Source organism: Panthera tigris, chromosome E1 (assembly GCF_018350195.1).
Source record: "Panthera tigris isolate Pti1 chromosome E1, P.tigris_Pti1_mat1.1, whole genome shotgun sequence".
NCBI lineage: Eukaryota > Metazoa > Chordata > Mammalia > Carnivora > Felidae > Panthera > Panthera tigris.
In genome coordinates this window covers 11,119,203-11,234,920 of record NC_056673.1, presented here as the reverse complement: position 1 = coordinate 11,234,920, position 115,718 = coordinate 11,119,203, and the positions used below count along the sequence as shown (strand labels likewise).

Here is a 115,718-nt window from a genome sequence, read left to right as displayed (position 1 = left end):
ATGGCAGGTGGTTAAGGTTAAGTTGGAACATTTCGTTAACGTGGTAAGGGGGACCCCCTTTCAACCTCTACACAAAACAAGAGCCATCAAGCTTTCAGCTCAGCGATTCTTGACACCAGCAGAGCCAGGTGCGCTTGGAACCCAAAGTTCGGGGTTCCTCACCCAACATTCCCTCTTTGTCTCCCAAGCTCGCATCCCGCCCAGCTCGCGCCTGGCCCAGTACAAAATGGCCCCGCCCCGCCCCGGCCTGGCCCCGCCCCGGCCCCGCCCCAGCCCATCCTGGCCCCGCCCCGGTTCTTAGTTGGCGACGGTGGGGAGGCCAGCCCCGCCGGCCCAGCGGGCGGAACCAATTGTGTCTAGCACTCCGCTCGACGTGGCCGCCCGGACTCTGAATCCCGGAGCGCCGGGCGCACGAGGACGCTGTTCTCCGTGCGCTTCCGGGCGCACGCAGTTCGGCCGCCGCCGAGAGGGCGGAATTCCCGGTGCCGCTGCCGTCTCTGTCGGTGCGCCCGGTTCAGCCGCCACCATGGGGATCCTGGAGAAGATCTCCGAGATCGAGAAGGAGATCGCTCGGACGCAGAAGAACAAGGGTGAGGGCCGGCCTGGCGGGGCCTTCCTTTCTGCCCGCCTCAGTTTTCCTGTCCGTAAAATGGGGGAACAACTCCAGCGATAGAGCTGAAGCGGGCTCGAAGGCCGCAGAAAAGTGCCAGAGACGTGACCTCGTCTCCCAGCGCGCCGAGGCAGGCAGGACCAGGCAGGATCCGGGTCCCAACGCGCTGGTCTAAGTGCAAACGATCCCCGTGAGATCTGCTTGGTGCCAGACCAGGTGACCGAGTAGAGAAATCCCACCGCGCCGCCAGCATCTGACCCAGAGAGGCATGGTCTGGGTTCAAACCCGGGTCTCCCGGTGGTCGGGCCTGGGGGAGTTGGCGCTCGCCCCGCTTTGTGCTGGCAAGTCCAGGAGGACCCCTTTTACGGGTACCCAGCACCAGGAGGTACCCCTTTTACAGCTTCACCCAGCACCTCGGGAACAGAGGCCATCAAGACTCGAGTCTGGCGGACCTGGATTTGAACTCCAGCGCCACCAGTACCTGCCGTGAAAGCTTGGAAAGTCACTTCACCTCTTTGCGCCTCAATGTCCTCATTTGTCCCTGTCTCATCTTAGCCTACAACTAGGTTAAACTAGATAGCATGTGCAAAGTACTAGGCACATGGGAAGCACTCAGTATTTAGAGTAAACCCCCGACAGAGGTAGCACATAATGAAGGATCAAATCTAGGCTTCAGATTGTAGGGGCTGGAAGAGCTCACCGGAGAAGAGCAGTGGGGAGAAACAAATGATGACACCCAAGAAGGCTTCCAGGAGGAGGTGGGGCTTGAGCTGCTTAAGGGGAGGATACTGCAGGTGAGGGGCACTGTGGAGGCAAAAGCATGGGAGTCCAGGTGAGCGTGGTGTGTCCATGGGACTTCTAGGTCTAAAACATTCTAGAACAGAAGGAGGATCTGGAGTAATGGGGGATACGACTGGCCAGGGCGAGTGAGGCCCAGTGCCTAGCCAGTCCTGCTTTGGGGTTGCAGGAGCAGAAAGCAGGGGATATTAGGTGGCTAGTCTCAGTGTCTGTCCTTCCTCGGCTCCATTTAGTTCTGGAGGCTGAGAAGTTGGGGGCATCTTTCATTCATTCATTATGTAACTCTTTTTTTTTTAAGTTTATTTGAGACAGAGAGCATGAGCAGGGTAGGGGCAGAGAGAGGGGGAGAGAGAGAATTCTAAGCAGGCTCTGCACTGTCAGCATAGACTCCCAACGAGAGGCTCGAACTCACAAACATTGAGATCATGACCTGAGCTGAAATCAAGAGTCAGACGCTTAACAACTGAGCCACCCAGGTGCCCCTCATGATGTAAATCTTAACAGAGCCCTTATCGTGTGCTAGGCACTCTGGTTAAGGCCATCAGCACAGCAGGCACATCCTTGCCCTCTTGGAGCTGACCTTCCAGTGGATAGTCTGTAAACTAACAACCAAATAAATAAGATTGTTTCATCCAGCAATACATGCTGTGAAGGCAGACCAGGGTGACACAGCAAGGGTGGAGGGGCGGGCTGGGCCTGCTAAGGTGAATGATCAGAGAAAACCTCCATGAGGCGGGGACATTTTGAGTTGAGGCCAAAATGAGAAGGTACCAGCCATGCAAAGATCTGGGGCAAGACTATTCCCAGCAGAGGAACGAACATCTCTGAGGCAGGAACGGACTTGGCTTGTTCAAGGATCTGAAGGTCTGGGGCTGGAGTGCAGTGATGGGAAAGGAAAGGGCCAGTCATGTAGGGCCTCGTAGGTCATGGGAAAGAGTCTGAATTGTGTTCTCAGGGCAGCGGGAGCTAGTGGAGGGTGTTAAACAGGGGAGAGACATAGTCTGATTTCTGTTTTAAAAGCTCCCACCAGCTGCCCTGTGGATGATACTCCACAGGATCAAGGAAAGTAGCAGGGAGGCTAGACGTGCTGCCATTTTGGCAGTGGTAGAAAAGGGGATGGAAAGGTGATTTAAGGATTAAGACTTAGTCCTTCCCTTCAAGAGGTGCTTAGAATCTCAACGACCTAGGGTGACAGGAAGGTCCAGATGAACCTGATGGTTGCCAAACCCATTCTGGACCACTTCTCCCTGCCATCCGTTCACTCATTCACTTGTTAGACGTTTCCTGAGTGCCTGCCCTGTGCCACGGGAGACTGGGGATCCTGCCCCACTTGAGTGAGGGAAGTAAAGAAACAAGATAGTTTCAAATGGTGATAAGAGCCATGAAGACAATACACAGGGTCATAGAGCAGAGCGGGGGCCTGAGGAAGGGCAGGGGTTACTGTGGATCATGGTAATAACCAATTTTTCCTGGGCGCTTAATGGTGCTAGGCATTATTCTTAGTGCTTTCTTTAAGCCTTACAGAAATCCAGTGGAGTGGTTACTACTGATAACGTCCCCGCTTTGCAAATTGAGAAACTGATAGACAAGAAGATTAAGGAACTTTCCCAAAGTTAAATGGCCAGGAATGATAGGGTGGGATTTTAGCACAGGTTACTTACCTCTGCGGGACACTGCCCACCGCCCCCTCCGGCTGAGTAGGGGAGGCCTCTTTGTTTTTTTAAATTTTTTTTTTCAACGTTTTTTATTTATTTTTGGGACAGAGAGAGACAGAGCATGAACGGGGGAGGGGCAGAGAGAGAGGGAGACATAGAATCGGAAACAGGCTCCAGGCTCCGAGCCATCAGCCCAGAGCCCGACGCGGGGCTCGAACTCACGGACCGCGAGATCGTGACCTGGCTGAAGTCGGACGCTTAACCGACTGCGCCACCCAGGCGCCCCATGGGGAGGCCTCTTTGAAGAGGTGACATCTGAACTGAGCCTCAGATGTCGAGAAGGAGCCGGCCCCGTGAAGACAAGGTTGAAATGGAAGGGATAGCAAATGCAAAGATCCTGAGGCACGAAGGGTATCAGCATGTCCCGAAGAAGCAAAAAGAAAGCCACTGTGGCTGGAATACAGTAAATAAAAGAGAGTGGAAGGAGATGTTGGAGCAGTAGTGAGGGACCAGGTTACTAAGCCACAGCCCACTTTTCTAGTGAAGATTTTGTGACACCTTTACTGTTGTGAAATACCACTCCCCCATCACTGTGCAACTTTTGTACACACCGAATTTGAGAAAAATCAGTATTGTGCTCTAATCCTAATACAAAGGCAGAGCAAAGGGAAAGTAATTTATAATTAAAATAGCGTTTATTTCAATATTTAAATGTTGGGGCACAGCCAAGGTACAGCGACGTTATAATGAAGTGAGATATTTGCACCTCTGGGCAGAATCACCGGGTATGTGGGCTTAGCCACGATCTACACCAGCACACAGTGTGTTATGTTGGTGACTCAGGTCACCAACCCTGCAAGAGGCATCACTGTGAGCAGCCTGGGATCCCAAGATGGTGAGCACCCCTGGGTAAAGTTTGAAACACAACATGCTAGACTCTTTCCTTGACGTACACAGCAGTCGCATTCCTGGAAATTTCAGTGTTTTTTAACACTGTAAGAAAATGTCCTGGGGTTTTCTTTTTGTGAAAGAGAGTTAGGCTCTAGGCCCTGGTGCTCCTAACCCAGGTTTTCCCTCCACACGTGTCTTAGGGCTGTGAAAAACTCCTATGGAACACGGGACAATTCTTGGCTGTGCCAGACTGACTCACACTTTGTAGGGCCACTGGCGTCCCTGGCCCCTGTCTGGTAAATGGCGATGGGGACCTCACCATTATACTGACCACAGAAAACATCCTCCGGCACGCCCCAGGGAGTGGTGCTGTCCCCTGGTGCTGACATGGGGTCATGCGGTCTTAATAAGGACACTGGCTTGTAATCCTAAATGAAGTGAGGCTAAGGTGGCATTTTGAGACAAGGAGTGTTTTCTTTGCTGATCTCCTCGACGATTGCCATCTGGTTCTGATGTTTCCAGCCAGCATTTGGTTGTATGTGGGGTTGCACCTGACCCACGGGGCTTGGATACCCTGGATACTTACCTTCTGTCTTGCTTTCCGTCCTTCAGCCACTGAGTATCATCTGGGCCTGCTGAAAGCAAAACTCGCCAAGTATCGGGCCCAGCTGCTGGAACCGTCCAAATCGGCCTCATCCAAAGGAGAGGGTTTCGATGTCATGAAGTCGGGTGACGCCCGTGTGGCGCTGATTGGATTTCCCTCTGTGGGTAAGGTCAGTGATGGTCAGCGTGGGCCTTGGGGAGGAAGCAGCCTGTCTTCCGAACACGACTGCCTGCGCCTCCTCGCGCCGCCTTTCTGAATTCGCTCCAGGGACCAAGAAGACCCAGCCTCCCCCAGGATCAGGTCCCACCCCTTTATCATCCCGCCTGGTGACCATTGTTTCCTGTCTCCGCTCAGTCTCTGACCCATCCATCATGCACAAACGTTTACTGAGTGCACACCCTGTGCCAGGCTCTGCGAGGCACTGGTAATACGATAGGGAACAAGATAGTTCTGTCCCTGCCCACACGGAGCTCCCCTTCTTAGGGGAGAAAAGACAGTAAGCAAACAGTGGAAGACTGGTGAGGACTGTCGTGGAGGAATATGCAGGGCAGGGGTGGAGTCTATGTCAGGGAGTTCAGGAGGGCTGCTCTGAACCACTTCCTTACCTTCTGGTACCACCGAGATACCTCAGGCTCATCATGTATGTTCCCTGCCCCAGCCCTAGAATCGGCCGTTATTTCCAGGGAGCCCTGGTTCCTTTTCTTCTTCTGAGAATGCTGTTTAGAGACCAAGATCTGGGTGTTAACTCACTTTGTAGCAGAATCATTCTGGCTGTTGCGCAGATGATAGGTCGGAAGCGGGGACCCCGGCTCAGATATAGGCCAAGGGAACGATGACCAGGTGGCTTGGACAGACGCTGGTGGAATAGCATCAGGGGAAGTTGGTAAGAGCTCTCGCTTCCCGAGTGCGAACTACAGGCTGAGCGCTATGCTTTGTACGGGTTTGGTTTTGTTTTCCCCTTGGCCTATATGATGGGTGAGTGCATCACAGGAGGTGGGAGTTGATCTTGCGCTCTGTCTACACACAACACACACACACACACACACTCTCTGAAAATGGGATTATGGCTACATTGGGCCCTGGCATTTTCACTCCCCCGTGGGTATCCGTCTCATTCATACATTAGAGTTACCTCCTCTCTCTTTTTTTTTTAACATATATATTTTTTTAACGTTTATTCCCTTTTTGAGAGACAGAGACAGAGTGTGAGCAGGGCAGGGGCAGAGAGAGAGAGGGAGACACGGAATCCGAAGCAGGCTCCAGGTTCTGAGCTGTCGGCACAGAGCCTGATGCGGGACTTGAACTCGCGAACCATGAGATCATGACCTGAGCGGCCAAAGTTGGACGCTTAAGCAACTGAGCCACCCAGGCGCCCCAGAGTTACCTCCTCTCTTAACAGCTGCCTAGAATCCCTCACTGTGGTCATAGTGTCATCAATAGTCTGCTCCTTCCCTCCTCTGCCATGGTAGCTAGGTCGCCCCCAGGCTTTTGTTTGCCCGCACGGTGCTGTAGTCACTATCCTTGTGCGTGGATCTTTGTGAACTGGAGCCGGTATTTCTGGAGGACGCGTTTGGCCAAGTGAGCACAGCAGCTCTAGGGTGTGGGTTTTAGAAATGGCCGTCAGCACACTGCCATTTACCCCCCAAAGGAGCTGTAGCCAACGCCATGTGGGGACAGTAGGAATGTCTCTAGTGTCTGCTCACGTACCCCTACACGTGATGCTGCATCCGCGCTGGGCTGTGAGCTGGCCCAATCTCTGCCTCAAGGTCTGCAGAAGGGTTCCTTCCCGATGACAGGCAGGTGCTTCTTAATCTTTGGGAACGCTCTTACCCCAGTTGAACCTTATTATCAGTACCCAGTTGGGTGGGTGCACTGCCCCCTGCCCTCCATCTGTGCGGGCTCGGGAAATAACGTCGTTTTCGTTATCATCCGTGCAGGTAGGATGAGGATGGGAAGGTTGCTGTAGCCAAGGGTGATGAATGCCCTGGAAAGGAGCCACTGTGACCCCCCCCTCCCCCCAGGCCGCTTGGCGTCCATCCGGCCTGCCCCTTTCAACCCTCGTGCCAAACCCGAGCACCTGTTTGGCGTGCGGCTACCTGGCCAGCGCTCAGATACCTGTAGTGATGGTGCTTATGACTCCTCAGCTGGACGCCGAGCAGCGCAGGGGCCTCCCGCCTCAGCCCCTCAGGAGGAGCCGGCGCTGCAGGAGCCCCTCTGGAGAGGTGGGACTGTCCCCAGCCGTGCCCTCTGCCAGCTGGCCACCCCCACAGTCTTCAGTCCTGGTGTGGTTTCCAGATCCCTGTCTTTTTGTCTCTTTCTCGTTTTTCCCAGTTTTGTGTAATAGAAATTTCCAAACTTGCAGGAGAGATGAAAGAACAAACACAGTGTCCCCGCCATCTGGGTCCATCAGTTTGCCATATTGCTCCATCTCCTTGTATTTGTGTGTATTTGTGTGTATTTGTGTGCGTGTGCGAGTGGGCTTTTGTTGTTTTAACTGAACCATTTGAGACTAGATTACAGACCTCATGCTTTGTGACCTTTGACCCCAGTATTTAAGCTTTATCTCTAAAGGATAAGGATATTTTCCTGCTGAGCCACAAACTATCTATCACACTAGACAAGATTAACAGTAACATAGTAACCATCTAATGCCTGGACCGTATCCTGATTTCAACACTCGCCCCAAAATGACCTCTGCGGCTGATCTGTCCAAACGGAGGTCTGTTCTAGGACCACGTGGGGCCCCTGTATGTATTATTCCTCCATCTGCTTTAATCTAGAACAGTCCCTTTTGTCAAGACCCTAGCTCTCAAGAGACCGGACAGTGGTCCTACAGGAAGCCCATGCTCTGCACTTGTCTGCTTGCTTCCTTGCGGTGTGCCTTAACCTTTTCGTCCGTTCATTGTTCTTCCTGTGAGCCGGAAGTCAGGTAGACACCTGGGACTTGGGACCTGGTTCCACATAGGAGAGGGGGTAGACCTCGTTTTGCACCATGCCGGAAAGCCCCTGATAGCTGGTTGCATTTCCAGAACCACTGGGTTAAGGGGAGGGATACCCTGTCTCCCCTCCGCATAGTTGCGTTTGCCTCCCCGCCCCCACCCCAGGGGACTGCAAAGTGCCCTGCAAGGTGTGACTACAGTAGAGTGCAGAAGTCAGGCCCCGTTGACATCCTCTTGGTGTCCTTGCCACCAGAGAATTGTCCTTGCCTCTGTGAGTTTTGTTAGTGGCTGCAGATGTCGACTTTCTAGTTCTCTTCTTCCTTCCTCACTAATTAGCTGATGTTCCTCAAGAGAGTAGCACTTTCTCTCATCAGTGTTGCTGTCTGGTTAGCCTGAAAAAGTTCCTGGAAAGGCGGGACAAATGCTTATGGGTTGCCTATATATGACCAGTAAGATGTCGGATCATAGCTGTCCCACAGAGTGACAGGTAAGTATTTTCAGGCTTTAATTCTTCAGGTGTTTATCATGGACTCTATCCGTTTTCACCTTTTATTTTGAGTTTACTTTCCTACCTGCCGAGGACTTCTTTTCCAGATGAGAAGCCCAGGCTGGGAGAAGCCGCCTTGTTTACCAAGGGCTATGCCCTTGAGGGTCTGCCCTGTGGCCAGATGCCACCGTCCTGTTGGGGATCTGGGCTCTCCAGCCATGGGAGGGCCCAGCCTCCCCACTGCAGAGGCCAGAGAGCCTTCCGTTAGCGTCCAGCCGCCATCACTCAGTGTCTCGGCAGCCGTTGCTCTCGGGCTGCCCCACCTGTCCATACCTGTCTACCCCACCAGGTTTTTATGTTTCCTCGAGTTTCTAAGAGGTCCCCAGGGTGGAGAGTTTCTGGATTCGAGGGCAGTGTTACCTTCAAGGCCTGAAGATATGTGAGTGAGATGTGCCCCCAGCCGTTCCGGTTGCCAGCGAGGGGCACGGTCCAGGCGGCCCTGTCACAACTGCGTCTCAGACTTTTTATTCCAGGTGTCCTGTGACTAGGATGGGGGCAGGAGGCCAGGGCTGGCTTTCTTCCCCTTCTGGCTCTGCCCACTGCTTTGCTGGCCCTCTGGGCCACTGCATCCATCGCCGTGGTCTCGCCATGCTCGGGGCTTGGCGCCTCGGGTGCCTCATCATCTTTAACCCCACGTGGCCCCATGCGGTAGGGAGCGAGCAGATGGCCAGCCTATGCGTGAGGACTCTGAAGCTCAGAGGATGAAGTTTCTTGCCCAGGGGAGCCACGTTTCTAACTCCCCACCAGGCCATGGCTCTGGTCCCACAGCGAACCGTGGCATAAATGTTCCCACCAAGACCCTTCCTGCCTGGCAGCACCTCTCTTGCCGTCTGGCTCTGTCTCAGACCTCATCTGCCTCCTTGCATATCTCACCCCTCCCTGGGTGAGCAGCCACTTTGAGCGCCACAGGCTGTTGCCTGTTTGAAGTTCTCTGGGGCCCAGGAAAGGCTGGAGGGTTTGGTGGAGCTAGAGAGGGGCCCCTGATTTAGTTGGGGATCCCACTTAGAAACCAGGTCCCTGTGTCCACCTGAGAGGGGCCTTGAGGCCTCCGAGGAATGGAGTGTCCTTCTGGCGCCCTACCTGCCCTGGGCAGAGCCAGAGGCGACCTTTCCAGCTGTTGTTTTCTTTCTAGCTACCCAGGTCCCCACCCCGAGGCGGAGGAGGGAGTCTCTGTGATGCCTGCATCCGGCAGGCTCCTGGCCTGTGGGGATTCTCGAAGGAGGCTGGGACAAGACTCCTCACTGCAATGACCTCTTTTTCCTCCTAGTCTACCTTCTTGAGTCTAATGACCTCCACAGCCAGCGAAGCTGCGTCCTACGAATTCACAACCCTGACATGTATCCCCGGAGTCATTGAAGTAAGTCGAGGTTTGCTGGATTCCAGAAGGGGAAAGGGTACATGCTTGGGTTTGCGATTATATATTTGTAAGTCGTGAGTGGAGGTGTCCCTGTAGGGGTGGGGGGGCAGGGGGGGTTCTGAACTGAGCTTCTTTGCTCTCAAGCAGTGGTACCTCTGAGGATTCTGGCTGCTGGGACCCCAGAGATGCCTGCCTGGAACCCTGACTGGTTCCGGGAGTCCGGCCAGCACCTGGCCACTCTTGCTGGTGCCCCTTTGTGCTCCACTGGCCCGCGGCACCCCGGCTTGGGTCACTTGGTGGTGGTTGGCTGTATCCCTCTGTTTCCTGTGAAGTTTTAACGCCTCGGGTAGCTGGGGTCCTGTGGCCCAGAGCCTCCGCGGTGAAGTGATATTTTTGTAAGGTGCTGTTAACCATCAGTGATGGGTGGGTAGGATTACAAAAACTCCAGAGTCTGTGCCTGGGGGCTCCTCAGCTTGCAGGATCTGGAGCTGGAGCTGTGCCAGACTGAGCAGGCTTGGACCTGGCCCCCGAGGCTGAGCCCTGGGATTCCCAGAGCCCCTGAGCTGCAGGCCAGAGTGGGGGTCCTGGGTTCAGGCAAGCCCTTCCCACGGTCACCCCTCTTCACCTTCCCTTCTCCTCCGCATCCTAGTACAAAGGAGCCAATATCCAGCTGCTGGACCTTCCTGGGATCATTGAAGGTGCAGCACAAGGTAGGGAGTGGGAACCGGCAGGTGGGAAACAGGGTGGATCTCTGCACCCCAGCCCGTCCTCTTCTGTAGGGATTTGCTGTACTGGCCTCACCGTTAAAATTGGACATGGCTGCAGGGCTCAACGGGTAGGGGTGGGTTCAGTGCCCTGTGCTTCAGGGACTCTGGCCTCATACGGTCCTGGCAGGCCCCGTATTAAAGCCGAGGAGACTGAGGCCCGGCAAGGTGAAGGGACCTGTCCAAGGTCGTGTAGCTTACGTGGCAGGTTTGAGTTCCCACTTGCGTGGCGTGTCCCTGGACAGACCCCTGCAAGGACTGGCCCCTTACCAGCTGGCTAGCTCAGGCCGTGCTCCTAGTCCTGGGGCCCTGTCCTTTGTTTTGTCTTTGTTTTGTTTTTTTTTTAAGAAAAGGGTTGTTTTTTCTTTTACGTTTATTTTTAAGTTTATGTACTAAGTTTATTTACTAACTTTTTTTAAGTTTATCTTTTTAAGCTTTTTAAAATATTTTTTTAAGTTTTTTTACTTATTAAGTTTTTAAGTTTATTTACTTATTTTGAGAGAGACAGAGACAGTGTGACTGGGGGAAGGGCAGAGAGAGAGGGAGAGACAGAGAATCCCAAGCAGGCTCCGCGCTGTCAGCACAGAGACCGATGTGGGGCTTGAACCCATGAAATTGTGAGATCATGACCTGAGCCGAAACTGAGAGCTGGACACTCAACTGACTGAGCCACCCGGGCGCCCCTTGTCTTTGTCTTCTGAGATAGGAACATGCCTGTGGCTTCTGGTGGCTTCCTGCAGCATTGCGGACACGGTAACCAGCTGATGGTTATCCAGCACTGGCTAAGTGCCGGGCTCTGCGCTGACCATTATCTCACTTAATCCTCACATAGTCCTGTGACTTAGGAAGTGTCATTATTTCCCTTTCATAGCCAGGAGGAACCGCAGGGACAGACAGGGAAAGGGTCTGCCCTAAACGACTCTTCGCCCATCAAGTGGCAGGGCCCGGGTTGGTGCCCACCTCTCTGGTTTAGCAACCCTGTCCAGGCTGGGCAGCGGGACCTCCTCCCTGGGGGTCCAGTTGCCATCTCCTCTGCACGTTTCCATACCCCACTGCCCCCATCAGGGCAGAGTCCCGGCTACTTGAATTGGGCTGGTGGAAATGGTGATGGTCCCCCAGGAACCTGCTGTCCCAGGCAGCATCATGGGGCCTGGTGTGGTCTGGCCCCTGTGGGGGAAGTATGTTTGGTAGTGACAGGAGGCCCCTGGCTTGTGAAGATCACTGGACCCAGCCCCCCATTCTCCAAAGAGGGAGGCAGATCATGGTTGAAATCTACACTACCTGGATCCTAGTGCTGTGACCTTGGCAAGGCGCCTGACTTCTGTGGTGGTGCAATAACCACATGGTCTGACCTTTGTTGGCAGTTCCTAAAGTACCTCTTCCTGTGGTGTCTCATGTGATCCTTTCTGCAGCCCTTGGATTGGGGGTGGGTTATATCGCCCCATTTCCAGAAAGGGCAGACATGTTCAAATCCTGATAGCACACTAGCTTTGTAATCTTGGGCAAGTGATGAGCTCCAAACCAAGCCTCAGTTTTCTCATCTATAAAATGGGCTTGATAACACTGACTATATAGGGTGGTTGTGAGGAAATGTTCACGAAGCACTTAGCGTGTGGCCTATTGCAGGGTAGGGACAGGAGGAGAATGTTACTTCTCCTGAGGTGGGGATGTCAGATTACCTTCTAAAACAAGTCTCCATGAGTAAAACAGCACACGGATTAGTGAAAAATGGCAAGGAAATCACAGCCAGGGGCTGGCATATGGCAGAGACCATGATGGGTCTGTGGAGGACAGGAGTCTGGGGTTCCGTGGCCTGGGTGGGAGTCACACGGGTTGTGCCTATGTCACTGTGTAACCGTGTCCCTTCCACCTGTCCAGGGAAAGGTCGTGGCCGGCAGGTGATTGCTGTGGCACGCACGGCTGACGTCGTCATCATGATGCTGGATGCCACTAAGGGAGAAGTGCAGAGGTCTGCAGGGGAGTGTGGGGGGTGGGGCAGGCTAACATGTCTGGGGGGCGGTGGGGATCCCTGGGCATGCTGGTAGGACAGTGTGGCTCCAGCTGCTGTGTCCCTGATCGTGATGGGTGATCCAGGGGCGCTTGGGCCTCTCACACGTGGGAGCAGCAGCAGGACTGTCCACAGGCTAAACCCGTGCAGTCAGCCTGGAGCGTCCTCTCTGAGTGGCTTACATCTGGCATGGAGATGTCTGGAGGCTGGGGACTGTGGTACGCTGCACCGACTGAAGCCTGTGTCACCCGTGAGCCCCATGCTGGCTCTGGCTCCTGCCTGCAGAGGCCAAGGTGCCTCAGTTGCTGCCCAGAACCCAGTGGGAGCCCAGGCCCAAACAACAGAAGCCTTATTCATGCCCTGACCTGCTGGCTAAGGGGCACAGCAGGCCTGCCTCTGCGTGCCAGTCGCAGGCCCAGCCAGTCTCCCTCGAACCGGGCAGAAGGTCCAGAGGCTCCTCAGCAGCTTTGGGTTGTTGAGAAGGAACGTTCTGGGTTCCCAGTGGTGGGTAGGAGGGCATTGGCCTCCCTCTGGAAGGGCAGGGGCTTCCTGTGTAACAGGGAAGCCGTTTGGCCTGCCTCTGGACACCTGTGAAGGCTCGTGGGGGTTCTACCCAGGTCTCTCCTGGAAAAGGAGCTGGAATCAGTGGGTATCCGCCTCAACAAGCACAAGCCCAACATCTACTTCAAGGTGAGGCCCCCCTCACCAGGAGGCCAGGCACGGGCGGGTTTGGGATGATTGCAGCTGCCCCTTTGTGAGCCGCTCTCCTTTCCTCTCTCCTCCAGCCCAAGAAAGGTGGTGGCATCTCCTTTAACTCCACAGTCACACTGACCCAGTGCTCAGAAAAGCTGGTGCAGCTGATTCTGCATGAGTACAGTATCCTCCCAAAAGCAGCAAGGGAGGGCCCAGAGCCCTCAGGGCAGGGGAGGGGCCACCCGAGACAGGAGGGAGGCCTTGCGGCCCAGGATGATCACAGACCACCCCAGGCCACCCCGGCTCCATCCGAGCGACTGCCAGGAAAGCGGTAGTGACATGGGACACTTCCTGTCCCCCCTGCCTCCATGCTCACCAAGCTGCAGGCTGGCTGGGCCAGAGCCGTGAACTCAGCAGTGGCTTCCTAACTCCCTGACAAGTACTAGGCACTGGCAGCCAGTCACATCTGGAAGGAAGAGGAGATGGTGAGGGAAACAGTGCCTGAGGACTGGGGTTCCTGGCCTGGGGAAGCCTCAGGAAGAACCAGGGGCCTGGCTGGTTGTCGGGGGTGCTGGAGGACAGGGCAGGGCCCCAGAGGCAGAGCAGCTCAGCATGTGAAGAAGTCACCTTGGGACAGGCTGTGTGCAGGGTGATGAGGCCCCTGTCACTGCAGGTATGCAAGCCTCCAGAGGAGAGCTTTGCATGAGGGAAGCTGGGTTAGACCAATGCTCACAGACAGTGCTCCTGGCACCGAAGCCTGGGGTTCCACTGAGGTGCTTTGGGGATTCTGGCAAGTCCATTTTTCTTCTTGCCTAGTGGAGAAGATTGAAACCACTGATTGAATCTTTATGTATCGTGGCTCCTTTTAAAAAACGAGGGCAGTCCCCAAACTTCAAAAGCTTGTAAAACCTCCAAAGCAGATGACCTCCGAGGTCCCTTCCAGCACTGTGTTTCCTAACTGGCTGTCCGGGCCCCTCTCCTGCGGGGGCGCTGGTGGCTGCTGGTGCTCAGATGGCCCTTAATCCGAGCCCCTCAGAGATCTTCAACGCAGAGGTGCTCTTCCGAGAAGACTGCTCCCCGGATGAGTTCATCGATGTGATCGTGGGCAACCGGGTGTACATGCCCTGCTTGTATGTAAGTGGCACTGGGCCCTAGGGCGCACATGTGGGGGCGGAGCTGGCCCCGGGGTGACCCAGGTGGGAGACAAGCTTCCCAGAGGGGCAAGAAGAGCAGGGAGCTGCCTTCACCCCCCTGCCCCTCTTCCCTGGCGGCTGCATGAGTTTTGCAGACCTCCCTAGCTTGACACCGGGTTCTATCCCAGCCTTCCCTTCTGGGGAGGGACAGCGGTCCCAGAACCCTGCACCGTTTCCCCACCCTTGAGGCAGCAGGGGAGGGAGGACGCTGGCATCGGCCCCTGCCCCTGTTGTGTTCCGGCACGCGGAGGGAGGCACTGTGGGCAGGGCCGTGGCATTTGGGGACCCGGTTCCTGCACTACTGTATTCTTTTCCTTCCCCGACACCCACCTCCATCTTCTCAATCCCAGGTTTATAACAAAATTGACCAGATCTCCATGGAAGAAGTAGACCGCCTGGCCCGGAAGCCCAACAGTGTGGTCATCAGGTGAGGGTCCCAACTCCTTCTTGTGTGTGTGAGCCCGTCAGGCCTCCCCACCACGTTGGCCAGGCAGAGCCCCCACACGCACCCAGGCCAGAGTAGACCATCTTAGTAACGGCTTTGACCTTGGCCTGGTCCTACCCTGGATCGGCCTGGGCGGAGTGGATGATGTGGGATGGGCTCTGGTTAAGATAACAGAAGGATTTCATCTACCAAGGTAAATGGATAAGAATTGTTAACAGGCTTCGTAGCTTAGTAGTTAACTGCAGACCTCAGAAACCCCAAGGGGCGCCTGGGTGGCTCAGTCGGTTAAGCGTCCGACTTCAGCTCAGGTCATGATCTCACAGTTCGTGAGTTCAAGCCCTGCATCGGGCTCTGTGCTGGCAGCTCGGAGCCTGGAGCCTGCCTCAGATTCTGCGTCTTCCTCTCTCTCTGTCTCTCCCCTGCTTGTGCTTTCAGTCTCCCAAAAATAATAAACATTAAAAAAAATTTTTTAAGAGATCCCTAGGGTGTGAGCCAGCTGCTCCTAATCCTCCAGAAGATGCGGCTACTACTGCATGGCAGAGGGAAGAGGGAAGTTAAGTCCTCGGGTTGGGGGCGGGGGGCATCCTTGCCCTCCTTGGAGCGGTGGGTCCTGGGGACTGTAGTTCATTTTTTTTTTAACGTTTATTCATTTTTGTGAGACAGAGACAAAGCGTGAGTGGGGAAGGGGCAGAGAGAGGGAGACACAGAATCCGAAGCAGGCTCCAGGCTCCGAGCTGTCAGCACGGAGCCCCACGCGGGGCTCGAACTCACGAACCGCGAGATCATGATGTGAGCCGAAGTCGGACGCTCAACCGACTGAGCCACCCAGACACCCCTGTAGTTCATTTTTCAGTGTCCTTGCAAGTTCCTCCTTGGGAGCAGCCCGACCTGTGTGCTCCGCTCTCTGGCTTCCCGGCTATCACAAGGCAGTCTGTAGCTTCACACTGAGGCAGGGCTTACGGGGAACCAGATGCTGGGCGGCCAAGGGGGCAGGGTGACTGGTGCAAATGATGGGTGAGGGTCCCGGACCCCCTCCCAGGCGTTGCCAGCTACCGCCAAGAGCAGGAGAGCGCTGGCATCCCTCCTGAAAGACCGCCTCAGTTCCTCTCCTGCCGCTATATCCCAGGCTGCCTTCAGGGGCTGCCCAAGGATGTGCCGGTTCTCAGGGCGTGAGGTCACCTCCTCACCACACGTTCATTTGCTATGCCAGCGGCGTGTCAGTGGAGGTCAAGGTGCCCGCTCAGGCTCATGCCTCTACAAACGATCAAGCCAGGAGCCACCCCCTCAACAAAACCCCCCCTGGGCTGAGCTGTGCTCGGCATTCTCCTTCCAGCAGGTGTCAGGAGGGAAGCCCCACCTCCTGGCGCCCTGTGTCCCTCAGAGATGCCACGTGCCCTCCACAGATGCCAACGGGACCGCCAGGAGAGACTGCTGAGCTCTGCTGGGCGTGACCGTGGTGGTGGCCGGAGGTGTTGGCAGCTGAAGTGTCGAGCCACCCTCAGGACTACAGGCTCAGTTCCCCACGGCTCCCATATGGGCCACGCCGGCCTCTGTCCCCGGGCCAGCCAGATGGAGGCTGTCCCCTGCAACAGTGAGAAAGCAGTTCTCACTGTCGAGAACAGAGCCCATGGGGCTACTCTGACCGGCCGCTTTCCTCCCTGGCAGCTGCGGCATGAAGCTGAACCTGGACTACTTGCTTGAGATGCTTTGGGAGTACTTGGCCCTGACCTGCATCTACACCAAGAAGAGAGGACGTGAGTTAGGCGGCTGTGGCCCAGGAAACAGGCTGAGCCTCACCCTCCCATAGGGCGGCCACGCTCTGCGTGTGGACGCTGTGCCCCTGGCTCAGCCTGTCCCGTATAGATCTCAGCTTTTCTCCCATCTCGGAATTGTCACCGCCCTCTACCCCAGGCTGCTAGAGACCTCGGCTGAGCCTTTACAGTACAGAGGGCCACTTCCTGGGACTGCTGGTCTTGATGAATTCCTTGGGAGCTGAGGCCGGGAGGGGCAGTGGGATAGAGGCTGTCCTGTGGTTCCCCACTGGCTACAGTAGTAACCCCCCTCCCAGCCTCCTCGAGCAGGAGCACGCCCCCTGGGTCAGGCCAGTGAATACACAGGAACCTTCATTCTGTCCCCTCCCCCTGGTTGCACACCTCACACACCCTGTGACCTTGCAGTTGAGTTCTGGCACTTTGCATCAGCCTTGACCTTGTCAGCAAGGGAGGAGATGTAGCAGCTCTGACCGGTCCCCGGCAGCTGGCTGCCATGTCTTACCAGTTCCATCCAGATGCTTCACGTGGCTGGACTTATTCTCATGGCTGACCGGGTTGCCGGCCCTCCTGGATGTGGGTTTATTTTTATTTTCTGTGTTAAAGTCAAGGTTGTAGAACCCTGCAAGAGGACCTGTAGGGCAAGTGTGCCAAATAGTGAGGGGAAGGTTGAGCCAAGGCTGGAAGGGGCTGGAAGGGCCTCTGTCCCCTGATGGAAGGGCACAGAGCAGCTTGGGGCCATAACTGTGGTTGCCTCCCTCTACCTTTGCAGAGAGGCCGGACTTCACAGATGCCATCATCCTCCGGAAAGGGGCCTCCGTGGAGCACGTGGTGAGTTGCCGAGACCTGTCGGGACAGTGGGGTCAGGGAGCTCTCTGTCCCTGCTGCGGGGTTTTGCTGAGGTTCTCCCATTGACTCTTCGATGCCGCCGGCTCAATAGCAGAGTGGCCCAGCGCGGGCTCTGGAGTTAGACCTGGGGTTGCATCCCGGGCCCCCTTCCTTGCTGCGTATGAAGCCACCAGGCCTCTCCCGCCGGCAGGGCTGGCACTTTCTACCCCAGTGGTGGTTAGAGGGCGGGGTTGAAGGAGGTCCAGCGTGTGAATAGTCAGCGTGCCGCCTGGCACTTGGAAGGTGTCCAGGAAGCGGTGGTCGTCGCTGTCCTGTCACGTCTGGGTGTTGCAGGCTCAGAGCCACAGCTGTGCAGGTGTTCGTCAGGTAGAGCCACTGCCCTGGGGCGTTTCTGTGCTGTCACTCCACATTGTGTTTCCCCGGTGCCTACGGCTCAGAGCTACTGCCTCCATGCCCTCGGCCCCTCCTGGCTTCCTGTCCCTCAGTCAGCCCCCAGCAGCCCTCCCTGCTCCCACATCCTGCCCCCCAGCCCAGGATGGCTTTGATTGCTTTTTACACTCAACACACATTTATCGAGCACCAACGATAAAGCAGCCCTGGTTCCTGTCAGAACAGGGTCCATCGGGGTCAAAGATGCCAAATACCCAATCCCAGAGCTAAGCAGTCACACATAAGGGGGAGTGGAACAAAGTAAGGGAACGGGGAGTGACCCTGAGTCTACACAGAGAGGCCAGGTGGTCTTGGGGGGAGGTGTCCTCATGGGGGCCTGTAGACCAAGTAGGACCTGACAGTGAAGATTTAGGGGTGGTGGAAGCCCTCCTAGGCAGGGGTGCAAGGTATGCAAAGGTCCTGAGGCAGAGGGGCTCTGGGCTGAGCCTGTGGGCTCAGGGAGAGGAGGGTGCAATTCTGTGTCTAGAGTTTTGTTGCAGGCACAGCTGTCACCTGTCCCTTCAATGTGACCCTGCACCATCTTTTTCAGAGGTGTATTGGGCCCTGCGGGAGCAAATGATGGCTCAAGCGCCTGGAACAATACTCCAGGTCGACACAGGCAACTTCTTAGGCTTTGGTTTTTTGGGGGTTTGTTTTCCATCTAGCTCATTTCTTCTCAGGATGTGTACTGTGGCAGGTGGTGGGCCAGCCTGCCGTCTGGGCTCATGCGTGCATTCAGTCAGCAAGCCCAGCCCGAGGCCTCTGCCAGCTAGAGGTTCCTGAAGCAAAAGGACAGGGCTCGGCCTTGAACGCTAGCATGCCTGGCAGGAGCCGCATCCCTTAGATCACTCCTCATGACGGCGGGGTGGGGGGGGGGGGGGGGCGTGGGGGGCGTCCCTGCCGCTGCAGGCCTATTTTGGAACCTGTGACTGCTGAGGTGTCTCTTGGGGAACCTGTGACTGCTGCGGTATCTCTTGGGGACCCGGCAGCTGTCGATACGGGTGCCCCCATGTGCTGGCCCTCTGTGGAGTTACCCTGCACCTTCTGTGGGTACTTTCCTCAACCCTCTCAGGCCCTGGCTGCTTGCCCAAGAGGATGTCGGACTTCAGCCACTCCCAGGAAGAAAAGTGGGAGATAGCAGTAGGAGAGGGTTTTCCAGGCGGTGGGACTAATAGGTACAAAGGCCCAGAGGCAGGGGTGAGTGTGGGGAATGCTGGCTGTTTGTCATCAGCTGCACAGGGGTAGGAGGTGACAAGGGTCCAGTGGGGTAGGGGAGGGGCTCTGGGGGCCTTGCTCCAGAGCCTGGACTGGCCTCCTCCTCCCTGCTCACCCTCCCCACAGGTGCTTCCCTCCCGGGACACCCAACTGTCCCAGATGCCACAGAGTATAGTACAGGCCTGCCTGGATGCTGGCAGCGGGGCCCCAGGTAGACAGTGGAGCCAGGCAGACCGAGGGTCATGTTCTGGTTCTCCCCCATCCTGTGTCAGCCTCCCTGTGCCTCAGTTTCCTCATCTGGGGGTAACTGAACCCCCACCCCCAGGGCCTTTGCGATGCACCCAGCCTAGGCCCCGGTACGGATTCAGTGAGAGCTGACAAAGGCCTCGCTTCCAAAAGGGTCGTGGGCCGTAAGCCCCCAAGGCAGAGAGGACCTTGCAGGGCTCTCAAGGGGGGGGGGGGGTACAGTGGGCACTGAGCAGCAGTGGTCTTCCTGTCGTCGAACGACACGTTCTTTCCCATAGTAGAAAAGACGGCCGTCCGTGACCTGCCGTTGTCCCCCATTGCTAGAGATGCGAGTGCGGAGAAACTTCTCCGAGCCCCGTGGTAAATGGCTCCTAGTGTCACAGACACTAGGGTGCGGTGGGGCCTGTGGCAGGCTGGAGGGCGCACGCCCTGTCTGCCTCGAGGGCAGGAGCACCCGCTCCGTGCTCCCAAAGCTGTCAGGGTCCCAGGGGAGTCCTTGCGGGGGTGCGGCCCTGCTCCATTGTTGTGGGTCAAGCTGAGGAGGACATAAAACCCAGAGACGACCGCTGGGCCGGCGGATTTCATTCTCTGCTCTAGAAAATAGCGTTGGAACCACTTGTGTGGGTCTCTGTGCTCATTACTGGCAGCAGTGTCCTGGCCACCACGGCCACCTAGAGGAGGCCCCGTCAGGTCGGCTGCCCGTATGTGCTCAGGAAATGTTCTTACAGGCTCAGCGTCCCCACAGAAGCTGTCTCCCCAGCCCCCCTCCCCTGCGCAACCCGGGGCCCCCAGCCTCCGGGAAAGAGCTGGCCGCCCTTGCAAGTTCCCCTCCTTCCAGCTTCCTTTAAGAGCTCTGGGATTCCTGAGGTGGAGGCGGATGATGTCATGGATGGGAGGCTCCAGGTCACGGGGGACAGTGGCCAGGCATGGTGACTCCAGGCTGAGGTGGGGTGACCTGAAAACTACCGTCACCCGTCTGAAGGAGCATCTGTCAGGGTTGGCATTCAGGCAAGGCCGGCGGAAGCCTGCCGACAGCCAGGTCCAGACCTTCTGATGGCTTCGAGAACGTTTCTAGTGAGCTCCATGGCCTTTGGGCCAACCTAGAAGTGGGAGTATCAGGAGAGCCTGCAGCCATGCACGAGACCGCCTGTGGACTGAGCCTGTGGTGTTCACAAGGCCAGTGCTGTGTGAGCACCTGCCTTGGGGACTGCTGCTTGGCGGAGGCCTTGGGCTTGGGTGTGTGGCTAGGCTCGGTGGGCTTGGTACTCATCTCACCGTTACCCTCTCCCGTCCCCCAGTGCCACCGCATCCACCGGTCACTTGCCAGCCAGTTCAAGTACGCGCTGGTGTGGGTGAGTCTCTGGGAAGGAGGAGGGCCGGGGTCATGCCCAGCATAGCCTCCGGGTTAGGCAGAAGCAAGGCGCTCATGCCACTCCGCGTGGTGTCCCAGTTTACGGGGTGTGCGTGGTGACCCGTACTGGACTTGGGCCTCTCCCATCTTGGGATCCGGGGATGGCCAGTCCACTGGGGACATCCTCCTGTCTGGGGGCGGGGGGGGGGGGGTGTTGCCAGTGATGGGGCCCCCACTCAGCCTCTGGCATTCACCTATCCCCGTAACGTGTACACCCACCCACCTTCCTCCTGTAATAGCTATCAGCCTTGGCCTTGCTCAGTGCAGAGGCTGACAGGGCCCCTCTGCCTTGTTCCCCACCTAGGGCACCAGCACCAAGTACAGCCCGCAGCGGGTGGGCCTGACCCACACCATGGAGCACGAAGATGTCATCCAGATTGTCAAGAAGTAGTACCTCTTGCTGGGCGCCCTGCCTGCCCGCCCTGCCTCCCTGGGGAGTCGGCCCCAGCAGGACGCACCAAAGCCCAAACAGGAAAAATACAAATACATACACCCCAGGAAGGGGTCTCTCAAGTCTCTGCTGTCTCCAGAAGTTTCTTCAGTAGGCAGATGATGAAGAGTGTTGGGGCAAAGGGACATGGTTGGGGGACCTGGGCTGGTCTGGTGGCATTTCCCATGAGACTGGCCCCTCGTGTTTGGAACCCTACCCCTGGCCCCCTTCAGGCACGGGGGGAGCAAGTTGCCCGCTGCCCCACAGCCGGGGCCTGACATCGATGGCTTGCTTGGTGCTGGGGCTAGGAGCTGACCCTGCCCGGGTCCCTGGAAGCCGTAGTTACTGTTGTTGCACCTTGGCCCTTTAGAGCCTGCTGGCACCTGGGGAGGGCGCCTCCCAGGACAGACCCTCGGCCCCGCCCCAGGCTGCTTCGTGGTGGCTGTAAGCCCCAGCTCATGCCTTCCTCAGCCTGAGGAGTCCTAAGTATTGCCCTCCGAGGGCAGCCCCTGCCCAGCACGGACCCCAGGACCCAGAGCCTGCAGGGACACCTGGAGCAGAGGCTTTGGCTTTTGGTTTCTGTATTTTTTTCTCTAAGCCCCTGGTCTCCGCGCTCCTTTCTGAAATAAAGAGTGAAAACAATTCCTGTTCCGACTGAGGACAATTCTGTCGGTTTGGTGAAGTCTGTGGCCAGGCTGGGTCAGGGCCAGCAACGAGCGTGATGACCAGAGGGGGGTGGTGCCTGGTTTGGGGAAGAGCAGGCCCAAGTCCGGGGTACATAGGAAAATGTGGGGTCTTCCAGGGCGGTCTCTGCCCTAGAAGGTTGGCCGGGGGCTGTGGGCTCTCCGTGTGGCACCTCCCGAGGCCGGGCCTGGCTGCCAAGGTAAGCTGCATCCCCAGAAGGTCCTTGAGCACTCACAGGGGAGAGCAAGGTGGCTGGGTAGAAGACCCGTTGCCTCGGAAGGCAGAGGTGGACAGGCCTTGGCCTGGAGAGTCCTCGCTGCGTGCCACGGTCGGTGTGGAGCTGTCTCCACAGCAGCCTGTTCTCTAGGGGCAGCACCTTGCCCTGGGCTTATACAGCTTCTAAGTGCAGAGCTGGGATTCGGACCCCAGCTGGGTCTTCTGGGCCATAGGGGAGGCTTCCTGGAGGAGGTGTGCCTCTTGGGAGTGAATGGTAACAGGTTTTGTGGGGCTACCAGGCACCGGGCTGGCAGGAGGCACAGAGGGCTCCCCTGGGGTCTTCAGATCCAGCTGGAGTGTGGAGCAGGCCCACTGCCCAGCTTTCCGTCAGCTGCTCAGGCTCCTTTCCGGAGACAAAACAGGAATAATAGACATCATTAAATATACATGGGGCCCCAGGCGGTCGGCGTGGTGGGCTGGGCCTCCCTTCCCCGCAACACTGAGCTGCTCTGCTAGGCTGGCCATGCTCCTGGGGCCAGCCACAGGACCCCCGTTAGGCGGCATGCAGGCAGGGAGCAGGCCACAGGACTCAGGTAAGAAGACCCCGGCCCAGGGCCCTTGGGGTCTGCCCCAAGTACCTCCCCACAGGTTGCCGCGAGGGGAAGAAGGGAGGGGGCAGTGGGAGAGCTGGGCCTTGCCCCTAACTCACTGTGAGGTGCTTCCCTGGGCCTCGGTTTCTTCATCCATAAAGCGGGCATGATGCCCATACAGCTCCCCTCTTAGTAACGGTGGTATGCCAAGACAGGTGAGTACTCAGTGGCTGACTTCAGCCCTTCTCCCGACTGCCACAAGGCCTGGCCATGAGGTCCCAAGTAAGCATTTCTGCCTGGGTGATGGTCACTGCCACTTCTTGCCTTACAGTTAGGGAAGGGGCCTGCCTGTGTTCGCAGAGCGTCAGATCCAGGCCCATTCTGTCTGCCAAGCTGGCTGCGAAAGGGTGGGAGGTGAGGCCAGAGGTCTGGGCGTCCCCAGGCTACGGGCTCAGGGCGGGCATTGTCAGAGTCTCCAGGCACTGGGCCACCGTGTTCCTCACCATGGACGGACTATTTCCTGGGCCAGGTCTGTGTGTTCCTAGATCAGGGCAACCGGTATCTCTGTGTTGAATTTTTGGCTTTCCGGGGTCGGTGGCTGGCATGGGCCTGCGTGAGAGTCAAAGGAACCGCATGCTGTGCACCCCCAGGTCGGTGTGAACTGGCAGCTTGCAGTGCCCGATGCTAGAGGAGGTACCCCTAGGGCTCGAGAAGGTCCCCACCCCACCAGGGTGAGCTCCAAGGTTTGGGCCCCCCTGTTGCCACCTCTCACCCTCCCTGGGCCTTCTGTGCTAGGAGGCTCTGGCCAGGCTGATAGAAGTCCCTTCCTGCTCAGACAACCTGATTGTCTTTGTGAAGGTCAACAATACCCAAGCCCTCTCTCAGGCCCATCCGCAGACTACAGGGCTGCTTTCCCAGAGGGCCCAGCCTGCAGCTTTACAAGACTCAGGTGCAAAGGAGCCCAGGGCGAGAATGTTCACCCCTGCCTGTGTGTCTGCCTCCCGGTCCCTCAGCTTCGCCGAGATTCCACGCTGCCTCTGTCCCCAACCCCCTTTGGCAAGAATCCTTCTCAGCCGCCCTCCAGATGCCCTCTGGCTTGGCCCCGGAAACAGTGCTGGGAAGCTCGAACCACCTGTCGGGGAGGGTCTCCGACTGCTTCGGGCACCCCCTCAGCAGCTCTTCTAACCGCCCCCTGCTCCCCTCGGGTCCCAGCTAGGAAACTCCTCACCCCCAAACGCTTGTGTTCATCTGCACGCACTTCTCCATGATGGAGAGGCCGAGTCCGGGCCACCTTCTCAGGGCTTTCACACTGCGTGGATAATTCAACCTCCCTCTGTTCTCTCTCTCTCTCTCTCTCTCTCCCTCTGTCTTCCTGAATCTGTCCCATTGACCTGCCAACGAGTCTATTCGTTTGCTCCTGCGGCCGTAACCAAAGTGTCACAGACCGGAGGTCCTAAGCAACAGAAATTTATTTTCTCACAGTTTCTGGAGGCAGGAAGCTTGAGATCAAAATGTCAGCGGGGATGGTTTCTCCTGAGGCCTCTCTCCCCGGCTCACAGGCCCACAGCTCCTCCACGGAAACAATTACGAGCCCCTGGACGTGTCGTTCCCCGTGGCCACCTCTTTTTCCTGGCATAGCTGCTCCGAGCACCCCTCCCCCGTGTCAGTCTCCTCACCCACCAGCCCTCCCCAACATGCTGCCCGAGCAGCCCTGCCCCGGCCCGATGCTGCACATTGCTGAGCAGTGACCATCCTTTTTTTTTTTAAGTCTATTTATTCTGAGAGAGAGAGAGAGAGAGAGAGAGAACCAGTGGGGAAGGGGGGGCAGAGATGATGGACAGAGGATCCGAAGCAGGCTCCTCACTGACAGCAAAGAGCCAGATGTGGGGCTCAAACTCACGAACCATGAGATCATGACCTGAGTCAAGGTCGGACACTTAATTGACTGAGCCACCCAGGCGCCCAACGGTGACCATTCTAACCACGTTACCAGGCCCAGCAAGGTTGGCACAGTCAGTGCCTCACCTCTACCCCACACGGTCGTTAAGGGCTGGCGTGGGAAGCCCCCGACTTCTTGCTCTGTCCTCCTTCACAGGCTCATCCCACCCCCTGCCTCTGTTTCATCTGCCCTGCGGGCCTAAATTTCCCCGACTTCCCTCTGTCACCCCAACCCTCCGTGTCCTAGACCAACCCCGTCGTATTCCCGCCTCTCCCCGCTCATCTTAGCCAATGAGTCCCCTGTTCACGCAGCTGCACCAAGCCAACCCAAGGGTCCCCCAGGCTCCACCTTCACCCCAGCCCCCGCGCAGCCCCCACTGGCTGTGTTGAGTGCGCTCCATCACAGCTGTCCCCGATCGAGCCGCTGTCCTCGCTCTCCCGGCCTCCACTGTGCGTCCCCTCCTCGTCCTTCGCCACACGGTGGCCCAAGAGCTTTTCCCACACCACTTTCCAAGAAGCAGTGAGAGGCAGTGGTTGAGGGCATGGACACTCTGGAGCCGGACTCCCCGAGCTCGAATCGGGTTTCAAGCTGTGCGGCCCCGGGCAACTTACTAGACCTCTCTGGGCCTGTTTCCCCACCTGTAACGTGGAAAGAATAACAGTACCTACTTCCCGAGGTTGTAGTGAGGGTTGAATGAACGCTGTGTGGCCCAGTAGTTCTCACTTCCTCGCTGGGGATTCCCTGCTGAGTGATGTAACCTAATAGAGCACCCTTCATCTATAAGACGGGAATAGTTCCTACCTTACACGTCGTGTGAATTCAGTGATAATAGCAAAGCATTCAGGACCAAGCCTGGCACAGAGTAAAACTTGTCAGTGTTGGGTTATTTTTACTCTCAAAATGCATATCTGGTCATAGCATCCTGGCAGCCTGAAATCGTGCCAAGGCTCCCCACTACCTTAGGGATGGAGACCAAGGTCCCACTCCAGCCTCCATATCTCAAGGGGCAGGTCCCTCTTGCCATCCTGGCTGCTTCTCGCTTTACATGCTCTGCATCACTTTGCCCCTCTCACCACTTGGCCTTTGCACATGCTGTTCCATCTGCCTGGAACACTGCTCCCTCTTTCATTTGATTAGCTCTTTCTCATCCTTCAGATCTTGGCTCAGGGTCACCTACTCAGGGGCACCTTCCTGGTCTTCCAATGCACTGGGCTGTGGCCTGGCCTTCAGAGCTCTTCCCATGGCTGCAGTTTCCCCTTGGTATGGCTTTTTGCTCCAAGTCTGTGTCCCCGTGACACTGGGAGCTCCACCAGCACAGAGACCATGCCTGGTGCCACTCGACCCTGTGACCCCCCTCCCCCCCACCCCGGGCACCCAACACAGTGGCTGGCACACACAATCAATGTCAAGGAATGAGTGGACGAATGAGAAACGTGATCCCCGATAGCCCTTCTGTGCCTGCTGCAGAGGCTGGGGACACCGAGAAGGAGGTGGGACCCAGGCCCACCAGACAAAGCGTAGCCCTGGTCGACTGGGGACACTATCCCTATAGCCTGGGGCAAGCCTGGGCCCCAGAGACCAGAAAGGGTCACGGGAGCAGGCCCTGCTGCTGGCCCTCACCCAGACCACCTTCCCAGAGCGGACGGGAGCAGCCGGCTGTAATAACGATTCCAGCAGTAATAAAATAATAATAATAAAATAATGACGATGATAAAATACGAATACTCATAATATTACTAATAATAACGGCCGTTTACTCCAGGCTAGTCACTGTGCCAAGCTCTCGCGCTCATTTAATGCCGCGTCAGCCCTGGGAGTGGGAGGTACTATTAGCACGAGGAGACCCGGGGGCAGAGGCTACATGACTTGCCGTGGCCTCCGTTTCCTCAAACGGCACATACGGTCAGAGAATGGGGTTGGATTTTGTGGTTCCAGGCCCTGACGTTCTTCCAAGAGCTCCTCGAAAGGGGTGTTTCCACTCACTGTTTCCAATTCCTTTTTTCCACTTCCACGTTTTCTTTTTTTTTATTATCATTATTATTTTTTAAATGTTTATTTATTTTGAGAGAGGGAGAGAGCGTGCAAGCACGAGAGCAGGGGACGGGGAGAGAGAAGGAGAGGGAGAATCCCAAGCCGGCCCCCCACTCTCAGCGCAGAGCCCGACGCCGGACTTGGGTCTCACGAACTGCGAGATCATGACCTGAGCCAAAATGAAGAGTTGGACGCTTGATTGACGGAGCCACCCAGGCGCCCCTACTTTTTTTTCTTTTTAAATGTTCCTCTTTGGTGTGTTCATCGGGATCCGAGATACACTTACACGCTTCAGAAATCCAACCGATAACGGGAAAGTTGACAGCAAGATAGCCACTTTCATGAACTTTGTGAATATATTTCCTAGTATCTCTACATGTAAGTCAAAGCCAAATTAATGTACATTCTTCCCCCCAACACATGCACCTATGACAGAAAGAAAGGCCTAGGTGTGTCTTATCCACCCCGCACTGTTGGGCAGTCCATCATGGAACGCGTCTCCGTGCAATGCGTAGCTTGGTGTGCACGCCATTCCCCTGTGCACAACGGGCTCCGCAGGTTGGATTCCCCGCAACGGACTCCTTTCCCTCCCTCGTCCTTTTTCTTTTTTTTTTTTTTAATTTTTTTTTAACGTTTATTTATTTTTGAGACAGAGAGACACAGAGCATGAACGGGGGAGGGGCAGAGACAGAGGGAGACACAGAATCGGAAACAGGCTCCAGGCTCTGAGCCATCAGCCCAGAGCCCGACGCGGGGCTTGAATTCACGGACCGCGAGATCGTGACCTGAGCCGAAGTGGGACGCTTAACCGACTGAGCCACCCGGGCGCCCCTCCCTCTTCCTTTTTCAGCAACAGCTTTATTGACGTGTAATTCACACACCTTAGGATTTACCAACTAAATCGCGCGTGATGCAGTGGCGTTTGACGCGTTCACAGGCACGGACACCCCTGTGACCACCACATTCCCTTCTAGCTAGAACCTTCTCCCGTCGGGCTGTAACTACCCTCACCCCCACTGCTCCACTGGGGCCACCCTTATGGCTCCGCGTAGCCACATCCAGCGCGTCCTCAACTTACCTGACCCGTGTGCCCATTTGCCGCAGCGCCCTGCCCCCCACCACGGCCGCTCACTGCCTCCTTGTCCCCAGACGGTGCAGCCCCCCGGGGCTCATCCCTTCTCCTCCATCTGCACTCATTCCCTGGTGCCATCCTCCAGAGCTGTGGCTTCAACACCGGCTGGATACCACTGGCTCCCGAACTGATGTCATCAGCCCTGACCTCTGCAGAGTGCCACCCCCCCCCCCCAACTCCCTGGCAAGGCCAACATGTGCAACGCTGACGTCTGGCCGTTTGTCCTCTACCTGCTCCGCCCACGCTCTCCCTCCTTTCAGCCACTGGCCTCTCCATCCTTCCCTTTGTTCAGTAAGGAAACCTCAGAGGTACTCATGACTTCTCTGTAAATCCTGTGGGCTGTACCAGCAGAATACGCCAGCATCCCACCACCGCCCTCCACCTCCGCTGCCTCCAGCCCGGGGCCAGGCCCCCCGGCATCGGTCACCGGGACCACCACGCGGCAGCTTCTATGCCAGTTTCCTGCTCTCGCCCTCACCTCCTGCAGCTCTTGGCCCCAGTGTTACTTCCTGGTGTCACCTTCCCCAACCCCTACTCAACGCTGCACAAACGCCCCTTCCCTGCTTTATTTTAACCCACAGCACTTACCCACCAACTGACCGATTGCATCTCCCATTTTCCTTGTTTGTTGACAATCCCCCCAGCCCTGTAATGTCAACGCCACAAGGGCAGGGTTTTCCTCGGTTTCCTTCTCAGCTGTATCCCCTGTGCTCGGACAGTGCCTGGCCCACAGCAGGCTTTCAACAAATACTACTGAATGGATGAATGAATGAACCAGCAAATGTGTGCTGCCTCCAGCACCCCCGGAGGGCCAGGGGCCGGGCTGACAGAGGAATCCAGGCGGGAGCCCTGAACAGGGACATGGCCTCCAAATGGTATGTCAGAGATAAGCACCGTGGAGGCCTTGGTGCCTGATGGATGGAGGCCTGGCTGGGTCTCTGGTTTACTCAGTGGTTTAAGCAGGGCCTTCAGCCCCGGAGCTCTGGGAAAGCCCAGGCTCTGGAGTCGGCTCAGTTAAGCCCCTGCCTCCACCTTATGCGAATTGAAGATCTGTTTTCAGTCCTTCAGAGCATGCCCCGATCCTTGATCCTTGGGCAGAGGGAGGAGGAGGAAAAGAGGGATAGTGCTGAGGCCTCAGGTTCCAGAGCTGCTGCCCCTGAGGCCCCCCACCGCCCCCCACCTTCCACACACACCCTTTGTCTAACATGCCACAACCCCTACCACTTAAAGTGCAGATTCTCAAAAGTGGACTGGTCACTGGCCAGAGAGTGGGCGCATGGCCTTGGGTCAGATGTCCACCCTGGAGCAATCAGCTGCACCCACAGAAGGCAGGAGCCACACGATCACTACCTTCTCCGCAAGGGCAGAAACTGGGAGGAGAGGCCAGGGCTGGGTAGGCATCCCAGACGTGAGCCATGCATGTGGCCTCTCCAGCCACGTATGCTACCCAGGAGCTCCATCAAGTCTTGCTTCCTCATAAAGGAGACAGGGCATGGCTTATCACCCCCATCCTACAGATGAAGAAACTGAGGCCCAGAGAGGGTAAAAGGCTTTCTTGAGGGCACACGGCCAGCTGCTGGCAGAGCTGGAAGTCAGAGCCGGGACTGGCCCATCCTCTGTTTTTGCTACCCCAGCCCCCTGGCGTGTGGTTTCACAGGGCCCTGCGGGAGTTCCACCAAGATGCCCCCCACCTTGTCCTGCTTTCTGAGCTGGCAGCCCAGTTGTCCCCAATGCATTATTCATGCTCCTGAGAGCTGGCCAGCTCTGGTTACACTGACCGCAGCGCTGGACATGTGCTCTGCCCGCTCCCCTCCTCCCTTGCCCAGGACCTGGTGGGTCCAAGTTTCCCCTCCAAGGTAACTTAGTGGGCTTTGAACATCCCACTGCGGCTCAGGGCATGTGGCTCCACTCTGGCCCAGTACAGATATGCTAGGTGATTTAGGGCAAGTGGCTTCCCTGTTCTGGGACTCGGAGTCTCCCTCTGTGAAGCAGCCGTGACCCTAGCATTTACCTGGGAGCTACCTGAGGCAGCTAAGGCACAGGGAGAGCTTGACTTGTCAAAACAGTCCCCCTCCTGGCGATTTTAACGCCAAATGGTCGCCCCCAGCACAGGTCTGGGCCAGGCTTCCCCTGCTCCCTGGTAAACAACACCCATGCACTTTCCACCACCACTGGGGTGAAACCCAAGGCGGCTCTGGAGGAGATGAATTATGGATCCGCCCTCCCGTAGTCTGGTCCCAGCCAGAAGAAGCTTGGCTGTCCCTCCCCAGGCCACCCAGACCAGTCTCAGCTGCTCCCAACCCGAAGAGGCCGAGTGTCCAGCTGCGGGCAGTGAACGCGGTGTGTCCCCTTGTCTCCAAGTCCCAGAGCTGGTGACACGGGCCGCGGCCCGGTGGGGAGCAGGCAGCCACCATGGCAAAGGAGGAAGAGGATGAGAAGAAAGCTAAGAAAGGGAAAAAGGGGAAGAAGGCGCCGGAGCCGGAGAAGCCCAAACGGAGCCTGAAGGGGACGTCGCGGCTGTTCATGGGCTTCCGCGATCGCACGCCCAAGATCTCCAAGAAGGGCCAGTTCCGGAGCGCGTCGGCTTTCTTTTGGGGCCTGCACACCGGCCCGCAGAAGACCAAACGCAAGAAGAAGGCGCGCACCGTGCTCAAGTCCACGTCGAAGCTCATGACGCAGATGCGCATGGGCAAGAAGAAGCGGGCAATGAAGGGCAAGAAGCCGTCCTTCATGGTCATCCGCTTCCCGGGCCGGCGCGGCTACGGCCGCCTGCGGCCGCGTGCCCGGTCACTCAGCAAGGCATCCACGGCCATCAACTGGCTCACCAAGAAGTTCCTCATCAAGAAGGCCGAGGAGTCCGGCAGCGAGCAGGCCACGCTGGACGCCTGGCTCAACCGCTCGGGCTCCCGCGTCGGTTCCCGCAAGCTGCCCTTCCCGTCGGGCGCCGAGATCCTGCGGCACGGAGGCCGCCTCCGGAGGTTCCCCCGCAGCCGCAGCATCTACGAGTCGGGCGAGCCCGTGGGCTTCCTGCCCTTCGAGGACGAGGTCCCCTTCCGGCCCTCGGGCTCCCGCAAGTCGCTGTACGGGCTCGAGGGCTTCCAGGACCTGGGCGAGTATTATGACTACCACCGCGAGGGCGATGACTACTACGACCGGCAGTCGCTCTACCAGTACGAGGAGGAGCAGGAGCCCTACATGGGCTACGGCCCCTACGGCCCCTACGGCCCGGCCTGGCCACCCTACGGAGACCACGCCCACGGGTACCCGCCCGAGGACCCCTACGACTACTACCACCCGGATTATTATGGCGGCCCCTACTACCCCACGTACCCCTACGGCTACGGCTACGACGATTACGAGCCCCCATACGCGCCCCCATCGGGGTACGCGTCTCCCTACAGCTACTACGATGGGTACCAGGGCGAGGCGTACCCGCACGGCTACTACCTGGATCCCTACGCACCTTACGAGGCGCCATACCCGCCCTACGACCGCCCGTACGACCTCCCGTACGACGTGCCCTATTTTGATCCATACGGGGGGCTCTATGGCGCCCCCTATGGCATCCCGTACGCCGAAGGCATCTATGGCGGCGGAGACCAGGCCATCTATCCGCCCGAAGTGCCCTATCTTTACCCAGAGGAGCCGGCCTTCGCGTACCCGTGGGTGCCGCCGCCCATCCTGTCGCCCCACAACCCGTACGCCCACCCCATGGATGACATCGCGGAGCTGGAGGAGCCGGAGGAGGCGGGCGCCGAGCGGCAGACCACCTCCTTCCGCCTGCCCAGCGCCGCCTTCTTCGAGCAGCAAGGCATGGACAAGCCCGCCAGGTCCAAGCTATCCCTCATCCGCAGGTTCCGCCTCTTCCCGCGGCCCCAGGTGAAGCTGTTCGGGAAGGAGAAGCTGGACGTGTCCTTGCCCCCCTCCCTGGACATCCCTCTGCCCTTGGGGGATGCGGACGAAGACGAGGAGGAGGAGGAGGAGATGCCCCCTGTGCCTCCGGTGCCCTACGCCCACCCCTTTTGGGGCTTCCTCACGCCGCGCCAGCGCAACCTCCAGCGCGCCCTGTCCGCCTTCGGCGCCCACCGGGGCCTGGGCTTCGGCACCGACTTTGGCCGCCCCCCACCTCGCCCGGCCACCTCGCTGGCGCGGTTCCTCAAAAAGACGCTGTCCGAAAAGAAGCCCACCCCGAGGCTCAGGAGTAGCCAGAAGGCGCGGCTGGGAGGCCCGGCAGTCCGGGAGGCGGCCTACAAGCGCTTCGGCTACAAGCTGGCCGGCATGGACTCCGAGCGCCCCGGCACGCCCATCGTGCTGAGGAGGGCCGAGGCGCGGACGCGCAACAACAACAACTCCCACCGACCGCCCTCGCCCGCGCCCGCGCCTCGGCCGCCCTCCCACTGGAGCGCGCTCCTCTCCCCGCCCGCGGCCCGACGGCCCCCCAGCCCGGGCCCAGGGCCCCCGCCCGCCGCGCCCTTCGCCCCCGCCCTCTCGGGCCTGCCCCGGCCCGCGTCGCCCTACGGCTCCCTCCGCCGGCACCCGCCGCCCTGGGCTGCCCCGGCCCACGTGCCCCTCGCGCCCCCCGCCAGCTGGTGGGCCTTCGTGGAGCCACCTCCCGTGAGCCCGGAGGTGCCCCCGGACCCGCTGGCCTTCCCCGGCTCCCGGCCCTCCTTCAGAGGCTCCCGCCGGCGAAGGGCGGCCTTCGGCCTCCCCTGGCCCCCGCTGCCCTCGCCCCAGCCCTCGCTGAGGAGCCTGCCCGGCTTAGGCTACCACTCGCCCGTGGGGCCCCCGTCCCCTCAGCCATCGCTCCGCGCTCGGCCCTTCCAGCCTCCCTTCTCGCCCCCGCCCCGCCGGCCCCGCTCGCTGCGGGAGCCCCCGTCCCCGCACCGCCGCTCTGGGCGCCTGGGCCCACCCCGCTCGCCCGTGCTGGGCTCCGCGCGGCCGCCCTCCCCGCCCCCTCTGTTGGGCCACAGCTCGCGGTGTCGCTCCCTCAACCTGCCTTCTCACCTCCCGAACACGTGGCGGCGACTCAGCGAGCCGCCCACCAGGGCGGTGAAGCCCCGGGTGCGCCAGCCCTTTCAGCGGCCTCCCAACGCAGGGTCCTGGCCGGTGGCTGCAGCCGCCCCTGAGCGCCGGGAGAGCCAGCGTGAGCCTGAGGACTCAGAGACACCCTGGACGGTGCCCCCATTGGTCCCCAGCTGGGACGTGGACCTGCCTCCCGCCCAGCGCCCACCGTCGCCCTGGCCGGGAGGTGCAGGCAGCCGCCGGGGCTTTTCCAGGCCACCTCCTGTGCCGGAAAACCCCTTCCTCCAGCGCGTGGGCCCTGTGCCACCTCCTGCTTCCCAGTCTGAGGACCCAACCTCCGCCGACCTGACCAGTGTCTTCCTGAGTAGGCACCACGACCCAGGGCCTGGACAATTGGTAAAATCAGCCAGCCCGATTCCTGAGAAGCCAGAAGAAGAGACCACTCCGGAGGGCCCTCAGTCACCAGCAGAGCCTGAGCCCTCCACCCCCACCCCTCCCAAGGATTCCGCGCCAGAGCGGAAGACGCTAAGGCTCAGCCTCTCCTACCCGCTGGCCACATGTGATAAGATGAGAGCCATGTGGCCGCCATGGCGCCGCTGGGGGACAGTGCCCAGAGCCACAGCCCCCTTGGCACCCACTGGGGCCCCAGGGCCCCTGCCCAGGGTGGGCGAGCGGCGCCAGGCAGGCCCTGGGCGTTTTGCAGTGGTCATGCCACAGGTGCAAAAACTCAGCGCTTTCCAGCGAGTTGGTCCTGCCCCTCTGCAGCCCCCTGTCCAGACAAGCCAGGACCCGGAGCCCGGCCCCAAGCCAAGAGCCTGGAATTTGCTCTGGTCCTGTTTCTGGCTGCCGGCAGAAGCCCCTCGACCCTGGCCACGAGTGCTGGCCCGCCCCCAGTCCTGCCGCCTGGGCCCTGGAGCCAATTGCCTGCGCCATGGGGGCCCCTGGGAAGAAGTTGGCCCCAAAAGCTGGTGGAACAAGGTACGAGGGCAGAGGGCAGAGGGAGGGCTTTGGGGCTTCTGTGCTGGGAAACAGGGACGGCCTCGGGATCTTGGTCAGCTGCCGCCTGCTTGGGCCTCAGTCTTCCCATCTGTAACCTGAGGAGAACAGCCTTGGGCTCCCAGAGCCTCTGGAAGATTGAACAAGAGGATGCCCAGCACAGGCAGGCACAGTACAGAGACTCCCGAAATTCTTCCCAGTCACTTCAGAGAAGGGATCTTGTCCCAGCCTGTGCTCTGGGCAGCCCTGTCCTGGGCCAGGCTGAATGGCGCGTCTGTCCCCAGCAGCCCCCCAGAGATTTTGGCTGAGTACGCAACTTTAGGACTTGCCTGTCCACCCTGTCCCATCCCCACATCCACGTCCATGCTGTTCCTCCTGTCTCCTGCTGACCCTCCCCCAGACTGGAGTCTTTTTTCTCTTCTGCATTCCTGCTTAAGGGCAGTCCCCTGGGCTGCAGGACTCTGCACTGCCCAAGGGTGAGGGGCTTAGGACCCAAACTTCTGGGTCCTCAGTGAATGGTGAGGAAAATGAGGACCAGAAGATCACACGGGGGACCAGGGGCTGAGCCAGGAGTCTGTCTGAGCCCTCTGTAGGGTGCAGGACAGGTGGCTTAAGTGAAGGGTGCCGAGCTCGTGCGTGGCTACCCTGCTCAGGGAGGAACGCGAGCCTGATGCTGGGTGGCCCTCTGAGGAGGGGGGTGGTCACCGGAGACTCCCCCGGGACGCCTGGGGTGGGCGGGGCACGCAGGGGGTGGCAGGCGTTTCTCAGCCTCTGCAGACGGTGCCCCGTGGAGCGGGCAGCTAGCCGGCCCGGCGATGGCAACCGGGGCGGCCTGGCTGCTAGGGGGGCCCTGGCCCCGGCGGCGGGTGCCCCGTGCTGTGTGGGCGGCAGCATTGTGGGAGCGGGGCGCGGGGCGCCCGGGGGTGAGGGGCAAGGATGCCTGGGCCCTCCTCACCCTGGAATACGTGAGTGGCTGAATTATTCAGGGTTTGTGGCCACTGGTGCACATGGCCAGACGGGTGGGCGGGAGGCCAGGGCCTAAGGGTGATACTTGCCGTGCCCTACTTAGCAGCCTGCTGACAGGCAGGCGGCATGCAGGGCTCTGTCCAGGTGTCCCCTTTCCTTGCCTGCTCAGAGAAGGGTGCAGGCTGGAGCTGAGAGGCTGGAGAGGCAGGAAGCACACGTGTGCTTGCAGACATGCGGGTCACATGCAGGCCTTTGTGCCCGGGACACGTTCTGAGGCGTACCATGGCCCGACAAGGAAAGCGTGTGTGTGTAATGTGTGTGTGCCAGGGCCCGTGCGTATGTGGCATCCTGGGTGTCACGAATGTGCACATCAGTGGGCAGGATGGAGATCCCGCAGGCCACGGGTGTCATCGGGACTTTTGTCTTGAGACCCCCAGGTGTGGTTGAGACAGCCCCGGCTCTCTGTGCACACGAGAGTGTGTCAAATGGGCGTTGAGAGTGTGTATTACAAGCGGTGTGCCTCCAGCCAGGCCTCCCAGGCCTGCGTGCATGCCCTCAGGCATTCTGCAAGACCACGGGTGTGCGTGGGGGCTGCATGAGCTGTTGCATATGGGGCTGCGTGTAGGGGTCTCTGTGCTCGCCCCGGGCTGGATGCAGGGGTACGGTACTGAGCGGGGCGGTTCAGTGTCAGCCCTCCCAGAGGCCCCACGCACAGGACCCGGACGTGCATTAGGTCGTTGCAGAAGCAAGGATTTGGGGTCCACCCAGGGAAAGAGCGGCTGGGAGAGCCTGAGGTTGGGAGGCCTTCTAGGCAGTCAGAGAGAACACTGTGTGTGCGCGTGTGCTTCCCCCCCAGGGTCAGGATACTCGGGAGCCCCTGGGAGCACCTGCCACAGGGAACGCACGGGCAGGAGGCCGGCATGTGTCCCCCGAGTAAGGGCTGCACGCAGGCTCCGTGGGCCACAGTATTCCACGGCAGGGAGGCCTCAGGACCTGGCCGGGCCCTGGCCTCGGGGTTCTCTTCTCCACAACAAGAGCAGGTGCCAGGCGTGTCCAAGATAGGGGGCCACCCACGGGCGCTCTCCAGCCAGGCCGACCACAGACTCTCTCTCCCAGATGCACTCCATCCGCAACCTGCCTACCACACGGTTCCGTGACCAGTGCCGGGAGGATGGTGTGGAGGACATGACACAGCTGGAGTGAGTGGGGCGGGGCCGGCAAGGGGTCACCACGGGGCTGCACGCTCCTGGCCCGAGCACCTCCTCCTACGAGGGGTGCCCGTCACCTCCTAGAACATCTCCAGAGCCTCTGTTTCCCCATCTGCAAAGTGGGAGTTGTGAAGTGTCCTGGAGCCGGTGTGTGCGTGTCTAAGCTCTGAGTTGGACGGGCCTGAGTTCAAACCCCAGCCTCACCACCTACTGGCTGGGAGACCTTGGACGCATTACTTTGCCTCTCTGTGCCTCGGTTTCTCATCTGCAAGATGGGGGTGGGTGGCTGTTTTTGTGAGGGTGCTGGCACGTTGGAGGTGCCCAAAACGTGAGGGCTATGCTGGTCAAGATCATTATCCAGTCACGGTGACTCAGCTCTCACGTTTGCTTCCCCAGAGAATCCCCCAACCCCACGAGGTGGTATATATCCATTGGACGGATGAAGAAATTGAGGCACAGAGAAGTTAAGGAACTTGCTCAAGGCCTCACGATTGGTTGGTGACTTGAACTCAGGGCTTTCTGACCAAGGCCCTGCACTGAGGGGGAAGGTGGGCCCTGATGTCCCCTCTTCGTGCCCTTTCAGAGACCTCCAGGAGACCACCGTGCTGTCCAACCTCAAGACCAGATTTGAACGGAACCTCATCTATGTAAGTCCTGGGACTGGGTCTGCCCTGGGCTCAGATCAAGAGGTAGCTGTCTCTCGGGGCCACAGTGGGAAGCACAGATTTCTTCTGCTGAGCCACAGAAGCCAAATTTGTGGCTTCTGGTTTGAACTCTGGGGTTTCTACCATTTGAGTATGACATGCTAGAGCCTGGGGTTCTCAAACCCAAAACACCAGTCTTAGACTGGTGGATGCCAGGGAGGGAGACCTGGAGACAGGAAACCCAGAAATGAGTGGCTGTTCACTGGGGACCTGATGGATAAAGCTTCCAGAGTCCTAGAATCTATAGACCTGGATCCCAGGAAGGGGTTGGCCAGAGAGGTGGAAGGAAATCTCTGGCCCCAGAACAGTGGAACGGAGGGCCAGAGGCCCAGAACCACAGTGAAGGAGGGAAGGCCACCCACAAGGGCTCTGGCCACCTCAGAATGCGCTGGACTTCTGACTCCCTCCCAACTCCGGGCAGTGGAGGTTTGACCTCACTGCGAGGCAGAAGCTTCTGGGGCCTGGCCCTGACTATGAATAAATGAAGGATGCAGCAGCTGACACAGCCACCTTTGCACAGTTGTGGCAGGGCGGTTTTGCTCACTTAGCCTTCTCCCAGCCTCAGCCTGGTACGGTGCCTGAAATTCCACTACCAGAGTACGTGACCCATCAAACTATGAGAGGGCCCGAGGTGCAAACACAGAGGCCAGGCAGCCACGCATCTGGCCCCGTGAGAACGGGGCTCCGGGCTCCTGGGAGCAGGGAGAAGGGCCATGAGGAGGCAGAGAAACTGAGACCACCGTGTGCCCAGCAGACCTACATCGGCAGCATCCTGGTGTCGGTGAACCCGTACCGAATGTTTGGAATCTATGGGCAGGAGCAGGTGCAGCAGTACAGCGGGCGGGCCCTAGGAGAAAACCCCCCGTGAGTATCTCTGGGGATGGGGAGGGGGCTGTCCCGGGGTCCCCTGGGTCCCTGCCTGCCCCTGAGCCAAGGGTGGGGCCAGCTGGTGGCGGGTCGTCCGCCTGCTCGGCCGAGCGGTCTCTCCCCAAATTTCTGTGGCTCTGACCAGAATGGGGGGCAGGGAGCATTTCCCCAGGGTGAAGGGTGGAGCAGAACGGGCTGCCGAGGTGGACGGAGATGTTCTCCTACCCGAGGGTTTTGCGAGGCAGGGTCCTGTCCCAGTGATACCTGTGGCCTGTCTCTCTAGGCACCTCTTTGCAATCGCAAATCTTGCTTTTGCCAAAATGCTTGATGCCAAACAGAACCAGTGCATAATTATCAGGTGAGTGGCGGGTCAGGCCGGGGACCTCTCTGTACAGGGTGGGCGGGGGGTATGTATGGGAGGAGTCTCAGATGATGGGTCTGTATCAGGCCAGACCTACTATGGGACCTGGGAAAGATCACGTGACATCTCTGGGCCAGCCAGCCCACGTCCTCTGGTGTCCTAGGAGGTCGAAGAAGGATAGGGGTAGGGGGAGCCCAGAACAGGCAGTGAACTGGTTGAGTCTCCTTCTGGTCCTTTTCCCGGTCAGTGGAGAGAGTGGTTCTGGAAAAACCGAGGCCACAAAGTTGATTCTACGCTACCTGGCCGCCATGAACCAGAAACGAGGCATCATGCAGCAGGTGAGTTGCATGGTCTGTCTGACTCCCCAGGACTCCCAAGCTCAGTGCTCCCCGAGAGACAAGGCTCCTTGGCCCCATTGGGAGGATGGCGAGGCTGAGGCCACGGTTGCCCTGGGGGGGCTCCTAGGACTCTGGCTCTTTCAGCCACACCCCTGCCCGCCCTGGCCATGCCTGCAGGGAGCTCCCTCCTGCCTGTGCTCCAGGGCAGCTCTGGTTCCAGCCGTGCTGGGCCTGGCCAGAGAGGAAGCCCCATGGGCAAGGGGAGTCACTCCATTTCTGCTGCCTGGCCTCACCTTCTTGGTGGTGAAAGAGAAAGGACAGGCCTAGTCAAGGGGGTGGGGTGCAGTAGACGCTGGGGTGCTGAGAACACGGGACCGGGGTAAGCACAGGATTGGAACATTGTGGAGAGTGCTAGGTCCTCCAAACCTGAGAGTGTTAGACCCTCATAAAGCTTTCCCGAGGGCATACTGTGTGTCCCTCACAGTCCGGGCTAGGTGATGGCAGCAGCAATGCAGACAAGTGTTCCCGCCCTCATGGGAATTTCGTTATAGTAGAAATGGAAGAAAAAAAATACACAAGTAAATCGTGTTTCTGTGAAAGGATGGGAATTTGTGGAGGGAAAAAAAAGCAGGGAGGGAGATGGGGAGTTTGGGGGGGTTGTAATTTGAAGCATGGTGGTCAGGGTAGGCTCCACTGAGAAGGGGTGAGAGTGGGCCCTAAAGACATCTGGGGGAAGAGCAGACAGGGAGCAGGAAGGGCAAGTGCAAAGGCCCTGGGGTGCGAGGAGGTCTGATGTGCTCAGGGGATGGCAGCGTGGCATCATGGAGTCCAGGCAAGGGAGGACCGTGGCTTGGGCCAGGGAAGTGGTGATGGAGATGGTGAGCACAGCTAGACCCGGGTGCAGTTTAAAGGTCAGCCAGAGACTTGCTGAAGGCCAGATTGGCGTGTGACAGAGTGGGTCGGTCCGGGGGCAACCCCAGGCATTTGGATTGAGCCATAGGCAACGTGGAGGTGCCATCAGCTACATGGGTAGGGCTGTGGAGAAGAGACACAGGTACTCTGAGGGGTCTGCTGGGCATCCAGAGATGTTGGGAAGGTGGCAGATGTACCATGAGCCTAGAGCTCAGGGACGATGAGGCTGGAGGCGAAGCCCCACCAACTGAGACTCCAGAACCTGACTCTCAGACTCCCTGCCCCAGACTATGAAGATTTGCAAGTGGCCGCAGCGTCCCAGCCAATGGCAATCTTGGCAGGGGATCCAGGGGCATCAGGTGGGGGCCACGTGGCCCTCAGTGGGAATTGGGTCAGCCCAGGCTTCGGAGTCAAGAGGGGTTACTTCCCCCGGTCCCCTCTGATGCCTGCCTTGGCCTGCCAGCCCCTCCTATCCCAGCCTGGGCCTCCGGGGCCCTCCCTTTGCTTCAGCCAGGGTTTTCAAAATCTAAGTTCAGACTTCTGGAAGGACTGGCCGGGTAGCAGGGAAATGTGTGCGTTGAGCCCCTCCTGTTTGCTCGGGGCTTGCATTATGTTGTGGCGCGAGAGCCTCACGGCAGCCCTGGGAGGCAGGTATGTTTGTGTCCATTTATGGATGGGGAGACTGGGGCCTGGGAAGGGAGATGACTTACCCAGTGTCCCCAGGTGAGAGGGTGGAGGAACTGGGATTTGAAGCCCAAGGCAGAGAGCCGTCTTAGCAGGGGTCAGGGAGGACAGTCGCGGTCGTGGGACGTGCCAGGCATTCTGCAGATATAAGGATGGGCCCGCCAGCTGGGATGGTCACCGCCTCATTTCCCAGCCGCCGCTCTGCCCTGCTCGTGTAATCCGACAGTCCTTGCCCAGGGTCAGTTTCAGGCACTCTCTTAAACAATCCAGGGTTTTATTTATTTATTTATTTATTTATTTATTTATTTATTTTTAAATTTTTTTTTTTAACGTTTTATTTATTTTTGAGACAGAGAGAGACAGAGCATGAACGGGGGAGGGGCAGAGAGAGAGGGAGACACAGAATCGGAAGCAGGCTCCAGGCTCTGAGCGGTCAGCACAGAGCCCGACACGGGGCTCGAACTCATGGACCGCGAGATCATGACCTGAGCCGAAGTCGGCCGCTCAGCCGACAGCCACCCAGGCGCCCCAATGTTTATTTATTTTTGAGAGAGAGAGAGAGAGACAAAGCATAAGCAGGGGAGGGGCAGAGAGAGAGGGAGACACAGAATCCGAAACAGGCTCCAGGCTCTGAGCCGTCAGCACAGAGCCCGACGCGGGGCTCGAACTCACAGACCGCGAGATCGTGACCTGAGCCGAAGTCGGCCGCTCACCCGACAGCCACCCAGGCGCCCCGACAATCCAGGGTTTTAAACAACGTCTTTTGCTTTGGCTGCACCTTACCCATCTATGGGCGTCATCGTCAACCTCTCTGTCATCCGTCAGCAAGGTAGTGCCACGGGGTACCACCCAAACCTTCCAACGTGCTGGGGAAAGTCTCAGGGTTCCCTTTTGTTGGACTAGTTTTGGCCATGTGTCCTCACTGGACCCGGTTGTGTCTTGATTGGCCGAGGCCCCGGCCACGGGCTCTGCGTCTGGGCCGGGAACGTGAGCAGCATTCCACGGGGTGGAGGGTGGCTGGATGCCTTCCAGCCCAGACTGCAGGCTGTCACCCCACCTGCGGGTTGAGCCAGGGGCCCCCACAGGGCCAGATGTTCACCCGTCCAGCACACCAGTCCTCTCCCCAGCCCCAGGCTGGGCGCTAGGAACGGAGAAACGGCTGACCCGCGCTCAGGCCCAGGCGGATCTCAACTTACTGAACCACCCTGGGCCAGTTCCCCCTCTTGTCTGGGCCTCATTCTGCTCCTTCACATGGCAGACGTGGTATTTCCTGGACTAAACGGGACCAGGAGAGTGAACAGATGGAGGGGGCTGGCACCTTCCCCAAAGTAACATTTCTGCAGACACTGGGCCTTCCCTGCCTCTTCCCTGAGAATTGATTGTGAGGAAATGACTCAGCCAGAAAATGCCGTGTACCCGACACACACATGCTTGTCACGGTGTTGTGATCTCACTCGTATAGACTCTGGAGTCCCCGGGAACGTTACCTCGCCTTCCCAAGTCCGTTTCCTGATCCGTAAAACGGGTGACATCAGTACCTACCTCCTGAGAGTGTTGACACCCATGTAATTAGGGCAAAGAGTCTGGCACATGGTCGGTGCTTCATAAATGGGAACGGTGACTGGCTACGCCTTGGGCAGTCTGCTGTCGTGAAATGCTAGTCCTGAGATCTGTGGAGCGGGTATCTTATGAGGGCCTCCCACGCCCCTGCTCCCGTGTAGATGCTGGGGTCCCAGAGGTTGCAAACAGACAAACATTCCTGCTGTGGGGGCTGACATTCTAGTGAGGGAGACGTGATACAAAGAAGTGAGGGGAGGGGCGCCTGGGTGGCTCAGTCGGTTGAGCGTCTGACTTCGGCTCGGGTCATGATCTCACGGTTCGTGGGTTCAAGCCCCGCGTCGGGCTCTGTGCTGACAGCTCGGAGCCTGGAGCCTGGAGCCTGCTCCGGATTCTGTGTCCCCCTCTCTCTCTGCCCCTCCCCTGCTCTCACACCCTATTTCTGTTTCTCAAAAATAAATAAGCATTAAAAAACATTAAGAAGAAAAAAAAGAAGTGAGGGGATTTGCCAGTGGTGCAGAGGGAGCGAACTCTGGTCCAGAGGCCGGCTGGGGCCTGGATATCGAGGGGCCAGTCAGAAGGGCTGAGGTGCTCTGCAGAGGCCAGCCGGGGGCTGGACTGTGCAGGGCGTGCGGTCAAGGCAAAGGCTTGGCTTTGAGCCTGAGGTGGTCATGGGGATGGGGATGGGGTAAAGAGGACATCCCCAGAGCCTTTTGGCACGTGGGCCCAGCAGACTCCCACACCCTGGGGCCACGCTGCAGGCCCCAGGCCGGGACAGCTGGGGTCTCTGAGATTCGTGGGTTTGCCCACCCCGGAGGCCCGGAGGGGTCGGTGGTCCCTCCATGGTCTAAGGCCCCTGGTGACCTGGTGGGAGAGGGGGTCAGTCCTACAGGTGACCTGCTTCTGTTCTTGTGCCTCTCTCCTCCTCCTCCATCCTGGGGACTCCTGAAGATAAAGGTACTTGGAGTGTGCACGTGTGCCTGTGTGTGTGTGCGTGGTACACACGCTCGTGTGCGAAGGCAGGATGCGCAGGAAGAGGCATCCAAAGGCCCGTCCTGGCTGGGGGCTGTGGTGGGAGGGGCGGGGCTGGGAGAGGGTAGCTGCGGCCTGAGTGTGGGGGTTGGCAGCATGAGGCAGGCATTGGGGGACACTGGGGGGACCCAAGGGTTCTATAGGGAGCCCACCTGCGGTTGCCCCTCACACAGGGGGTCCTTGGGGAGGTCTGTGTCTGGGAAAACCTAGGGGTGGCCCTAGCTATGCTCCCTACTCTAGGCCCCCAGAACAATTCCCACATCTTCTGGGGTCCAGATCCTGGAGGCAACACCCCTCTTGGAGTCCTTCGGTAACGCCAAAACTGTCAGGAATGACAACTCCAGCCGCTTCGGGAAGTTTGTGGAGGTCTTTCTGGAAGGGTGAGTGGGACGGTGGAGGGACCCCCCAAAGGCCTCGCAGGGCACTCCGCGTCCTGGTGCAGCCCCTGAGAGCCCACACCAGCGACTCCACCCACCCAGCTACCCTGCACGAGCTGACTGTGCTCCCCCACTCCAGGGGCGTGATTTCTGGTGCCATAACCTCCCAGTACCTGCTCGAGAAATCCAGGATTGTGTTTCAGGTGGGCCAGGCCCTTCCAGACCCTTGTGTGTTGGGACGGGCTGGGGGTATGCAGATACTCAGAGCCTGGCACGTGGCAGGGCTGGGTAAATGTTGAATTAATGAACAAAGACGTGTCCGTGTGAGCATGTGATCTGCTCCCCTCTCTCCCCCCCTACAGCCACATTGACTCTTTTCTTGTCCCTGAAGCACACCAGCCATGATCCTGCCTCAGGACCTTTGTACCTACCATTTCTTCTATCTGAGCACTCTTAACCCCCCAGACACCTACATGACCAAACCCCTCACCTCCTCCAAGCCTTCCCTGAAATGTCATCTGCTCAGGGAAGCCACCCCATTTAGAATGAAGTCCCTCTCCACCCCCCTGGAACCCCCCCACCCCCTCCCCTGCTTTATTTCTCTCCAGAGCTCTTGTCTCTATCTGACAGGTTTTAACCAGTGATTTGTTGAGTGTCTGTCTCCCCAGCTATCAGGTGGGCTCCGTGAGGTCGAGGCTTCTGTCTCCCTTGTTCCCCCACTGGGTCTCAGGGGCCTACAGCAGGGCCTGGAATACAGTTGTCCCTCAGCCACCCTGGCTGAGTAAACCATCAGGAGGTCCCGTGTGTGCACATCTGGGCTGTGGACGCAGCATAGGCAGGTGTGTGTGCCCAGCGAGCACAAGCGAAGAAAGGCTGTCTTTCTCCTGTTTCTCCAAACGGAATTAAATCTTGACCAGAGCCCCCTCCCTACCACCATACCAGTCCCCCACCCAGTGCCAGGCTGGGACCTTACTCCTCACAGAGGTGCCCGGTCTCAACTGTGGGCCCTGGCATCGTGTGTGTGTCTGGGGGTCACCTAGGTGGTGGCTCCCTTTTCTGCACCCACCTATCCGCCCTATAGGCCAAAAATGAAAGGAACTATCACATCTTCTACGAGCTGCTGGCCGGGCTGCCCGCCCAGCTCCGACAGGCCTTCAGTCTGCAGGAGGCCGAGACCTACTACTACCTGAACCAGGTGAGTACCCGCAGGTGTCCAAGGGCCCCCCGGCCTGGCACCCCTGCCCCATCACCCAGGGGGGCTGAGAGAACCAACTCATGGTGTCCTAATAGCCAGCCAGCGTAGGTGATGGGGTTTGGGGGCATGAGTTTGGATTGAAAGTGTCTCATCACGGCAAGGGTGACAGGCATCTTTAGGGTCCACGGTGGGGGTAAGAGAGGCCTACCTGACTCTTCATTTCTCTATAGCTTAGAACAGCACTAAGCAGCTTGGAGCCACTGCACTTCCCTTTTCGGGCCTCAGCTTCCTCATCTGTAAAGTGGGGACAGCATAATGCCACTCGTTAGGGATGCGGTGAGGAGGAGATGAGGAGAGCTACACCAAGGGCTTTGCACAGGGCCTGGCGGGCAGCACCTGCTCAGAGCCTCCTGGCCCGTGGGAATGGGAGTGCCCGCCTTGGGCCACACTGCCAGTGAGCCAGGGCAGGGACCTTGAGAGCCCCCAGCCCCCAGGGCCCTCAGGGACCCTGGGCAGGGGCCGGGGGCTCTCAAGGTCGCCCGGCCCCTGCCCTCGCCCAGGGTGGGAACTGTGAGATCTCAGGGAAGAGTGACTCGGACGACTTCCGCCGGCTCCTGGCCGCCATGGAGGTGCTGGGCTTCAGTGGCGAGGACCAGGACAGCATCTTCCGCATCCTGGCGTCCATCCTGCACCTGGGCAACGTCTACTTTGAGAAGTACGAGGTGAGAGAGCCCACAGCTTGCCGTGGGGCCCTGGCACCCTCGGGACACAGATCATCTTCTCAGAGGCTTGCGGGCCATGCGTATTTGCCTTTCAGGTTCCACCACGCACATACCATTTGTTCCCTCTCCCGCCCCTACCGTCAGTGGGTTTCTCATCTTCTCATGGATGTATCAGAGCTCTTTGTATATGTGAAGGAAATCGGCCCTTTGCCTCAGATATGAATTATGAAGATATTTCCTGGATCACCATTTATATTTTGTTTATAAAAATTTTTTTAATCTCAAAAATTTTCTATTTTTGACACACACACACACACACGCACACACACACACACAGGGTGCAAGTTGGGGAGGGGCAGAGAGAGAGGGAGACACAGAATCCGAAGCAGGCTCCAGGCTCCGAGCTGTCAGCACAGAACCCAATGCGGGGCTCGAACTCATGAACCGTGAGATCATGACCTGAGCTGAAGTTGGACGCTCGACGGACCGAGCCACCCAGGCGCCCCAATATTTTGATTTGTATCCAGCTTTTTTTGATGTTTTACTTGGTGGTTGGTTTGGTTTGGGTTTTGCCATGTAGATTTTTAGAATTATTCTCAGGCATTTGGTTTATCAATCTTGTATAAATTTTAGATTTTTTTCTTATCACTTTTAGAGAGACTCATCTCTTTAAAATTACAACAGATTTCTCCCATAATTTTTTCAAACCCTTTTATGGTGTGTGTGTGTGTGTGTGTGTGTGTGTGTGTGTGTGTGTTAATATTTAATCTTTGGCTTATCAGGAATTTATCCCAGTAAAGTTTGAGGTAGGAATTCAATTCCTTTTTTTCCACATGATTCCTGTTTTACTAATCCTGTAATTTGAGAAATACCTACTCACCATGTATTAAGTTCTTATGTACAGTTTTGCCTAATTCCCAATTTTCTGTTGTGCTTCGTTAACCAATGTATTATGTGTCTATTCCCAGACTGTTTTAATTATTGTAGCTTTATAGCGTCAGACTATCTCATAGGGCCTCCTTCACTCTTTCGGAATTTTCCTGGTTATTCTAGCTTATGTTCTTAATTTTTATTTTCTTTAATGTGTGTTTTTTTTGGGGGGGGAGGGGAGAGTGGGAGAGGGAGAGGGGCAGAGACCAAGGAAGAGAGAGAATTTCGAGCAGGTCAGAGCCTGGCTAGGGGCGTGAAGTCATTAACTGTTAGATGATGACCTGAGCTGAGATGATGACCTGAGCTGAAACCAAGAGTCGACACTTAACCACCTGAGCCACCCAGGCGCCCCTACCTTGCTTGTGTTTTTTATATGAACTTTAAACCCAGTTTGAAACGCAGTCCTATTGGTATTTTGCATAGACAGATGCACAGGAGACGGCCTCGGTGGTGAGTGCCCGGGAGATCCAGGCCGTGGCGGAGCTGCTGCAGATCTCCCCCGAGGGCCTGCAGAAGGCCATCACTTTCAAAGTGACCGTGAGTCCCTGGGGACCCGGATCTACCAAGCCTCCTGCCGGCCCTTAGACAGCATGGGCTCCTCCCTCTGCCTGGCTCGTTCTTCCCTTTTCCACGCCTACTCTTCCTTCAAGACCTGATACAGGCATTCCCCCACCTCCAGTGGGCCACCCCTGACCCCTGTCTGGGTCATTACTTCCTCCAGGCTCCCACAACCGCTGGCCCTTTGTCCCATCCCAAGGCTGATCTCACTGTGTCTGCTCGTGCCCGTGTCTCCCCCCTTAGACCAGCAGCCCTGTCCCTGCCAGTGTAGGCAGGCAGAGGGGGGGATGAGGGTGTCCTGCTCCGCCGCTGGCCAACTGTGTGCCCAGGACCAGTCAGATCATCGTTCCTGCTCCCTTCCCCATGTCCCGCCTCCAATCCTCTGGGGGCTTCCTGGAGGTGGTGGCCAGCCTGCTGTCATTCAGGGGTCTCATCCCTCCCCAGGAGACAATGCGAGAGAAGATCTTCACCCCCCTGACTGTGGAGAGTGCCGTGGATGCCAGGTGAGTCCTGGTCCTCCACGCCTGAGCCCCCAGATCCGAGACCCCCCGCACTAGGCCCACCTGCCCCACACCTTCTCTGCTGCAGAGATGCCATCGCCAAGGTGTTGTACGCACTGCTCTTCGGCTGGCTCATTGCCCGGGTCAACGCGCTGGTGTCCCCACGGCAGGACACGCTGTCCATTGCCATCCTGGATATCTATGGCTTTGAGGTAGGGCCGCACGGGTGGGTGAGGGACAGGGGACATAAAGCGTCATCTCTCTCACGTCTCTGCCTATAGCCCACACCGTTATCTGTCCTCAATCTCCTGCCATCACCTTCCCTCACCCGCAAGCACTTCCTGAGGCCACGGAAGGCAGGGAGGGCACTGGGCCGCCGGACGGGGGTGAGCGGGGCCCTGGTGAGGGGGACACACGGGCTACTGGCCAAGGAGGGAGCAGGCCCAGCCTCACCACCCACCTGGCAGGACCTGAGCTTCAACAGCTTCGAGCAGCTGTGCATCAACTATGCAAACGAGAACCTTCAGTACCTGTTCAACAAGATCGTCTTCCAGGAGGAGCAGGTGGGCGGGGCCTCGCTCAGCACTCTTGTCCCCTCCTGACTGGGCAGTGGGCCTCCTCGGAGCCTGACGGGATATGCTGGTCCTTCAGGGGCAAACCGGAGGGTGTCAGGTGGAATAGAGGGAAAGGCATTCTAAGCCAAGGGCCAGCACATGTGAAGGCCTGTGCTCTGGAGGGGAAGACGCTTGGTGCTGAGCCCAGAGAAAAGCCCTCTTAGGGGATCCTTCTCGCCCCGTACCGTACCGGGCTGGCCCAGGTGGAGGGAGAAGCAGGGCTTGGAGGGGGTTCGTGTTGCCCTTCTGGGGAGGGAGCTTCCTGTGCAAGCAGAGGGGCCCCTGGCCAGGCCCCTTCAGGTGGATCCAGCCCGGGAGGTGGGTGGATGGGAGCTGGGCAGGGTGAGGAGGCTGAGCCCCTGACGTCTGCAGGAGGAATACATCCGGGAACAGATCGACTGGCGGGAGATCACCTTTGCTGACAACCAGCCGTGCATCAATCTCATCTCACTGAAGCCCTACGGCATCCTGCGCATCCTCGATGACCAGTGTTGCTTTCCCCAGGTGAGCCACGGGTGCCCTGTGAGCCTGGTCAGGTTGCTCAACATCTCTGGGCCTCCTGTCCTCATCGGGCCTGAGTCCTGCATTCTTCTGTGCTCTGGCCTGGGGACAGGAGATCAGGACACCCAGCCGGCCATTCACAACCTGGGGGTGGGTGATTGAGGCTGGAGAGGGGGCTGTGGGTGTCCAGAGGAGGGTACTAGCCTGGGAAGTTACAGAAGCCTTCCTGGAGGAGGTGACCTTGAGGTTGGGCCTCAAACTCTTGATTAGAAGACACGAGGGTAGGGTGGGCGCTCTGGGCAGTGGGACTAAAGAGTACAAAGAAGGCTGGGCTGGAGGGTGAGGCAGCTGGGAGCTAATGGGACACTCCTGTCTGGGAGGGGGGGGTCCACTTAAGCCTCCCCACCCAGGGCAATGGGTAGCCAGAGGAAGCTGTGACTTGCTTCTCCCCAGTGCTCCCTGGGAACCAGTTCTCCCTGGACAACTTGTCACTAGCCCAGGAGCAGGGTACCCAGGTTCCCCACACACCCGCTGACCCTCGCCTGCCCCCAGGCCACAGACCACACATTCCTGCAGAAGTGCCATTACCACCACGGCGCCAACCCACTCTACTCTAAACCCAAGATGCCGCTGCCCGAGTTCACCATCAAGCACTACGCAGGCAAAGTCACCTATCAGGTGAGACCCGAGACAGCACGCACGGCCCCCAGTGCCGCTGTTCCCCGCAGCTGAAGATGGAAACTCAACGTGGGCTGCAAACGCTCCCACCTGGTTCTAGTTCTGGCCCTGCCGATCCTCAGCTGTGTGACCCTGGGCAAATTGCTTCACCTCTCTGAGCCCATCTCCTTATCTGGAAGATGGGGATAAGGATAGTGCCCATCTCACGTGCTGAGTGTGAGAAGCCTGGGGCTGGGGGTGGGTGATAAAGAGTAACTGTTATCAGCACTGATGTGGTCACTCTCATCACTGTTATCTGACACATTCCAGCTTTTGTCCCCGCCTGGGCCTCATTTTCCTCATCTGTAGGACAGACGCAGGACAGTGTCCTCCACCGAAGAGGGGGCTAAGAGCCACACTGGTCATGGGAAGCTTTGGCTAGGACTCCCCTCCCTGGAGGATGGGAAGGGTAGTGGAGGCAGAAGGGGAGGGGACCATAGCAGGGGGAAGAATCCAGCACCTCCTAGGACAGACAGGGAGATGGGAGGCCTGGAGGGGCAGGGCCAGGGTCCCCCAGGGGCTGTGAGCCCCGGACCTGCTGGAGGGAGGCAGGGAGGAGGAAGGGAGCAGACAGGCTGATGCACACGGGGGTAGGGGTAGGCTGTCCCCCCTGCCTACCAGTGGGTCCAACCCAAACTGCCCTGTCGTTCCCCCTTCGCAGGTGCACAAGTTCCTAGACAAGAATCATGACCAGGTGCGCCAGGATGTGCTAGATCTCTTTGTGCGGAGCCGGACACGGGTGAGCAAGCCTCGCCTCCTGCCCTCTGGCCCGGCCCCAGAGCACACAGCCTACCATCAGTCCCCTCTCTTAGTCCAGGAAATGGGGAAGTCCCCTGGCGCTGGTCTCGCCTCTAACTCGTCCTGGCCCCGGCCAGGTTCTGACCTTGACCCCAACCCTAACCCAGAGTCTTGCCTCGCTCTGTCTTTTCTTCCATTCTTGATCCTGTCTCCTGAAGGTCCGTGCCCCTGGCCGGCCCCACTGGATTGCCTTGTCTGTCCTCTGGCCCATCCTGGCCCTGCCCACCCAGCTGTGCCCTGCCTTATCCCCTCACTGAGCAGTTCTCCCAAATGGCCTGTTGTGCTCAGCCACCCACCCCACTCTCTGGACCTCCACCTTCTCTCTTCCAAATGGGAACCCTCCTCCTGAGGTCATTGCCAGAGTTCATGACCATGTGTGTAACAGGCCAGCTCAGGTGCACAGTCAGTGCCTGTGTGTTCCCCAGACTGAAGAAAAAAACAGCCCAACCACGGGATAGGTCCTCTGCGAGACACAGATCACCCTGACTCGGGAGGTGTGTGATCTGGGAGGACAGCAGCCTTGCAGAGAGGGCAGGGGCCCAGTGGGTTAGTTTGCTGATCACTTCGGTTTAGAGATTTGACTCCTTTTGTTCTTAACTCCTTTTGTCCACCCCCTCAACCTCTATTTCCTCATTTCTGTCTCTCGGCCCCCATCTCTCCCCGTTTCCTTGTCTCTCGGTGCCTTGACCACTGTCCCGGCCTGCTGCCCGCCCCTGCTCAGGTGGTGGCACACCTCTTCTCCAGCCACGCGCCACAGGCTGCCCCTCAGCGCCTGGGCAAGAGCAGCTCTGTCACCCGGCTCTACAAGGCGCACACAGTGGCCGCTAAGTTCCAACAGTCGCTCCTGGATCTGGTGGAAAAGATGGAGAGGTGAGCATGGCGGGCGGGTGGGCACCCAGCCTCACCTCTGACCCACCCCGTGACCCTCGGGTAAGCACCTCCCTTCCCTGGGACCTCATACTACCCTCCTCCCACCTCCGTCCAGGTGTAACCCCTTGTTCGTACGTTGCCTGAAGCCCAACCACAAGAAGGTATGTGATGGCTGAGGTCCCTGGGAGAGCCATATTCTCTTCCCCATGCTGTGTGACCTTGGGCAAGTGGCTGTGCCTCTCTGGACCTCCATCTTCCCAGCCCACTGTGGGAGCTATTTGTCATCGATAGTGCCATTTGCACACGGGTGGACTAGTATGCCAACTCCTCATCTGGGCTTTCCTTACAGGAGCCAGGCCTCTTTGAGCCAGATGTGGTAATGGCACAGTTACGCTATTCGGGGGTGCTGGAGACCGTGCGGATCCGCAAGGAGGGCTTTCCAGTGCGCCTGCCCTTCCAGGTGTTCATCGACAGGTACCTCAGCCAGGGTGGGTCCTGAGCTGCCCAGATCCTTATCCAGCTCCCCCATGGCCCCAGGAATACAGAACCCAAGGCAGGACAGAGCTTGCTGTGCACAGTTGCTCAGGTTGTGTGCCACACAAGATTATTACCTGCTAGCTGTCACATGGCAGGTACATTTCTTATTTTGCATTTTCTCATGCTTTGGTTGTTAATGTGTGGAGATTCCGAGGGAATAATTCTAGGTTATTATGACAAGTTTCCAGCAGGTGGCGGTAAAGCGTCTTATTCGACTGAAACTCTCTGCTGGGATTTTTCTGACAGTCAGAAGTGGAGTCTGGGGATGGAGTGCCTATTTCTGATCAGAAGACACTATGACTAGGGAGACTCCGTGGTCTAGCGGGCAGCTGGGGGTAGGTCCCTTAGCCCCAGGCTGAGTTTGTGCCCCTGCAGGTACCGCTGTCTAGTGGCCCTCAAACACAACCTGCCAGCCAGTGGGGACGTGTGTGTGTCGGTGCTGAGCCGGCTGTGCACGGTCACGCCAAATATGTACCGCGTCGGTGTCACCAAGGTGAGTGCCACCCCCCACGCGGTCCCTGAAGCCCCGCGTTCAGGGGTTTTAGAACCGGAGCCTCTGGAGTCAGAAATGCCCAAACTAAAGATCCCTGGCCCGGAGGCCGCGCAGTTGAGTTTGGTCGATGGAATGCTCACTCTGCCTCTGGACCTTTGCTCGGGTAGCTCCCACGGCCTAACTCACCGTCCCTCTTTGTTCTCCCTCTCCAAACTCAGCCTGCGCGGCTGCCCCCATCTAGTCTGTCTCCACCGCCTTCTGGAGGGGAGGGGCCCCAGTCCGCTCCCCAGGCCCTTATGTGCCTCGATGCCTGCCTCCTCTCCTCAGCTGTTCCTGAAGGAACACCTACACCAGCTGCTGGAGAGCATGCGCGAGCACGTCCTGAACCTGGCAGCCGTCACGCTGCAGAGCTGCCTCCGCGGCTTCTTCATCCGGCGGCGTTTCCGCTCCCTGCGCCGCAAGATCATCCTGCTGCAAAGTCGGGCCCGTGGCTACCTGGCCAGGTACAGCCCAGACACGGCAGGCCTCCCCGGAGGCCTAGGGCTAGGCGAGGCTTGGGAGAGGCCATACCTGAACTGGGGCAGTAGGCCCCCTGTCCTGGCGGCGTGCAAGCTGAGAGTCGGGGCCTCTGCGGGAAGGATGTTGGGATTCTCTAGGTCTCTGCTTTTGGACGTCCCGCCCACCTACCCCCTGGCCCTTGTGACTGATGGGCGGGAATCTTTCCAGCCAAGAGGGGTCCCACCCTGCATCCTAGGAGCCCCAGTAGGATGTACATGCTGGAGACAGGTTAATCCAGGCCCTGCCACTTAATGTGCTGTGTGATCTTGGCTAAGTCACTGCCCCTCTCTGAGCTCCAGCTTCTCTTTGTAGCACAGGGCTGCCACACTGACCGTGGGCATCTCCGTATCTCCGTCACCTTGTGATCCCAACCCCTGCCCCTCCGTCCGCCCCCCCCCCCAGACACTTCTTTCCTCCCCACCCCCAGGCAGCGGTATCAGCAGATGAGGAAGAGCCTGGTGAAGTTCCGGTCCCTGGTACACACATACGTGAACCACCGGCATTACCTCAAGGTACAGTCCCACCCCTCACCCTCCTCCCGGGATCCAGGCGGCAGGGAGAGGGAGGAGGCACTTAGCACCCAGGAGGAGACTGTTGGCCTCAGACAGTCTTGGGTTCGAATCCCCACTCTGCCACTTACTAGCTGTGACCTTGGCCTTCTGTATCCTCACTTTACCCGTTTACCCCCTGGGGTCTTGGAGGGGGGGCGGGTTCAATGAGCTATTGCGCAGGAAGGAATTGGCCTGTGCCGGGTTCACGGTGGGGCCTTGAGCAGTTGGGTATGATGGAATTTGTCGACCTGAGCAGCACTGGATATGGTCTTGATCTTACCTTAATGCTGGTCTTGGCTTATTGTCATCTAAACCAACCACCAGAAAGACAATTGCAATCCCCAAGGCCCTGAAGAACCACCTGGCTTCTACTGAAGGTTTTGTGGAGCTCAGAGAGGATTCCATCGCACATCTCTCGGCTTCTTCCCAGAAAGCCCCCTGTGGGTCTTTCCCTTTCCCCAAAGCATTACTCCCTCTGCCCCTTACCTCTTTCTCTTTTTCCCTTCCTTTCCTGTTTCTCTGGCCACGCTTTTGCCTTCCCTCTGCCATCTGCGAGGTGGGGCAGATGCCCCCTTTGCTTCTCTCGCCTGCTGCCTCGTGCCGGGCCGGCTGGGGCCGCCCCCGGGCCCGAGGCCTGCCGTCGCCTCTGCCCACCATTCCCCGCCTTGACCATCTGCTCTCCTGCAGCTGAGGGCAGAGCGGAGGCTCCGGGCGGAGGAGGCGCGGCTTCGGGAGCAGGAGGTGGGTGTGGGGGCCGGGCGGCAGCCAGGACAAGAAGGGAGGCTTGCAGGTAGAGTTGTGGCGGGCCTGGCCCTCACTAGGCGCCGTCCCTCCAGGAGCTGAGCAAGCGGGAGGTGGTGGCCGTGGGGCACCTGGAGGTACCCGCTGAGTTGGCGGGACTCTTACAAGCCGTGGCAGGTACTTCCGTGCCGGACGGTGGGGTGGGGGTGGGCGTGGGCAGGCACAGGAGCCTGGCACCTCATACCCTCCTCTCTCCACAGGCCTCAGGCCAGCCCAGGTGCCCCGGGTGGTCCCCGTGCGGACTCCCCGGCTCCAGGCCGAGCCCCGTGTCACACTGCCCCTGGATATCAACAACTACCCCATGGCCAAGTTTGTTCGATGCCACTTTAAGGTAATGGCTGGCATAGGCCCAAGTGGCTCTGGCCAGTGGGCGCTGACCAACTAAAGCTAATACTGTACTTGCCCAGGGGCCGGCTCCTGGCCGTGCCCTGTGGCATGGGGTAATGAGCCCTTGAGTTGTGGATCGTAAGGAGTCTGGGGGCTCCCGGGGAAGCACTGGGCAGAAGCAGTGGGCCCTCGGCGGCTTAGGAAGCGGCTATTTGCCAACCAGTTGGAAATATTTCAGAAATTTAACAACCGGTAGGGCCACAGTCATCCCTACTCTCACTTCTGGCTCTCCAGGAAGGGGGGCTCTCCAAGGGGCGCAGATAGTCTCCACCGCCAGCTTGCTGAGGGCCAGAGTCTGCCCCTCTTCAAGCCTCAGTTTCTCCATCCAAAAACTGGGGAAAGGAGCCCTTACCTCACAGGCTCCCATGCCCCCACCTGGCATAGGGTAGTGGATCCAGATGTGCCCATGAGTCCCAGGTCTGTCCCCACGCCCCTGCCCTGTGCCCCCAGGAACCTGCCTTCGGGATGCTGACCGTGCCCCTGAACACACCCCTCATGCGGTTGCCAGTAGAGTGCCATGCAGAAGCCGTGAGCGTCTTCAAGTTGGTATGGGTCTGCCCAGGTCACCCCTGAATCCACAGGCCTTGAGGCCCCTTGTCTCTCTCCCCTGGATGCTCCACTAGCCCAAGCCCTTAAGCCCAGCCCTCTTCTTTGGAGGAAAGACTTCTGGGGGTGGGGGTGGGGCCAGGAGATAAAATCTGGGCTCCACTCTGGGCTAGGCTTTGAGGATTGGGAGTCTTTCTTCTCCCAGCCATCTTCCTGGCAAAGAGGCTGCCCCAGGGCCTTTGTGGAGCTTCCCAGGAACAGCAAGAATAGATCAGGCCCTCTCCTCGAGGACTTCCTAGTCTGAGGGTGGAGGTAGAATAGGCCTAGTCTGAGGGGGGAGGTAGAGTAGGCCTGACCAGTGACTACAAACATGGACAGAGATTAGGCATGGCGGCCGGGGAGTCCAGACTGGGCCCCTAATCCAGTCCTGGACAGAATCAAAGAGGGGGCATGTGAGCTAGAGTGGAAGGGGTCAGAATTCACCAGCCAGGACAAATGGAGAAGGCACAGAGGGAAGAGGGACTTGAGGTAGTCAGAACACATCAGTGGCTGAGAGTGAGAAAAGCAGGGGCAAGAAGGGGTCAGGAGGTCTTGGCTGACAGATCTGGAGCTTGGGATCTCATTCTAAGGGCCCTAGGGAGCCAAGGAAGGTGCTTCCATGGGAGGTGGTGTGGTCAGATATGAATGTTAGAAAGTACTCTCCGGGGCCTGGATGGAGTAGGAGGTGAGGGGCTGGCTGGAGGCCAGGGATGCAGGGAGGGCTGGGGCTGTATGGGCAGCTGTCGTGGGAGATTCACGAACAGGTGAGAAGGTCAGTATGTGCTTTGGATCTTGACTTTTCTCATAGTCGGGATGGACCACCTGGTCATTTGGCATAGGATATGGCAATTATATTGTAACACAGGGGGCCGTCACGTGGGCTTTCCTGGGACACATGGGAAGCACGTGAGAGGGGTGCCCGTCGGGGGTGGGGCCCTGGCAGGAACAACCTTCCAAGAGGCCCAGGAGAATCTGTTTGTGGCCCAGATCCTGCGCTTCATGGGCGACCCACACCTGTATGGCGCCCAGGAAAATGTCTTCGGGAACTACATTGTGCAGAAGGGTCTGGCGGTGCCCGAACTTCGGGATGAGATCTTGGCACAGCTGGCCAACCAGGTGTGGCGCAACCCCAGCACCCACAATGCCGAGCGGGGCTGGCTCTTACTGGCTACCTGCCTCAGTGGCTTTGCACCTTCATCGCGCCTCAACAAGTACCTGCTCAAGTGAGTGGAACCGGGCAGGGCCAGGGCATGGGGACGGTGACGCTGGCATGAGACCCTGGGCTGGGATGTTAAAGGGCCTGCCAGGAGTGAGGTCTCTGTGCTTGGAAGCTGAGGCATGGGGGGGGGGCCGGTCAGGGGCTGTTCTCTTTCTCTCTCGGGCTCAGAGGAAGAAAGAAGGGCAGGTCTTCACTATGGAGAGTAGGGCTCAGGTAAAACTGGATAAAGGATTTGCAGAGCTCAGAGGGTGGCAAGACCGGGGTGTGGGGAGTTTGGGAAAAAGGCACTGATCTCATGTCATGGGAGTAGAGCGTGTCTGGACTCAAGAGAGTCTGGGTTCAAATCCCAACTCAACCTATAAAGCGTTGTAATTGCTATGTGAGCGAGGTTATTGTCAGCATCCTGATGGTATTGATAATGATGATGAGGCCGATGATGATGATGATGATGATGATGATGATGATGTCACCCTGTTGGGTGAGAAGGATGATTTGCAAGAGAAAGAGCTCAGGCAGGCCCTGGGTGTAAACCCTAGCTCTGACACCTATCTGCTGTGTGTCCTGGGGCAACTCCCTGCCCTTCTCCGAGTCTCTTTCCTCGCCTGTAAATTAGGAATGGTGAGCCTAAGAGCGTGCAGAGCTTCACCTGGGCTGTGTGCAGTAGGTGGGCAGCTCACTTGGTCAGTCTTGCTGCCAGGTTGGGACCACTGCCTTGCTGTGCGGGGCTTCCTGTGGGCACAGTTCTAGGTTCCTTCTTTCGGCCACTCTGGGCCTACTCCCTGCTGCTCCTGGCCAGGCCCGACAGCAGCAGGAAGGGGGACAGGAAGCCAGGTATGTGGATCACCTGCCCTGGCAAGGATCAGGCTTGTTGGTCCTGGGCCAAGCTGAACCCTCACGGTCATCTCCTGCATAGGTGGGAACTTGGAGGCAGGCTCAGAGAGGGCAGATGACCGCACAGGGATGCTTGGTGAAGGAATGGAAGGCAGAGGCTTCCAGAGTTCAAGTTCTTGCCCGTACCCTGCTGTAGCCCCCAGCCTGTCAATGACATTTTGCTCCAACAAGTTTTGGTGGGCCTTTCTGGAACCTCTTTGGCCTATCCTTTGGATCTCTGTGCCGGCTTAAGATACTTCTGGTTAGCCTGGGACCCTTTCAGCTTAGTCCTAGAACTCTGGGATAGCCTGAGATCTTTTTTAGTCTAGCCCCAGAACTCTGAGACTGACCAGAGGCCCTTTCAGCCTAGTCCTGGACCTCAGGGCTGTCCTGGGACCCTTTCAGTATCATCCCAGAGCTCTGGACCATAGCCCGGGACCCTTCTGATCTAGCCTCAGAGCTGGGGCCTTCTCAGCTTCACCTTAGAGCTCTGGACTAGCCTGGGCCTCCGTCAGACTAGACTTAGAATCCCTGTCTATCCTGGCCTAGCCACAGATCCCTCTTCATCCTGGTTCCAACTCTTACCCATCAGGTTTGTGTCTGATTACGGGCGGAATGGCTTCCAGGCTGTGTGTCAACACCGCCTCATGCAGGCCATGGGCCGGGCCCAACAGCAGGGTTCTGGGGCAGCCCGCACCTTTCCCCCGACCCAGCTCGAGTGGATAGCAACCCAGGAGAAGGCCAACATGGCGTTGGATGTGGGCTGCTTCAACGGTGAGCTGTCCTCTCCACACCTTGTGCTGCCTTCCCTTCTCCCTCTATCCTGCACAAAGGGGCACCTGGAGTCCACGGGCCCCAGTAGAAGCCGTGGGATGTTCTGGAGTGGGGAGGAGCCCTCTGGGTGTGGCTCTGGAAAGAGGTCAGCATGTGGGTGTGGGGGCTGGACCTAGAATGGGGCAAGGGAGCTGGGGCTTCGAGGATGCGGATCCAGGGTCCAGGACAAGAGTGGGGAGGCCTAAGAGCAGGGTGCAGGTGGGGAAGCAGTAGGCCTGGACCTCAGATGCATCCTGGCTGAGCCCAGCACCTGCTGCACCCCCAGGTGACCAGTTCTCCTGCCCGGTGCACTCCTGGAGCACAGGGGAAGAAGTGGCTGGAGACATTCTGAGGCACAGGTCGGCACCTGTAATGCCCCACCTAGAACATGCTTGTGAACCTGGGAAGGAGGGAGGGGAGGGGCAGAACACCAGATCCCCCGTGGGGTCCGCTGTGGTCATGCTTGGGGTCTGGCTTATGTCCCAGGGTTTTCCTAGGCAGTACCTGTTGGCTGCGTCCCTCATTTCTGTCCCTCCATGTGCTGTCACCAGGGGGCTGACAGATGGCTGGCGTGGCTGGACAGTGGCCATGAAGAATGGGGTCCAGTGGGCAGAGCTGGCAGGCCATGACTACGTGCTGGACCTGGTGGCGGATCTAGAGCTGCTCAGGGATTTCCCGAGACAGAAGTCTTACTTCATTGTGGGTGCAGAAGGGCCCGTGGCCGGCAGGGGCGGCCCCAGAGCGTAGGTGGCTACCTGAACCCTTCGTGCAGATGGCCTCTCCCAGCGCAGTGCTCCCCTCCCAACTGCTGGCTAGGAGCTGAGTTCTAAACCTAGGCTTTAAGGAATCTCTGCACCCAATGTGGGGCTCAAACTCACAACCCTGAGCCCTAGAGTGAGATGCTCTACTGCCTGAGCCAGCCAGGCACCCCATTTTTAAAGGAGAGTCAGCCGTTTCCAGGGCCCAGAGGAGAACATGGTGGTGGTGGTGGGGGGTGATTCTGGGAGGGCCATGATCTTGCGGGAGGTCAGCTGCTCCTTGTCCCCCCTTCCCTACAGGGTGTTTGGGAACAGCTGGGACTCAGACTCGGACACTCCCACCAGACCGGAGCCCCAGGGACATGTGCCCAAAGTGGCTGACTCCGATGGGTACTGCAGCCACAATGAGGACCGTACAAATGGGGAGACTGGGGCCCGGAGAGGGACAGCGACCCACCAAGGTCAGCCAGCAGTGGCCACTGTCTCTGGTGGGGAGGGATCCTGGGGAGTGTACAGGGTGATCAGCAGGAGAAAATAACTTGACTTTTCTATCTCCCTCACACACCAGACTCAGACAGCCTTGGAGAACCCTCTGTGCCCCACAAGGGACTGGACTGCTACCTGGACAGCCTCTTCGACCCCGTGCTGTCCTACGGGGATGCGGTAGGCTTGGGATGGGATGTTTGCAGACAGCTGGGACCGCATGTACACATCAAGTCACACACCCGCAGGGTGACACAGGAGCCTCTCCCAGCCAGGGCCTGGGAGTGGTTTGTCTCATCTGGGTCTCCTGGGGGCCAAAGGAGGGTGTCCTCATGGCTAGGGAGGCTCCTGGCTGGGACCCCAGAGGGACCCACGGCTGAAGATTCAGCCCCCTCCTCTGGTGAGAGCCAGCCCCCTCAGGCACCCTTACTCATTCTGGGAACTCCCAGGAGCCCCTGCATGGCATGATATGTGGCCCTGAGCAGGGTACAGCTCCTCTTTGAACCTGTTTACTCCTCCGTGGAGGGCAGAATGGGTTGGGGGTTTGCAAGGCTGTGGGGGTACTGCCTGGGATGCTGCAGGGGCAGAGGCTGGGCGTGGAGCAGACACTGGGCTGGCGGGAGGCCCCCGGGACAGAGGAGGTGGCCGGTGTCAGGTGCCCGTTGCCTTGGAACCTCGGGAGTATGGCATTGCGGCAGACACTTGAGCCATCTGCTGTCCCCAGGACCTGGAGAAGCCAACAGCCATTGCCTACCGCATGAAAGGGGGAGGCCGGCCTGGCGAAAGTGGCAGCAGCAGCACTGAAGACCCCCCCAGGAGACCCCCAGAGCCAAAGCCAAAGCCAAAGCCAAGTCAGTGCCTACCGCCAGGGTGGTTCCAGGGTTGGGCAAAGAGGAGCCCCCCCCCCCGACCGCTGGTTCTCGGGGCTCCTTCACAGGCGAGAATGGGGGCAGCCATGGGTGTGGTGGGGGCGAGTCAACGGCAGGGTGGGGGTTAGATAGGGAATTCCACTTCCCTCTATCTCTCACCCCTTGGGATCTACGCCCTCCGACTTGGCTCCCCCAGTCCCGGGCCTGGATGCCTCCACGCTGGCTCTGCAGCAGGCCTTCATCCACAAGCAGGCCGTGCTACTGGTGAGTGCCGGCTGGGCTGCGGGAGGTGCCCTGAGCACGGGCCCGCCTGGTCACCACCATCACCTCTTCCCAGGCCCGGGAGATGACCCTGCAGGCCATGGCACTCCAGCAGCAGCCCCTGAGTCCCGCCCCAAGGCCCTTGCTCCCAGAGGTGAGCCCGGCTTGCCCAGGTGAGCACTGCACTGCTCCAGGGCATCATGGTGCCTCTCTGAGCCCATCCTGGGCAAGCACGGGGTCCCTGAGAACGGGCTGATGTGTCCCAGGAAGCGCACCTTCTTCCCTGTTCTCTGCAGAAACCCCTAGCGCCAGAGGCATGGCCGAAGTTTGTAGGCACGGGACCCCCAGCCAAACCCGTGCCCCTGCGCTCCACTCCAAAGCCCTTGGCCCCGGCCCCTCTGGCCAAGGCCCCAAGAGCCCCCACCAAGCCCGTGGCTGCCCCCATTCTAGCTCAGGACCGGGCTTGTCCAGAAACCTGTGAGTGTCCTATCCCAGCAGTGGGAGCTTCCCAGGACAGGACTGGGGGTGTGGTTGTGCTCCTTGTGGCCTTATCCTGTCCCCGCCCCTTGCCCACAGCTTCGCCCTGCCCGGAGCTGGTCCGGTATTCAACACTCAACTCGGAGCACTTCCCGCAGCCCACACAGCAGATCAAGAACATCGTGAGACAGTACCAGCATCCTCCCCGGGGAGGCCGGCCCGAGGCCCTCAGGTCAGCTGTGCCCCGACCCCAGCCCTCCAGCCCTCTGGACGAGTGGCCTCCTCACCGTGCCTGAGTGCCCATTAGCAGTGCGGCCATCTACCCAGTTAGCAGCAACCTTTAGGGAGTGAGTTTGTTTATGATCTCTAGATGAGCCCTTTAGGCAGAGGGGAAGGCCCAGACTGCTGCTCTCTAGGTTGTGCTGTGTGATCTCAGGCCAGTCTCTGATCCTCTCTGGGTTCTCATGTGTAATGATGGGGGTCGGGGGAGGGGGGTGGAGGAAGAAGTTCCCTGTCATAGGAATTTGTGGCTGGGAAGAAGAAACTCATGTCCAATCCACCAGGAAGGATGGCGGAAAGGTGTTCGTGAAGCGGCCAGACCCCCACGAGGAGGCGCTGATGATCCTCAAGGGGCAGATGGGCCACCCGGCGGCAGCCTCTGGCAGCCAGGTGAGGGGCGGTTTCTGGCTGGGCCCAAGCAGAGCAAAAGACAAAGCGGGGCCTTGGAGAGCTTCAGCAACCAGCTGCCCCCACGAGCTAAGACCTGTTGCCCCCTGAGCGCTCTCTTTGTGGTGGGGACAGGTGCCTAGAGAGGCCGTGGCCTTGGTGAAGCCAGTGACCAGCACACCACGGCCATCCATAGGACCCACTCCAGGTGAGGGGCCAGGAGGGGAGGAGGGGCAAAAGGGCTGCCGTCCGAGTGTATGAGGAAGCCTGTGTGAGCACAGGTGAATCCTGGGCTACATGTCAGTGGCGTGCGTGTGTCTGTGTCCCCGAGCCCACGTGGAAGTACCAGGTGGACACTTGTGTAAGTATGCCAGCACTTAAATAACACTGACTTCAGGCCAGGCCCACTCTGGCCTCACTGAATCCTCATTAAAATCTTTCAAGGAAGTACTATTTTTGTCTATATGTTACAGATGGAAAACAGACGCAGGGAGGTTAGTGACTTGACCATGATCACACAGTTCAAAAGTGTCAGATCAAGTGTCTAAACCAGCCCTCCTAGCATCACCATTGGAACCCTAATCTTTACGTTCTCTGCCTATGGTAACTACAGTGAATCTTAACGGATGTAAATCGGCTCGCATCATGTCCGTGCCAGAAATTCTCCCGTGACTCTAAGGATGAACTCCATACTCCTCACTATGACCTATGAGACCCTGCATGATCTGCCCACCTTCCCAACCTCATCCCTTCCCACTGTCCCCTTGGCACACACAGTTCCTGGAACACAGCAAGCCCACTCCTACCTCAGGGCCTTTGCACTTGCTCTGCTTAGAATGCTCTTCCTCAAAAGATCGTTGCATGCCTTCTCATCGTTCCAGTCTTGGCTCAGTGTCTTCTCAGAGAGGTACGCCAGATCACCGAGACCAAAGGGTCCTCACAGACCAGCCCCTAGACTCTTTCCCAGCTAGCCCACATTTATTTCCAGCCCAGCTCCTAGAATTGAGAGCTTTGTTGTTTCTTAATTGTCTGTTCCACCTACACCTATCACGAGACTTTAAACACAAGGGCGGGCTCTTTGTCTATAACGTTCACCGTGGTACCCCCAGCCTTTAGCACAGACCTGCTGCATATACGAGGGTGTTGCATGTATGTGTCAAACGAAGGACTGAGCCAGGGTTGAGTGGTAGGATTGTACAGGTGTGCCCTCCGGATTGGTATGTGTGCAGCCTGGGGTGTGGGAGAGCACCCAGCCCCCGCCCCTTCCCCGTCAAGGGTTTGCCCCTTTGTCCCCTTCCTCATCAGCCCTGCCTCTCTCACTCATGCCTGTCCCACTCACTGTGCTCCCCAGTGGCGCCTTCGCGGTCCCTGGAGCCCCCCGAGGAACCCCTGCAGACGCGTCTGCACCGCCTAGTCAACCCCAACTACTACGGCTACCAGGATGCCCCCTGGCGGATCTTCTTGCGCAAAGAGGTACCCGGCCAGGGTGGAGCCAAAGCCGGGGCTGATGGGGGCAGGGCCCCCTCCCTAGCAGAGAGCGGGGAGGAGGGGCGGGAGTGGGGGCACAGGAGCCTGGTCTGAGCCAGAGGGCAGAGTCAGAGCCAGGGGCCCTGGTGTTATGGAGCCAGCCGTATCTGGCTGGGGGTGGGGCCGAGTGTGAGGCACAGTGAGGGGACTATCCAGAGGGCCTCACGGGAGCCCCGATCCCGCAGGTGTTTTACCCCAAGGACAGCTACAGCCACCCTGTGCAGCTGGACCTCTTGTTCCGGCAGGTGAGGACTTCTCTTCCCTTTCTGGCTCGGTGTACTCATCAGGGCAATGGGTACATAGACTAGCCGTCTGCCGATTTCACTTTTGTACTCTTAGATTTGGGGTCCTTGACCACAGTGAGGATGGGAGGTTGTTCTAGTGAATTTCCCACCCTCGTGGACAAGGTCAGCAAGCCCACGGTTCGATTTAACCAGACACACGGATTGTCTGCGTTAGATGGGACTCAGAAGTCAAATCCGAGCCCTACCACGTGGATGAGGAGACTGAGGCCTAGGAAGGGCAGCACTGGTTGTGGAAAAGAGGAGAAAGGGGAGGGTCCTTAGTAAACGAGATCTGATTCACACAGATGACCCCACTGCTCTACCAATAGGACCCTCTACATTCCCACTCACCCTGGAACCGTCCAGCCTGAGTTCCCAGCTGGGGTGGGGGGGGGGGTCCCACGAGCTCCCTGCGTTGTGGCCCCTTCCCACAGATCGTCCACGACACGCTGTCCGAGGCCTGCGTGCGCATCTCCGAGGACGAGAGGCTCAAGATGAAGGCCCTGTTTGGTACCACAGGGGGAGGGAAGGGACGTTGCTGGCACAGCCAGCCAAAGCCAAGCCGGCCCTTTCCAGAGGACAAACCCAGCCCCATTTGCCTCCCAGACACCCCTGGCCTCTTCCATGGCCAGGCTGCCACTCTGAGTTCAGTTTTGCCTAACACAGCGTGTGGCCCTAGTCATCCTGTCTGTCCGTGGATCTTAGTTTCCCAGTGTAGACAGTGAGGACACACTTTTCCAATACGTTCTTTCTGGGTGTCAGCCTCCCTCCCTGCAATGTGGGCTGGCAGGGGAGGGGAGAGACCCATCCCTGACCTGACCTGGCATCCCTCAGCCCAGAACCAGCTGGACACGCAGCGGCCGCTGGCAACAGAGAGTGTGAAGCGGGCCGTGGTCAGCACCGCACGCGACAGCTGGGAGGTCTACTTCTCCCGCCTCTTCCCAGCCACGGTGCGAGCCCCCTGCCAGCCCCTGCTCACCCAGAGGCTTCAGGGATGAGGCTAGGAGACTCTCACATGTCCCTTATCCCCACCCCAGGGCAGCGTGGGCACTGGCGTGCAGATCCTAGCTGTGTCCCACACGGGCATCAAACTCCTGCGGATGGTCAAGGGCAGCCGGGAGGCTGGTGGGCAGCTGCAGGTTCTGCGCACGTACAGGTGACCGGGAGGCAGGCAGGCGAGAATGGGGTCAGCTGGAGACGGGGTTAGCGGACTGGCATTAGCATTTCCTCACTGACTCTTTCCCAGCCAGTTACCGAGTGCCTGTGATGTGCCAGGCTCTGTGCCAAGCCCTATAAGCAAGCCCATTTTAGAGATGGGGAAACCGAGGCTCAGTGAGAAAAGTTGCTCTCAGGTCAGCCAGGAAGCGGATGAGCTAGGAGCCCATTACTACCCTCTCCTGCCTTTCAGACCACACCTCAGCCCTGCCCTCACAGAGCTCAGTGTGCAGCAAACGGTGTCTGTGTTGTGAACAGCCAAATTTTAGTGCAGCCGGGAAGGGAAGGGTGTTCTGACATAAGACCTCACTGAGTCCTTGGGCCCCCTCCTCTGCCAGCAGCCCCTTTTGTTCTCTGTCACACAAGGACAGGAGTAGAGCCTTGTTCATCGGTCGCGTGAAAGATGCAGAGAACTTGGTCAGTGGGTGAAAGAGATACGTGTGTGGGCAAAACCAGGGGGGTTGGATCAAGAGGCAAAAACAGAAAGAGAGAAAGGCAAAGGGTAGTGAGGGCTGGAGTGTCAGTTCAAAGGGTGATGAGAAGTGAGCTGGAGCCACAGGCAGGATGGGGAGGGGAGGCTGGGCAAGTTCTCAGGTCCCCCGGTGGCAGGGGCAGGGGGGCTGAGGCGGGGCTGGGCTTTGGGAATGGTACAGGGCAGAATGAGAAGGATGGGTGGGGAGGAGGGCACCTCTGGCCAGGGATCCCTGCCTCCATGCCACTTTCCCGTTCTCCAGCTTTGCGGATATCCTGTTTGTGACCATCCCCTCCCAGAACATGCTGGAGTTCAACTTGGCCAGCGAGAAGGTCATCCTCTTCTCAGCCCGAGCCCACCAGGTCAAGACCCTGGTGGATGACTTCATCCTGGAGCTGAAGAAGGTCAGGATCGCCCTACAGATGCCCCCCTCCTCAGGTGCTGGGCCCCTGGCCCCAGTGGGGAAGGTGGGGCCAGGGGCCTCACCATCAGGTGGGGGATGGAATGGGTAAGCCCTGTGCATGGACTCTGGGGCCTGGGTTCATCTGACTCAGGTCTCCAGTGGTTTACACGGCCCCCTTCTACTTGTACAACGCCCTTTCCTCTCTCACCTGGGGAATGTTCCCTTCCCTGATGAATCAGGAAGGAATACCTATGGAGGAGAGGAGCAGGGGAGTGGCCCCAGGCTTCTGGGAGGAGGGGGATGGGACTGCAGCCCCTCACCCTGCCCCTGGCTGACGCAGGACTCAGACTACGTGGTCGCGGTGAGGAACTTCCTGCCCGAGGACCCGGCCCTGCTGGCCTTCCACAAGGGCGACATCATTCATCTGCAGCCCCTGGAGCCACCTCGAATGGGTCAGGGCCGTGGGACGGAGCGGCTACGGGAGGGGGAGGCTGGGCAAGGGGGCCTCCCTCCAGGTGCTGATGTAGACTTCACCCCCAGGCTACAGTGCCGGATGCGTGGTCCGCAAGAAGGTCGTGTACTTGGAGGAGCTGCGGCGCAGAGGCCCTGACTTTGGTGGATATCCCCGATCCCCCCGGTCCGGTCTCCAATGTTCCCAAACCTGGAAAAGCTAAACAGTCTGCCCCGGTTTCACGCACTCACACCGCAGATGCTCCGTGGGGGTTTCTCGGTGCCCCAGGGGGGTCTGGCCCGGCCAGGTCTCCTCGGGTGCCTGCTCTGGCCAGCCAGGTCCTCCTGGTGGCCGCCTAGCCCAGCTCTCTGCCTCCATATCTGGATGTGGGGTCTCCATGAGTATTTGTGTTCCCACGCATGTGGCCCAGGTCTCTCTCTCTCTCTGCCTGGGAGTCTACAAGCACCGTGTTTTCTGCTCCATCTCCCGCTGAGGGAATGTCTTCCCTTCCCCTGTTTCCTCGTCTGCAGATAGGCTCCGTGACATGCCTCCCTCACAGAGCACTGAGGCAGGGTCAAGAAGGTGCTCGAGCATACCTAGAGGGTCCCCTGAGTCCCAAGACGAGACCCTCCTGTTTGTCTCAGACCCTTTACCTCCCCCCCCCCCCCACCAGGCTGGAGGTTTGGGACCATCCACGGGCGTGTGGGCCGCTTCCCTTCTGAGCTGGTGCAGCCTGCGGCCGCCCCTGACTTCCTGCAGTTGCCAGCCGAGCCTGGCCGGGGCCGTGCTGCTGCGGTGGCCGCTGCGGTGGCCTCCACGGCTGCCGCACGGGAGGTGGGCCGCAGGAGGGAGGTGAGACCGGCAGGGCCAGGTGATGGGGCTGAGACAGCGGAGGTGGGTGGGTGGTGGTCAGCCCGACTGTGGAGGTGGACAGGAGCAAGGTCGTCCTGGCCGGGACAGGGCGAACTTGGTAGGGTTAGCCAGATGTGTGACCCATGGCATCCCACCAGAGGGGGTTGGAGGTGTGGCCAAATGGGGTAAGGATGGTGGGGGTCAGCAGAAGGGTTGTGATGAGGCCCGTGGGGCAGGACCAGCCTGGGGGCCAGCAGGTGGTCGACCTGGGAGGGGGTGGGGCCAGCCAAATGGGGCAGGGTCAGCCTTGTGGAATGGAACCAGTGAGGGGCGGAGTGAGGTAAAACTAAGAAGTGAGGGGCAGGGTCAGCTAGGACTAAGCAGCTGGGGAGGCCAACCCCAGGATGGGATGTGTATGGTGGGGGTGGGGGCAGATGTGGCAGGGCTGGGGGGCAGGGGATCAGCTGGACATGTGGTAGGTGTGACCAGGCAGAGGGTGCCAGGACAAGTGAATGGCGGTGGGGCCAGATCAGGTGGGGTGGGGGGCAGCCTGAGAGGGTCTGGCCAGAGTCATCCTTGAGCGTGGCCAGGTGTGACCGGGTGTGGCAGGGCAGGCCCTCTTAGCTCTGGCCCTCCCGCAGGGTCCCCCAGTCAGGGCTGGCTCCCCTGACCGTGCGGAGGACGGCCTGACTCTCCCACCGTACACGATGCTTGAGTTTGCCCAGAAGTATTTCCGAGACCCTCAGAGGAGACCCCAGTGAGTGGTGGCCCTACCCCTTATCCTCACTCTGAGGAGGGGAGGGTCTTTCTGGGGCTTCTCCCAGCCATCCAAGGCGGGGAGACCCCACTTCTGGCAGGGGGATGAGAAACCACCCCGATGTGAGGTCCGCCTGCGGCCTCCGCTTCTGGGAGCCATGGGAGCCTTCGTGCCTGGTTGACTGACATTGGGTCAAGAACATTCTGTGTGGGAAAAGGATGTAGCCAAAGGCTCGGAGACAAGACTTGTCAGTAGCACCTGTTTCCTGTTGCAGGGATGGCCTCAGGCTGAAATCCAAGGAGGGTCAGGAGTCTAGAACCTTGGAAGACATGCTTTGCTTCACCAAGGTGTCCAGCCCCAGGCCTGTTTCCCCATCTGTAAAATGATGATGCCAGAGCCCCCTCCCAGGCCCCTCGGGCAAACAGTCTTGTCCTCAGTGGGACCCCTCCCAGCCCTCAGCAGCCTAAGGGCCTGGATTCCTCCCAGGAGCAGCATCCCTCCCACTGTCAAGCCTGTCTCCTTTTTTGTGAGGGGGACTCTCCTGTCTCGTGTGGCCCTCCTCTTTCTGACTTCTCCGTCCGCCATCATGACACGGACCCTCCCTCCCCCCACAGACCCCACTCCAGGAATCTCTCATCGAGCTCAGCGACAGCAGCCTCAACAAGATGGCCACCGACATGTTCCTAGGTGTGGGGTTGGGACTGTGGCCAGGGCCTTGGGTCAGGGGGGATCCAGCACTGTGTGACCCTGTTCATCCCACTTCTCTGGCCCTCAGAGTCTTCCCCTCTCCTCAACTCAGACCTGGGGACCCTTTAAGGGAAGAGGAGTCTCCCAGCTGCCTTTGGCCATGGCCTCCCAGGGACAGACCCAACCTTGGGATGCCCTGGGGTGAGTGGGCAGCTGGGTGTCTGGTGGCCTGAGTGGGACAGGTCTTTCCTACAGCTGTGATGAGGTTCATGGGCGATGCCCCGCTGAAGGGCCAGAGCGAACTGGACGTGCTTTACACCCTCCTGAAGGTCAGTCCAGCCGATTTTGTCAGATGCTTCCTTTCCTGCTGTGTGGCTCAGTTTCCCCATCTGTCAACCAAAGTTTCAGGACACGGGGGTGGGAAGCCCAGAGAGGAGTACATCCTGCAGGTGGGGTGGGGGCTGGGGAAGGGACCCCAGGCTTCTCTCCAGGAGCTCACCCTGTTCTCGTGTGCCTGATGTGTGTGGTGTGGGCCCTGGCATGGCCTCGGCATGTGACCTGGCCTGCCCTCCTTCAGCTGTGTGGGGACCATGAAGTCATGCGGGACGAGTGTTACTGCCAGGTTGTGAAGCAGATCACAGACAACACCAGCACCAAGCAGTGAGTGAGCTGGGCCTTTACCTCTGCCCTCTTGTCCCCACTCTGTGTCCTTGCTCTAGGAGGGGCCAGTTCAGCCTCTCACCTCCCCAGGCCTTCCCTCCTGATTCTCCCCCCTCATTCTCTCCTTCACTCAGTAGGCAGAGTACACGTACTTCGAATTGCCGGGTCTGGGACAAGACCCGTCGTCCTCTGAGAAGCCGTTGTCCTCTGAGCTTCAGTTTCCTCCTTTGTAAAATGGCAGGAGTAATGTGTATGTCCAGGTTCCTGGTTGCACACGACAGAAGCCCAGTTCAAGCTGGTTTAAGCAAAAGAGTTCAGGTGACTAAAAAGTCCAAACGTGGATTCAGGCATAGCTGGATCCAAGGGTCATTAGGAAGCAGTCTTTCTCTATATTCCGGATCTGCTTCTCTCTGTGTTGATAGCGTTCTTAAGTAGTATCTCCAATATGCTGGTAAGATACCAGCTCTGGAGACGCATTTTCCAGCTCAGTAATCCTAGGGAAAGCAAGATTGACCCAATATTTGTAGCAAAAATGACCCAATCCAATCTTATTGGCTTACTTGGTCCCGTGGCCATTCCTGAGTCAGCCACAATGGCTGGAGGATACAGAGATTTGATTGGCTGGTACTGGGCCAAATATTTGTCCCTAAACCAATCACCATATCCAAAGGAAGACCAAACCCTTAATTGGCCAGACCTGGACCAGACCCTACCAGTACTCCTCACAGTCTCAGCAGGCACCCCCTTGCCCTCCTTCAAGGACCTTCACCCAGGGGCCTCCACAGAGGGATTCTACCGGGGAATCCTTGTGGGGTGTGTGTGTGCGCGCGCGTGTGTGTGTGTGTGTGTGCACGCGTGCGTGCATGTCCGGCGTGTCACGTCAAGGGCCTCATCTCCTACTTTCCCTGTCTCCCACCCTGGCTTCCCGAGCAGATCGTACCTCCTGCGTGGCTTTGGGGCCCACCCGCCCTCCTGTCACTGGCCAAGGAGGAGCATCCTCACAAGACAGGAGCTGCCCGAGAGCCAAAGAACTCCAGCCCAGTCCTGGAGACTCCTGGCATGGCCCTCCAGGGCTGTGGCCACCCGCAGCGTGTCCCTGTGTGTGTGTGTTCCTGCAGGGACAGCTGCCAGCGAGGCTGGAGGCTGCTGTATATCGTGGCTGCCTACCACAGCTGCTCCGAGGTCCTCCAGCCACACCTTGTTCGCTTCCTCCAAGATGTGAGCCGGACTCCGGGCCTGCCCTTCCAGGGTGAGGGGCCTGTCTTCGTGGGGATTGGCTGGGAAGCCAGCCGGGGGCGGAAACGCAGAGGGCTTGGTCCCTCACATGCACATGGTTACTCGTATTAATTCTGTCCCCAAACACTTGCAGGGGTCCCGCAGGGGCTGATGTGATGGGTTATCCGATCTAACGCAGAGAGTGGCATGTCAGGGAAGACTTCCTGGAGGAGGTGTGGCCCTGGGTAGTGAGCACATGGAAGGGATTTCTAGGTGGACTGAGTGGCAGGAGCAAAGGCCTAGAGGTGGGCATGTGTGGCATGTGGGAGAAGGAAGGAGGCGGCAGGGCCTGGAGTATGGGGCGAGGCCCTGCTTCTCTGGCCACTGCAAATCAACAAGGGTCTTGGGTGACCCAGCCGGTGGCAGGGTCTCAGCCTCTCTACTCTAAAAGTATGGAGGGAAGGGGCCGGTCCTCGGCCTTACCCCCACCCTTGTTTCCGAAGCAACCCCTGGATTTCCCCTTAAAAACGTTTAGGGCTCTGTGGTCCTCATGGCAGTCATGAAGAAGATAGGAAGCCTCAATTTGTCTGCCTCTGAATCCTCTCTCTCTTTTTTTTTTCAGTTTATTTATTTTGAGAGCGTGCACACAAGCAAGGGAGGGGCACAGAGAGAGAGAGAGAGAGAAAGAGAGAAAGAATCCTAAACAGTCTCCGTGCTGTCAGCACAGAGCCCTATGTGTAGCTCGATCCCATGAATCCCATGAGATCACGACCTGAGCCAAAACCAAGAGTCGGACATTTAACTGAAAGAGCCACCCAGGCGCTCCATGAATCATCCTCTTCGATTTGGTTAACATTCCCAGAGTCTAAGATGAATAGACCCAGCTCCATGAGGCAGGGCTCCCAGACCCACGAAGACAGCAGAACGTGCCCTAGAACTCTTGCCTCGACCTCCCCAGAGCAGGGTGAGGGCACATTTAATACAGAGAAACTTGGTGGACTCTTCTGCCCTGGACTCTGAGTGAGGGAGGGCGGTTGGCAAGGGGGTCTCAGCTGGCAGGGGCACAACCACATTACCACAGCCACGCAGCCTGTTGGGGACATACCCCCCCCCCCCCCCAGTCAACAGCTGCAGGTGACGGCTATTTCCAAGGCTCCTAGGCAGCCAAGGGGACTGTGGGCTAGCCAAAAGGCTTTAACCACGTGAGCTGTGGGTTCGAATGCAGCTCTTACACTCCAGCTCTCAACCTTGGGCAAATCACCGTCCCTCCCTGAGCTGCTTCCTCGGCTACCAAACAGGAGAGTAAATGCCCCATAGGCTGTGGAGAGAAGCCAGTGGGCTCATGGCTGGTGGCCAGAAGAGCCTCTTTGCCCCGCCGCCTACCCCGGGCAAGGCCTTGACTCCCTGTTTCTGTAGGGATTGCCAAGGCCTGTGAGCAGAACGTACAGAAAACCTTGCGCTTCGGTGGCCGCGTGGAGCTCCCCAGCAGCATGGAGCTTCGGGCCATGCTGGTGAGCATGGAGTGGGGGGTGGGGGGTGGGGGGTGGGGGCACGTCAGGATGAGTGTGAGACATGAGCCCTGTCCAGAGACCCCGTGTGCACTCACTGCTCAGAGATGTGCCGTCAGGCCCTCTCAGGTCCAGGTGCACAAGTGTTCCTGCCCAAGCCTGTCCAGAGCCCCGTGGCTCAGGGACTAACATTGGCAGGGGACAATTGCTGGCCCGGGTCCCAACTCCTAGCCTCTCTCATCTCCTCCCTTCTCTTTGTCCCAGGCGGGCCGCAGTTCCAAGAGGCAGCTCTTTCTTCTCCCCGGAGGCCTTGAACGCCACCTCAAAATTAAAACATGCACCGTAAGTGAGGGAACGTTTCTGGCAGGCAGGTGCTGGAGGGGTCGGGGCACCTCAGCCTCTGGGGTGGACCTGGCTCAGAGTCGTACTGCAGAGGCAGAATTTGAACCCTGAGTCTCTCAGACTCCAAAAACGGTGCTCCTTCCCTGCATGAGGCTGATTGGCAGTCCTCAGAGGATCCTTTGTGTCCCTGCAGAGGGCCTGAGGAACTCTGTGCCTGGGCTCCCGGGGCCTGGGTGGACTAGGAGGACAGAGATCAGCTTGGCTGGCACAGCCTCACCTTCCTCCCTGCAGGTGGCCCTGGACGTGGTGGAAGAAATCTGTGCTGAGATGGCTCTGACTCGCCCCGAGGCCTTCAGCGAGTACGTCATCTTCGTTGTCACCAACCGAGGTGAGCGGTCAGGAGGACTGAGCACACTGGGCCCGGCCTTGTAAGGCCCAGGTCAGATACCACTTCCTCCAGGAAGCCCTTGCTGCCTTGTGTAAGACATTTCCTGGGCGCCAAGCACCCCCAGCTCTGTACGTTTGTCTTGCCTACCAGACCCGAAGTTCATGGAGGACTGTGCCCTCCCTGACTCCTGCCTCTGCCCTTTCGGGCCTGTTCAGCCGGGAGCATGTGTGCCCTGCCCTCAGAGAGCTTATATCCTATTTTTTTTTTTTTAAATTTGAAAGATTGAGAGTGTGAGCAGGGGAGAGGCAGAGAGAAAGGGAGACAGAATCTGAAGCAGGGTCCAGGCTCCGAGCCGTCAGCACAGAGCCCCACACGGAGCTTGAACTCACGAACTGTGAGATCGTGACCTGAGCCGAAGTCAGACGCTCAACCGACTGAGCCACCCAGGTGCCCCACACACAGTCGGGATTTAAACCCCAGCAGATTGGCCTCAAGAGTCGGGGCTTTATCGTCATGACACGTCCCTTCTTCAGTACGATGTTACTGAAGGTACGGGATGGGGAGCAGAAATGTCAACGCAAGAAGGAAAAACTGAAACGTCCCTCACAGACTCAGATCCCCTCACTGGCAGGCCCCAGTCCTCCCCACCCTTCGCCCGTTCCAGGAACCCGGCGAGAGGTCTCTCCTGAAGGAGTTCTGGAGAAAGGCACCCATTGGTCTCATGACCTGAGGTCTGTTGTGCTTCTCCTTGTCCCCAGTGTCCTCTGGGAGGGGGCTGGGCTTCCTTTGAGCAGCACCCAAGGCACTTTCCAAGACCTAGGTGGGCTGCAGCTTTGACTGGAGTTATTCCCATCCCTGGTCATCGGCGTTCCACAAACACTGGGCACCCTGTTCCACAAACATGCTCTGCTTTAGGGAGGACTCCGTGTCCTGGAGTGGGGCCGCGGCCTCGCCGGGGGTCTGCACATAGGCTGTCCGCCCGCCCCCGGCTCTCCACAGGCCAGCACGTGTGCCCGCTCAGCCGCTGTGCCTACATCCTGGACGTGGCCTCGGAGATGGAGCAGGTGGACGGTGGCTACATGCTCTGGTTCCGGCGTGTGCTCTGGGATCAGCCACTCAAGTTTGAGAATGAGCTTTATGTGACCATGCACTACAACCAGGTCAGCGCGTGTGGTCCACTCTGCTGCTCTGGAACCTTCCAGGCGCCCCCGTGTGAAGTCAGACTGCACAGCCTTGGCATCTGGTGCCTTCGTATTTCCAGCCCCATTTCTAGCCCTGATGCCCAGGCTCCCTTGCATGGACTCTGCGGTGCGGTCTGACCATGTCGCCCTCACTACCTAATTCGTGGGCCTTTCCGCCCGCCATCGCTCCATCTGCCCTGTGATTCCTGCACTTGTGCTCACCGAAGTCCTCGCTGCCAGGGCCGCCCCAAACAGCACCTCTTTTCCACGCGGCGGCTCTGACTTCCCCTTTCCTCCTGACTTCCTCCTCTGAATGCACGACCTGTCCCTTGTCTAAACGCCCGACCAGCTCTTGCTGGCATTGTTATTTTTGTCTTCGCGTTATTCCCTTTTGAGATTCAGGTAAGTCAGGACCATGGAGTTTACAAAACCTGGGTTCTCCCCTCCTGTGCTCACATTGGTGGGAGGGATCGGACAGAGGGCTCACGTTTTTGTCGAGCTGGTGCCAAAGCTTCCGCTATTCCAGGTACAGAATACTGCCACTCAGCCTTCACGGCCTCATGCTGTGGCTGTTGACGACCAGCCCCGTGCAGCCGGGTACGGGGTTAGTGAAGCTGCCGCCTACGGGCCAGCAGCATCCCTTGGGAACTTGGGAGGATGCAGATCCTCTAGTCCTGCCCCAGATTGAGTGTATCGGGGTCTCGCGGTGCTCCCCAGCATGCACAACTGGTGCGTGCCCAGTTTTCAGAAACCCCGGACCCCTGGCCGTTCCTGAATGCTGCATGCAGGTGTCCACGACACTCTTTCCCGGCCACTGTGGGGACTTCGATGCCATGGCCCCCACAGCTCACCCTCACGTGCCTATTCCCCAAAGCCCAGGGAGGGGGCAGGCTGCCCCAGCCCCGAAGCCAGTGGGACTGGAACTATTAAAATTGCACGTGTCCCCACCTTCCCCTCACGAAGGCAGGAGCGCATGCCTGCCTGCAGGCCCTTGTGGAATTCCCCCCCACAGGTCCTGCCCGACTACCTGAAGGGCCTCTTCAGCAGCGTGCCGGCCAGCCGGCCCAGCGACCAACAGTCGCAGCAAGTGTCCAAGCTGGCTTTGCTGCAGCACCGGGCCAAGGACCACTCCTACCTGCCCAGCGTGTGAGCACCTGCCCACCTGTCAGCCTCCTCCCCCCGCAGCCCCCCACCATCCCTCAGGCCCTGGGCCCTGCTCTTGCACCGGTGTCTGGGAAGCTGGCTGGGAAGGAGCGGCTGGCCTGGGTCTGGGGCTGAAATCTTTAGCCTCGCAGCGTGAGCTGGGACTCGGCCTCCTTCCACAATAGGTTGCTTCGGGCTGGTATTCATAGCTCAGAGAAAACGGAATGATCAAAAAGCTTTTGAGATACACGCACCCTGTGGCCACAGAAGCGTTCACCTCAGTGTCACCTACAGCAGCAACCCCAACCCCTGACAACAGGAGGTTCCTTAAATAAATTCTGGGGCGTCCGGCAGCCTTTAAGCCGACGTCCCCAAAGAGGTGATGAATCACTCATCCTAAGACTTTTGGTCTCAGAATATTTTTACTCCCTTAAAAATAGGACCCCAAAGAGCTTTCATGTACGTGGGTTGCGGTATCAATATACTTACCCACGTCAAAGTTGAAATTGATTTATTTAAATATTGATTTCTTATTTGAAAAATAAGTCTAATGTATTATGCTCGAACATGAATAATTGTATGTTGTAATAACGTGAGAAGTAAGGATAACTCAAGTAGTGTAAATTCATATTACGCGTTAATGCAAACAACTTATAAAAAGCTGTATTTTCCAAAAAGAATTTAGTGAGAAGAGTGGCAACGGTTTTCCATTTTGCAGATCGCTTTACCAGCTGGCTTAACGGAAGGCCGTTGGATTCTCAGATGTGCTTTTGCACTCAGTCTGCAGGGATCTCACATGTCATGTGGCCTCTGGCAAATTCCCCTGCACATTTGTGAGAGAACGGGAGAAGAAAAGGCCAAATAACGTCTTAGCATTATTAGGCAGGTGGCTTTGACCTCCCAGACCCTCAGCCACACTTCGAGAACCCCTGGGACGAATAATAGTAAAGGTAACGTAGGTACAGTGTATGTCCAGGAGCTTGTAATACAGTAAGTGCTCAATATGTAAAGCTCTTTTTTTATTATAATTTTAAGCAAAAGGCCAAGGAATCACATAAAGCTATAACCCCAGTCCTGGAAAACAAAAATCTCACTGAGTTTTCCTTTTTGGAAGGCACTCTGCCTGCGTTACCTCAGGTCATCTTCCCAACTACACTGTATTTTCCCCCTTTACAGATGGGAAAACTGAGGCTCACAGAGGTTATCGGGCTCACTGAAGCTTACCCAGTAAATCGTGGGGAACTGGAATCCAAACCTAGGGAGGCCAGGTCCAGATGCCAGGCCTTTACCCGAGCAGTATAAAGAAGGAAAGCTGTTGCCCCAGGGGTCTCTTGGGGGAAGGAGGCTCCCCAGACTTTCTCCCAACCTTTCCCCAGTCTGTAGCCCAGGGCAGCTGGGATGGGCTGGCATTGCTGTTGGTGTTTCTCAGATGCCCCAAGAGGCAAAAGGGGGCTTCCCCGAGAGAGCCAGCATGTGTCCGAGAGAAAGGACTGGAGTAGGGGGTCTGATGGCCCTAGGGGTCCAGCCTGGGACCCAGTGCTTCCCTGCCCCATCTCTGACCAGCTGCTGGTGGTTGCTCTGCCTACCCTGCTATTTCCCCCACCCTTGTGCATCTCACCCCTGTGGCCTGGGCTTCTCTTCGGGGATCGGGGCTACAAAGGACTGACGCACCTTGGGTCCAAGCTTCGGCCCCCAGTTCGCCGAGTCACTGTGTGACCGAGGACTAGTCGGGGACCTTCTCAGAACCTCAGTTCCCTCTTCTCCAAACAGGGAGCCTAGTGGTACCAGCCAGGGTTATGGAGCGCCTGCTGTGTCCCAAGACGCTGAGCGAGCACTTGGCAGCCAGCATTTAGCCTTCCAGGGAGGGTGCAAAGATCACATCCATTTGGCCTAACCCTGCCCCGCGGTGAGGATGGGCTGAGGCCCTGCACGGAGCACGCGGGGTGGTGGCCACTCAGGATCGCTTTTCCCCCCACGTGCAGGCGAGAGGTCCAGGACTACATCCCGGCCCAGCTCTACCGCACCATGGCTGGCTCGGCCTGGCTCAACCTGGTCGGTCAGCACCGGCAGCAGACGCAGGCGCTCAGCCCCCACCAGGCCCGTGCCCAGTTTCTGGGTAAGAGTCTGGGGCCGGGGGAGATCATCACGGGGTGCTCTACTGATGAGGGGGCCCGGAGGGTGGGGACGGAGGCACCTTTTTCTTCGCGCCAAGGCATTTTCGGTGCCAGCCAAGCTGAGCGCCTGCCCGGAGAGAACACTTTTCTAAAATTGCCATCAAGGCAGCACCTAGGCTCTGGGTGGCCCTGGGCAGCTGGGGCGGCTGGAGAGGTGGGGGGAGCCCCCGGGGCGAGGACCCATACGCTGGACACAGCCGGGGGAAACTCAGGCTGCAGGTTGGCCCTGGCCGCCGCGCTGACCGACCGCCCCCCTCTCCCCACACCAGGCCTCCTCAGCGCCTTACCCATGTTCGGCTCCTCCTTCTTCTTCGTCCAGAGCTGCAGCAACGTGGCCGTGCCGGCCCCCTGCATCCTTGCCGTCAACCAGAACGGCCTCAACTTCCTCAGCACCGAGACCCATGTGAGTGGCCTGAGCCTGGCCCTGCCCCTCGTCCCCCTCTCCTCTGAGCCGCACTGCCTTCCGGGGGGCGGGCGAGCTGTGTGGCCGCGTGACCTCAGGCGACATCTCTTCCCCACCGCGAGCCTCACTTGTCCATCTGGAACATGGGGATAGTGGTGCCCGCCCCACGGGGCTGCGGTGAAGGTGAAAGGTCAACCGTGAAAAGCGCTCCAACAGCGCGCAATCTGCTCAGGCTGCTGTGACCAAGGTCCGCACACCGGGGGCTCCAACAACAGACATTCATTTCTCGCTGGTCTGGAGGCCGGAAGTGGGGGACCAAGGTGCTGACAGGGGTGGTTTCCTCTGAGGCCTCTTTCCTTGGCCCGTAGGTGGCCGCCTTCTCCCCGTGTCCTCACGTGGCCCTTTCTCTGTGTGCACACCCTTGGTGTCTTCCTCTTCTCGTAAGGGCACTGGTCAGGTTTGAATTGAGCTCACCCTGACCGCCCCCATTTCAACTTCATTTCCTCTTGAAAGGCCTTGCCTCCAAACACAGTCACATTCTGAGGGGCTGGGGGTTAGGACTTTATTTGGAGGTGATTCTAGGAGATGCTGGAGTGAGGAAATGAGACCAGGAAGGGACCCCTCACACACCTTGGGAACGCACCTTCTGGAAGAGTGTGTTAGCAGCAAGTGGCCCCTGTGGGGACTGGCGCTCAGTTGAGCTGGGGGCCTAGGAGATAGCATGGAACACGCCCTTGGAGGATGCCCTCTGTTCTGGGGGCGAGGGAGCTGGGGTATCTCCCTGCCGTGTCGCCCTCTGTCATTAATCAAGGCATTAACTCTCATCGCTCTGGCTTTCCCTGCTTGTGCTCCGAGTTTGCTCCTGGGGGCAGAAAGAAAGCTCCAGACAAAGAGAGGCAGGTGTTAAGAAGCAGCTTTGATATGAGGGTCAGGGCACCACTGGCATTTACTCACCCTCGGATCCCAAGCATTCAGGACAGTGCCTGGCACGCTGTTAGTGTTTGTTGAAGTCCAGAGAGGTAAAGCAACTTGCCCCAGGTCACCCAGCAAGTTGCCGGGGAACTGCTACTCCAGCCGAGACTTGCCTCCTGCTGATGTGATCTCAGGGGAGAGGCAAGCAGGGGTGAGACTGTCCCACCCACAAGCCTGTCTCCTCCCCTCCCCCTCCAGGAGCTGATGGTGAAATTCCCCCTAAAGGAGATCCAGTCCACTCGGACCCAGCGACCCACGGCCAGCTCCAGCTACCCGTATGTGGAGATCGCCCTGGGGGATGTGACAGCCCAGCGCACCATGCAGCTACAGCTGGAGCAGGTGACGGAGCCCAGGCACCCAGGCCTTGTCACCCGGCCCCTCCCTTCATTCCACTCACCACGCTCTCCGCTGGGCCTGGCTGTATAGTAGGTCAGGTCCTGGCCATGCCCCAGACAGCGTCCAGCCCAGTGCTGGGGACAGATCTAACCCAACTGAGCATAGAACTGCAGGTCATTAGGGTGGTCTCCCAGTGAAGCGTCTTGGCAGGGAAAGAAGGGCCTAGGTTATTTGCAGTATATTGAGGAGTTTGATGGGGAACAGGGGAGACACGGGCAGGGCAGGGGAGGTCTTGAAAGTCCTTAAATGCCAAGCTAAGAATCTGGGACATTCTCCTGAGGGCACTAGAGAGCCAGCCATAGAGGGTTGTTGAGAGGCAGAGACACAGGAAGTTTGAGGAAGTTCACGTGGACTGAGGCTTGGAAGATGGATGGTGGGGTCTGGGATTGAAGGGAGGGAGGGGGAGTCCCCGTGTGATAGACAAGGAAACTCAGGTTCACCTGCCCTGTACCTTCCCATATTTGCAGCAATTATGGCTGCTCCTTAAAAAGCATGGCTGACAGGCTCCTTTCCAAGTCTCATACCCATGGAGTGAGAGTTCGTACCCCACTGAGAGAGAAGACTGAAGCCGAGGGACAGGTGGGATCAGGGCTAGGGCCTACGCACAGCTGCCCTTGCCAGCCTCCCACACCCCCTCAAGACCTGGGCCTAGGATCAGCCCCCACGCGAGGGCCTGCCTTGGAGGGGCTGACTTCCCAGGGCAAGAGGGAGGAACTCCCACCGCCCCAGCCCTGCCTCTGAGGGACACAACAGAGCCCTTTTGGCTCCCTGGGCCCCTTGGTGAGCCTGCAACTCAGGACCAAGCTCCCCAGTCTGCTTCCTGCCACGCCCCAATCCCACTCCCGCCAAGCTCACCACCCACCCTGGCCTTACGTTCTGGCCTAGCCTGCATCCCAGAACCCTCCTCTCTGAGCTCCCAGCACAGCGGACCTACCTTCTGCTCTTTCTTGGGCTCCTTTTTCTGCTGCCCCCTCTCCTGGATGACCTCTAAATGTTGCTGAGTCTGAGCCCTCCCTCCGGCACCCTTTCTGGCCCTGAGAAAACCGCATCTGCCGTGACAGCCCTCGTCTTTCTGTCTCCTGCTCTGACCCCTCGTCCTCTCCCCCCCGGAGACCAACAGGCCTTTCCACCTTACCTTGGAACCTTCCCGGGCACTCAGGCCCTGCCCTAGAGGTCCTTTCCATCCCTGTCCCCTCCTCTCCTCACCTCTCTGGCCTCTGCTCTCACCCCCTCCCCTCTGCTCACAGCCATGGCCTCTTCCAGCTCCCTGTTGCCAAGCTTGCCCTCCCCTCTCTGCCCCAGACCCTTTCTACTCCCTGTTCCCTCCACCCGAGTGCTCTTCCCTGGTTCGTTACAGGGCTCCCTCCCTCCTTCCCTTTATTTGAGTTTCAGCACAGACATCACTCTTTCCAGAAGCTTTCCTGAGCCTCCCCCCTGATATATCACCATCTCCACCTTGGCAGACCTCATATGGCTTGCAGATCAGTTATTTGCTTACATATTATGTCTCCCCCACCAGAACGCCAGCCCCAAGAGGCCAGAGCTGTGTCTGTTTTGTCCGCGTTGTGTCCATAGCACAGCAGTGAGCCTGTAGTAAATGCTTAGTAAGTGGATAGTTGGATGGATGGTTGGAGGAGGCCTTTTTGGCTTTTCTACTTCCTTGCAGACCCCACTGCTGCCACTTCTGCCTCTGCCTCTGGCATGTTCGAGGTTGGGGGGACACATTCATTCAACACATAACCATTGAACATCTCTACATAGCAGGCCCTGCACTGGCTGTAGGGATACCGAAGTGACTGAGACCCCCCTCAGCCCTGACCCTCATGGAGCCCCAGGTCAGAGAATCTCTTCGGTAAACCGTGGTCAGTGCTGAGAAAGGTGTAGCTGAGCTATCTGGCATGTAATCAGCGAGGGCTTCTAAGAGGAGGTGATGTCTGAGCATAGCAGCAGCGCAGCCGACAGTCCTAGGTCCCCGTGTGGCCCACCTCTGACAGGCTATCCCTTGAAGGGATCTCAAGGGATCTGAGGTCCACCCGCCCCGCTTCTTCTCGAGCTTCAGTTTGCACACCTGTCAAATGTGCAACAATCCCAGTAAGGCCTGGCATCGTAGCACGTGGGTGGCAGGGTTGGCTAGAGGACTGACTGGAGCAGAGGACACCCATCATACGTACTCCGATCTCATTACCAGAGGTGGCCCCTCCGGGGTGGGGCAGACACCGCTGAAGTCAGCACAGAGCACTTGGGAGTGTGGCCTTGGGCCTCCTGCTACCTGGGTTCAGGTCCCCATCAGCTACCAGATGTGAGGTCTGGGGCAAGTGGCTTCATGGCTGTGTCCTCAGTTTCCTCGCCGGTGGAATGGAGTCTGAAAGTGTCTGCCTCATAGGGACACGGTGCCGACTAGAAGGGGTAAGATGCCAGAAGCTGTCAGGACAGTTACAGCTCAGTGAGTGCTGCCCTTTATGCTTACCTTCTCTCCGAGCAGCCCCTGTGCCCCCTGCCCCCGGAAGTCCCTGCGGGGATCCCACCACCACCTGGGTCTGAAAACCACACTCGGGTGGATTTGCCATAATTTTCTTCTGCCTCGTACTCCGTACCCCATCCAGGAGCCCGGAGGCTGGGCCACCGCTTATTCTAGGCTGTGGGTGCCCGTGTTGACCGTGGCAACGCATAGTTAGAAACTTACCACTCATTGACTAGACTAAGATTTTTTTAATTTTTAAAGGCTTTACACGTAATAAAATCTCACGGAATCCTCACCACAACCTGTGAGGCAAGCAAGCCCTGGTAAACGGGGACCCTACTGGCCCCAGGTCACACAGATCACACTCGGCAAGGCCAGAAGCAAACCAGATGCACTTGATCTCCTGCTTACTTACCCCTTCCAGCCTATTAACCCAACAGTTCTCCCTTCCGGCTCCTCACGCTCCTCCCAGGACCCTGGGGGAGGTGGGGACAAAGGTGGGAGCCACTAGTCCTCACCCCGAGGCATGAGCCGGGGAAGCATGGGCGGGGCGGGTGCGTGGACTCTCACGGTCTCTCCTGCAGGGCCTGGAGCTGTGTCGAGTGGTGGCTGTGCACGTGGAGAACCTGCTCAGTGCCCGGGAGAAGCGGCTTACGCTGCCCCCCAGCGAGATTACGCTACTCTGACCCGGCCCCCAGCCCTCCAGCTGCCCTCTGCCAGAAGGCTTGCTGTGTGGCCCCAGGGGAGTTACTGGGCCTCTCTGGGCCAGTGACCCCTGTAAGGGGCCAGACCCTTGCTGGAGGAGAGACCAAGAGGTGGTAGGAGGAATGACCTAAGTCCCCGGGGAACCTGAAATGACAGATGCAGAGTTGGGATGGAATTGCAGTGTGCGAACTTGAGTCAGATAACAGGAGGAACTTCCAAAGGCGGGGCTGTGGGGCCCTCTGTCACATACCCACTGTGGGCCCCGCCCCTGACTCCCACCTGTGGTAGAGAAGCCCCACACCAATGGCCCAGTCAAATTGGACTTTGTGTGTGGCTTACCCACGTTCTGATGTTGAAATCTGCGCCACGTCCACCTCTCAGCCCCTCATGCGTCCTCCTTGAGTGCTCCCCACGCAGCCGCAGCCGCTCAGCTGGGATTTGTGACCCTTGGTCATTTCTATGCAAAAACGTGTGCCTGGCGGCCATTCCCCTCTCCAGCCAGTTGGCTGAGGAGCTGGAAAAGAAGCCTAAGGAAGGAGGCAGGAATTGGAGCCCCAGCTGTGCTCCTGGCTCACTACCCCTGAACAAAGCTTCCTGCAGAGACTTCTGTCCTTTCCTCTCCCTTCAGACCCCTGTCCCCCAACTCCATACTTCTTAGGTAGCCCCAACCCAGTCCCCCGTCATTGGATGGGTCACACAAGTTTTGAGAGGGTGTAGTGGAGGGAGAGAGGTTTTATGTCAGGGTTGGGGAGGAAGAAGTCTGGGAAAGGCTTCCCAAAGAATGGGACATTGGGGTTGGGTTTTGAAGGATGGGTAGGAGTTTGTTAAGAATAGATGGAGGGGAGGGGAATGAACATTCCAAATGGCAAAAACAGTGTTTGTTCTCTACTGTATCCCCCAGAGCCTAGGACAATGCCTATCACAGAGTAGGCACTTGAAAAATGCTTGTTACATGAAAGAATAAATAAGTGTTGATGGAAAGTGTTGGTGCTTTGGGGAACTTGTGAAGGAGGGAAGCACTAGTCTCGGGAGAAGAAGGCCTGGCAAGTATGTGAGGGCATAAGTAGCTGGAGCCACGGTGCCCGAGGAAGGATTTATTTACTCCATCAATACCTATTTTTTTAATTAAAAAAATTTTTTTTAACATTTATTCATTTTTGCGAGACGGAATGTCAGGAGGGGGGGAGAGGCAGAGAGAGAGAGGGAGACACAGAATCTGAGGCAGGCTCCAGGCTCTGAGCTGTCAGCACAGAGCCCGACATGGGGCTTGAACCCATGGACCGTGAGATCTTGACCTGAGCTGAAGTCATACTCTTAACCAACTGAGCCACCCAGGCGCCCCTTAATTTTTTTAATGTTTATTTTATTTTGGCGCGCGCGCGAGAGAGAGACAGAGCATGAGCAGGGGAGGGGCAGAGAGAGAGGGAAGAAGACACAGAATCCACAACAGCCTCCAGGCTCCCAGATGGCAGCACAGAGCCCGATGCGGGGCTCTAACTCACAAACCACAAGATCATGATCTGAGCCGAAGTCGGTCGTTTAACCGACTGAGCCACCCAGGTGCCTCTCTATCAGTACCTGTTAAGCACCTACTGTGTCCTAGCCAACTGCCAAGCCCTGGGAGTTGCTCACATTTAAAGAACCATACGCCATGACAAAATCTGGGAGTGGGAGCTAGCTAGCTGATGAGGGGAGGGAGCAGCATGTACAGAAACCCTGGAGGGGACATCACCAGTGGAGGACTTGAGGCTGAAGAGGCCAGCAGGGGGTATTGAGTAAGGCTTGCTACGCTAAGGATGTGTGATTTCATCCCAGGAGTCACGAGGAGCCTTCAAAGGTTTTTCAGTGGGAGACGGGGGCATCTGCTCAGATCATACTTTGAAAAGATCATCCCGGCCACAGAGCAGAGTGAATGCAGGGGACAGGGAGACCAAAGTAGGGGGGAGCGGCTGTAGCATCAGCTGGGAAGCTCCGTGGTGCAGACACTGCTGGTGATGACAAGTGCAGAGGAGTTGTTACCTCTGGGGGATCGATCCGGCTGTCCCGAGACAGGAAAGGTCAAGGAACAGCCCTTCACGCACATACCGCAGGGCTGTCCCACCTTCACCCGGCAGGCTGGCTTCCCCAGAAAGCAGCCTGGCCCCGACGTGAGGAGTCCAGTGCATATAGCTGATTAGGAACATGGGGCAAGTGGAAAAGAGGAGGCCGAAAGAGTGAGTTATCCATCGGGCTGCCCCTGCCACAGTCACTCTGCCCAGGTGAGAGGCGAGAGGCCTTGTGGGCTTCAGAATACAGGTGGGCCATGTGAGTGAGGCCCTTTGGAAGTGGCTCCTTGAGGTTGAGGGGTCCTGCTGGTACGCGTGGGACAGAGAGGAGCCTCTCAGCCCAGCCCTGGCCAGACTGCAGGTTGGTGAGCTGGACAGGTGACTGAAGTCTGAGTTTTGGGGGTGGCCTGGTACATGGCACTGGATAACCAGAACACCAGAGCTTTTGGATTTCAGGACCTGGGCCTTAAGACATAAGGCTCGTGCTTTTTTTTTTTTTTTTTAATGTTCATTTATTTTTGAGAGAGAGAGAGAGAGAGAGAGAGAAGGGGAGGGGCAGAGAGGGAGAGAGACGATCTGAAACAGGCTCTGCGCTGACAGCAGAGAGCCCGATGCAGGGCACAAACTCACGAACCGCAAGATCATGACCGGAGCCGAAGTTGGATGCTTAACCAACTGAGCCATCCAGGTGCCCCATGGCTCATGCTTTTAATAGCTGTTCTGGAGACTCATGATAGCATCATCAATTCAGGCCCTTGTAAAAGGAGGTAACAATTCCCACATGGCAGAGTGGAGAGAGTTGGGGGTGACAGAAGAGTCAGCCCCTGCTGTGTTCCCCAGGCGTCCTAGGCCCCTCTGTCTGGGCCAGGACCCAGAAAGACAGGAACTCCAGGTTAAGTGTGGGGAGATCCAGAGCGAAGGGACCAAGCCTCAGGGTTCCCAGACTAGTGTGTGGTGAGAACAATAAAGGGGAAATGTCTAGGTGGCATGGGAGTCTGAGACAGTCGACTGGTAAAGGCTTGAGGTCCCAGATGGGTGTGACAGGATGTGCCATATTTGGGCACCAAAAAGTAACCAGAAGGACTTCATTGCTACCCCTGTGTGCAACAATAGACTAGACTTGGTCAGGTTCTGGTGTCCAGATACTGCCCTCCCTGCCTCGGGGTGCCTCCGCTGCCCAGAACCCACGGGCCTATTGAGAGAATCTTGGCTTGGTAGTTGAAGGCCCAGGCTGTAAAGCCAGAGAGGCCTGTGTTCAAATTGCACGTCTGCTGATTAGCTGTGTGGCCTTTTGCAAGCTCCTTGCCCTCTGTGAGCCTCTACGCCCTTCTTTGGAAACTGGAAACACGGCCAGAAGTGTTAGAGCAAATACCTTCTAAGTGGTCATCGTTGGGTCCCGCATAGGATACAAATAGATGTCTGGGGTGGGGAGTAATTTTTTTCTTTAAAAAGCTCATTCTTACCAAGTTTTTACTCTGCACCAGGCATTGTACATATACTGGCCCATTTAACCCTCAAAGTACCCCCAGTTAGTTGGTACTATTTTTGCCATCTCATATATGGGAAAACTGAGGCCCACAGAAATGAAGCAGGTGACCTGTAAGCCTAGCCAAGATTCAAACACAGGCAGGCTGGCTCCAGAGTCTGCTTTCTCTTGTGAGGCTCTGAGAGGTGAGGGCTCTGGCTCTAGAAATCAGGAAGGAGCACATGGAAGTTTTGGATGAGGTGCCTGGGATGGGAGGGGTTGTTGAGACCTAGAGAAGAGATGAGCCTCATTTTTGCCTGGGTGAGGGGAGCTGGGCTCCACAGAGGAGACGCTGGGAGTTTTTCTCATTACTGAGATGGTAACCTCTCTGTCAAGCAGGTGTGCGAGAGTCCAGTGCCCTGTTAGAGGGCAGTTTAGGGGTGGGTGCTGGGCTTTCTAAGAGCCCAAGCCTTCACAGGCTAATTGCTCATCATGCAGGAAAGGAGGCCCTGCGCGGGCATTCACACAGTATGGCCCAGGCAGGACTGGAGCAGGAGCCCAGGCCACCTGACCACAGCCTTGCCCACTGGCCACTTTCTCACTACCTGTAGTTGCCTTCCTACCACCACCAGCACCAGCGCCCCACTAGGCTGTGTCAGAAAAGAGCCAGAACCGGACTTACTAGAGGCTGCCCCATTTTCCCCTGCACCTGCTATTTCTTGGAAGGTGGCCCAGCAGGGAACCTGGGGATGCCACCAGGTGTCCAGGATTCCCTATCTCACAGGCCCTGATGGCCTGGCCTTGCCTGAGTAACTACACATGCCCCATCTCCCGACAGGGACCAGTAGGCCCTTCAGCTTGGAAACTGAGACCCCGACTACCGATGTGCAGTCTCCTTAACACACACACGACTGTGTTTCACTCTCACAACTACCATTTGAGATGGGTACTAATGTTCCACTTTACAGACCGGATCAGAGTCGGATTTAGAGACGAGGAGTCACTTGCCCAGGTTCATACAGCCTGTCAGGAGGTCAAGATTCAAACCCATGCCTGTCAGTCTGTTGCTTGACATATCGGGGTGTGGGGACGGTGGTGGAGAGGGTGCGGACGCTGGCTGGGAGCAAAATGGCTGGGGCGGTGAGGTTGAAGGCAGATGCGGAAGCCAAATCATGAAACCAAGGATGCATTTTATTTCAATGAGAATCTGGGAAGTCAGCTAGGGATGTGAGGTGAGCCTCAAAAAATCAAAATGAAGGAGATGGGTAGAAGGGAACAGGCATTTCAGGAGGAAGAAACAGCTTGGGCAAAGGCCAGGAGGTGTGACGGAGTATGTCTGCAAGCCCAGGCAGCGTCAGAGCAAGGCTGGGGCTCAGAGTTAGCGGAGAGGGGAGAGGAGGCAAGGCCGGAAAGGTCTTGAACAAAGGCCTTGAACGCCAAGCAAAACAGAGGAACGCGATCTTGGGAGTCACGGGAGGTTTTCGAGAAGAAACTCCTATCTGGAGACCCCCCCCCCCCCCGCTGCGCGGAATTGCCACCCCTTTGCTCACGCCGTGCACCCTATCCAACCGCACTGCTGCGAAACTTTTGAATCGTCTATAGTAATTCTCTATAGTTTTGCCTTCACCGTGAGCCTACTAGTCTCCGTGAGTTTCCTTCGGTCGTTCCCGAAGAGGTGCCCCTACACCCATCTCTAGCCCGAAGCAAGACCTACGCCAAATCCCCGCGCGTCCCGCGGCTGCGCACGCGCCCGCCATCACCGGGACGTGACTCGTGGAACGTCCACTCCCGGCGGCGGGGGCGGTGGGGCGCCGGGGCTGTGGGGCGGCGGGGCTGGGGGGGGGGGGCAGGGAGGTGCTCCCTCAGTGCGTGTAGTTTCTGGGGCTGTCGCCGTCCGGGCTCAGAGCTGGGGCCTGGTGCTCTCGGGGCCGCAGTCTGAGAAGTTTCCGCTGGTTTCAGAAGTTTCCTAAAGCGTCTGAGGGCTTTTCTCCGTTGGCGTACCCATTCAGGCACTTACATAGCCACCTATTCATCCTTCAGGGGTCCTCGACGCCCTCCACGCACCTAATTAAGTGACGGACGCAGTAGCCAAGGCGACCGCCTGATTGACAGGCATGAACGCGAACCAACTTCCGGAAGCTACCGTCTGGGCCCGCCCAGCGCGTGGCCCGTGACCCAATGAAAGAACAGGAAACGCCAAAGGGGGCGGTGACGGGGCAGCCTAGGTTGTGGCGGTTCCCCGGTGGTTGCGCGTTTAGGGCTGAGGCGTTTTCGAGCATTTAGACAATGCCGTGACGCAGCACAGCGACAGCGTTGACAGCGTGAGCGCACCCCTGTGGAGGGAGCCCTTCGGTCGCGGAGGTGGCACGACAAGAAGGCAGGTTGCTATTTGAGGGTGCTCCCTTGGAGCGCCTCAGTGAGTGGGGGAGGGGCGGCGGACGCCGAGCGGTCCCCATCTGCGCTTGCGCCCGGCACCCCTGGTGACCCGGCCTACACGCGCGCGCATGCTTGCTGCGCGCAGAGCCGCGGTGGCCGGCGGCACTGCGCGTGCGCGCTGAGAAGCCCGCTGAGGAGCGGCGCTGGCGGACGTCGGGCGGACGGCCCGTGACGTCGTGAGGAGCGCTTTAAAGTGCGGGCTGGGCCGGGCGTCCGAGGGTCTGGCTGGGAGTCGGGTCGGTTCTCCGCAGCGGCCCTCCGCGGCATGAGGCGCTGCCGGCGCCCTTGCTCCTTGGGACGTGGAGGAGGTGGAGGAGGAGGAAGCCCCGTTGCCGCCACCGCTGCATGACCCTCCGCCCCTGAGGCCCGACCCCGCGCCCGGCCCCTTGACGCCCCCCGCCGGGTCCTCCGGCCTCGCATGGGGGCCTGGCGCTGAGGAACCCCTTTCCTCCGGGGGCGTCGGGGCGCGTCCTCCGAGAGCCATGCCCGGCCGCCCCTCCCGCCCCGGCGGACCCTAGAGCAGCGTCGCGGGGGCCATGGCGGCCGCCAGCGGTTACACGGACCTGCGTGAGAAGCTCAAGTCCATGACGTCCCGGGACAACTATAAGGCGGGCAGCCGGGAGGCAGCGGCCGCCGCCGCCGCCGCCGTGGCCGCCGCCGCCGCCGCCGCCGCCGCGGCCGAGCCTTACCCGGTGTCCGGGGCCAAGCGCAAATACCAGGAGGACTCGGACCCCGAGCGCAGCGACTACGAGGAGCAGCAGCTGCAGAAGGAGGAGGAGGCGCGCAAGGTGAAGAGCGGCATTCGCCAGATGCGCCTCTTCAGCCAGGACGAGTGCGCCAAGATCGAGGCCCGCATCGACGAGGTGGTGTCCCGCGCTGAGAAGGGCCTGTACAACGAGCACACGGTGGACCGCGCCCCGCTGCGCAACAAGTACTTCTTCGGCGAGGGCTACACGTACGGCGCCCAGCTGCAGAAGCGCGGGCCCGGCCAGGAGCGCCTCTACCCGCCGGGCGATGTGGACGAGATCCCCGAGTGGGTGCACCAGCTGGTGATCCAGAAGCTGGTGGAGCACCGCGTCATCCCCGAGGGCTTCGTCAACAGCGCCGTCATCAACGACTATCAGCCCGGCGGCTGCATTGTGTCTCACGTGGACCCCATCCACATCTTCGAGCGCCCCATCGTGTCCGTGTCCTTCTTTAGCGACTCTGCGCTCTGCTTCGGCTGCAAGTTCCAGTTCAAGCCTATCCGAGTGTCGGAACCTGTGCTTTCTCTGCCGGTGCGCAGGGGAAGCGTGACTGTGCTCAGGTAACCCACCTGGGAGGAGGGGGCGGCCCTGCATCCTGCTGCCTTAGCTGCCCACCCTCACCCAGGAGGCAGCAGCAAATGGCCCGCACTTTACAGTCTGACCCATTCTTCTGCTTTTTGGGGTGAAGAGGGTGAGGAGGAAAGGGGTCTGCGTTTAAAACCGCTAGTAAGAAAGCAGGGAGGGGTCAGGGAACCAATCAGAATTTTGTATCCGGAGGGCAGGTTTGGAGTGATCGCACACTTGATCAAGAATTAATACAAAGGCATATTTCTAGAAGGCTAGGATTTTAGGAGTGTCTTTCTATGTGTGATTTTAGCAAGTCCCTTTTCCTTTCTGGGCCTCTGTTTTCAAATCTGTTTTTAAGAAAATGAGTTGAAATTCTATTTAAAAGTTTTTCCAACTCTGCCATTCTGTTGTTTTTGTTTTTGTTTTTGTTTTTTTTTAAACAGAGGAAATGTTTAAGGATTCCTTAACAGAAAATACAGAGGAACGTTCTCAAAAGTGTTGAACTGGTACACGTTCTCTATTTCCAATATGGGGAGTGACTTCCCTGGAGTTGAACAGATTAGTGGTTGGGGCATAAATAGAGTGCAGCAAGCAGACTGAAAATTCCGCCCCCGTCGGCTGCAGAAGAGCCCGTTGGCCTTTTGTAAGAATGTGTTACCTGCTACCGGGGCCATGTGAAACAAAAGTGGATCTCTCTACCTGGTATTTGGCCTTATAGTTGTGTCAGACACAGAACTTAGGTTCTTGGCCTGTTTTGGGCCCCAGATCCTGCTGAGAATTACGTAGTCTGGCCCCCCAAAATGATTGCCTGCTGGGACACCTTTGTTGTTTATATGAAGCAGAAGATATTTTTTGAAGCAGGGCCCTTCCAGCCTTAAAACGAGTAATCTAGCATGGTACTTCAGTAATCCCCAAAACCTCTTAGGGGATCGAGACTGCAGCTGCTCAAAGCAGCTTGGTTGACCACTGAATTCTAGTACAGGATCAGGACACACCAAATTTTTGTGAGCAGCTTAACCTTTGAAGTCAGTGCTATAGGCCCTGGTCATGGGGAGAAGCAGGTCTTTGGAGACCTCTTAACGTGAGGCAGGTCATCTATCTCATTTCAGTTGAACAGCTGAGGCTGCTTCTCTATCTGGGGGTGGCAGCGGAGCTTTGCGATACTCAAGGTCTTCGATGGGAAAGTTTGGGAAATCAGTGGTAGCAGAAACACTACTCTGGCTTCCTTAGGCATCTGAAACTTAGAGGGCCATTTATCTGTCAGGTGCCCCTTTGTCATTTGAGCTTCCAAGCTTGTCCTCAGATCTAAGTGGCGCTCCCAGATTGATGTCTTAGCAGAGCCTTTTAAGATGGGATTTCCAGAGCAGACCTTCACAAGTGGCTTGCTGTGTAGGGCAGTTTGGTGTCTGACTTCATAGAATGGCTCTTGATGCTAAAAGGACCTCACATAAAGGCCATTTAGTCTCTTAAGGGGATATTAATTTTCTGCATAGTCATGGATCCTCAAGGAGGTCTAGCGGTGGTTGGGTATGTAATGGGGAGATCATAAGAGGCGGTTTGTGACTGAGACCTTCCCCCCCTACCCTCCCCGCACATGCACACCCTTGTATTGAAGAGCAGAAGTTTCAAGTTCTTAAAATGCAGGTCTGTTAGTGATCAGCAGGATTGCATCATCAGGAAAATTCTCTTCATCTTTTCCTTGGAATAGTAAAGTCCTAAAGCTTTCCCAGTCCCTTCCTGGATTCTGACTTGGCTGTGGAGTTAATGTGGGAGGTTCAGTCATGTCCTGAAAAGTGCTGCCCCAGGCTTTGAATCCAGCTCAGCTCTCATTTGCTTTTGGATCTTGTGGGCGTTTTCTGAGCTGGTTTTCCCATCTGTAAAGTGGGGCTAATGCCAGCTTCCAAAGCCTATGTGGTGATGTGGTGTTTCATACAGAGCCTGGCACAGGGTAGACACTTAAATGGGTGTTTGCTTTCACATACAACCATGTAATGATTCCTTGCTCCCTTCTTGGGGGAAGGGGCTAGAGATTTGGTGGACCCTATCACAGGGCTATTCTCTTCATGGAGTGCACAGCTTAATGGAAGCCCAGGAAGGTAGCTGCAGAAGTACTTTGAAGGTGGGAGGGCAGAGAACCTTTTAAGCCATTTTGTAGTGTTAGAAGTTTTCAGAAGCAGAAAGATAGAACTTGAGGGCAGTAAGGCACTAAGGTGACTAGAAGTTAACCAAGCAAAGAAGCAGGGGGAGCTTGGCATCTTTGGTGGCAGTACCAGAGGGTGGCCATCGTTAAGATGGGGGGGGGCAGGTGGATGCTGACTTGAGGCTGATGGAATTTGTCTTTAGTCCTCAGATTCAACCAGGACCTGAAGTAGAGATTCTGGTGAGGCATGCCGTGGGAAAGCTGTAGGTCAGATCTTCTCAGTAGCAGTACTATTGGCATTTTGGACTGGCCGAGTCTTTGTTTTGTGGGGGCTCTCCTGTGCATTGTAGAATGTTTAGCAGCATTCCTGGTCTTTGTCCACTAAATACCAGCATCACCTTCATGATGACCACAGATGTCCCAGGGCGGGGTGGCAAAATCATCCCAGTTGAGAGCCTCTGCTTCAGGGTTCTGGATGCCCTGCTAATTTTAATCTTCCAGCACCTGCTCACTTAACTCTCTAGTTTACTTGGTATGCAGGTGGGTGAACACCTGTCTGTTAGTGATTCTCTTTAAATGCTGCTTGGTCTCTTCCCCAAACTGGTAAGAGGGGATGCTTTCTGTCACTTTCTGGTATGCATCCCAGCCCAGAGTGATGAGCCCTAAGTCTTGCAGATTGGAAGGGAGGGACTGATGAAAATAGTGGTTCTCTGTAGGTAGAGAGGGGTTCTAGTAATTCTCCTCACAGACATTGGTTGTTGGTGGCAGTGGAGTCTGCACTCGTCCAAGGCAACATGGCAGGGATACAGTTTTATATTTAATAGTTGTCGGTGTAGATGTTAGCGTGTGACAAACATTGACTCAGCAGTGTCCAAATGTGGACATTTAGAGCAAGGCCTCACAGACCCTTCTGGAAGTGCTTCAAACTTCTTTCCAAGCCCAGTTGTTTTTTGTTTGCTTGTTTTGTGACCTTTCCATGTTGGGCCTAGTTGGGTCACCTCTTAGTGCTATTCTCTGGGGACTTAAGTATCTTTTTATCTTTTTTTCATATCACCTTTTCTTGTGTTCCTTCTCCTGTTCTCTGTAGGGTGAATGGGCAGATTAAAACAGATTTCAGTTGGATTAATTAGAATAATTTCCTCAAGCCTAATTGCTTGCTTGCTGCTACTTTTAATCACTGTTGCATGGTCTGTGGTTGTGGTGGTCACATGCCTAGAGACCTAGGCCTTAGCCACCTGCCTGGAAATGACTGTTACCATCCAACCATGGCACATGCAGAGGTGAGCAAAGCCTGTGACTTCCAGGTAATAACTGATATCGGGTGGAGTGGGCACCCCTGTCCGTTCTGGGCCAAGGGCTGATGTTGTTCAGCTGTTTGAAAGCAGAATTTAGCTTTCTGGCTTAAAATAGTTGGGAAAGTAGGGCAGGTAGGTCCTGGGCCACATCTCTTGTGTGCGATCTTCTGATTCCACAGGAGGGGGAGGAACCTTAGGATGAAGTCAGGGCTGTGCATTCCCAGGAGGACCCCTGGGCCGGGGGGTTGACTGGCCTTCGTTCTGCCAAGCCTAACAAGAAGGCAGAAGGCAGCAAAGGAAAGGAAGCTAGCAGGTGAACCATGGACTTAATCATGAAACTCAGAGCAAGCATAAAGTAAATAGGCCGTAAAAATTTCAGGGCTAGCTGGCCATTTTCTGGCCTGGGCAATCAGTGTGCATCCATCGCTGTGGTATGGTGCTAGCTGTCTGGGGGCATGGGCTCATCTTTGGAGATTTCTTCTTTGGGGATGGTGGGTATGTGAATGTCATTTGTTGAGGCCAGTGCGGCCCTCAGGGCAGATTGGACCTTGTGATCAGAAAACGCAGATGGGCTTTTCTCTCTACTCCTCATTACCTACTTCCTCCCCCCAACCAAAAAACCAAAAATCACTATAGCATAGATACTGAAATCAGAGTTGGATTTAGAGTTCCAGTGTCCCCACTTTAGCTGCTTGACATTTGGTAAGTTTCTTAACCTCTCTGGGCCTTAGTTTTCCTCTGCAAAATGGGGCTGTTGATGCCATAGAGTTGTTACCGAAGATTGAATTTCTTCCTACATTATCGAATGCTTGAAGTTTAGGTAAAGTGTCTCTGGAGACGAGATGCTTTCTGTGCTCAGGTACTATCTATTTATACCTTGATGTGTAGAGAATTGGGATCTGAAGCAGGCCAACCTTCCTTATGTATCAGAAAGTCCTAGGACTTCTCATAAAGTTAGGTCATATGTCTTTTTAGAAGTTTGGGTCTGGTTATAATGAGTGTGAGCTCATAATCCCACCCCTGTGCCCATATGGCTGGCATGCTGTCCCCCAAAACCTAAGTTTCTTAGTCCTGCAGGCCTATCAGTGGCATGACCTCTGGGGGCTACCCAGAGCAGGTAGCTGTAGTTAGAGGGAGGCAGTCACTAGGCAGTCCTGGTGATGTTGGCCAGTCCCTCCATCTCTGGTTCTGTTCTGTCCTGGGCAGGGCACAGAGTAGATGGGCATTGGTGGCCATCTTGGAAATGTGCCTTAACAACCAAAACTTAACAGTCTCCAAAACTGTCTCCTAGAAGAGAGGTGTACAGTCCTGCACAGTCCCTTAGAGTTTTTCAGACTCCTCATTTAATCTCCATCTAATCTTCTAAGGAAGGATCTCCTGTGAGATCTGTTTTTTAGGTGTAGAAACTGAGAGTAGTTGAGCTTAACATACATTTTATTTAGGGACAACTGAGTGCAGAGATAAATAAGACCTTTGCAGCGCTTTGTCTTGTAGAGAAAACACAATTTCCATGAGGCCAAACATAGTAGAGAGGTGTAGGTGGATGGTGTGGGGGGAACTCAGTCTGGGAGATTTGAGGAAAGCTTCCTGGGGCGGGGGATGGGGGCGACTCTCAAGAATTCCTGTAAGGCATAGTGCTAGTGGGTGGCAGAGCCAGGTTCTGTCACTCTTGATGCTCGTGGCATGTGGTCACTGCCACGTGGGGTGGGGAGATCTTGAAAGGGCTCAGGAGGGAGCAGGAGGCTGACCAGCATGAAGTATTTCCTCTTCTCCCTTCCCTGTGAAAACAAAAGAGCAGGAGGCACTGGAACTTTTCTTCATGCCAAGGGTAGGGCTGGACCCAGAGCATATTAAGTTTCAAGCTGGCAGATTGGGACTTTCAGACAGTTTCTCTTGTAGGTTCCTTAGCAGTGAATAATCTTCTGTGGTCTTTGTTGGACACTTTCTGCTGGAGTTTAACCAGAAGAGCTTCTCTTGGCCAGGACTTAGAGCCTCCTGCTCCCAGAGGAGCCTGAGGTGCTGAGGATGGGTCAGTGGGCTATGTCACAGCTGCCAGGAAGTTCTAGAAGACCGGTGCTAATGAGCCATTCAGGTGGGTTCAGTGCCATGGTCATTTCTGGGGGCCTGTATAGTCCTCCTTCCATACTAGTTCCTCTGAGGCCTGAACTCAGTGGCAGGATTCTGGCATGGCTTATTTTTCATCCTGGAGCCCTTTGGGAGGTTGGGGGCAGTTAAGGTGTGACAAACGTCTGGCTTTGCTCCTTTTGCGTTAAGGGAAATGGTTCGTTGTTGAAGATGGGAGGTGAGGACCCCAGGTGCCTATAGCCACGTCAAATGGACTAATACTTGTTAACAGTAGGTTGCCTGTGGCCAGTACTGTAGGCTCAGGCCTTAGAAATGTGCCTTGAGGGCAGCTGGGTGACTCAGTCGATTGATTGAGTGTCCGACTCTTGATTTCAGCTCAGGTCATGATCTCACAGTTCCCGGAGTTCAAGCCCCATGTTGGGCTCTGCATTGACAGTGCAGAACCTGCTCCATATTCATTCATTCATTCATTCATTCGTTCATTCATTCATTCTGTAAATAAACAAACAAACTTAAAAAAAAAATGTGCCTTGGATTACCTTTGGAGAATTGGAGTTAGTTCTTTCTGGGGATGTCCTGTGTTTATACAGACCAGTCTTGCAGCCCACAGTTGCATTCTTCCAATGTGGAGTGACAGGAGCCTAGGACAAGCTCTGGAACTCCTAGCCCTGGAATGGGACCCATGAGGCCTCTTCTGCTGGTATATCCCTGCAAAAGGAACCCAGATCACATTTCCTTGGTAGGTGCTGAGCCCAAGTCTCTAGCTTGCCCCAGGGTGGTCCAGGGCCCTCTGTCTTGGGTGCTTGGTAAATGGGAGTGCAGTGCCAGGCACACTGCATTATCCAACTTAATTCTCACAGCAGCCCTACAGCTTCCAGGGGTGCCAACCACGTGGTCCTAGAACTCTAATTCTGCCTGGAAGGGAATTCTAATTCTGTCCACCCCTTTAAAATCTTGTTATTGTTGGGGCACCTAGGTGGCTCAGTTGGTTAAGCAGTCAATTCTTGATTTCAGCTCAGGTCCTGATCCCACAGTCATGAGATCGAACCCCACAACGGGTTCTGTGCTGAAGTTGGAGCCTGCTTGGAATTCTCCCTCTCCTTCTGTTCCTCTTCCCCTCTCCTTGCTTGCACACACTCTCTTTCTCTCAAAAAATTTAAAAAAAAATAAATCTTGTTATTAGCAGTCATAAAAGAATACCTAAGTGTTAAAGCATAACAAAGTGAACACCCGAAACCTGCTGTCCTTATTACAGATGAAGAAACAGGTTTAGGCCCAGCAAGTGACTTCACTAAGGTCACAAAGCCTAGAAGGTGACAAAACTCAGGTTTTAACTCGGGTCTCTTCAGCTCCTCCCTGTGGCATTTCTGTAGGCCTACAGATATTAATAGGTGTTATTTGAGAGAAGGTTCTTGGTCAGTGCTCAGTTAAACAAAGTCAGCAGATTCTTTTGCTGTAGTAATTCTCAGATTCTTTAACATACTAAACTCTTCAATATTTTTCAAACTGATTTGACTGTGGATGTTTGTCCATAGTCTCTCCTAGGACTGGTGTTCACAAAAAAAAAACCCGTCAAAACCTCTGGCCTAGGAGGAGCTTGGAGGGGAAATATTTAAGATAAAGATTCTGTGTCTCTTCCCAGCATGGCCTCAAATCAGAGGGCTTTCCCTCTTCTTTTTTTTTTTTTTTTTGTCTTCTAGTTCTTGCCCACATTGCGGCAGTCTGGCCATTTTGAGGAGTTCTTTCCTGGCCTGCAGTGTTTCTGACAGCTATACAGGTGTCTTTATAGCTGCCCTTAAGAGAGCTGGTTACAACCATGGAGAGGAAAATTTGTGGTCTGGGGGGCCCAGGGGGATGCTGAGCAAGAGCAGGCTAAGAAGGTGTTCACCTCCCACTAGGCCTGTGCCTGAGCATGTGTCTGGCTGTGTAGAGCTGCCTCAGCTCGGCAGACGAACTTGGGGTGGGAGTGCCTCTGGGTGAGGGCATGTGAGGAGGCTCAGGATGCTGAGTTTGCTTCCAGGGTTTCAAATCGGAAAGATGTTAGCTGTGAAGAGGACAGTCATCTACCCACATTCATTGGTCTAAGCAGTTTTAAAAATTGTGTAACTTGGTGAAAATAAATAGATATTTGAGTGTGATGGGAATTCTTAAAATATCCCAAACACAGCTGTCTTCAAGATTTTGGATCCCCCCAAATGGAGGTTTTTGAAAGCTTGTTTTCAAGTACACAAATTCTCTTTTTGAACATTGCAGCCTTAGTTCTCTTTGGTGACTCAGGGCTGTCAGTGTCTTCCTTGGCTTCCTCTTCATGCCTAAAGGTAGGGGGAAGGGAGGGAAGAAGCGGAGGAGATGCACTTTGTCTTTTCACCAAGGTCTGGCCTGAGTCACTCTCGCTGCTTCCGAAGTGACTAAAGGTGTACCGTCTTGGGGGTCCTTTAAAAGAAGGACTCCTGGCTTGTGTGGGGAGATTCCTGCTTTGGTGTCTGCCTCAAAGCCTGCCTTTGCCTCATCCCAGGTTTTGTTCTTGAGTGGATCATGCTAGAGCCTATGAGGTTATTTCCCTTTCCATGTAGATCCTTGAACCTCTCAAAATAACAGGGTAGAGATGTCTATTAAGACCTGGACCATATTTCTGTCTCTTTACCCTGTAGGAACTTTGGTTGTCTGTTCACTTTCCAAGCTCATATGCTCTGTGTTTATTTTCAGTGGATATGCTGCTGATGAAATCACTCACTGCATACGGCCTCAGGACATCAAGGAGCGCAGAGCGGTCATCATCCTCAGGAAGTAAGTGTCCCGTTGTCTGGCACCTGCAGGCCTGTCTGGAGATGTAGGTCTGGTTTCCCTTAGAACTTGGCTCCTCTTTATCAGTAGCATGGCAGCATGAAGCCTGGGAGAGGAAAAGGCTATAAGGTTTCATACTTTTTTAATTCCGTGAGGGAAAAGCTGTTTTGGTTTTTTTCATTGGAAAATTAAGCTCTGTGGCTGCTTAACTTGGGAGTCGGGGATTGAGCAAAAGCACATGCTCCCAGTGTTTATAGGCATAGTCTTATTTGGGGACCCCTCTTCCAGACCTTCCCTCCGCCTCTTTTTTCCCCATCTCCTTGGTTCTGATTTGTCACATGTGCTCTTGCTGGTTATTTTTAGACTGCGCCTTAGCAGCCTGATTTAAAAATGCCTGGGTTTTCACTTCTAGGAGGAGCAGGGAGTGAGAAGAGAAAACAAAGGTGGGGCATTAGGCTGTAGTGTTCAGCCTTCACCTAGCTTGTGACTGTCCCTCCTCTCTGGCCAGGGAGTCAGGGATGTACTGACCTGGCCTCTTCAGTGCTTCTTTTTCTCTGCTCGTGGGGTATGTGAATGGACTGAGCTAAGCAGATGCTGGGTCAAGACCAGTCTGTCTTTAGAGCGGGGTCCTGATAGGCTAGATGATTGTCCAGGGTTGTACAGACATCAGTGAGGAAAGCAGAACCAATGCTTGGACCCCCCCCCTGCCCCCCACGGCTGGAACACGATGTCTTATAGCTTACTGTCTTTTTTTTAAGTACAATTTTTTAGAATAGCTTTAGATTTACAGAAAATTGTAAAGGTAGCAGAGTCTCTTTGCGTTTCTCATACTACTGTTTCTGTCGTTACCATCTTACATTAGTACGATATGTTCATTGCAGTCAAAAAAGCAGTATTGATACTTTAATAAAATCCTACTTTATTCAGATTTCCTTAGTTTTTTCGTAGTATAACTTTTCTGTTCCAGGGTGCCACATTATGTTTAGTTGTCATGTCACCTTAGGCTCCTCTTGGCTATGACTGTTTCTTAAACTTATTCGTGATAACAGACTGGCCAGGTGTTTTGTAGAATATCTCTCAATTAGAATTTAACCATTTTCTCATGGTTAGATTGGGGTTAGGGTTTTGGGGGAGGGAATCTACAGAGGTAAAGCCCCGTTCTCTTCATGTTCTATCGAGGGCATAGGACTTAATCGCTGTTGATGTTGACCTCGCACATCTGGCTGAGGCTGTGTTCGCCGGTTCTCTGCACTCTAAAGTCAGTATTTCCCCTGTCTCAGGAGGGAAGTCGCCACCTGCAGCCCATGAATAAGGAGTGAGGAGTTAGCTCCACCTCCCTTGGGGGGGGTATCGCTACACAAGTTATTTGGAATTCTTCTGCAGGAAGATTTTGTTTCTTCTCTCTCATTTGTATATTTCTTTTTCTTTATTCGTTTACTTATACCCATATGGATTTACGGGTATTTGTTTTATGCTCAGATTACTCCAGCTTGGGGCTTTAGGAGTTGTGTTCCTCTTTTTTTTTTTTTTTTTTTTTTTTTTGAGTTTATTTCTTTTGAGAGAGCACACGCACAAGCACGGGAGGGGCAGAGAGAAGGAGAGACAGAATCCCAAGTAGACTCCACACCATCAGTACAGAGCCTGATGTATGGGTAGAACTCATGAACTCATGACCTGAGCTGAGATAGAGTTGGATGCTTAACCAACTGTGCCCCCCAGGTGCCCCACATTTTGTTTTGTTTTATTTTGTTTTGAACTATGTCTTTACTTTCTGGCTTGCCATCTTTTTGTTTTGCTTTATTTTTATTTTTGAGAGACAGAGCATGCAAGTGGGGGAGGGGCAGAGAGAGAGGGAGACAGAATCCGAAGCAGGCCCCAGGCCCCGAGCTTTTTACGCAGAGCCCAACGCGGGACTCGAACCTCTGAACTGTGGATCTCCCCTGAACTGAAGTTGAATGCTTAACAGACTGAGCCATCTTTTTAACTTCAGTCTATAACTTGAGCATCTTGGCCCTTTGGGTTCAGAACTCCAGAATAATGTGGTGATGAAATCTCTTTGGCATGGCTCTGCCATTTTGTCAAGTCAAAACTGACAAGCCTGTGGTGCCTGCAGAGCACCAGGCGCATGTGACAGCTCCAGACATGGGTCTGTTTGGGAGCTGGCAACATCTCCCCTCTAGCCTAAGAATATTCCGGGAATTCATTAGAAAAAGGGTTTTTATCTGCCTTTTTGCTTTCTTTTCCTGTGGTTCCCAGCACAGGCCAAAACCCAGAACACAGAAGTGATGGAGCCCAGAGTGTAGCTCCCTTCTGGCCTCTTCTATGCATTCATTTCTTCTTAGGCTGGGACAAGTGATCCACCTAACCCAGGCACTTGGAGAGGAACTCCCAGAGTGATGTAAAACCAGAGCAGCAACTTGCCAGGTGCTCCTCCAAGCCTCATAGTAGCTTATCCCCCGGAAATCTTCACCAGAGGTGCACATGGAAGTAGCCATAGCTGGAGGTCATTCTTCCAGCTGTTTCTTTCCTTTTGAATGATGGCTTCCATTCTTGACTTCCCAGGCTGCCATCCCAGGTTGGCTGAGTCAGATGCGTCTCAGGGGAGCTAGGGAGCCTACGGAGTTAACAGGTCCTCCTGGAAGCTCTTTGGCCTGTGGGGCCCCTGGCAGTGGTCTGACCTTGGAGAATGACTGTTGTGGGTGACTGGTACTCTTTGACCTTTTGACTTGAATGGGCCCAGGAGTCCGCCATAGACTGGGCTAGAGAGCAGAAGCACAGAGCTTTGGTATGAGGGTGCTGGAGAGGAGTGGGACGGTAGCCCCCAGCTCCCCCAGGGCAGCTGAGCTAGAGTAGTGCCCAACTTTAGGAAGCCAACTCAGGTGACCAGATGAGAGGCCCAGGGTAAAATCCTTGTTGGGCTTTGCCTATCCACCCAGCCTAATTTCTTGGAGTTTTCACTTATATTAATGTACTTGCAGTTCTTAGTATGGCCCACGGACTTGCATCCTGGGCTCTTGCAGCAGTCTGATCCCATCTAACATGTTCATCTTATCGTCCTCCTCCTACCCTGCAAATGACCCATGTGCGTATGCTAAAAGTTGGTTAACCTAGCCATCTTTCGAGGCTCAGGTATTAACTGTTTTGACATGCAGGAAGCCTCATACACATACCTGTAGCTCTCTCAGTGCACTTCCCCGCCGCTGTAGACTGTTATAGCCCATATGCTTGCTGTTGTGATTTTCCAAAATCTGCATTCTGTGGCGGTGGGAGATCCCTGTCATCCGGGCCCAGCATTGAGGCCTGGCCCAGAGGAAGTACCAGAGGAGGACAATTCAGGTGAATGAGGAGCAGCTCCAGAGTAGCTATATAGGCTTGTCTTGGAAAGGGACAAGTAGGTGACAAGATGAAAAGGGGAGCATCCTGGCCCTGCTTCTCGGAAGCACGGGGGATGGAGCCAGTCCTGCCTTCTCTTCAGTTTGGATAACAATTGCACAGGCTGTTGTGGGAGAGCCTGGTGGGGGGGCTCTGTCACCAGCTCAGGTGAGTCAGAGCTGGGACAGTCCTTTTAAAGGCCTCATGGTGGGAAATGGGTGGTTGGCCACCAAGTGCTTTTTGGTTCAACAAAATGCAGCACCTTTGGGATTGGTGCCAAGTCTTTATGTGAGTGGTACTATCGTTTCTCACGGGGAGGACTGGGAGGCTGGGAGTGACCACCTGAGAGCTTCCACATGAGTGGAATCCATGGGCTGCAGCTTAGTGTTATATAGTCTGTTGGGGTCACAACCATAAATGGCTGAGTAAGGCCTTGAACTTGGGTCTGCTGATATATAATAGGCTGACATTTTTCATGCCATTACACCACAAGCAAAGTAAGCATTGTCTTAAAAGCACAAAGTAGGTCTGCTGGGACCCAGCAAAAAAAAAAAAAAAAAAAAATTTTTTTTTTTTTTTTTTTTTTTTTTTTTTTAATTAAAAAATTAAATCCAGCTTAGTGGGATGCGGGGGTGGGTTGGGACAGGATTGGTAGATCTGGCTCCTAAGCTAGAAATTGCTGGGCAGGCAAAAATGGCTAGAAGGCAGGAAGTATAGAGGCTCTCTGTAGTTGAGGGGTAGTGTGGGAAGGAGTTCTTAGATCAAGAGTTCTTAGATCAACTCTTGATCATCAGGAGATAGCTTGTGGGCCTTCAGGGCTTTCCACTTGGTGGCCAGGGCACCCAGTCCCTTGGTCTACAGAAGGTACCCACAGCTGTCCCAAATCTGCCTACAAGACTTGTATTCCTGCATGGTTCTCCAGTCAATCAGATAAAGTGGCTCAAGACTGTGAATAACCCACTTCTTTGCTTTTGGTCCAGTGAGCTCGGCTCAGAGTGGGTTGAAGCTGGGAAGAACATCTAGAGGTTCATTTGCCAAATGTTAACCAAGGCTGGTGTGTGCCAGTAAGCAGTAGAGTGTGGGGTTTGCATGAGAGAGAGACTGTTTGTAGGAGGTTGATTGAGCTAAACGGTTTATTTGGTCATTCAGGCCAAGGGGTCCAGGGGTCAGGGGGAGACTGTCCCGGAAAACAGAGTGGTCCAAATGTGAGATTCTGTGTGTGTGAGTGGAGGGTGAGAATGGAGGGTTCGTTCTGGGCTTTGTCCCTCTGGGCATGGGGAGGGGTGGCTAGCTCTAGGTTTCCCTGACTAGGCCTGGGACATTGCCCCCACCAAGACCCAAGCCGTGGCTTCTATTTCCATGATTCATGTCCCCTGGTCCAAGGGTTAACCCACTTTCGTTTCCTGGTCCAGTGAGTGTGTGTGTGTCTATGTGTGTATATCCTGCACAAGGAACAGTGGGGAGGGGGGGAAGGGGGCGCTAAGACCACCTGGGCATGAAATTGGCTTAGGCTCCTGGCCTGGCTCTACCCCTTCCTCACTGAATACGGGTTGGTTATCTGAGCTCTGTGTTCTCACCTGTAAATCGGGGCAGCAGTGGTGCTAGAGATGGTTAAATTCAAGAATGCTGTGTCTGCTTCTTCTAGCCCCTTTCTCACCATACTTCCCCTCTGATTTTGATGAAGCAAGGGTAGGGGATGAGGAAGACTGTCTATTCGAAGTAAGGTGTGAGCAGAGGCCCAGAGAGTGGGAGGAGAGGGAAACCTGGAAATACGTCATTCACTGGCCCAGGCTGGGAAAGCAAGCTTGTTGTCTGGCTGTCTGGTGTCCTAGAGGATGATATCAAGGCTTACCAGGCTTGAGCAAGGGGATTCCTAATCACCCATGATGCTGGCCCCTTTGTCTGTCTGTCATCTGGGGGGCCCTGGCTCCTGGAGCTCTGGGTTGCAAGTATGTGGTGTGACATGTTGGTCATTAGACTGAATGATTTGGAGAGGTCTTTGGGACCTGGTTATCTTGCAGGCCTGGGTATGGAACCCCTTTCTTCAAGATATATGCCTCATGTGCCTTTTAGGCCCTCCTGACCATAGCAGGCTTCTATACCTGTCTCAGAGCTGCTTTGTGGGGAGTGAAGTGTGACGTTGGAGGGAGGTTGGTGGAAGATGGGGGGTGGGTACTGTTGCCAGAGAGACAATGGTACAGGTTGGGGTTGTGTGGGAATCTGATTCTCAGAGGTGCTAGAGCTTAGACCTAGAGGCCCCCGGTCACTTAGTAGACAAGGGGGCACTCAGGCCTGCTGCCTGCCTCTTCACTCCCATGGGAAAGTCCAACTTTGTACAAAGCACAGGGGTGCTTGGCGTGAGGGTGGAGCCAGAAGTTGTGGGATGGTTGGCATCCAGGCCTGAGGTGCAGACCGGTTGCTGTTCTCCCAGAAATGGTGGTCAGCGTGGCCAGCTCTCTGCTCTCTGCCGTAGTACAGAGAGCCCACCTGGGCTTCAGAGGCCATAATGGGATGGTAGCTGTGTGACTTAGGCCAGTGATTTGGTCTCTGATTTAGCATTGCTTCCCCATCCCCACAGTGGAAATAATCCTCCTCAGTGGCTTCTCTGGAGTATTCATTCAGTGATTGATAAAGGAATAGGAGGGGAGCTCCTGGGACAGTCAACTCCCTCCTTCCCTTTAGGTCACGTGTTAATGTGTTAACATTAATGCTGTCATCCTCCCTTTGTTTTGGCTTCATCTGTATCTGGACCCAAACCCTGTTTTGTCCTGAGGGCTGTCCCGACACGTGGGTGACCTCACTTACCTGGGGTGCCTTGCTGTAACTGTAACCCCTGGATATCGACTCAGATCTACAAGGCAAGTCTCTACTCCTCTTGCCACCTGAGGAGGCCCAGGCCTAGCCCGTACTGCTAGAATTGGGCTTCCTGACTTCAAGTTTATGGATCTGTTTGCTGAATCCTGAGGGACCTAGGGTGCTTCTTGGAAGTTAGCTGCCTTTAAGAGGGATGTGCTCAGAAATGAAGCTACCAGTGGGCTCTGCATTTGGGATCTTATTCTGTCCTGGCTTCCTGCAGGATGGTAGCTCTTTGGGAGTGGAGGGAGGGCAAGAACTTCTCCAGCTGTTCTGAAACGTACTTGTAACAGCCCCAGGGGATGTGTCAGGAGCACTTTAGGGGCCCAGACACTTTTATGTCCCCAGGTGGGTCCAGGAGGCAAGGTTTTTGGTAGGGTCACCTCTTATTAACCCTTCTTTGAGGGTGCCTCCTGACGGCAGCGAAACTATCATGTACAAGGAACAACTCTCTTCCCCTCCTTCAGGCAGTTAGAAGCAGGGCCGGTCCATGTCCTTGGCCTTTCTAGTCTCATCTGGTCCCACCTGTCTCCCTAGCCTCTCCAGTGGTCCTGCAGCCATGGTGAGAGGCCACCACCACTGTCCCTGGCTGCGCAGACAGGCCGCCCAAGAAGGCAGCTCAGGAAGGGTGGAGGCCCCTCCAGGGATCGGTGTGTGCCAGCTGTGCCTGCGTGGCAGGATGTGCTCGTGTTTTCCAACCTCAGACGTGTGCAGGCCAGGCTCTCTTTGGTGGCCCTGCTCTTGGTTTCCTTGCCATCCCTCACTTACCTGAGGAAACAACTGCAGGGTGCTAAGCCTTGCCCACCAGAGCTTTGTTGGGGCTTTTTCATCCTGCAGGGGTTTTCCTGTCCTGAGCATGTGCTCCTGGTACCTGAGGGTTCTTAGTGTTGGAATTAGCTCCACAGGGCCAGAGGGGGACTTTACTCCATAAGGCTTCACATGCTTAGAATACTCTAAGCCAAGTTTAATGGCCAGTGTCTCATTTGGTCTGATCTCTGCCACCTGGACCCCTCAGCCGGGAGGGTTGAGGTGGGGGGGGGGCGGGGGGAGGTGGGGGGAGGCCTGACCTGGTAAAGAAGAGGTCCTTGGGGACTCTGGTGATTTTAATTCCCACCCTCATGTCTGGGTGTTGCCTAGCACCACCTCTTCCTGGTACTCCTCTCAAGAATCTTAGCCTTGAAGGAGGCCACTTGGTTTCTAGAGCCTTAAGAACTGAAAGAGTCCCTAGGGCCAGCTGCATTTCTCCCTCTTTTGCTTAGATGGAGAAGTAGGCCCAGAAAGGGGTGACTACTAGCCTGGATTCTAAGAGGCACCATTAGTGCTGCATCTTCTTCCTTTTGTTTCTAGGTAGGTCCTGCTTCCCTGAGCCTGGAGTGCCCAGAGTGGAGGCTGAGACTGGTGAGCCTGTCAGTACAGATGGACCACTCTGGCTTCCCGGTCCATGAGGCCAAAGCAAAGAGGCAGGGAAAGTAGTCCTGCCTGCCTACCACTTTGGGCCTAAGGGTGTTAGAACATTGGTTCCCAGCTAGAAGGCGCCCCCTGCTGGCCTCAAGAGAAAGGCCCCTGCCTAGGGTCAAAGCCCTATGGTTCGGGCTTGTCAGGCTTGGCGTCTCACCTGGGCTTAAACCTTTTCCCCATGATTTCCAGGACCTGTGACTCATCACCTTTCCGACCTAGTTTTCCTCATCTATTTATAGCAAGCCAGCCAGTGGGAGTAGGTAGGGGGACCTGTGGGGTTTGGGTACAATTGTTACCAAGAACACCATGTGGCTTAGGCCAGGGCAGCTCTTGGATTTCCCTCCTGCTGTCTTGCCTGCAGTGTTATTGTGAGGATGCTCTGCCCTGACCACAGCATGTTCCTCAGAACCAGGTGACTACGCTGTGCACAGCTGCCTCTGGGAATGGTGCCTCAGGGCCTTCTGCCACATGTGTCCCCATCACTCCCTACCCCAGGCTTCCTCCTGTCCCTTGCTGCCACCAGCCTGACTTGCCAGCCTTCTCTGTATCACCCAAGAAGCTTCAGGGCTTCTTTGAAGTTTCCCAGGCCAGCTTCCTCCTAGCCTGGCTTCGTAAAGGACTCAGATCACTGCCCTGGACTACCTCTCTGCCCACCTTCTCCATCTCCTTCTTCCCCATATCTCTCTTCCTCATCTCTCTCCCCCATCACTGTCTTCCCCATCCATACGTGCATGTTCTCCTTGTATTGGACAGTGTGTTTCTTGAAACTCACACTCTGTGCTAGGTGGGGACTTTGCCTTCAAAAACCCCCTGGCCTTGGATTGGTCAGCATCCTGTAACCAGCAAAAGCTGCCAGGTGGCTGTGGTAGGACCAGAGCCAAGTGTGTGAATGTTAAGTTGGGCCTGGGCTCTGTTGGCTCTGCCACAGTCTTAGCGTTCCTGTGTGAGGGTGTAGGAGAGTCTCTTTTTCCTTCCATAGGCTCAGACCAGAGGAACTTTCCTTCCTGTCTTGGTATTTCCGGGAAGGATGAAGACATCTGCTAGAGTATTTTAGGGTCCTCAGTACTCTGGCAGGTGGAGTAGATGCCCCTAGAGAACCCTCTGGGCCTGAGTAGGGTGAGCGGGGCTGCCTTGTCCAGCTGAGAGAGAGCCCTGGATCTTTCCCCTGGGGCAGCAGATCCCTATCATTAGAGGTTTCCACATAAAAGTGTTCCTGTCCTATTCCTAAGCCTGAACTTAAGATGGAGGGTCTTTGCAAATCAGCCAGACCTAGTTGAACCACGAGGAGACAGAGGCACAGAGTAGAGACTGCTGCCCCCCCCCCTCTGGCCAGAGAGAGAATTGGTTTGATGGGGCCCATACCCTCCCCAGAGGCCCACTGATAACCCCATGCGTGTTTCCTTTGCAGGACGAGATTAGACGCACCCCGGTTGGAAACAAAGTCCCTGAGCAGCTCCGTGTTACCACCCAGCTATGCTTCAGATCGTCTATCAGGAAATAACAGAGACCTTGCTCTGAAGCCTAAGCGGTCCCATCGCAAGGCAGACCCCGATGCTGCCCACAGGTACTCAGCCTAAAACCTTCCACAAAGGCCAGCAAAGCAGCCCCCTGGCCTGGCTGCAGAGGGAGATGGGTGGGGAAGCCTGGGTCAGCTGCTTAGGAGTCTGGCATTGTTCACCTTTCTGAGATTTATGTCTGCCTCCTCTAGGTCAGTGGCATTGGTGGCATTCCCACCTAACCTGTGACCAACTACGTGTACCCCACAGAGAGAAGGGATTGGGCCGAGATTCTGAGAAGTGGGAATGCTTCGTGGCCTTCCCATGACTTCCCTTATTCAGTCTGCCCAAATGCTTTTGTGGTTATATTTAAATGTTAGAAGGAAAGCTTGGGACTTGAAAGATAGTAGACCAGGGACAGGGACCCATTTCAGAACGATTCAGGAAGGTTTCTGGGGAAGTGTTTGAGATGAGAAGAATGAGAAAGCCGTGTGCAAAGGCCGGTCTAGACCAGAAGTACTGGGCTAAAACGGTGAGGCAGAAGGAGCTTGTTGGTTTCAGGGCCCAGTGGAGTCGGTGAGCAGAGCAGGGGTGGGCAGGAGCTACGTGGTGATGCAAACGGGGACTGAGAAGTGGAGGTGATGGCAGGACTGTGCAGGGTCTAAGAGGCTGTGGTAGGGAAGGCCGCCACCTCTCTGGCGTCTGGCGTCTCAGCCATGGTGGTGTCCTACGGGGTGATTGAAAGGTGTTTCAAAGACTAGGTGTGGCCACTGCACTTCTTGGGCACGGAGACGATGCCAGTACTTCTGCCAGTACTGCCCCTCACACAGAACCACCCAGCTGGGTGAGCCGTCCCACAGATGGTGAGGGCTCCACCCAGACACGGAGGTGGGTGTGAGGTAACGCTCGCATCCACCCCTTTCCTCGCAGGCCTCGGATCCTGGAAATGGACAAGGAAGAGAACCGGCGCTCGGTGCTGCTGCCCACACACCGTCGGAGGAGTAGCTTCAGCTCTGAGAACTACTGGCGCAAGTCCTATGAGTCTGGGGAGGACTGCTCGGAGGCAGCAGGCAGCCCCGCCCGAAAGGTGAAGATGCGGAGGCACTGAAGCCTGCCGCGCCCTCCTGGGAACTCTGGTTGATCCTCACGTAGCTGCCCTCTCCTTTTGTTTCGTTTCGGTTTTTTGGTTTTTGTTTTTATTTTTCATTTTTTGTTTTTTGATCCTTACATTTTTTTCCTTGGGTTTGCTGCCTGTTAAGGCTGAAGAACAGAATTGGTTGGGACCTGATTCTCATGTTCTTGGTTTTCCTCCAAAATGGAAAGGCTGTTGGCATCTGTAGAGGACAGAAGCTCACGCCGGAGTGGCCAGTAGAGGTGTGAGGAGCAGCTGTCCTCAAGTGGGGCTGTGTCAGGCTGGGTTTATTTAAAAACAACAAAATGTTTTGGTTAAGAAAATTCTTGTTTTGCTTTAAATGTAAATCTTCTCAGTGTTGTAAATGAAATTCAGTCTTCTGCCCCTTCTCCTCCCACTGATGTCTGCGTGCTGGGTTGAGGTCTCGTGCTCCTTGCTGGTTCTGCGGGAGGCCTGCTGTCCTCCCACCTCTCACCCGCTCTCCAGGCCCTGGAAGCTCACGCAAACCCCCTCTTCCTCCTGCGGCAGAGTTGTTCAGAATGACTGGGTGGAGGTTTCAGCAGTCATCTGCCACCCCAAAGTTATTGGCTGAGACCCCGGGCTTCCTCCACGCCCATTGGCCTGCTCTGCCCACAGGTCCCTGGGCTGCCGAGGGGCTGGCTACAGTGGTCCTGACCTTTCTTGCTGAGGGCACGCCTCTTTGGTGGGTTGCTCCTTTCAAGCATATGCGTGTGATTGTACGGAACAGTTAGACTTCCCATGTCGGGGCAGTTTTAGGAATTGTTTCTAGCTAGAGGGACTGGTGTCCTTCCAAGTCTAGCATTTGGGGTATGGAAAATTGTTGTGGTGTGTGGTAGGGTTTTTGTTTTCTTTTGTTTTTGAGTTTTTATTTTTTCCTTTGGTCTCCTGGCTTTTTCCTAACCCTTTCCATTCTCCTACATTGGCCAGCTTGGGCCTTCTCTCCGTGTCATCCCCATAGGAAGGCGCCCACCCCCCCCCACCCCCCCGTCTGCCTGTAGCATGCATCCAAGGCCAGAGCTCAGGACTGCAGACTGGGTTGGTGCCTCCTCTGCCTCAGGGGCGTGGGAGCTGGGAAGGGGCTTTTAAGAAATAATAAAAGGAAAAAATAAAGTCTTTGGCAGTTTCTACCTACTCAGATCCTCAAAGGCTGCAAGGTTCTGATGATGTAGATTCATTAGGAATGTCTCCTTGCCAGCCAGGGCCAAGCCCCAGGCCTGCTGAGAGCAGAGGCCCTCCCAGTGCCCAGGTTGCCACCACCCCAGGAGCCCTGTGCCCTGTCTTACAGAGGCCCAGGCCTGAGGCTGCAGAAATCTGGGGCACCCACCATCGAGAAGCCCTTCTCAGGGGCCAGAACTCCTTTGCCAGCGTGGATTCAAGTCGGGACTGCATAACTAAAGCAGTTGCAGTTTTATTTTTTTTACAGCTTTTTTCCCAAAAATGATTTGTAGTTGTGTGTGCAGCACTTTGCCCTGATATGTGTGCTCTACAATAAAAACCAAATCTAATATATTTTGAAACAGTTGTCTGATACTGTCATAAGAGAGGACTTGGTGCTTCCTTAATCCCTTTATTTTCTCCTTAACTCTGAACCTGGGCTGGGGAGGCCAGCGTTCATTGCCTACCAGGGAGGGCCCCACAGGAGACAGTAGGGCTGAGGACTGCAGGTGGTTTTGCCCTCTGCCTGCTGCCCTCTCTCCTACTCCAAGGAGGATGGACCGTGTGTCCAGGTGCCCAGGATGCTGTGGGCCTACAGGAACCAGGATCACACCTTGCTGAGTTCTGAAGCCCTTCCTCCTGGGTGTGATCAGACAGGCTGTGTGCCAATGAAGGAGGGACAACGTGAGCATGGGGAGAGCCTGGCCTTTGTAAAAGGTAGGCAAGTGGTTTTGCTCATTAAACAGTTCTTGGGTTCTTCTGTATTTTGGCCAAGCTCTCCCTGTGGCCGCAACAGTAAGCAAAACGCTTCTGGTCCCTGCTTTCAAGATGTACTACAGAATTGTGGGATACAGATACAGGCATGAGGCTGACGTGTTTAGGTGGACTGGGGTTCGGCCCAGAGGGTTTTTAGTCCTTCCAGATCCCGGTCCTGGCTGCCAGATTCTGGTCAGCTTTAGTCTGGAGTCTCCCTCATGCACTTCCAGTGCCCAAACCAGTCTGGCCAAATTCTTGCAATAGAAACCCGGCAAGTCCCTTAACTATCCATTTAAGAGAGCAGAAGAGAGAATCTAGAGGGAGCAAGTGACCAGCTAGGGCTTAGTCCTACAAATTGGTGAGAGGATATGAAGAGCAGTGAGGTAGAGCCTCCGTATGGTCTGTGGCTAGTTGGACCTGCAGGGGTAGCCACTGGGCAGGGTGGGCGGGGCCATGGTTGCCCCAGAGAGGAGGCAGTGGAGCTGAGAGGGAGAAGGACTTGCTCAAAGTCCTCCAGACTACGTGGCGAAGCGGGGCATCTTCCACTTTCTGCCCAGGCCCCTGACTCAGGCAAAAAATGGGGGGCTTATGTGGAGGGCTGGGGAGCTGGGACTCCACTGTAACTGTGACAAAACCACACTCGGGCTCTTTCTAGTCCCTGAAGGAAAAAGGCCCTTTGCTGTGCAGGAATAAGGGACAGGAGAAGCTGCAGGAAGGGGCTCTAGCCCTAACAGGTCCTGCTGTATCATTGGCTTCAGTCTCTGCACAGCAGTTCCAAGACACCCTGTCTCTGGACTAAGCTATTTTTCTGAGTAGTCCCCAAGCCCTTGGGGGTCCCCCGTACCTGACTCCCTGAATCTGACTGCCTCCAGCCCCATCTTGCCCATGGTAGGTGCTCTAACATCATCTGGCACCAGCCCTGCCTTCCTGAGGAGCCCATTCCATGGGGAAATTGAGGCCCAAAGTCTCCTTCATTCATTGAGAACATTTGAGTGTCCTACTATGTGCAAGGTTCTGTGTTGGGTGCTGAGGATACAAGACAGATCTGGTATCTCTCTCTCTCTCTCTCACACACACACAGGGCTATTCTAAATTGTGCTGACCTAAAAGAGGTATAGCATAGAAAATACAAATAATAAGATATACAGTACACTATAAGTTCTGCATAGCCAAGTGTTCTTCACAGAATGCTTTTGTTGATCTTTTTGAATTCTTGTATTTGTAGCCTACTTGTGGTTGTAATTCAACCATGATATATGGCGAATGGAGTTGTAGCCCATCTGCTGATACTAGTTTCCCAGGGCTCCTGTAACGAATTACCACAGACTTGGTGGCTAAAACATCAGAAATTTATTTTCTCACAGTTTGAATGTCTGAAAGCCAAAATCCCTGTCACAGGGCTGAGATCACGATTCAAACCATGCTCCTTCTGGTGGAGACTCTAGTCCTTGCGTCTAACAGTTAGTTTCTGGTGGCTGTCGACATTGCCGGATTGTGGCCACAGGACTCCTGCCTCTGCCTCCGTGGTCATGTGGCTGCCCCTTCGTGTGTACCAAATCCCCCTCTGCCTATCCCTCATTAGGACACTAATGACTGGATTTGGGGCCCACCTGGATAATCAAAAATAACCTGTCCACGTAACAATCTTTAGTCACATCTGTGAAGTACAAAAATTTGCAAGTTCCAAGGATTAGGACCCGAAATCTTTGGGGGTCACTGTTCAGCCTACTATACCACTCTCTTCCCAGTAAGTTTGTCATTAAATTTGATAACGTGGCCTACTGGTTCCTCATCCTTGAACAGATTACATTAATTGGATTGAAATTTCTCAGCCTCAGCACTATTAAAATTTAATCCCCATCATCAATATTTTCTCCATTGATTTCTTAAATCCAGACCTGTGCTCTCCAATACAGCAGCCACTGGACAATTTGTTGAACACTTGAAATGTGGCTGGTTTGAACTGAGATGTACTTTAAGTGTCAAATACACACCAGAATTTGAAGTTAGTATGAAAACAAAGAATGTAAAATAAATCCTGAGTTACTTTATATTAATTACATGTTTGAAATGGCAATATTTTGGACATACTGGGTTAAATAAAATACACTTTAATTTCACCTGTTTCCTGTTACTGTTTTAAATCTGGCTACTCATAGATGTGAAATTACATATGTGGTTTGCATTCTCTCCCTATTGGATGGCACTGGTCTAGGAAGTCATCAAATCCAGCCTGATCTGTGGTGTTTGCCAGTTTCCATGGTGTAAACACTCCTGTAGTGGCTGATTGAAAGCTGTCAACATAAAGTCATTGAACGTGGAGTTGTGAAGAGGTGGACAGAAGCACACTATTGCACAGTATCTCCCCCAGACAGACAACAGATGCAAGGAAAAGAAAGTGTAGAGAGATGAGCAGAATGTTGTAAAATAGGAAGTGCTTAGTTCTGGATATTACCTTTGTTTTTAACATGATTTTATACAATTCTCAATAATGGCCTTAACAACTGAATCACAAAAATTCCAAAAATTTCATTTTACTTAAAATTGGCTCTTGTGAGTGGCTTCCCAAGGGAGGGTTTTGAGCAGAGGACGTGATCAGACTTAGGATCCCTCAGGCTGCTGTTGTTGAGGACAAGTCGAAATCATTAAGAGATTGGCATTGGCATTAGCAAGAGATTAAGGGGCTCCAAACTGAAGAGCTGTGGCCTACTGGCAGGGTTGAAGCCACTGGGTGGTGTGAGGGGTCCTCCAGCTACGTGTCTGGGTGCTCACCGGTGCAGTTCTCCCTGTGCCCACAATGTGGCAGCAGAATCTAGGTGACAGTGCTTCAGAGTGGAGCAGGGGACAGCTGTCCCTTGGCTTGGATGGGGAGCTAAGGCCCCACAGGCAAGAACTTAGGTTCCTCAGTGCTTCTGCCCTGTTTGGCAGGGTTAATTGGTGTGTGGAGGAGGAGAGACCCAACCCACCAGGGTATGTTCCCATGAACCTTGGCACGTGCCAATGCCCTCTGCTTTGGGCAACTTCCACTGGAGGCTACCTTCTCTGGCCCCCTATCCAGTCTCCTCAGGGCTGCCTCTGGGCTCCCCAGACCCCTGGCTTCCTTCAGCACAGTCCAGAGTGTGCTGTGTGGTCCCAGCACTTCCACTCCAGGCTGGGACACTAGGACCCAACTCCTCCCTCTTCCTGGACTCTCATTGTGAGTGCAGCCCTTTACAAGCTGTCCCAATTTATTCTCACCACAACCTTTAATACCTTACTTGGGGCCTGGGCCCAAATCCAACTCTGCTACGTACTAGCTATGTGACTTTGGGAAAATTACTTAACCTCTCTGATCTTGGTTTCTTCCTTTGTACAATGGACATAGGACTAAATGAACGACTGCAGGGCCTGGCACAGACTAAATGCTCAGTGTCAATAAATGGTAGCAATTAATATTTTCCCCCATTCTGCAGATGAGTAAACCGAGGCCTCGAAAAATGAAGTAGAAGAGGCAGGATTAGAATTTGGGGCCACAGACAGGAATGAAGCACAGATAGGCCTATGACAGTGTCAACCTGGATCATCAAACCTGACAGTCCCTGCAGGGGGCGGGTGCATCTGAATCACCAGGTCCTATGGCCCAGTAGGAGCTGGAAAAAAAAGCACAACGCAGGATCTAGGCTCAGGGGGAGTGTCAGGAGCATCAGGGCTGAGTCCTGTATCCAGAGAAGGACCACTGGCTGGAGGTCTAGAGACCAGTCACTTCTCTTTGAGCCCGCATCTTCCCTTGTAAAATGAGGATAGGCTGGGTCTGCTCCACCATTCTTCCTATCTGGCCTTTCTTTCACTGAGGCCCAGCACACTGTTCACCTTCTGGGGACTGAGGGCCCCCACATCCACCGGCCTCTCGCCTATCTAAACCCTAAGAACACCCTGAGAGCCAGCTTCATTCACCATGAAGGATGAGGTGCTCACTCCTCTCCTACCCCTGGGCCCAGACTCCCCAGTGACCTCCCAGTCGACTCCCCACCCGCTTTTCTCCCTCATTTCCTTCCACCCCAGGCCCTGCCCACCCCCAGCCCACACTCCACTCCAGGAATCCTAGGGCTGCCTGGCCCCCGGGGGAAGCAGCCAGGAAGAAGCTGCGTGTGTGGTTTGGGCAGCAGAGGAGGGTCGTGGCCTCGGCCGGGATCTGGGCCAGCTCCTGGAAGGCAGGGCCTGCCTCCCTCAGTCAGGTTTTCCTCCCACCCCCTCGCTGCCCCTACTCTGCCTCCCTTTGGGGCTTTCCCATGTCACCCTTCCCTCCTTCCCTTCTTAGGTGGCCTTGGGCAAGTCACTTCTCTACCCTTAGCTTCCATTTACTGTCTGTAAAGTGGGATCTTCCTTTGTACCTCCCTCCAGCGTGGCTGCAAAGATACAAGCAGATAAAACACAGATATGGCATTTATTGGGGCGTCTGCCTCTGAGGAAGTCCTTGATGCACGCCAGCCTGGCTCGGGGATACCCCTGTTACCCACCCGCTTCTCCACATGCCGTCCACCACCATTTCCTATGAACTTGACTCCTAAACAATGTGGATGATGATTATTTGTGTTTTATATTAAAGAAATTTTTTTTAATGTTTATTTTTGAGAGAGAGAGAGCACAAGCAGGGGAGAGGCAAAGAGAGAAGGAGGCTCTAAGTTGAGCTATCAGCACAGAGCCTGATGAGGGGCTTGAACTCACGACTGCGAGATCATGACCTGAGCCAAAGTCAGACACTCAACCGACTGAGCCACCCAGGTGCCCCATTGTGTTTTATATTTTTAATAAAATATTTCAAACACACTGAAAAATACTTAAGCTAACAGAGAAGCCACAAGAGCACCTACCACACATATTAACATTTTGTCTTAATGGCTTCAGATCTTTTAAAATATGTATGTTTTAATGTGTTAAATACCTACTGTGTGCCAGGCACTGTTATGGGTACTGGGGACACAGCAATGAACAATGGCATTAAAAACCACCAAGACCATATTAGGGAGCTCATTCTCAAGCTGGGGAGACAATATCCACATAAAGAAGTCAAATAGGTAGTGAGTGGGAAGAGGTCATCAGAAGAATCAGGCAGAGAAGGGGATCAGGAGTAAGGGAAATAGGCTTCTTTGAGCAAATATCATTTAAGTTAAAAGTAACTTACTTCTGGCTTGTCTGTGAGGGGTTTGGCTAAGTGAAAACCTGGGGGCAAAGTGTTCCAGGCAAGCAATCAGTAACTGCAAAGGTCCTGAGGCAGAAGCACATCCAGCACATTTGAAGAACAGTGAGGGAGCCAGCGGGTCCTAGGGAGAGTCCTAAAAACAGGTGGCTCACTAGGTATAGAACCTGCCCCATGCTTGACTCCTACTTTGAATCATCTCATTCAGTCCACAGTCTATTTTACAGAGGAGGAAACTGAGGCCCAAGGTGGACAAGTGTCTTACCTGGGGTCATCCAGTTAGCAAGATGTCTTGGGGTTTGAAGCCAGACCGGAGTCTCCTTTTAGAGCTGGGCCAGGGCCCTGGAGTGCCCTAGGAGGAGGCGGGAGAAGGGAGAGGCCACCCCACCCAGGAAATGCCTAGAAGGGAGCAATCCACCCCTGGCCTGAGGTTGACCCGAAGCTGGGAGATCCAAAGGAGGAAACTGCTTTCCCTTCAGTGCTCCCAGGAAGGTATGGGGGTGCCTGAGATCATTGAAGATCCTGTGCTCAAGCCCTTGCCTGGGCTCCCCTGAGCCTGTTTCCTGCATCAAGTGATGAGCCTAGTGGCCTGGCCCTATTGCCTTGGGCTATTGTAGTAATCACAGGCCTGTTCCCAACCAGGCTCTTGGGGGAGGGGAGAGACAAAGAGTCATTAGTGCCCCAGACCCTCCCAGCCTGGGATGGTACCTTCTCCGGTGCCATTCATGGGCTGGGCAAGTCTGCCCAAGTCTCGGTTTACCCGTTTGTACTTCCGTGCACCCAGTTAACCCCCTTCAAACTGATAGGATGAGGCCAAGCTGGGCTTGAGTCACCCGAGAAAGGGCTGTTTTAAAATCCACATTCTGGGGGCTCACTCCAGGGGCATTCACATCTGGGGGACCTAGAATCTGCATTGTTAACAAGCATGGGGGTGAGTTCTGACACCACGAACGCCTCCTTGCCATGGGACCCTTCTCTGTCCACCGCCAGGTCTCTCTTCCTGTGAAACTCCTCAGGCATTACAGGCAAGCTTGAATTTCCCCCTCCCTCCAGGACACCTCCTTGGGTCAGATGCCACTTCTGGGCTCCCACAGCCCCCGTGCGTCTCCCATCATGGTACAAGGTGGTCACGGTTTCCACTCAGCCCGGTCCCCCACCCCCTGCAATTGTGAGCTGGGGGTGTGGTGGGGAGGCAGGGCTGCTTACTGCCTGATGACTAAGTCCCCTTTCAAAGACAGAAAGATGGAGACTGAGGAGGGCAGGGACTTGCCCAGGGTGATAGAGGGGAAGAGCTCAGATAGCAATTAGCAAGAACTCTGAACTGCATGGCTCTTCCTGTCTGCCTGGAGCTTTCTAAGGGCTTTACAAGTCCTAATTCAATTCATCTCCACAACAACCCTTTGAGGTAGGTACTAATGGTCTCCACATTTTCACAGGTGAGGAAACGGGCACAGAGAGCTTAAGTAACTGGCTCCAGGCCACACAGCTTGTAAGTGATGATGCCGGGGGGTTGTAAATTGACAGCGCTTCCCATTGTGAGGCTCTCGTTTTGCAAAGGAGGCAACTGGGGCTCAGGGCTTGTCACTCAGCCGGTGGCAGGGTGGCAGGGACCAGAACCCAGGCCTCTGAGTTGCCTGAGCTGCCTGTGTTGGGGGTGGGATGGGCAGTGGCCGGAGGGATCTGACCCTTCCGTCCAGCCAGCTCTGCGCACAGCTCGGGCCAAAGCTCTCCCCTGGCCTTTGCCCATCTATCTTAGCTTCCCCAACTGTAAAGTGGGGAATAGGGCTTCCTCCGCCCTCACCCGTAAGTTGAGAGTATGAAGTCATTTGAAACTAGGAAAGGCTTGGGAATAGTGCCTACCAGAGTAGGTGCTCCTAAGATTTGTTGTTCTGATCACCTCGCTGCTGCCCCACCAGCTCCTCTTCCAGATGCAGCCCCAAGGGCGTGGGCGGGCGGGGAGCGGAGGGGTGGGGGTGGGACAGCCGGGCCCCTGTTGCTTGGCAGCTACGTCAGGGTCAGAAGTCAGGCTGCTGGGGTTGGGCCCGGGGCCACCTGCCCCACCGGGGCTTCTGGGAACTCCTCCGTTCCGGGCAGCCTATGATCCTCAGCCTTGGAAGGAAAGGTTCAGCCTTGAGGCCATCGTCCAGATGAGAAAAGGCGGCCTGGGAGGTGGGTGGGGACAGGCCGATTGTCCCTCTGAGAGTGGAGGCGGGGTGCAGCTTTGTTTACACACTGTTCCCTGTGCAGGGGAGGCCCTTCCCCCATCTCGGAACAGCCCACATCCAATCTCAGGATGGTCCCAAATGTCACTTCCTGAGGAAGGGCCTCTTACTTACCT

The 115,718-nt window shown here is 56.3% G+C and overlaps 3 protein-coding genes across 4 annotated transcripts; all 3 read left to right on the top strand.

The window, feature by feature from the left end:
- The first annotated feature begins 342 nt into the window (after positions 1–342).
- Positions 343–21,495, top strand: DRG2 (developmentally regulated GTP binding protein 2). Of its 2 annotated transcripts, XM_007080770.3 has the most exons (13): positions 365–590; positions 4,567–4,727; positions 9,312–9,401; positions 10,051–10,111; positions 12,044–12,134; positions 12,791–12,863; positions 12,959–13,049; positions 13,903–14,000; positions 14,410–14,486; positions 16,170–16,258; positions 17,046–17,104; positions 20,311–20,364; positions 20,728–21,495. In XM_007080770.3, the coding sequence occupies exons 1-13, from the start codon at positions 527–529 to the stop codon at positions 20,812–20,814; spliced, it is 1,095 nt and encodes a 364-aa protein (XP_007080832.2). In that variant the 5' UTR covers positions 365–526; the 3' UTR covers positions 20,815–21,495. The 2 variants fall into 2 exon arrangements, with proteins under 2 accessions (XP_042822613.1, XP_007080832.2); XM_042966679.1 differs by lacking the exon at positions 20,311–20,364 and having other exon boundaries at positions 343–590.
- An 8,362-nt stretch (positions 21,496–29,857) lies between these two features.
- Positions 29,858–81,437, top strand: MYO15A (myosin XVA). The gene is made up of 65 exons (XM_042966937.1): positions 29,858–33,445; positions 35,546–35,628; positions 36,221–36,284; positions 37,096–37,205; positions 37,492–37,566; positions 37,817–37,907; positions 42,012–42,017; positions 42,369–42,472; positions 42,609–42,672; positions 43,551–43,664; positions 44,225–44,386; positions 45,740–45,853; positions 46,319–46,377; positions 46,463–46,586; positions 46,842–46,937; positions 47,361–47,492; positions 48,042–48,167; positions 48,868–48,945; positions 49,726–49,874; positions 49,990–50,035; positions 50,224–50,348; positions 50,787–50,904; positions 51,232–51,407; positions 51,890–51,974; positions 52,701–52,754; positions 52,850–52,931; positions 53,015–53,145; positions 53,652–53,747; positions 54,774–55,009; positions 56,468–56,649; positions 56,975–57,047; positions 57,240–57,431; positions 57,747–57,907; positions 58,015–58,109; positions 58,654–58,780; positions 58,995–59,062; positions 59,136–59,213; positions 59,356–59,536; positions 59,636–59,768; positions 60,100–60,205; positions 60,338–60,410; positions 61,554–61,675; positions 61,915–61,974; positions 62,448–62,523; positions 62,848–62,963; positions 63,051–63,169; positions 63,963–64,104; positions 64,444–64,555; positions 64,644–64,718; positions 65,228–65,406; positions 66,048–66,163; positions 66,438–66,510; positions 66,778–66,850; positions 67,106–67,179; positions 67,428–67,510; positions 68,629–68,759; positions 70,142–70,236; positions 70,498–70,575; positions 70,867–70,963; positions 71,963–72,123; positions 73,157–73,290; positions 75,270–75,403; positions 75,731–75,864; positions 77,035–77,175; positions 80,278–81,437. The coding sequence occupies exons 1-65, from the start codon at positions 29,858–29,860 to the stop codon at positions 80,377–80,379; spliced, it is 10,584 nt and encodes a 3,527-aa protein (XP_042822871.1). The 3' UTR covers positions 80,380–81,437.
- A 4,375-nt stretch (positions 81,438–85,812) lies between these two features.
- Positions 85,813–107,810, top strand: ALKBH5 (alkB homolog 5, RNA demethylase). Its single transcript, XM_007080799.2, has 4 exons — positions 85,813–87,650; positions 95,884–95,964; positions 105,053–105,208; positions 106,071–107,810. Exons 1-4 carry the CDS (start codon positions 86,881–86,883, stop codon positions 106,246–106,248), a joined length of 1,185 nt encoding a protein of 394 aa, XP_007080861.2. The 5' UTR covers positions 85,813–86,880; the 3' UTR covers positions 106,249–107,810.
- Positions 107,811–115,718: the final 7,908 nt, after the last annotated feature.

Bases quoted from the DNA above. Each gene is read 5' to 3' on its own strand.
- DRG2 (XM_007080770.3), top strand. From the start codon at position 527: ATGGGGATCCTGGAGAAGATCTCCGAGATCGAGAAGGAGATCGCTCGG. The intron at 10,112-12,043 runs GTAGGGAGTGGG...CCACCTGTCCAG, and splicing joins CATTGAAGGTGCAGCACAAG to GGAAAGGTCGTGGCCGGCAG. The intron at 13,050-13,902 runs GTATCCTCCCAA...CGAGCCCCTCAG, and splicing joins GCTGATTCTGCATGAGTACA to AGATCTTCAACGCAGAGGTG.
- ALKBH5 (XM_007080799.2), top strand. From the start codon at position 86,881: ATGGCGGCCGCCAGCGGTTACACGGACCTGCGTGAGAAGCTCAAGTCC. The intron at 87,651-95,883 runs GTAACCCACCTG...GTTTATTTTCAG, and splicing joins GGAAGCGTGACTGTGCTCAG to TGGATATGCTGCTGATGAAA. The intron at 95,965-105,052 runs GTAAGTGTCCCG...TTTCCTTTGCAG, and splicing joins GCGGTCATCATCCTCAGGAA to GACGAGATTAGACGCACCCC.
- MYO15A (XM_042966937.1), top strand. From the start codon at position 29,858: ATGGCAAAGGAGGAAGAGGATGAGAAGAAAGCTAAGAAAGGGAAAAAG. The intron at 56,650-56,974 runs GTGAGCTGTCCT...CTGCACCCCCAG, and splicing joins GGATGTGGGCTGCTTCAACG to GTGACCAGTTCTCCTGCCCG. The intron at 58,110-58,653 runs GTAGGCTTGGGA...TGCTGTCCCCAG, and splicing joins TGCTGTCCTACGGGGATGCG to GACCTGGAGAAGCCAACAGC.